General features: G+C 45.7%; 5 protein-coding genes, 5 long non-coding RNA genes and 1 other non-coding gene across 51 annotated transcripts; 6 read left to right on the top strand and 5 right to left on the bottom strand.

Moving 5' to 3' along the window:
• Positions 1-12,312: 12,312 nt before the first annotated feature.
• Positions 12,313-13,046, bottom strand: LOC140600454 (uncharacterized). Its single transcript, XR_012003737.1, has 2 exons — positions 12,744-13,046; positions 12,313-12,633 (listed from the first exon to the last, which is right to left on the bottom strand). It is a non-coding gene; the product is annotated as an uncharacterized lncRNA (long non-coding RNA).
• A 576-nt stretch (positions 13,047-13,622) lies between these two features.
• Positions 13,623-17,872, top strand: FAM136A (family with sequence similarity 136 member A). The gene is made up of 3 exons (XM_072768737.1): positions 13,623-13,786; positions 14,305-14,445; positions 16,252-17,872. The coding sequence occupies exons 1-3, from the start codon at positions 13,700-13,702 to the stop codon at positions 16,438-16,440; spliced, it is 417 nt and encodes a 138-aa protein (XP_072624838.1). The 5' UTR covers positions 13,623-13,699; the 3' UTR covers positions 16,441-17,872.
• A 691-nt stretch (positions 17,873-18,563) lies between these two features.
• SNRPG (small nuclear ribonucleoprotein polypeptide G) lies at positions 18,564-28,940 on the top strand. Of its 2 annotated transcripts, XM_072768738.1 has the most exons (4): positions 18,564-18,690; positions 22,183-22,205; positions 23,060-23,184; positions 28,729-28,940. In XM_072768738.1, the coding sequence occupies exons 1-4, from the start codon at positions 18,659-18,661 to the stop codon at positions 28,777-28,779; spliced, it is 231 nt and encodes a 76-aa protein (XP_072624839.1). In that variant the 5' UTR covers positions 18,564-18,658; the 3' UTR covers positions 28,780-28,940. The 2 variants fall into 2 exon arrangements, with proteins under 2 accessions (XP_072624839.1, XP_072624840.1); XM_072768739.1 differs by lacking the exon at positions 22,183-22,205 and having other exon boundaries at positions 18,666-18,690.
• Positions 28,941-29,244: 304 nt separating this feature from the next.
• On the bottom strand, positions 29,245-48,160 carry PCYOX1 (prenylcysteine oxidase 1). Its single transcript, XM_072768736.1, has 6 exons — positions 47,981-48,160; positions 46,775-46,981; positions 45,336-45,510; positions 33,594-33,805; positions 33,185-33,337; positions 29,245-32,594 (listed from the first exon to the last, which is right to left on the bottom strand). The coding sequence occupies exons 1-6, from the start codon at positions 48,090-48,092 to the stop codon at positions 31,936-31,938; spliced, it is 1,518 nt and encodes a 505-aa protein (XP_072624837.1). The 5' UTR covers positions 48,093-48,160; the 3' UTR covers positions 29,245-31,935.
• A 7,501-nt stretch (positions 48,161-55,661) lies between these two features.
• TRNAG-CCC (transfer RNA glycine (anticodon CCC)) lies at positions 55,662-55,732 on the top strand. The gene has a single exon. It is a non-coding gene; the product is annotated as a tRNA-Gly (tRNA).
• Positions 55,733-56,030: 298 nt separating this feature from the next.
• TIA1 (TIA1 cytotoxic granule associated RNA binding protein) lies at positions 56,031-87,090 on the top strand. 32 transcript variants are annotated; one of them, XR_012003726.1, is made up of 16 exons: positions 56,031-56,329; positions 57,790-57,894; positions 66,573-66,675; positions 70,603-70,701; positions 71,403-71,457; positions 71,630-71,662; positions 72,271-72,389; positions 72,889-72,976; positions 75,561-75,626; positions 76,326-76,401; positions 81,110-81,218; positions 81,601-81,696; positions 81,810-81,894; positions 82,294-82,417; positions 83,267-83,412; positions 84,390-87,090. XR_012003726.1 is itself a non-coding variant. In XM_072768710.1 (14 exons), exons 2-14 carry the CDS (start codon positions 57,842-57,844, stop codon positions 84,514-84,516), a joined length of 1,191 nt encoding a protein of 396 aa, XP_072624811.1. In that variant the 5' UTR covers positions 56,066-56,329; positions 57,790-57,841; the 3' UTR covers positions 84,517-87,090. The 32 variants fall into 32 exon arrangements, 23 of the variants coding, with proteins under 23 accessions (XP_072624832.1, XP_072624834.1, XP_072624833.1 ...); XR_012003727.1 differs by lacking the exon at positions 75,561-75,626 and having other exon boundaries at positions 56,036-56,329; positions 81,110-81,350; XR_012003733.1 differs by lacking the exon at positions 72,271-72,389 and having other exon boundaries at positions 56,048-56,329; positions 66,573-66,669.
• A 1,557-nt stretch (positions 87,091-88,647) lies between these two features.
• On the bottom strand, positions 88,648-94,364 carry LOC140600452 (uncharacterized). 2 transcript variants are annotated; one of them, XR_012003735.1, is made up of 3 exons: positions 93,374-94,353; positions 93,209-93,300; positions 88,648-93,123 (listed from the first exon to the last, which is right to left on the bottom strand). It is a non-coding gene; the product is annotated as an uncharacterized lncRNA (long non-coding RNA). The 2 variants fall into 2 exon arrangements; XR_012003734.1 differs by having other exon boundaries at positions 88,648-93,300; positions 93,374-94,364.
• Positions 93,988-121,901, top strand: C11H2orf42 (chromosome 11 C2orf42 homolog). Of its 7 annotated transcripts, XM_072768705.1 has the most exons (11): positions 94,116-94,142; positions 95,596-95,695; positions 104,193-104,471; positions 104,869-105,703; positions 106,423-106,533; positions 108,924-109,028; positions 111,899-112,003; positions 114,571-114,678; positions 116,116-116,216; positions 117,597-117,759; positions 121,214-121,901. In XM_072768705.1, exons 4-11 carry the CDS (start codon positions 104,881-104,883, stop codon positions 121,420-121,422), a joined length of 1,725 nt encoding a protein of 574 aa, XP_072624806.1. In that variant the 5' UTR covers positions 94,116-94,142; positions 95,596-95,695; positions 104,193-104,471; positions 104,869-104,880; the 3' UTR covers positions 121,423-121,901. The 7 variants fall into 7 exon arrangements, with proteins under 7 accessions (XP_072624802.1, XP_072624809.1, XP_072624806.1 ...); XM_072768701.1 differs by lacking the exon at positions 95,596-95,695 and having other exon boundaries at positions 93,988-94,142; XM_072768707.1 differs by lacking the exons at positions 94,116-94,142; positions 95,596-95,695 and adding an exon at positions 94,243-94,370.
• On the bottom strand, positions 116,692-119,173 carry LOC140600453 (uncharacterized). Its single transcript, XR_012003736.1, has 2 exons — positions 117,570-119,173; positions 116,692-117,454 (listed from the first exon to the last, which is right to left on the bottom strand). It is a non-coding gene; the product is annotated as an uncharacterized lncRNA (long non-coding RNA).
• A 5,617-nt stretch (positions 121,902-127,518) lies between the features above and the next one.
• Positions 127,519-128,836, bottom strand: LOC140600449 (uncharacterized). Its single transcript, XR_012003724.1, has 2 exons — positions 128,530-128,836; positions 127,519-127,667 (listed from the first exon to the last, which is right to left on the bottom strand). It is a non-coding gene; the product is annotated as an uncharacterized lncRNA (long non-coding RNA).
• Positions 128,837-128,964: 128 nt separating this feature from the next.
• On the top strand, positions 128,965-138,698 carry LOC140600447 (uncharacterized). Of its 2 annotated transcripts, XR_012003723.1 has the most exons (7): positions 128,965-129,102; positions 129,491-129,603; positions 129,747-130,727; positions 135,986-136,687; positions 137,197-137,466; positions 137,559-137,862; positions 138,237-138,698. It is a non-coding gene; the product is annotated as an uncharacterized lncRNA (long non-coding RNA). The 2 variants fall into 2 exon arrangements; XR_012003722.1 differs by lacking the exons at positions 135,986-136,687; positions 137,197-137,466; positions 137,559-137,862; positions 138,237-138,698 and adding an exon at positions 131,391-132,989.
• Positions 138,699-139,630: the final 932 nt, after the last annotated feature.

The raw sequence follows: 139,630 nt of genomic DNA, 5'->3' as shown, positions 1-139,630 counted from the left end.
TTTAAAGCCTTCAACTGATTGGATGAGGCCCACCCATATTATGGAATTATTCTGCTTTACTCAAAGTCTACTGATTTAATGTTAATCTCATCTAAAAAACACCTCCACAGCAACATCTAGATTGCTGTTTGACCAAACAACTAGGTACCATAATCTAGCCCAGTTGACACATAAAATTAACCATTACACTTTCTGTGTTTTAGGTCTTCTCTTATGCTCCCCATAAAGGTTTTGCGTATCTGCTGAGGCCTATTCCTGGACTTACAGTTTTTGTCCTGTTGGAAATAGCATAAGTATTTCTTGAAACTTGAACTGATGGACATCCCTGGGTGGCTCAGTAGTTTAGCGCCTGCCTTTGGCCCGGGATGTGATCCTGGGGTCCCGGGATCGGGTCCCACATCGGGCTCCCTGCACGGAGCCTGCTTCTCCCTCTGCCTGTGTCTCTGCCCCTCTCTCTCTCTCTGTGTCTCTCATGAATAAATAAATAAAATCTTAAAAAAAAAATAGAAACTTGAATTGGAGCACAGCATTCCTATGACAAACTGAGCAAACCATAAATGTACAACTTGATGAATTTTCACAAACATAATACATATGTAAAACTAGCAAACAGAAAACACAGAACTTTATCAGCTCCTAGAAGCCCCCTTGTGCCCTCTCACTGGAGCTATCCACCCTCTCCCCAAGAGTAACCACTATTCATACTTCTTTTTTTTTAATTCAGGTGTAAATAACATAGCGTTAGCTTCAGGTAAACGATATGATTCAACAATTCTACATGTTACTCGGTGCTTATCACAACAAATGTATTCTTAACCCCCTTCACCTCTTTCACCCATCCCCCTACTCTCCTCCCCTCTGGCAACCTTCAGCGTGTTCTCTCTATTTAAGAGATGAATGGGTAAAGCAGAGGCCGTCCTTATCCATTCATCTATCAATGGTCCAGTGTCCTGACTTCTAACTCCACAATTAGTTTTACCTGGTTTGGGACTTTATACAAACCATATAAAGTATGTTTTTTTGGTAACTGATATCTATATCTTAACATTATATCTTGCTGTGGTTCTTGTCCTAAAGCGGCTTGGGCCCTCAGAACAGACTGGAACATCTATTCATCACCTTCTCCTTCCAGAACACATCCCTGGGCTGCTTGAGGAAGACCCGATAAAGACAAGGTTTTAGGGATCCCTGGGTGGCACAGTGGTTTGGCGCCTGCCTTTGGCCCAGGGCGCGATCCTGGAGACCCGGGATCAAGTCCCACATCGGGCTCCCGGTGCATGGAGCCTGCTTCTCCCTCTGCCTGTGTCTCTGCCTCTCTCTCTCTCACTGTGTGCCTATCATAAATAAATAAATAAAAATAAAAAATAAAAAAAGACAAGGTTTTAGGGCTTCTGGGGAAGGGTGAGGTGGGGAATAAAGGGCCAAAAGGGTAAGAAGGAAGCTACATAATTGCTTACAAAACCTTATTTTTCCACTTCCATGTTCCTAGGGTCCCCAAGGAAGGACCTTGGAAAGTCCTTCTTGGAAAACTCAGTAACATCTGAGGGACCCTCCAGGACTCCTAAGGCTGAGCAAGATGTTTATAAAACTAACACTGGGGGGCAGCCCTGGTGGCTCCGCGGTTTAGCGCCTGCCTTCAGCCCAGGGTGTGATCCTGGAGACCCGGGATTGAGTCCCACGTCGGGCTCCCTGCATGGAGCCTGCTTCTCCCTCTGCCTGTGTCTCTGCCTCTCTCTCTCTCTCTGTGTGTGTGTGTGTGTCTGTCTCAAATAAATAAATAAATAAATAAATAAATAAATAAATAAATAAAATCTTAAAAAAAAAAACTAACACTGGGGCACAAAGGACTCAAAGGAAGAGTCTGAACTTATAAGCAGGGGCACATCCAGGGGCATAAATGAGGAGAATACAATAAAGAGATGAGCTACAACAATGTGAACAGGTGTAGGGGTGCTGACAACAATGACTCCGTCTTTGGGCCTCCACCTTGTTCATGTTCCCACAATGACCTTGCTCAGGGCTCCACGTTCCAGGCCCCATAGAGGTTACTATATGCCCTGACCAGAACATGGGAAGGCTTGTTCTGATCTTCCCTAAAGTGGCATACACAAGGCCCCACCTTAGCTAACCAGTAGGGACGACTGGTGCACAGAAGGCCCCATTTTAGATAACTACCCCGTGACCTCAACACCAGGCCCTTTGCTCTAAAAACCTGAGCATGAAGGCCTGGACTTGGTGGAGAGGAGCCGCACCCCCTCTAGTTGCCCACCCGGTTCCCCCGTCGGTAAGATACCCTGAATGAACTGTAAATGGTATGGAGGGGCCTGCTTCGCCTTTCAGTCTTAAAGTGTCTTCACAGCCTGGAGCATACTGTGCTGACCCTCCTCCACCTTCTAACGGGAATAAAGGAAAGCAAGGATCCTGTGCTGAACCTTGCAACTAGCATCATGGGAGCTGTTTCTGTCTCTAGATCTGGGGAAGAACAGGGGGCAGTGGCTGCCGGAACCCAGAGCGACCCACAGCTCTGGGAGAGAACTGTCCAATGGGAGCCAGGGCCTTCAGTAGAGAGAGGCAGCCAGAGCCAGCCCGTGGCCCAGCCACTAAGCATTCAGCACCCTGCTTCTTAAAGCAGAGGTCCACTGATTGGGATAAACAAAATAAAAATCACTGAGCGGGGCTCTTGGGGGGCTCAGTGGTTGAGCATCTGCCTCAGCTCAGGTCACGATCCCAGTGTCCTAGGATGGAGCCCTGCATCCAGCTCCCTGCAGAGCGGGGAATCTGCTTCTCCCTCTCCCTCTGCCCTGCACCCCATTTCATGTGCTCTCTCTCTCCAATAAATAAAATCTTCAAAATGAATTAATTAAATAAATAAAAACTAAGAGGAGAACAGACAGAAAGGAAAATGTGATAATAAAAGTTTCAGAGGGACAGCCCGGGTGGCTCAGAGGCTGAGCATCTGCCTTCGGCTCAGGTCGTGACCCCGGGGTCCCGGGATCGAGTTCCACATCAGGCTCCCTGCATGGGAGCCTCTGCCTGTGTCTCTGCCTCTCTCTGTGTCTCTCATGAATAAATACATAAAATCTTTAAAACACACACACACACACACAATAAAGCATTTTTTTAAATCACCCTCCATGGACGGAACATGAGCAAGATCACTTGGCTTTAATGAGGCAGCCAAAATGGTCTCACGAGGAGGTTAAATGCTACACAAACTACTTCAATGTATTTATATGTCATTTAATCTCATAAGAGAGTGAAAATATTCATTTTTCTTGCACAAAGAACAAAAAGCACAAACTCTAACAAAATTGTGTGATAATCACAGGAGGCCTGACGGGGTAGCGGTCATCCCGTGGATGGCAGGCCCCCACCCCTGCCTGTCCGCAGCATACCCTCCGCCTCCTCTCCCCAGGCCTGAGTCACCAGCCCTCAAAGGTAGCTTATTACAAAATAATAACCACAGTATGTGCGTGTCTCTATTTTATTGCATGTTTTTAAATACATTTAAGAAAAAATACCTGCATTGTTTTGAGAGCTTGTTTTTTGTTGACTTTAGGATTGGCATCACCTCATGTAGAGACATTTATCAACACTGATTTAACCTCATTTTTGGTTGGGAAAACTGAGAGGCCAAGGAGAGGAAATGATCTGCCCAAGGTGGTGGGTCACTCTTTGTTTCAGACTCTTAGGAGGAAACAAGACTTAGAGAAGGCTCACGGGCGTGTAAGGATCCCTCCTGGTCTCTATCCTGGGGCCCGGGGCCCCTGAAGGACTGGTGGGCCACTGGCATCCGTGGGGAGAACCAGAAGACCTGAAGCCATTGCTGGAACTCTCAAGACGTCAAGTAGCTAAAACACAGATCTGGTCCTTGGGCTTTATGGGGATATTTTATTATGTTCTTGGTATGGTTCGTAAAGAACAGTCTGAAATAGATGAACCTGATTTGCCCTTCGCAGCAGCGCACCCCGGGGAGCGGCTGACCGTGCAGAGGCCGCAGGGATGTCTGAGCCCTGCAGCCCACAGACCCCAGCCCCGGGCGGGCGAGCTCACACCCGAAGCCGTGGGAACCTGCCACCCGATCATAACTTTTCGTGTAGTGACCCCTGCTGCCGGGCCCTGGAGGTGCAACGTGCAAACCGCGGCGCCTTCTGGGGGGCTCGCACCCTCTGTTCTCCTGCACCCCGAGGCCTCGGGAGACCCTCGCTCACCTGCAGCAAAGCCCTGGGACTGGAAGCCAGTGTTGGTGCAGATTCCACTGTAGATTCGGAGGCGACCGTGCAGGAAAAACCCACACGAAGCAAGGGGCGACCCTTAGAGGAGCCTTTGCGAGACGGGTGCTCCCGGAGTGACCCCGAACCGTGACGTTGACACTTGCAGAACGTGTGGGCTTCTTTCGAGGAGGAACTTGCAGGCTTAAGACTGTTTTTGCAGATTGGTTCACTGACCTACCCAAGATTGCAGTTAGAGAAAATACTTCGATTTATAAGTCCCGGGGGCAAAAAAGACATTTGGGGCCAGGACTCAGCGCCGAGGTGGTGGTAGACAGATGCAAACGCGCGTCCTGTAATCACCTGGGAGAATCGATACAGAGTGAGGCCATCAGATCGTCTAAGACGTGACTGTACTTTTTTAAAGATCATCAACAAAATAGGAACATGGTACTAAGCACGTGCAGGGGATGCACAAACTCTGAGAATATTCGGATAGTTGCACCAGCTGCCCAACCTGCCGCACCGGCCGGGAGGGGCCGGCTACAAGCAAGAGCAGCTGCCCACCCCTGCGTGGACTCGGGGGCTGTGGCCAAGGCTGAGCTTGCCCTAAAGGAGGCGGGAGCGGGATGGGTCCCCGGGTCAGGGACGTAAGCTGAAGCAAGACCCCAAACAGTTACCATCCAAGCCGCGGCAGAGACAGAAGATGGGGGACCCACTGATAATTAGACTAGCTGCCCAGTCAGCGCGACACAAGCAGAGACTTCCTCCCCCAAGCTCCCTTGCCCGCAGGTACTGGGGTGCTGGGTGGCCCAGGCAGCGCAGACCTCAATTCTTGGGTCCAGCTCTGGCCTGATCTCAGGGCTGGGAGACTGAGCCCCGTGGAGGCATCGAGCGCCGCAGAGTCTGCTTGTGCTTCTGTCGTCCGCTCCCTCTCCCTCCACGCCTCCCCGCTGCGTGCTCTCTCCCTAATATATAGAATCTTTAAAACATAAATAAATACAAATAAATGTAGACTATAGAAAATGGAAGGATTCTATAATCTTACATAACGTGGAATCCAGAGCCGAGAAAAGTACAAGGCAGGGGCGCCCGGGGGCTCAGCGGTTGAGCGTCTGCCTTCGGCCCAGGGCATGACCCCGGGGTCCCGGGATCGAGTCCCACGTCGGGCTCCTGTGTGGAGCCTGCTTCTCCCTCTGCCTGTGTGTCTGCCTCTCTCTCTGTCTCTCATGAATGAATAAATAAAATCTTTTAAAAAAAAATAAAAGCACAAGCCAGAAAACTATATAGGTCATTCTCATTTCCCTTTTTCTTTTTTTTCTTTAGACATAATTGACACAGGACATTATATTAGCTTCAGTTGTACAATAGAATGATTCAACACTCGCATTTTTTCAGCGTTGGTATATTTCACAAAACGATCACCACAGTAAGTCTAGGGAACATGCATCATCACACATTGTCACAAAACCGTTTTCCTTGTGATGAACACTTTTAAGATCTGCTTGGCAACTTTCAAATACACAACACAGTATGATATGGTCACCGTACTGTACCCACATCTCCATGAGGCCTTTCTCATTCATGAACAGTGTCTTTAAAAAAAAAAAAAGTTTTTTTAAATTTATTTCACCGAGAGATAGAGCTAGACAGGACCAGCGGGGGGAAAGGCAGAGGGAGAGGGAGAAGTAGGCTTCCTGCTGAGTACGGAGCCCGACACAGGGCTCGATCCCAGGACCCTGGGTCCTGACCTGAGCGCAAAGCAGACACTTCACCAACGGAGCCACCCAGGCGCCCAAGAACAGTATCTTTTAATCCTAAATAAAATACCAGCAAAAATTAAAAAATAAAATAAATAAATAAATAAATAAATAAATAAATAAATAAATAAATAAATAAAACACCAGCAGGTTGGCCCCAGCAGTGCTAAAAGGAACTATGTATCAGGGATCCCTGGGTGGCGCAGCGGTTTGGCGCCTGCCTTTGGCCCAGGGCGTGATCCTGGAGACCCGGGATCGAATCCCACGTCGGGCTCCCGGTGCTTGGAGCCTGCTTCTCCCTCTGCCTGTGTCTCTGCCTCTCTCTCTCTCTCTCTGTGACTATCATAAATAAATAAAAATTAAAAAAAAAAAGGAACTACGTATCAGGACCAAGTATGATTTAGCTGAGGAATGTAAAGATGCTTCTACATTATACCTGTCATTAATGAAAAAATAAATGTTATTAACACATTTCATTATATTCACAGGAAGAAAAGCCCGTGATCATCTTCATAAATGTAGGAAAACAATTTTTGCAAAACTCAGTGCCCATTCTTAGGAATGGATCTTGCTAATCTTGACAATCTGGGCAGGAAGCAGAGAGAAACCGGCCCAGGCAGGGGCGGGCGGGGCGGGCTGGCCACCTGCCACCTCTCAGGCGGGCCCTGCTCCCTGCAGGTGGAGGGCGACGCCCCGGGCCTCGGGCCTCCGTCAGGAGCTTCCCTCCCCAGGGCGGTCGTTTCTCTTGACCTCGCTATGAGAAGCAGGACGAGGTCCTTAAGGGAAATTTGGCGGCGGACTGAAAAGTGGAAAAGCAGACGATCCCACCTATTTCCACCTTCAAAACAATGTGTTTTCGATGTATCTTAATCTGTCGGAAAATTTGCCACTTTGCAAGTTTTTTTATGAAGGTGGGTACAGGGATCTGACCAGGTGGGCGTGGCCCCGTCGCCGGTCAGGACACCCCACGGGGCTGGCGGGGTGCGGCCTCCTGCTGCCCCTCTTGGCCCAGCCACACCCCGCTGGCCAGACGCCGCCGTCCTGCTTCTCGGCCTCCGCTCTGGGCCCAGCCCTCCTCGCCCCTGCCCTGTGGCCTGACCCGGGTTAGCTGCCTCCTCCCCACACCCCTGTGGCCTGACCCTGAGAGCTGCCTCCCCACCTCCCACGCCCCTGCAGCCTGACCCAGGGTAGCTGCCTCCTCCCCACACCCCTGCAGCCCCACCCAGGGTAGCTGCCTCCCTCCCTTGCCCCTGTGGCCTGACACTGATAGCTGCCTCCCCCCCTGCACCCCTGCAGCCTGACCCTCATAGCAGCCTCCCCCCGCACCCCCGCAGCCTGACCCTGATAGCTGCCTCCCCCGGACCCCGCGCCCCTGCAGCCTGACCCTCATAGCAGCCTCCCCCCGCACCCCTGCGGCCTGACCCTGATAGCTGCCTCCCCCCCTCCGCCCCTGCGGTCTGACCCTGATAGCACCCTCTCCCTCCCCCCCCCACCGTGCCCCTGCAGCACCACCAGGCCTCCACCACCAGGTTCCCGCACCTCTGGGTGCTCAGGGCAGGGCCAGCACCTCCCGGGTCCCCGCCGCCAGTGCGGAGGGCACAGTGTCACTCGGAGCCGGGCCTGCCGGGCCCCACCGCGGCCTCCAGCGACAGGCCGTCCAGTGCCCAGCGGGGCACTCAGCCCTTCCCAGGCACTCAGGAGCCTCGGGGGCAGCCCCTACCCCTCCCCCGGGAGAGGGCAGGATAACCTGGGCCTCCTGCTGTCGCGGTCTTCGACCCCCGGGCACCGAGTTAGGACTGGACCTGCTCCAGGGAGGGCAGCGATCCTGCGAGGTCACCCTCCCTACTTGTCACCAGGTGAGCCCAGAGCCGCTGGTGGATGAATCAGCCACGGGCTGCCGGCAACGCCAGTCCCGGTGCCACGCTTGCTTCACTGATTCCTCAGAACCACCCAGAAAGGCACCATTTTCAGAGAAAACAAGGAGCCCAAGGTCTTTGAAGCTGCTCTTTAGAAGCCAAAGCGGCTATCAGGGTCCCTGACATGCGCCAGGTGTGCGGTAAACATCACTCCTCCCTCCAGAAAGTCAATGGTCCCTAATGAAAGAAAAATACCAGGCAGGGCCTGCGCTCGGTGAGGGTTGGGCCGCGGTCACAGGGTTAGGCCGCAGTCACAGGGTTGGGCCGCGGTCACAGGCCCTCCGCCAGAGGAAACGCGGCCCCACGGTCCTTGCACTTCTGTTTCCACCTCGCTGACGTGCTCAAGACAATCAAAGTGAAGAGAGGACCAAAAGCATCCCTGATAATAAGACAACAACTATAGAGCGCGTTACAGTTCTCGCTATTTGGACGTGTTTATGCGCACGTGTGCACGCGTACGTGGACAGGGTGACAGGATCCTGGTGATGACCTACCGTAAACCTGCTACCGGGACACCTCTATGAGGAGTATTTTGTGTCCTCTGGCGATCCCAGATCCTGCCACACACCAGTTCACCTGCCTTTCCCAAGTTACAGGGGAGAGAGAATTCTGTCCAGCCTTACAGGGATTTACACGGGCAGGACAGCAGGGAAAATGAGCAGGAGGGGGTTTTCTTCAAGTTGAAGGAAAGGAGGGGAAGAAAAAAAAATCCCATGGTAGCGAGCTGACTGTTGGTACCAAAGATAGAGTGACGCAGGGCAGGCCCTTAGCAAGCGGGTACTAAGCGAGGCTGAGCCATGCCCTCAGGAATCAGAAGAGCAGTCTGGACCCAAGGAGGAAGGACCGCATCCGCTCGGAAAGTGGGGTGAGCCCAGGCCGTCATCAAGGCAATCCGGGCACAGCTAGGACCACAGACAGGTCAGCCTGTCGCGTCGAAAACAGATCCACACACCAGCTCCTACCATGCGGAGAGCTCTCCCAGGCTAACCTCGTGTCCAAGTAGTATATCTGGGCAGCGACCTGGCCTTAGGTCTTTGTGGGGAAGCACCTAATAGTAAAAATAATAATAATTTTAGGGGATCCCTGGGTGGCTCAGCTGTTTAGTCCCTGCCTTCAGCCCAGGGCATGATCCTGGGGTCCCAGGATCGAGTCCCACGTCGGGCTCCTTGCATGGAGCCTGCTTCTCCCTCTGCCTGTGCCTCTGCCTCTCTCTCTCTTTCTATGTCTCTCATGAATAAATAAAATCTTTAAAAGAAAACAGCAAAATTTTAGAAAATAATAATAATTTTAAAGTGTTGCTGAGTGAGCCGCAGTATTACATGAGCTAACCAACTGTCACTCTCTTGCTTATCAATTACGATGAAATGTTTTAACAAGAGAATTTTTATATAACAAAGAGAGACATATTAATTGCAGAGAAGTTAGAAAACTCCATGTAAACACTCAGAAGAAAATTATAATCATTTATGATCCCATCACCCATATATAACAAACCTTAGCATTTTATTATATGACTCTTCAAGCTTTCATATGTAGAGATATAGATATTGATATCAATATAAATAGATATAGATAGATATAGGTATAGATATATGATCATGATGTAGGCTCTTTGGTCTCTTGATATCTTCACCCAATCAAATGGAACGTACATCTCTTCATGTCGATAAAAACACTCCTACAGCAGCAGGCTTTACACCTGCAGGGCACTCCATTGCGCGGTACTTTTATTAGTTAATCAGTTTCCTATTGTTACACATTACTTGCTTCCAAATAGGACTATCGTGGGGCACCTGGGCGGCTCAGGGGTTGAGTACCTGCCTTCAGCTCAGGGCGTGACCCCGGGGTCCCGGAATCCCGGGATCGAGTCCCACATCGGGCTCCCCGCAGGGAGCCTGCCTCTCCCTCTGCCTGTGTCTCTCATGAATAAACAAATAAAATCTTAAAAAAATATATGACTATTGTAAATGCCATAGTAAACATACTTATTCATGTCTTTCCCAACAAGTCTGATTATTTCACTAGGTTCCTCCCTTAAACCGAATTTTGAGTCAAGGGGTTTCTATGTATTTATGGCTTGTGATAGACATTGCCAACAGCCTTGCCCTGCGGCTGAGTCCCCCCGACCATTCACATCCTTACATCATTACCCTATTTACATCACCATCCTTGTATGGATATTCTTCTCTCCTCTCATTCTTTTTTTTTTTTTTTCTTTTTTAAGATTTATGTGGGGCTCCATCTCATGATCCTGAGATCATGATCTGAGTGGAAACCAAGAGTCCGACGCTCAACCTACTGCTCCACCCAGGTGCCCCTTCTCTCATTCTTACCTGTGATTGGCTTTATCCTGATATCTAACAAATTTAACGGTACTATTAAAAAAACATTGATTTGTTTTATTTTTGATTTCTTAAATGTTTAGCAACGCTGAATGTTATATCACATGTGCGTCCATCTCCTAGGGCTACTGTAACAAAACACAACAAGTTGGGTAGCTTAAAACAACAGAAATGTCTCACAGCTCTGGAGGCCAGAAGTTCAAGGTCCAGGTGACAAGCTCTGTCCACGTCCAGCTCTGCCTCTCTACTCTCGGGCCCTGTGCCCCTCCCACTGCTAAGAGATCATTAGGTGGCTTCTATCCTGCACTTTGGGAAAGGGATTCTCTCAGGCTGCCCAAGGCCCCCTCTGCCTGGACGTAAACCACTCAGCCGTCGTCTCTCTGGATTCCGGTCACCATCCTAGGGTTCTGCAAAGTTAGATGCGTCCCCTCAGCTCTGGGATTGCTTAACCGTCTGGGGGTTTATCAGGCCCCATCCCAGGACTTACTCGAGTGTTTTCATTCATATTAAACTTTCAGTCTTCTACCTAACATTGATCATTAGCTGCATGCTATGTTTCCCTTTATTTGTACATAATGACATGAAAGTACTTATCATCTAAAAGCAAGATGTCAAAGTATATATATTCTATTACTTCAGTGTTTATTTTTTTTAAAAATCCACATAGGAGAAAGGACTGGAAAGAAAGAAATACCATGTGGAGGGGGGTGAGGCATCTGGAGAGAGCAGAGCAACTAGGGCTGCCATATCAGCCTACCTTCAGCTGATTTATGAGAAATAAATGTTCATTATGTTTAATCCAAAAACTTAAGAAAAAATGCCAACAATGGTATTTAAAATAGTAGGGTATTGGGCAGCCCCAGTGGCTCAGCAGTTTAGAGCTGCCTTCAGCCCAGGGCCTGGCCCACGTGGGGCTCCCTGTGTGGAGCCTGCTTCTCCCTCTGCCTGTGTCTCTGCCTCTCTCTCTCTGTGTCTCTTGTGAATAAATAAATAAAATCTTTAAAAAATAAAATAAAGTAGTAGGGTACTATTTATGGATTTAAAATTTTTAATTTCTATTTTTTATTGCGTTTGTCCGGTTTTCAAATATTTTTGATTAATTACTTCTGTAATGAAATGCATGTATTCATTCATTAGACAGACCTTTACTAATGGGTTAGTATACACCAGACACTAAGCAAAGAATTAAGGAAGAATAAGGGAAAAGATAAACATGGTCTTTGTCCTCGAAGAGGTTTTAATCTACGGGAAAAAGAAAAGGGGACACAGGACAAGTAATGAGCAGTGGCGATGGGCACTGTCATGGGTAAGTACAGGATGCTAAGAGAATACGTGACGGAGCAGCAGAGACAGTGAGAAGTAGGCAGTCAGAAAAGTGTCTGAGGTCCTAAAGCAAGTTTCGACGAATTTCAAAAGACAGAGTATGTTTGCTGATCGTAATGCAGTCACTTCTCCAATTAACAGGAACAATTATTTTAAAAATATCCATATTCTGGGACGCCTGGGTGGCTCAGTGGTTTAGCAACGCCTTCGGCCCGGGGCCTGATCCTGGAGTCCTGGGATTGAGTCCCACATCGGGCCCCGCAGGGAGCCTGCTTCTCCCTCTGCCTGTGTCTCTGCCTCTCTCTCTGTGTCTCTCAGGAATAAATAAATCAAATCTTTAAAAAATATATCCATATACTTGGAAAGTAAGAAAAGCATTTCTAACTAATCCATGAATCAAAGAAGAATCCATAACGGAAATTAGAAAATGTTTGAACAAAAAGCTATATTCAAAACTTGTGAGAGTAGCTAAAGCAGTATACGAGGGACACAACCTTAGAAACACATGTACAGTTGACCCCTGAACAACAGGGGTTTGAATGGTATATAGGATTTTTTTCAATAAATACAGGACTAAGGTAGCCCAGGTGGCTCAGTGGCTTGGTGCTGCCTTCAGCCCAGGGCCTGATCCTGAAGACCCGGGATCGAGTCCCACGTCGGGCTCCCTGCATGGAGCCTGTGTCTCTGCCTCTGTGTGTGTGTGTCTCTCATGAATAAATTAATAAAATATTGTAAAAATAAATAAAGTACTATAACTGTATTTTCTCTTATGACTTTAATATTTTCTTTTCTCTACCTTATTATAAGAATATAATATGTAATATATATACACATTCAAAATATGCCAAACACCTGTTTGTTATCAGTAAGGCTTCGGGTCAACAGTAAGCTATTAGTTTAAGTTTAGGGGAGAGTCAAAAGTTAGATGGAGGGGCTCAGTGGTTGAGCGTCTGCCTTCAGCTCAGGTCCTGATGGGGTCCTGGGATCGAGGCCCACACCGGGCTCCCTACGGGGACCCTGCTTCTCCCTCTGCCTGTGTCTCTGCCTCCCTCTGTGTCTCTCCTGGATTAATAAAGACAATCTTAAACACAGACACACACAACAGTTAGACGAGGATTTTCCCCGGGGGTGGGGGTCAGGGCCCCTAATCCTGCATTAACCCCGCATTGCCCCAGGTTCAACTGTACCTACATCCATGAACCGCCAGAAAGCGAAAACTTAATCTGTAGTAACGGAAAGCAGATCAGCGGTTGCCTGGGTCCTGGTGGGGAGTGGGGAGAGAAAAGGTGGAGAGGAAGGAACGGGCAAGGTTCGTTAAGGCCCCTCCAGCTGCGGACCTGAGACTTGCGCTTCGATCTGGATGTTAATCATATTAAGTATTTTTTGAAGAGTCTGAAGGAAGACAGGGGAGGAGAGGGGGGAGGATGGGGACGGAGCCGATGTGCCCCCTCCAGCTCAGGGGGCTCAGGTTCTGCAGGGGGGCTGGGCCTGGATGTGAGGGGCGGGGCCAGGCCGGGGAGGGGGCGGGGCCTGGACGGGAGAGGGCGGGGCCAGGTGGGAGGAGGGGCGGGGGTCGGGCGATGGGGTGAGGGGCGGGGCCGAGCGGGGGAGGGGCGGGGCCGGGACGGACGGGCGGGGCCGGGAGAGGGAGGGAACGGGCCCCGGAGGGGAGGAGGGGCGGGGCCAGGCCGGGAGAGGGCGTGGCCAGGTGGGAGGGGGCGGGGTCGGTGAGGGGCGGGGCGGGGCCAGGCCGGGAGAGGGCGGGGCCAGGTGGGAGGGGGCGGGGTCGGTGAGGGGCGGGGCGGGGCCAGGTGGGAGGGGGCGGGGTCGGTGAGGGGCGGGGCCGAGCGGGAGGAGGGGCGGGGCCGGGACGGACGGGCGGGACCGGGAGAGGGAGGGAGCGGGGCCCGGCGGGGAGGCGGGGACGGGGAGGCGGGGACGGGGAGGCGGGGGCGGGGCCGGGGGCGGGGAGGCGGGGCGGGGCCGGGAGCGCGGAGGCCGGCGTGCAGTTCCTCCTCTCGGGCGGCAGGCGGCGGGGCGGCGGGAGGGCGGCGGGAGGGCGGCGGGGCGGCGGCGGCGGCGGCGAGGGGCGGGCCGAGCGGGGCCCATGTGGGCGCCGGCGCCGAGGGCTGCAGCGCGGGGTCGCCATGGCGGAGCTGCAGCAGCTGCGGGTGCAGGAGGCGGTGGACTCCATGGTGAAGAGTCTGGAGAGGGAGAACATCAGGAAGATGCAGGTAGCGGGCGGGCGCAGGGCGGGGGCAGGGCGGGCGCCCCTGGAAGCCCCTGGAAGCCCCGCGCTCCCCGCGCGCACGGCCGCGCCCCAGGGCAGCCCGGGGTCAGAGCCGCAGGTGAGCAGCCCGAGGCCCGGGAGGGCGCGGCCGCGGGTGTCCTGCGGGCCCTCCGCGGGGTGCGGCGCTTCCGTGGCACTGCTGGACTCCGGTTCGTGGGTCGGTGCCCCCTGCTGGAAACTACAGGACGAGCTTGCTGCCCTCTGACCCCGGGCCAGAGGTCCCTGCTCTGAGTGTGGCTCCACCTGCGGCGCCCCCAGCCTTCCGTGCAGCGGGCGCCGACGGGCCCCGCAAGGCCGCGAGGCATCCCGCTGGGGCTCCCAGGGTGACCTCCCGTGGGTGGGCTTAGGCTCCTGCTGCTGTTAGGAGAGCGCTGAGCCTGGACGCTCCCGCGATGCACTCCCCGCTCCCCTCCGCCGCGGAGGCTTCCCCACCTGACCTCTGCCTCTGCCCTCCCTCCCCAGGGCCTCATGTTCCGGTGCAGCGCCAGCTGCTGCGAGGACAGCCAGGCGTCCATGCAGCAGGTGCACCAGTGCATTGAACGCTGCCATGCGCCTCTGGCTCAAGCCCAGGCCCTGGTGACCAGTGAGCTGGAGAAGTTCCAGGTGAGGAATATCCCAGGCAGAGGACCCCAGTCCTTGATGTTCTTTTGCAGGAGATGACAAGCATTTGTTCAAAACCGTTGGCTTTAATGTCTTGGTGACAGTCTTGTGGACAACCAGTCTTCCCCAGGGTTTGACATTTGGGGAAAACTCCTGGAGGTGGAATGCCAAAAGTATTTCCCATAGAAAAAACGGTGTGAAAGGAGTTGATGATCAAGAGCCTTTTTCACCCACAGACATGAAATACAGTATGTACACTATATATAAAACATGTATTAATTCATGCTTAAACTAGTAAAATCCCCAGGGAAGTGGAGTAGGCTAGTCATGAGGTGCAGATTAGAGCATTATCCCGCCATCATGTTGTAGACTTACCCACACGGGGCCGCCTCTACTTGCTGTACCCAGACGGCAGCCCCTGGGTCACTAAAGAGCAGTCATTTATAGGAAGCATTAGGATCACTGACTCATTGATGCCTTCTTCACAAGCCCCTCTGGGGCCACTAAGGCCAGAAAGTATCCACTGTATCTCTCTCTTAAGAAAAGTGTAGCCACAACCTCACGTTATTCCCTTCCTATGACTGTACCTGCCTGGAGCCTGGAGAAAGCCCAGCCCACTTCTGAGCCAGTTTTTCATGGCCTGAGAGGCAGAATTCTTCAAAATTACTGATGCTATAAAGGAGTAACTTATCCAAGATCCTGAGCCCACAGAGGTTTGTGTTCACTTTGACGGCTAATAGGTAGGGTCTTTGACATTTGGATTCTTGAACGGCTGAATGACTTTCTCCTTCTGTTCACTTAGTCTTCCAATTAGACTTACTCTTACACTCTGTCAGAATTGCTCTGGCCACTCTCCTCCGTGGAGCTAAATCCAGTGGTCATTTCTCATCCTTCACCTTATTCAACCCATTTGCAACACTGAGGCAGTGCTCACTCTCCTCCTTGAAACAGTTTGTTCAGTTGTGCACTGAGACTCCTCACTCCCTGGTTTCCCACCTCTCTCCTTGGCCACCCTTTCTTGGCCTCCTTTCCTGGTTTCCCCCTCTAATCAGTGAGCAGCTATAGCTATAAACATCTATAAATATCATCTGTATGCCGACAACAACTACATTCGTTCATATCTCTAGACCAGATTCACTTGTGACCTCCAGATTCAAATATCCAACTGCTTCTTCAGCATCTGCACTTAGTCTGTCTTCCTTCACTGGGAATGTAAGTTCTATGAGGGCAAGAACTTTATCTGTTTTACTCATTAATATATTCCCCAGCATTAGAAGAGTAAGTACCTGACACATAGTAGATAATAAATATCTGCTGAGTGTTTTTCTGTAGCGAAGACAGATATTAAAGAATCAAAATGTTTTTAGCTCTTAACTATAGCTGACCAGCAGTAGCCTCTAGTTACTTCCCACTTCCTGAGAGGGGCTTCTAGATAATTTATTCCGTCATTTAGGGCACCTGGTGGCTCAGTCGGTTAAGCATCTGCCTTCAGCTCAGGTCATGATGATCCCAGTATCCTGGAATCGAGCCCCGTGTTGGGCTCCCTGCTCGTGGAGAGCCTGCTTCTTTCTCTTCTCCCCCCTTGTACTCTCTCTCTCAAATAAATAAAATCTTTTAAGAAAAAAAACTTAGTCATTCATTTGCTTTCTTGTAATGCTTTGTCTGGACCCTCCTGGTACCACTCTCAATTTCAATCAAGATTCTATATGTCAAGCTGAAATAGGTAGCATGGGGCCTAACACATGGTAAGCAGTTGGTAAATGGAGACCAACCTTTCAGCCTTCTCTACCCTCTTCCTTCTTGCCACAGGACCGCCTGGCCCGGTGCACCATGCATTGCAATGACAAAGCCAAAGATTCAATAGATGCAGGAAGTAAAGAGCTTCAGGTGAAGAGGCAGCTGGAGAGTTGTGTGACCAAGTGTGTGGATGACCACATGCACCTCATCCCAACCATGACCAAGAAGATGAAGGAGTCTCTCTTGTCCATTGGGAAATAGAAGTCTTTTCAATTGGCCATCGGAACTGACAGCGGGAATCTATTTAAAAAGAAACAAGACTTTTGGTCTTTTAAGTGACGTTTCTGAAGAAATTAAGGTTGGCAGCAAGTTTGAGGCATGTGTCACTTGCCTCTGGACACTGGTTCCTTTACGTTTCAATCCTAGAAAGTGAAGTGGAAAAAACTGGTGCTAAAATTTGGGTCAGAGATGGCACAGGAGAGTTTTTGTTAGCCTAAATTTCATGTGCTTGTCCTGGCAGTAGGGATCTCCCTTGTACCAAGCCAGAGCCCTGCAAAACACCAGATTCTTCTTACTACACAGGTACCAACAGGCTGGCAGGTTCCTGTAACCTGCCTGCAATCTGGTGGTGTGCGCAGAGGTATTTCTGTTTGTTGCCAACCTCCTGTTTACCAGAAGGATCACCAAATCGTTTTCCATAAGCTGTCAAACAAAATCCACGAGGTCACTAATCTAGAAGGGAAAAAAAAGGTTTCTGGGTCTTTGTTTTGCTTGGTTTTTTATATAGAAGGGCATGAAATGGATTTAAGATACGGAGTTGGGAGAGGTAGAACTTTGAACAGTTCTTGTGGTTATCTGTTTCTGGCCATCAAGATGTGGGTGTGCATTTCTTGAAATACACATCCCATCTTTCAGCTAGGAGAGAGACCCTGCAAAAACATGACAGGTGATGCTCCATTGGGTATGGGAAGCAGATCTTTCCTCTCGCCAGCTGCCATGACGGGCCCCGAGGCTATCTGCAGCAGAGCGACAGGACAATCTCACAGTGACACTCTCCTTTTTGAAGGGAAAGGGGTTTTTGATTGCACCATTTACCAGCATCCAGGAATGAACACTGAAGGAGGAGCTCTTGTCTTCTTAATTAAGAGAGTTATTAGGTACTGGCTTTGGAAAAACCTGGCTTTTATGGAACAGAATGGGATGAAAACCTAAACTCAGTATTGCTTATTTTGCCCCCAAAATAACAGAGTCCTAGTCAGACAATCACTTGGTGACAGGAAGGTCAAAGGAGAAAAAGTAGGCAACTCAAGGGTGGGCTGTGATCCCTTTAAAGCAGAAGAGGGGCAACCCCCCACCCCATTACCAAATGCCACCCTTGCCCCAGGACCTTTGCAGCAAGCCGTGTTCCTGCCCCAGCTCTAGCACCTTTTCATTTTGATAAAGACCTTACTGTCTTTTTACCAACTTAGTACTTGAAATGATGATATAGCCTGCGTTGGGTGTCTCAAGGCTGTGATCTATTTTCCTAGTGGTTCAGTTTTAAAAAATAAATAAGGTTTAGTTTTTTCCTCCACTACGGCGTCTCTCGTATGCGAGCAGTGAATCTACAACTTTCTTAGGATGCTTCTCTTTGTAATGTGTAAAATAAGTGTCTGAAGACGTCGTGAAGAGTAAAAACTCGCTGTGATTCAGACGCGGGACTGGTTCATTGTAAATGGGGGAAAACAGGACAAGCTAAGGCCCTGGGACTCAGAGTCCATTAATGTAAAAATAACCGTGGGAAGGCTAAACCATCCATTTCGGGACCGTAGCTGCTTGTAAGCAGCGAGAGGTGGGAAGTTGGGCAAATGCCACCTGTAGGATTTTGAGTGCTAGAATGAGGCTCAGTCTTTTATTCGTATTTCAATAGAGCCATTCCTGGACATTAGGGAGGAACTGAATTTTGGAGAATCATCCTCTACTCAGAATCACCGAGGCCTAAGTCTTTTTTTTTTTTTTTTTTTTTTAAGATTTTATTTATTAACGAGAGACACAGGCAGAGGGAGGAGCAGAGCGCCCGATGCGGGGGCACCGCAGGCTGATCGACCTTGGCAGGACCAGAGCCCAGCCCTCCCGAGCGCGTGCGCACTGGGCACGTGCGAGGACGCTAACCCGCGCAGGTCGCAAAGCGAGGGATCCGCCAGCTGCGCCGACGACTTAGAGACCCAGCCCTTACGTCAGTTTCACCAATCAGGAAACGGAATTGAGGAGGCGACCGGAAGTCCCACCCCATGTAGCCCCATGCAGGCCAATCGCTGGCAACGCAACCGGAAACTCGCGGGCGTTCGGCAAGTCCGGGGGCGCCCTCAAAGTATCGCGGGAGGGAATGTGACCTCTGCCGGCGTTTGATTGGCGGCGGGGGCCGGTGACGTCAGGCGCCAAGCGGCGGGAGCGTGAGGGAGCCGTGTGGAGGCCTCTGCGAGCTCGCCGAGTCGGCGCCATGAGCAAGGCTCACCCTCCCGAGCTGAAAAAGTGAGTACGCGGGAGGGCCGCGTGCGGGTGGCGGCGTCCGTGCGCCGGCGCCCCGCTCGGGGGGCGGCAGAGCGGCTCCGCGGGGCGCGAGGACGGGGCGGGGCGGCGGTTTCCTTGAGCTCTGTTCTCGGAATCTCCCTCCGGGGCGCCCGGGGGCCCAGCGGGGTTAGCGCCGCCCGCGGCCCAGGGCGTGACCCGGGGTCACGGGTTCGAGGCCCGCGTCGGGCTCCCTGCGTGGAGCCTGCTCCTCCCTCCGCCCGGGTCTCTGCGCCTCTCTCTCTCTCTGTGTCTCTCTGTCTCTCTCTCTCTCTCTGGGTCTCTCATGAATAGATGAAAATTTAAAAAAAATAAATTTTTTTTTGATTTTGTGCAGAAGTTAAGACTTGGATGTCACGTGATCTGTTAACAGCGCTGTGGGGGAACGTTCATTTTTTTCTTTTTTTTTAATCCAAGAAAAGTAAGTTGTTTTTTTTTCCCTGCATCCATTAAAAATCCCCTCAAAACCGGATGTTCCTACTTGCGTGGGCCCGGGCTCGGGGACGCTGGGCCGAGCGTGTGCAGGGCCTCCCGAGTGCCTCCGTCTCGTGTCCGCCGCGCAGTCCCAGGATTTCTGCACGTGGTAGCGCAGAACAGGAGAACGGGACCCGGGGGTCGCTTTGTGAAACAGCCGTCCGCCCTGTGCGTGGGTCACGTCCTGCCAGCCTCGTGGAGGAGTCAGACTGCAAGAAAAAGCCGTATTTAGTAATTGTGCTTTTTTTTTTTTTTTTTAAGATTTTTTTTATTATTTATTTGAGACACAGGCAGAGGGAGAAGCGGGCTCCACGCAGGACTCGATCCCAGAACCTTGGGGTCACGACCTGAGCCAAAGGCAGCCGCACAACCGCTGAGCCCCACCCCCCCACACCCCCGGGCTGCCCAGGAAATTGTGCATTTAGGGGCGCCTTGGTGGTCAGTCGGTTAAGGGTCCCACTCTTGGTTTCAGCCCAGATCCTGATCTGCTGGTGAGATCAGCCCCGGTGGGCTCTGGGCTCAGCGTGGAGTCGGCTTGGTGTGTCTCCTCCTTCTCTGCCCCCTCCCCACTGCTCGCCTGCTCGCTCGCACGCGCACTCTCTCTCTCTCTGGTTCTCGCTCTCAAGTAAATCTTTTAAAGAAAAAAAATAGTTTTACATTGAAATGCATATTTGTATCAAAGCCATTTTTTGTGCAAGAACTCCGTGTATTTTAGCTGGGTCTGTTGAAGTGTTCATCGTGAGCCCGACGTTAAGAAAAATACAACTTATTTTGGAGTTCTGTCTAAAACTCTCTTTCCTTGACGACTTGGCAAAACCTTAGAAGTATTCTCTGGGTTCTTCACGAACTGGTGAGATGCTAATTATTTTTAGCAAAAGAACCATCCTCTACTTGTAATCTTAGATTACCTTTTTCATTTCTTAACAGGTGCTTTTGTTTCTTAACAGATATTTGAGAATTTCACAGGATGAAACTGGTTTTAATAATTTCTCTCATCTCTCGATCTCATGTATCGTGAACTCCTTTGAGACCATCCTCCAAAATGACCTTCAATTTTTTTTCTCTTTTATTTCTTCACAGATATTTTCTACTCTTTTATGCCCTCCTCCTGGTTTAGCTTAATTCAGTGGTTCTTAACTGTGGGGTAGGGAGCCTGTTTCTACTGGCAGGCCGCTAGTGAGTAGAAGCTAGAGATGCTGCTGAACATTGTACAACGCGCTGGACATCACTCAACAGAGTTACCTGGCCCCAGATGTTAATAGGCCAGGGTGGAGATACTGAGACCTAACCAAATTCTCCATCCCACTTCCTAAAAATCACTGCCATGGTGGTATTGCCAATGACTGGACTCTGCTTTAATAATTTATGACTATCTGAACAGTAAAGTGTAGACTTGTTGGCACGGCGTTCAGGCTCTTCCATCTGAAATGCAAGGTGCCAAATATGACACACGCTAGTGTGGAGTATCCCATTCTACAGCCAAAATGAACCATTTGCATTTGCTCAAACTTTCTTACTATGTGACTTTAGAAAATCTTTCTGACCCTTGGTTCCTCATCTGTAAAATAGTGATAATAACAAGATCTCACTTAGGGCTAAATAAGTTCATATGTGTTCTATTTGCTGTCTTTTATATATATCCTATTATTTTATATATACTACAACGTATTTTGGGGTGTTTTTTTTTAAGGTTTCATTTATTAGAGAGCATGTGAGGGGAGGAACAGAGGGAGAGGGACAAGCAGACTCTGCACTGAGCATGGAGCCCTACTTGAGGCTCCATCTCACAACCCAAGATCATGACCTAAGCCAAAACTCAGGTGCTCAAAGGAGGCGCCACCCAGGTGCCCCAGGCCTGTGTCTTAACTTACCTTTGAATTCTCTCATACATTAAAATTGCATGAAATTTCAGGGGTGCTTGAATGGCTCGGTTGGTTAGGTGTCCAACTCTTGGTGTCAGCTCAGATCATGATCTCATGGGTGGTGAGATGGAGCCCCCTGTGGGTCTCCACGCTCATCAAGGAGTCTGCTTGATAGTCTCTCTCTTTGCCCCTACCCCACTTTTGCAAGTGCTCTCTCAAATTTTTTTTAAAGATTTTATTTATTTATTTGAGAGAACATGAGCAGGGAGAGGGGTAGAGGGAGAAGCAGACTCCCTACTGAGCAGGGAGCCCTTTGTGAGACTCAATCCCAGGATCCTGGGATCATGACCTGAGCCAAAGGCAGACGCTTGAATCACTGAGTCATCCAGGTGCCATTGAACAAATCTTTAAAAATTGCATGAAATGTCATATTTTCTAGCCTGTAACTGGAAGGGGTAAAAACTCGTTTGACTGCATGACTTCATGCTCCCATAACACTGCTGAGATGGGATTTCCCCATTCAGATTTTTTAAGGCTTCAAAATCTGTATTTATTTTGCTATAAAATATTTATGTGTTGAGGAATATCTTGAACACCTAAGTATGATGCTTAATATTAAAACAACACTCCTAAAAAAAAAAAAATAAATAAAAATAAAAAATAAAACAACACTCCTTATTGTCTCAAATATAAAATAAAATAGCTATTGAATTGGATATGGTTTGATTATCTTCTAATTTCCTTACAACTTTGGTTTTGGTACTAACCAAAATATATAAACAAATCTTTGTTTTTAAGAAAATAATAAAATCAGAAATTAGGTCAGTCTTGAACAAGAATGTTTTTGTAATTCACATCATAAAGACTTAGTTTGGTGTACATTAATGTACTCTAAATCTATTCCATTTTTATTATCTTGCCCCTTTCTAAATTACATTGTACAAGAGCTAAATGAGGTACCGTATTCTCTCCTCTCACCATCGTACAAATTTTTTATTAAGTTTCATTATTTTTATTGTGCAATTTTAGCAAATCGTATTGATTGTACCTACTATTATGCTTACTTAGACTTAATTTTTTTAAATCAGTCATGTAATTTGTACCCCTTTTGCTTTTTCAGATTTATGGACAAGAAATTATCATGTAAGTTTCTCTGGTTTTTTGTTTTTTAATTAGTTGCTTTCTACATGTGTCTTGGCAGTATATAACGTTTGGAGCACCTTCATAAGAATTTAAATCATACAGAACCTCTAATTCACATCCATTAATCAGGTTTATCAAAAACTATATGCAATTTTATTTACCTAATTTCTGATATGTAACAGATTGCACACATACTGTAGACTTTTCATTATTTTCTATAAGCCTTCCCTCACGTAGACAAAATTAATGGGATTTTCCTATTTTGTGATATTCGAAAGTATATCACCCTTTTTTATCTTTTAAAGCACAGGACTTTGACCAAGGCTAAAAATCTGACCTGTACAGTACCTGAAATATATAGGGGTTAAGACCCAGGCTTCAGAGTAAGCATCCTTCCCTTTAAATCCAGCCCTAGCCCACAGTACCTGTATAACCTTGAACCAGTTTCTTAAGAAGCTCTATACTTCAGTTTCCTTGTGAAAAGTTAGAATAATTCTATTTGACAGGATTTTTGTAAGTTTATTTTAGTTTTTACCCCTTTTTTTTTTCTGATTTTAATTCCAAAATAGTTAACATACAGTGTTGTATTAGTTTCAGGTTTACAATATAGCGATTCAGCAGGTCCATACAACAGCTGGTGCTCATCACAACACTGCACTCTTTACTCCCCATCCCCCCCACTTGGGTTTTTATGTTTAAATATGGAAGTAAATGTGAAATGTTTAGTCCACTGCTTGGCATATAGTAAGGATAGAAGCTTATATATCTCAAGTACCTGAGTTTTATTCCACCTGATTCTCAATAGTTGATACTTAATGCTCAGTTTTATTAAACTACTTTTTCCCTTTTTATAGTGAAATTAAATGGTGGCAGACATGTCCAAGGAATATTGCGAGGGTTCGATCCATTCATGAATCTTGTGATAGATGAATGTGTGGAGATGGCAACTAGCGGGCAACAGAACAATATTGGAATGGTGGTAAGTAAGGGTGGAAGGTTTCTCTTAGAGATTTCATATTTTGAAATAAGGATTAACTTCCCTTCTATTAAATTCTTGTCTTAAATTGAAATTAGATTGGGCAGCCCAGATGGCTCAGCAGTTTAGCGCCGCCTTCGGCCCAGGGGCATGATCCTGGAGACCCGGGATCAAGTCCCACGTCAGGCTCCCTGCATGGAGCCTGCTTCTCCCCGCTCCTGTGTCTCTGCCTCTCTCTCTCTCTCTGTCTCTCATGAATAAATAAATAAAATCTTAAAAAAAAAAATGGGCAGATAAGCAAGATAGATTTTCCATCTCCCTTTTACTTTAAAATATGGCAGCCGTTCAACTCTGGTAGCATCCCAGTTACCAGTAGGTTAGATCTGAATCCTATGCAGAATCCTCTGAAATAGCTGTAGAAAGTATTTTTGAGCTTTATAATAGAGGTCCATAGTCAGTCCTTCATTATGCTCAATTTTAACATGCTTAGGAGTTCCCAGAAGATCTTACTAAAATGAAGATCCCATCTAACTATGTGGGATGCAAATCTGCTAGTCCACCTTTATACCTTTCGATTTTAGGTGTGTGTATAATTAACCCAGATTTTCTGAGTTTTCTGCAAATTTAAAAGTGGCCAAAGTAAAAAAAAAATAAAAGTGGCCAAAGTAAAAGTTTCAAGGGATGATCGCAGGGGTAGCCATTGATGTGAAAGAAAAAAGCAAATGCTGGGTTAATTATAGGAGCAAACATTTCTATATTCATTAGACCATGGTGGTATGACTACTGAGAAAGGTTTTGATGTTTATCAACAAGACGCAGGCTTTGAATCCCATTCTGACCACCAGAGGACAATATGCCCAGTAAGTTAGTAAATCCCAAGTTTCTTGGGAAACATAAATCAAAAAGGACAACTTGGCATTAGCAAATCACTGAGCATAAAGACCTCTAAAAGATGGTAAGAGTTCCTAATTCTTAGCCTTGATTTTTTTTTTTACCTCACAATTTTTAATTACTCTTTCCAAAGTGTATGTTATTGCTTCTTTCAAACGCATTTTCATCTGAAAAGCAAATCAGTGATCTGGGCTGCAAAATCCAGTGATTCCAGTGATCTTGGAATCAATCCCTAGATATGAGATTCCCCTCCCCCAAGTTTTATGCAAATTGACCTTCCTTTCTCCTTGAGTTCCTTCTCCTTTCTCCTTGAGAAAATGAAAAAACTATAGGTAAATCAGTATCAGCCAGTTTGTTCTAAAGATGGTTTCTAAATACCCACCCCCAGTATTTCTCTCTAGCCTTTCCTATTACAAATTCAGTAATTTTCATTGTAAGAGAGGGTAGACTGGATTTTTAGTTTATATATCAACAGACTTTGCTAAAGATTGAAGAAGGACTTTGATAACCAAAAGTCAGTTCTAATTTGAGAAGATAACTTCAGAGAATTATGTGACACTTTTTGGAATTTTGTCTGAGAAGCAACTGATCCTAAATCATGGGTTTTTCTTGAAATTTCCCCCCTAAATTTTATTGGGCTTGTTCTTTACACAGAAATTGGTTATGGGCACCTTCTTACTACGTTAGGCGGTTGGCTCTTCCACCTCTGATGCTTGTTGTGTGACCAAAAAAATTTTGTGTTAGTAGGCAGTAGTCCTTGCAGCTGAGTTAACACTTTGAAAATGAAATAATCGGGGGCTGCCTAGGTGGCTCAGTCAGTTAAGCATTTGGCTCAGGTCATGATCTCAGGGTCAAGAGATCAAGCCCCACCTCAGCTGCCCAGCTGAGCAAGAACTCTTACTTCCGTCCCTCTGCCTGTCCACCTGCGCACATGAGCTCACGCTCTCGCACACGCTCTCTCTCTCTCTCTAATAAATATTTAAAGAAAATGAAACTGGTAACGTATCAATTATCCTGAATAAAAAGACTTTTTGAGAGAGAACAGGGGGATAGGGCAGTGGGAGAGGGGGTGAATCTTAAGCAGGCTACATACCCAGCATGGGGCTCCCACAGAGCTCGATCTCAGGACCCTGAGATCATAACCTGAACCAAAATCAAGAAAGGACGCTTGACCAGCTGAGCCATGTAGATGCACCAATAAATAGACATTTTAAAGAAAATACAAGAATGGTCTCTCTGAGATTGGGAGAAACAAATAGGTTTCAGTCTTGTTTTCACAAGTTATTTGGCAAAGGAAAACATTACACTGGCTTTGTTACACCCTTGTCCAAGTCAGTGACCCATTGAGGCCATTGAAATGACCTCTCCTGTGAGTGGCGTTAAGAGTGGGTGTGTTCTGGGTGGCAGTCAGTCCAACGTCCCGCTCTTGCTTCGGCTCAGGTTGGGATCTCAGGGTTGTGAGACGGAGCGTGTGTGTGGTTCCTTGCTCAACACAGACTCTGCTTAAGACCCCCTCTCCCTCTGCCCCTCCCACCTGTGTGTTCTCTCTAAAATAAATCTTTTTAAATAAAAAACATGTTCTGAGGGGGAGAGAATTTGTATTAGGATCTGTCAGCTGCAGAGTTACCTAATGATAGATGTCTCAGCCTCTTTGAAGCATCCCCTTAGCTGTCAGTGGCCTCCCCTCTGTCTTACTCTTTTGCCATTCCACTCCACCCCAGAGTTCCCCTAAGAATATAGTAAAAATTCTATAGGAAGATGCTGCATAGTTCAGGAGTTCTTATTAGCTTTGTGGTTCTGTTGCTCCATTTTAGGTGCTGTGTTAGATAGCTGTGCCCTGTCAAAAGAGTAACAGCAGGGTACCCAGGTGGCTCAGGGGTTGGGGTCTGCCTTCAGCTCAGGGCGTGACCCCGGGGTCCCAGGATCGAGTCCCGCATCCGGCTCCCTGCAGGGAGCCTGCTTCTCCTTCTGCCTGTGTCTCTGCCTCCCTCTCTGTGTCTCTCATAAATAAATTAATAAAATCTTTTAAAAAATAAAATAATGGGCAGCCCGGGTGGCTCAGCGGTTTAGCGCCGCCTTCAGCCCAGGGTGTGATCCTGGAGACCCGGGATCGAGTCCCACGTCAGGCTCCCTGCATGGAGCCTGCTTCTCCCTCTACCTGTGTCTCTGCCTCTCTCTCTCTCTCTCTCTGTGTGTGTGTATCTCTCATGAATAAATAAATAAAATCTTTAAAAATAAATAAATAAATAAAAAATAAAATAAAAAGACTAAAAACCCAAGCAGCACTAGCACTGAAGCACAAAAGGGACAGTATGGAATTCTGGACCTGATAGTTCCAGTTTGATTTGGAGAATTAGGCCTAAACATGGTGAGAAAAGAGGAAGATTCTTGTACAACAGAGCTATCCACCCACTAGCCTTACTTCATGTATGTTGATAGAAGGCAAAGAAGTATGTGATACCTAGTATTTTAGAAAATGATGAATGTGACACCATTATATTTTGTATTTTAATAATTCCCCAAAAGGCCTCAGATCTGAAAATCTTCGTTTTCTGAAATAACTTCCCTGCCACATTCTCCTTCTAGGGAAAGAGTGAGAAATGGGCACGTAAGGGAGAGATAAGAAAGAAGGCTAGTAGTTTTTCATGCTTTGGCCAGTGGGACGTGTTGTTAACCATCTGTTGCAAGTAAGCCAAGAATTAAAACCCTGAGAATTATCCCTGGGTGGCGCAGCGGTTTAGCGCCTGCCTTTGGCCCAGGGCGCGATCCTGGAGACCCGGGATCAAATCCCACGTCAAGGCTCCCTGTGCATGGAGCCCGCTTCTCCCTCCTCCTGTGTCTCTGCCTCTCTCTCTCTCTCTCTGTGTGACTATCATAAATAAATAAAAATTAAAAAAAAAAAAAAAAAACTGAAAACTAGGTAAGCCTGTTGTTTAGCTTTTTTCTTTTCTTTTTTTTTTTTCTTTTTAAAGATTTTATTTATTCATGATAGCAAGAGGCGGAGACACAGGGAAAGGGAGAGAAGTCGGGCTCCCGGGAGCCCGATGTAGAACTCGATCCCGGGTCTCTAGGATCACACCCTGGGCCGAAGGCAGCACCAAACCACTGAGCCACCCGGGCTGCCCTTTAGCTTTTTTCATTTCCATCCCTAATGTAGAGAAAGAGGAGAAGTCTGTAGGCTCCTTCAGTCCCCATCCTTGTTTTCAGGGCATTATTTATTCTCTCTTTGTGCTGCCCTTGGCCGCCTCGTCATCATACTCCTTGCTGTTCGTCTCTGTCTCTGCCAGGCCCCACGACACTGCCCCTCCCTTTCCCTCTGTCAGCTGCAGTAAACATCGGGGTCATTTGTTTATTTAACAGGTGCTTCCTGAGCCCTCTGTGTGCCTGCCCCAGTGTACGGCACTGGGAATATTGCCCCGCTCTCCTAGAAATGACAGTTGTGTGAGGAAGACAACAACAGTATACGTGATAAATGAATGGAGGGGAGAAAGAGAGTGGGGTTTTGTCGGTTTTTTTACTCCAGCTGCCTGCAGGCATAGCTCACTTGCTTTGAATCATAAGCAGAATGCCTCCATTTCGAATATTTCACCTTTCCAGCTCTTCTTGACCTGCTCTGATTGCAGCATGACCTGCAGTTCGCAGGGGCTCCTTAGGTTCACAGTCCCTTGCCTTCTAGTCTGACTTATTTTTCTGCCATCTTGAGCTCGGTTACCAACCTTTCCACCTATGCTCGTAAGTTACCCTTCCTCACTACTCTGGGAGGCACTGTGGTCCTAGAGCTTTTTCTTTATCATTTCTTTCCCTGTCCCTAGGCTCTCCCATTCTTTGAATGCCAGAGCAGTGGTTATTCCCTCAACTGTGAAACTTCGGTTTATTGTTGGTTTCATGATTTCTCCCAGTACATTAATATGGTGCTTGGAGCCTTCTAAGAGTGGGTACAGACTGTTTCCTCCTTCCTGTCATGATTTTCTACTACATTCAAATTAGATTCTTTCCTTATCCCCTTAAACTTTATCATCTCAATTTTGAGTTCGGTCTTCCTGTCAAAATTCTACCCCATTTTTAAGAACCAACTAAAATGCCATCTTCGCAAAGCATACTTTACACAACTTCCATCCTAGTTTGTTCCCTAAGTGATCTTACATCACTAACCTGATGTTCCAAGTATTTTTCCCATTGACTTATGGATCCCTTGGGGCAGAGATGGGCATGTTACTTGACTTCAGAAGGTGAAATGAGGACACCTGGGTGACTCAGTGGCTTAGCGCCGCCTTCAGCCCAGGGCCTGATCCTGGGGTCCCGGGGTCGAGTCCTGCATCGGGCTCCCTGCATGGAGCCTGCTTCTGCCTGTGCCTCCGCCTCTCTCTCTCTGTGTCTCTCATGAATAAATAAATAAAATCTTTAAAAAAAAAAAAAAAAGGTGAAATGAGTCATTGGAAACTTTACACCTCAAAGGGGTACTTGTTAGTCTTAAGTCTAAAAAGTATACATTTTATTAAAAGGGGGCTACTGGCTTCTTGTCATGGTTAAGATTTAATGTCCCTGTGGATTGGAAAACTCACAAACTGATCTTTAATACTAAAAAACCATGAATTTTGTGGAAATTCTTTCATCAGTGTCTGTCAAATAAATTGTGTTCTAATTTTTTCTTTTTAGGTAATACGAGGAAATAGCATCATCATGTTAGAAGCCTTAGAACGAGTATAAACAATGGGTGTGTTCATCAGAAGAAGAAAACTGCTTCCACATGTCCCCTGTCCATAGTACCTGTTTTACTACAATATAAAAATCAAAAAAAAAAAAAAATCAGGTCACCCGCATTTTCATATTGAACTTTTTTGTTAAATAAACTTTTATAATAGTCAAAATTGCTTTCTCAGACATTCTGAATGTAGAAAATTGAGTATTCTTATTCTAATTTTTTCTAACATGAACTGTTCCTGGTTGAGACTGATTTGGTCCAAGGCTTTTATGCATTAATATAGGAAAATCTGATTAAATATGAAGCATGGCAAAAGATACCTTTTTTCCATCTTTTAACCTGCAAACCTACAAGGTTTTTTTCTGAAACGTTAACTGTAATTTTCAAAACTCCTTGTAGTAGCTTTGAGGTACTGACTATCCAAGTACATGTACATTCCGAGTACAGTACAATTGAAAAGACACAGGAAGTAATAACACGGTTGTTTATTTTGAACATAAATGGGGAATTTAGAATACAAGAATAGAACTCTAGAAAAAACATTCCAGTGTACTCTGGTTCTTTGGAGTATACGGGGTAGTAACGCTGTCCACAATACTTCACCTAGGTCACACATTTTATGGCACACAAACTCAGATGAAAGATAAATTACAAATGGTTGTATCATAAGCCTAACTTCAAGAAATCTACAAAGCAAATGCTTATGCCTGTACTTTTTGTGATCTGGTAAGAAAGCCAGAAATCTTGAACCACTTTAAAACTGTAGAGAACGAGGTATACACAGGTGAACGTGCAAGGTACTTGGAAAACAACACAAGGGATGGCTTATGTGTGTCTAAAACCTTTCCTGTCCAGAGAACGTGTTTACAGCCAGAGAATAGGGAGGGATCAAACCACCGTCATCACAGTGAGGAGAGTGGATGTCAAGTCCAGTACATTTTTATTCCATTCTTCTCCGGCGGCTCTTTAAATCTTCACTGGTGTCGACTGGCGTTATTTCTTGCAACCACACAGTAAGTTACAGAACCAGTTTTCCTAAGTGCAGTTCCTAGACCATCACCTAGGAATTTAAGATACTGAGATGCATATTTCCATCTACCACTCCAAACCCACTGAAAGCACACTCTGGGGTGAGGCCCAGCAGTATTTTAAGAGCACTCCAGGTGATTCCGATGCATATCCAAGTTGGAGAACCACTGGAGTAGAACTGGTTTTCAGTCAGCTCCTGCATAATTTTTACCAGTCTCTTCTGTACAAAGATGAATAGCGTGGTCTACTGAAGTAACAGGTTCTGATAGTAATTTTCTTCCAATAAAAAAAAAAAATCTTTAATCCTGTATCCATTAAATCTATTATGCCCGATCATCTGTTTTGCCCTGAAGCTGTTTCACATGCCCTGATGGAAAACTTAAAAAAGCTTAGAGTAGGTCTGATATAATGGCAACATCTTAAATTGGTGTTATTGTAAGTAAATAATCTATCCCATTGCAAAAGTCTGTGAGTGATAGAAATTTTCATTACCAATTTTTATTTACCAATCTTTAGCATACAGAGAACACAGTATTACATTCTCTACAACATTGTCCTCATTAAAACCACAAAAGGAAAAATGTGACTGCTTCTTAACATACTTGTTAAGAATAAAATTTTTAAAAAGCTGACCCTTTGACAAAGTGTAATTTTAATCCCTGCCTTTACATCAAATGTATTTTTGGCAGTTTTATCAGCATATTAATATTCACAACTGTAGTAATCATTTTAAGAATCCGTGTTTTCTTACACCATCTTGCTAAAGTAGCTACTGCAATAATCTTACAGGACTTTTTCTTTTCCAACAATAGGTGTTAACTTTGTTACAGTTACTTTTAGAATTCACTTCTGAGCTTTTACTCAGAAGTTCTGTCGTCCTAATGACTAAGGACAGCCATTCATGATCTCTTTATCTGATACAGAACTGGTTCTGTTAGAATCACTTGAGCTTTAAGATATTAGAGGTTATTCCGTCTGCAGCCAAAGTTGAGAACTGCCTTAGAAACAAGATTTCAGCAATCATTTTCTCACCCCAAATGCTAGTTTTAGAAGCATTTAATAGTTTGGACAGTTGCTGGATTTGATCAAGTGTGGTATTCGGAGTCTCGTACTCCAGTGTCCACTGCTCTGGAATAATCCAAGTTGCCTGTTGTCAGACGGACCGCGCTTACTGTCAAGATCACTACTAGAGTTCTTGTCGAGAGAAGTCCTTCTTCACAAAATGAATCTGCTTTGATAATGGATTAGGTTTCCTGGGACTTTTAAGGCACTGAAAACCCTTTGGAGATGTCTTAAACCCCCGCATCAGTGATTCCCAACCCAGGTTGCACCTTAGGGACTTTTTAGCTACAATGCTGAGGTCCTATCCTCAGTCCGTTAAATCAGAATCTCTGGTTGCAGGGTGGGGGAGGGGGTAGTCTATCGATAATTGTTAAAGCTCCCTAGGTGAGGATTCGATGATAGAATGCCAATCTCTTAAATCAATCGCCTATGTATTTGCTTTCATTTTACTTGGGATTTTTTTGTGACAAAGTTAAACTACTAAGGCTTCCGAATCTCACCCCTAATAAAATCAAATTAAAATCAAAATCAACAATTGAACATTCAGAAAGTCAAGGCTTCTGGCATGGGCACATCTACTTTGACAAAAAGGCATAAATTAACTAAAGCCAGGCATATGACCAGCTCCCAGAGTAGTCTTAACGATGTGACGAAGGTCACTGACCGCTGTGAAGCACAAGTGAACTAGTCCCCCACTAAATTCTTCAAGTGCTCAGCTTTAAATGCTCTAAGGTTTTACTCAAATTCCAGGGCCCCCACCCCCCAGACCTAGTAAATCAGAATCTCCAGAGGAGCTGGAGAACCCACATGTTTAACAAACTCCAGGCGACTCCATACTGTGATGGGTACTAAGAGAGTCCAGAAATTTTGGAGAGGGCATAAATGGAGTAGTTAACACCTTCACACTTCATTAGAAACTTGTATTTCCTCCTAACTCACTGGGTTTACTTTTGTTAAACAGACTAATTTATGGCAAAACATGATTCAAAAATCCTCTCTGCTCAGATTGTGTTCTTTTTTGCTAGAGACACTCCATTTGGAACCAGGAGGGGGGAAAGGTGACTGTTCTCTCATAGCTCAGTTTTGAGCTTCTCATATAAGTCCTCCTGGTCGATCATGTCCGTGTGGCCATTCCAGCGGTGATAGGCGAGCAGCGCGGCATTGTGGGCCGCAATGGCACTCATCTCCATGGCGCTCGCTGCGCACTCGATGCCGTTGAGGTAGTAAAGTCTGTCATGGAGAATGATGGAGGGGCATTTCTCTGGAGGCCTATAGTGAGGATACGCAAGCCATGGCTGCTTCACGGCATAATCATAGGACAAAAAGAGCTTTAGTATTTGTTCTTTAGTGAGAATTTCTTGGGAAAAGATCTTCCAAACGTATCCCCTATCTCCTAATGGTTGAGGACTGTCATTTTCTGTTACAGAGGACACAATCCCAATGCTGTTAATGAACAAATCTGAATTATCGGTGGTTAAGATTGTACTGAGATCGAATTTGTCTAAGGCTCTAGAGCTAAAAAGAGTTGAATTCAACTGCCCCTTAATTAAAGTTGTCACTATATGTTGGTAATACTGATGGAATTCCTCAATTGGAGGATCAAAGTTGAGGAAAGTTATATTGGACATTTTTCGATTCAATGGAGTGGCCACCAAGACAATGTCGTAGAAGTCTGAACGGGTCTCAGATCCACTTTGGTAGATGACTTCATACATCTTTGCAGGATTTCCTAGAGGAAAGCATACATTTTAGTATTTCTAGCATACTATACACCTTCCCAAAATAATTTTATTACCTTAATAAGTTGATAAGGTATAAGATAGTTAGATAATTCTAAAGATTCAAAAGTTTTACCCTTTTAATATAACTGCCAAATTGAGCCCAGTTTTCTACTGGAAGAGAAATAATACCTTGTCAAGAAGTACAAAATATGGAATGATACTTTTAAGAATCAGACTATTTTTATTTTTATTTTTTTAAAGATTTTATTTATTCGTGAGAGACACAGAGAGAAAGAGAGAGGCAGAGACACAGGCAGAGGGAGAAGCAGGCTCCATGCAGGGAGCCCGATGTGGGACTCGATCCCGGGTCTCCAGGATCAGGCCCCGGGCTGAAGGCGGCGCTAAACTGCTGGGCCCGGGGCTGCCCAAAAATGAGATTATTTTTAAATCGAGGGAGACGTGCTTCCGTACTTGGCACATCTGGGAATATCTGTGTAACCCCATCATTTGGAACTGGGAGACCACAGGAGAGTGGCTTTTCTCTCTGAGCAATGATTTTCCAGAGGGCAAATCAGGAACACCAAAATTTCAGGCTCACCTGTGTGCTTGGTCCTTGTTTTCTCCTCTATGTACAGAACTGAGCCAGCTATGAGGTTGCTTCGGGAGGCCCGGAGGAGCCCTGAACAAACCAGCTTATTGCCACCTTGCACTGCCCACAGGCCGGAATCCGCACAGGACATGGACACTGCGCCTGCCCGGCCGGGAAAAGTGCGTTTTAGTTCTCACTCGAGGAAAGGTCTCCTGCCCGTTCTCTTCCCAACTTAGGGGAGCTCTGCTCCAAAGCTGCCAGACATTGCCAAGCACCCCTGGGGGCAAAATCTCTGGAGGCTAAGGCCTCCCCCCACTGCAACGGCACAGACCCACCCAGGCACGACGTGAGACCCGACTGGGGTGTCAGAGCAGGTACACGTCCCCACGTCCTGGCCCCAAGTCAGGCCTCGACTTACCCACAAAGCCGTTGATGTTCATGCTTTGCCCGTAATTGACCCGCATGACAGGCGCGACAATCTCATCGAGGAACTTCTCAGAGAAGCCTGCTTTCTGCAGTGTTTCCAGGAGCGTCCGGTTAAGCATTCCCAGGAACTCGTCCCCGCCTAGGGAGTGCAGCAGCCTCTCGACGCTGCTGAAGGCGTAGTCGTGGGACTGGTAGCGGTAGATCCTGTGGGAGAGAGCGGCCACTAGGCCCCAGGCAAGACTCGGCGTGCAATCGGCGGCGCGCTCCTCGGGCTGCCCCGGCCCGGAGCCCCCCACCCCCAGGCCCCCGCCCTTGCCGCCTCTTCTGCATCAACAGGTCACCGCCTCACCTTGAAGGAGTCGCCGTGTCCTACGTCCTGTTCTCATTCCGCGTGTTCCCCCCAGCAGCGGTCAGGCACGTCTAAGGTCTAAGGTATCCTGCCACCAGACGAGGCCCTCCCCCCCCACCCCCATCCAACCGAAGTGTAGGCTGGGGGGTCGGTTCACTCCTAGCATCCGACACGCCACCCTCAGCTCATTTAATTTCAAACTTCAATGTTTTCACTTCTGCTTCTCCCACCAAAGAAGAAAACACTGGCAGTCTTTCCAGTCTTCCCAACATCTCTCTTGCTACTTCACTCTCATTTCCCAGATCTTAACTCAGGATTTATATTCAAACAACTCAGATGAATAACTGATCTACCTCTCTCCAGTTTCTTTTCTTTTTAGACATTTATAAGTCTCCCAGAAACCCTAAAATACATCTCTAGTCTTTACTGAGTTATACAAAAACAACTTATTGCTGCTTACTACATAAACTCCTGACCTTCAGGGAATTTTAGAGTCTAACTCAAGTCTAACTCCTCTGCTTTAACTACAAATAGAGAAACAAGTAAGAGGGCCCAAAAGCCCCGTGACAAGTACAAGTCTCCAGCACCAGCTGCCCCCCGGCCTCAACCACACACCCACCCTCCACGTGAACACGCCTGACCCGCTCACTGACCCCTGAACATGCTGCGCATGGCTCCCCCACGCTGCACCACCTCCTCTCCAGCTACAATACACTTGGAGCTTGAGCCCCACTTCCCCTGCAAAGTTGCCCAACTATTGCTTAATTTTTAGAAAATACCACCTGACATTTTCCTGAACTTCATGGACTTAAAGAAATATCCATGCAGTAATTCAATATGTAATTTTTCAAGTTGCAAGTGATAAAAAAAATTGAGAACAATATGACTCCTTTCCCTCCACGTGCTTGCCGTTGGTGACAAGTAATAAGGCACATACATAGGTCAGTATATGAAGCAAAGAAAAAAATAATGCCAGAGACGGATCTGTATCAGTGATCGGGGGGGGGGGGGGGGGGGGGGGGGGGGCGGGGAGGGGGGGTTGGGTTACACCAACTTTCTTCTTCTCTCCCGGTTGTAATTTTGAGCAGGGACAGTGCCACAGCCGCTTCAGTATTACCTACTAACAGTGCAGTATCCAAAGTACTGAATACATTTTTGTGGGGAAAACATATCAGTGCCCAAACTGAGAAACTAAAATAACTCCTTCAACCACATCAAATGGTTTTTAGTCCCTCGGGAGTTTTAAAAAGCAGAGAACGACAACACTGAGTTCTTTAGGAAACAGACTGAATATCTCATAAAACATAGACTGACCTTTGGCTAATGGTCAGCAAGACAAAACAGTAGCCAATTAAGTGACATACAGCGTATCCGAGAAACGAGTCCGCGCCACCTCCTGCCTGCGACCCTGCCCCACTCAAGCCTCCAGCAAAGGCCTCCTAAACCTGAGACAACGGAGGCCGTAGGAACAGTGAGCACTGCAGCTGTTTTACAATACTAGTTGCGTTAGTACATATTTGCTAAAAAGCTAGATGTGTAAAGAAAAAAAAAGCTAGATGTGTATTTCTATGAATCAAGCTGCTTTCCAGCCCTTTTTTTTCTAATTTTTTAAAAGATTTTATTTATTTGACAGAGACAAGGAGAGTGAATGAGACCACAAGCAACGAGGGGGAGGGGTGGAGGAGGAGGGAAAGCAGTCTCCCCACTGAGCAGGGAGGGCTGCTGCAGAGGGGGCTCCAGCTCAGGACTGCGGATCGGACAGGATCAGGACTGGAGCCAAAGGCAGACACAACTGACTGAGCCACCCAGGCGCCTTTTTTTTTTTTTTTCTTTTTAAACTACATTTGGATAACCGTTAACATTTATTCCTTAAACAAATATTTATGGAGCATGAACTGTGAGCCAGGTATTCCAGGTGCCAACGATACAGAGGTCAACACAACAGAGAAAAAAATCCCTGATGGAGCTAGTGTTCTAGTTGGGGAAACAGGTAGTAAAAAAATTAATGTGAGTAAATTATTTAGAAGTTTAGAGGATAATAAATGTTAAGGAGAAAATAAAAAAGCCTGAGAAAGCTTAGAGTTGCCAGAGTCTCAACTCTAAATAAGATGGCCCCCAAAAACAGAATGGTCAAAGAAGGCCTCACTAAGAAGAGAACATCAGGGCAGAGACCTGAAGGAGGTGAGCGCTGCAGTATCCAGAGGAGACAATATTTCAGATAGAGGTAAGAGCAGTGCAAGAACCTGACGACAAAGCAGGCTTGGTGTGCTCAGAGAACCATGAGGCCAGTGCAGCTCACGCAGATCCAGGACAGCAGGAGGAGGCACAGTCAGATGGGGGGGCGGGCAGTGAGACATGAAACACTTCTGGAAGAGTGGAGCAAGGAACACTGGCAAAAGTCAACATCAACTTTCGCAACACTGAAAATAAGCCAAAGACTTGTCAAAATCCCAGGAGTATTTTCTCCAGAGAAATGGCTGAATCTCAGTAGGAACAATGAGCCCTGTGGCATCTTAACCTACACCTTATCCCCGTCCCCACTTGCCAGCAAGGTAGCCTTCCAAACCAGCACTTGCAACCGTAACACCTGTGAAGCCCGCAACCTGGCAGCCACCGGAGAGGTTAGGACAGGTCTGCGGATCCTCCAGTGCCCACCCCAGGGAAGTGCCATTGGACCTAGCTGGCAGCTCACTGAATAGCTCTACCCTTGGGGCTTGTCTCTACAGACCTGATTCAGAGCTTGCTCCCTACAAACAGCCCATCCCCAGGGCATCTGTCCCAAAATAATCACTGGCAATTTAAAATCACAGCTACTGGGGCGCCTGCGTGGCTCAGTGGTGGAGCGTCTGCCTCCAGCGCAGGGCGTGATCCCGGAGTCCTGGGATCCAGGTCCCTGCATGGAGCCTGCTTCTGCCTCTGCCTGTGTCTCTGCCTCTCTCTTTGTGTCTCTCATGAGTAAATAAATAAAATCTTTAAAAATAATAATGATAAAGTACTAGAGCAAGTTTGTGAACAATGTCTCCCCAAATATCAAGACTCGAACTATTTTTTTAAATTCTAGAGTTGAAAAGTATCATATCTGAAATTGAAAATTTCCTAGAGGGGCTCCATAGCAGATTTGAAATAGAAAAATCAATGAACTTAAAGATACACATAAACTGAAATTATACACTCTGAGAAACAAAGAAAATAGATAAAAATGAGCAGAGTATCAGAGAACTGTGGGACAATATAAAGCATATCCACATACACATAATGGGAATGTAGAAGGAGAGGCAGGTAAAAAGGGTGGGGTGGACAAAAAAATACTTGAAGAAATAATGGCCAAACTTCTAGAAACTTCAAATCTGGCCAAACTTCCTACATTTGAAAGAAAACATTAACCTGCATGTCCAGGAAGCTAAATCTAAGCAGGATAAATTTAAAAGATTCACACCCAAATATATAATAGACTGGAAAGATATAGAATACTGAAAGCAACAAGACAAAAGTAACTAATCCAGAAAAAGGGAACTTTAATAAGATTAACAGCAGACGACTACTCAGAAACCATAAAGGCGGAATGTAGTGGATGACATATTCAAAATGCTGAAAGAAAAGTCTATCAACCAAGTGTTCTATATCCAGCAAAACTATCCTTCAAAAATGAAGAGAGATTAAAATAATTCCAGATAAACAAAAACACAAAATCCAATACTGCTAGGCCGTCTCTCAAAGAAATTAGTTTAGAGAAAGACCTTCAGGCTGAAATACGCTAGACAGAAACTCAAATCATCATCGGGAAATGAAGAACACTGGTAAAAGTAACTGCATCAGTAAATATAAAGGTATGTATGTTTACCATTCTTTTCTCCTATCTTACTTAAAAGACAAGTGCATAATACAGTAATTAGAAAACTAACGGGATCCCTGGGTGGCACAGCAGTTTGGCACCTGCCTTTGGCCCAGGGCGTGATCCTGGAGGACCCCGGGTCTCCAGGATCATTTTTTTAAAAAAAAATTTTAAGATTTAATTAATTAATTAATTTACTTATTTATTCATGAGAGACACAGCGAGATAGAGGGGCAGAGACCCAGGCAGAGGGAGAAGCAGGCTCCATGCAGGGAGCCGGATGTGGGACTCGATCCTGGCTCTCCAGGATCATGCCCTAGGCTGAAGATAGATGCCGAACCACTGAGCCACTCAGGTGCACCTGAAAATACATCTTTAAAACAAAAGAAGGTAGGGGCGCCTGGTTGGCTCAGTCAGTTGAGTGTCTGACTCAGATTTCAGCTCAGGTCATGATCTCATGGGTCATGGGATGGAGCCCTGAGTCAGGCTCCCTGCTCAGCAGAGAGTCTGCTTGAAGATTCTCTCTCTCTGCCCCCCACCCCTGCCAACTTATGCTCAAACTCTCCCACACACACATGTGTGCACACATGCACTCTCCCTCTCTCTGAAATAAATGAATTTTTAAAAATCAAAAGAAGGCAGCAATTAGAAGATGTGTTCTGGAGATCTAATTCACAGCACAGTGATTATAGCCAACAATAATATATTTTCAAAGTTGCTAAAAGACTAGATCCTTTTGGGCAGCCCGGGTGGCTCAGCAGTTTAGCGCCGCCTTCAGCCCAGGGTGTGATCCTGAAGATCCAGGATCGAGTCCAACGTCAGGCTCCCTGCATGGAGTCTGCTTCTCCCTCTGCCTGTGTTACTGCCCCCCCCCATCTCTCCTTTCTGTGTATTTAAATAAATAATAAAAAATCTTAAAAAAAAAAAAAAGACTAGATCCTTTTTTAAGACTTTTTTAACATTTTATTTTAGGGGGGAGACGGGGCACACAGAGGAGAGAGAGAATCCTAAGCAGGCTCCATACCTACTGTGGAGCCTGATGAGGGTGTTCATCTCACAACCCCGAGGTCATGACCTAAGCCAAAATCAGATGCTTAACCAACTGAGCCACCCAGGCACCCCTAAGATTTTTTTTTAATTTATTTATCTATTCATGATAGACATAGAGAGAGAGAGAGGTAGACACAGGCAGAGGGAGAAGAAGGCTCCATGCCAGCAGCCTGACGCAAGACTCGATCCCAGGACTCCAGGATCGCGCCCTGGGCCAAAGGCAGGCACTAAACCGCTGGGCCACCCAGGGATTCCCCCTAAGTAAAATTTTATTTTTAAGTAATCTCTACACCCAACACGGGACTCAGACTCAGAACCCTGAGATCAAGAGTCACATGCACTACCCACAATCCAAACAAGCACCAAACAAGCACCGAAGAGACTAGATCTTAGATGTTCTCACATCATAAAAGAAATAACTATGTGACAATGAAGACATGTTAACTAGCTACAGTAGTGATCTTACTGCAATATATAAATGTATCAAATCAATCCATCCTACACCTTAAAGACATGATATTATCTCAATTATATCACAATTTTTTTTGAAAAGGCAGTGCATGCTAACAATGAACAATATGATAAGGAAATTACAAAAATCATCCCATTAAAATAGCATCAAGAAGAATACCACATGGGGATCCCTGGGTGGTGCAGCGGTTTGGCACCTGCCTTTGGCCCAGGGCGCGATCCTGGAGACCCGGGATCGAATCCCACGTCGGGCTCCCGGTGCATGGAGCCTGCTTCTCCCTCCTCCTGTGTCTCTGCCTCTCTCTCTCTCTCTCTCTCTCTCTCTCTCTCTCTCTCTGTGACTATCATAAATAAATAAAACTTAAAAAAAAAAAAAGAAGAATACAACATGGAGGAGTAAACTTAGCCAAAAAAAAACATGCACATGTACATGTGCTTTAGATGCTTAAAGAGGGACGCCCGGTGGCCCAGCGGTTCAGCGCCCGCCTTCGGCCCAGGGCATGACCCCGGGGTCCCTGGATCGAGTCCCGCGGTGGGGCTCCCCCTGCTTCTCCCTCTGCCTGGGTCTGTGCCCCTGTGTGTGTCTCTCATGAATAAATAAAATCTTTAAAAAAAAAAAAGAAATACACTTCAGATTCAGATGGAAATCGGTTGAAAGCAAAAAGACGGAAAAAGATCCGCGACACACACAGCAACCGGACGACATCTGGCCGCTCGAGTACCAGGGAGCGCGCCGTGAAGACACCAGCTGTTACCAGGGGCAAAGAAGGACAGGACCGACCGGAGGAGGGTTGGGCGTGGGGAGGTCCTATCAGCTCTAACCCGCGCACCTGCCCACACCGAGCCGGCAGCCCCGCCGGGAGCGCCGCCTAACTGGGGGCGAAGGGGGTTCCCACGCCCCCCACAACACGGGGCACGGCGAGCGGACGGGCGGCCAGTGGCCGGGCTGGGAACGCGGCGCAGCAACAGGAAGGCCTCCCCGCCGCGGGGGGCTGGAATCCCAGCACCGGGGCCCTGTGGTCCCGACCCCGTCCCCTCCCCTTGGCGTATCGTGGCCACCTGGCCGTCGTGTCCCCCCGGGATCCTTCTCACATCCCCCACGTCCCTGGTGTCTCCTCTGGGTTCTTCTCTTATTCTTATAGGGCCGCCGGCCACATCCATCAGGGCCCACCCTAAAGGCCTCACTGTAACTTAATCGCCTCATTAAAAACCCCATCTCCAAATGCAGTCACTCTGAGGTACAGGGGGTTAGGGCTTCAACACGTGAAGGGGGTGGGGCGTCATCCGGCCCCTAATAAAGAGGAAATAAAGAATCAGGAGATAGGATTACCTATGTCCTGTCAGGTCTTCCACGCCACTGTGCAGATTTTGGCTGTTACTCCGCATGAAATCGAGGGCCACTGAAAGTTCACTTTTCTAATTTAATTTCAAGTTACTTAACATATAGTGTAGTATTGGTTTCAGGACAATTTAGTGACTCATCACTTACATATGACTACCTCGGTGCTCATCCCAGTAATTGCCCTCTTTATACGCATCACCCACTTAGGTCATCCCCCCATTCACCTCCCACCAGCACCCCTCAGTTTGTTCTGTTAACTATAAAGCCTCTTATGGTTTGCCTCCCGCTCTTTTTATCTCATTTTATTTTTCCTTTCTCTCCCCTATATTCATCTGTTTTGTTTCTTAAATTCTACGAGTGGAATCATGATATTTGTCTTTTCTTATTTCAGTTAGTAGAATACATTCTAGTTCCATCCACATTGCTGCAAGTGGCTATATTTCATTTTTTTGATGTCTGAGTAACATTCCACTACATAGACAGAGAGATAGAGGATACATACATACACACACCCCCACATCTTTATCCATTCACCTGTTGATGGACGTTGGGGCTCTCCCCATGATGTGCCTATTGCTGACAGTGCTGCTATTAGTAGGTGCAGGTGCCCCTTGGAACCAGCACTTTTGTATCCTTTGGATAAATACCTCGTAGTGCAATGGCTGGCTCGTAGGGTGCTTCTATTTTGCCACTGAAAGTTTCTGAGCAGACAAGTAATGATGACTCACAGATTTTAAAAACACCTCTTTGGCTGCCAGGCTGAAAACAGACAGTGGTGGCACACGGGCCAAAGCAGGGAGGTGAATCAGGAGGTACATTAGCTTCCAGTTGCTACTGTAACGAATTACCACAAACTAAGGGGCATAAACAACACAAATGTATTATCTCATGGGCCTGCAGGTTGGAAAACCAAAGTCAATCTCACTGGGTCGTAGAGTCAAGGTGTCAGCAAGGCTGGTCCTTCTGGAAGCTCGAGGAAGAATCCATTTTCTTGCCTTTTTCAGTTTTTATAAATCACCTGCATTCCTTGACCTGTGGCACCTTCCTAGCATCCCCCCAACCTCCTGCTTCCATCCTCACATTTCCTACTACTCATTCTATCCTTCCACCCCCCTCCTGTAAGGACTCTTCTGATGACACTGGGCCCATCTAAATAACCAGAAGTCATCCCACTGCGCCTGGGTGGCTCACTCAGGGGAGTGTCAAGGTCTTGGTTTCAGCTCAGGTCGTGATCTTGAGGTTGTGAGACTGAGCCCAGTAACGGGCTGTGCACTCCGCGGGGCATCTCCTTGAGATTATCTCCCTCTGCCTACCCCACGTGCATGCAGACGTGCATGGGCTCGCTCTCTCTCTCTCTCTCTCTCTCTCTAAAATAAATAAAATCTTAAAAAAAAAAAAAGATTCCCACGTGATTCCAATGTGCAGCCAGGGTTGAGAACTACTGCTTTACTGAAATGCAGGGGAATCTGTTGGTCCAGACTGCTCTTTGGCAGCCTCTGTAGTTCCCAGTTCTGATTTCTGCAACACCCCAGAGTATCTCCAACACGGGGTGATATTACCAACAGAGCTGACCCTTGAGTAACCCAGGTTTGAGCTGCACAGGTCCATTTACAAGTAGGTTCTGGTTTTGTTTTTGTTTTCAGATAAATACAGTGGAGGACCACAATTGTATTTTCTCTTCCTTATAATTTTCTTAATAACATTTTCTCCTCTCCCGCTTATTTTACTGTAAGAATGAGACGTAACATACAAAACATGTGGGATACCGGGGGGCGCAGCGGTTGAGCATCTGCCTTCAGCTCAGGGAGTGATCCCAGGGTCCTGGGATCGAGTCCTGCATCAGGCTCCCTGCGTGGAGCCTGCTTCTCCCTCTGCCTGTGTCTCTGCCTCTCTCTGTGTGTCTCTCATGAATAAATAAATAAAATCTTTATCAAAAAAAATTTTTTAATTTAAAAATAAAAATAAACATACAAAACATGTGTTCCTTCACTGTGTATGTTCTTAGTAAGTCTTCCTGTCAACAGCAGGCTATGAGCAGTTAAGTCTTGAAGGAGTCAAAGTTATACACAGATTTTCAACTATGCAGGGATTAGCACTCCAACCCCCCTTATTACTCAAGAGTCATTTATTTATTTATTTAACAGTTGGTACAGCATTAAACAGAAAGTAGACGGATGACAGCACTGGAACTGAGCCAAGATTCCCTACTGGAGGCAGGGGAGGGGGTTTGGAGAGGAGGCAGAAAGGGAGGATGGCGTCACACAGGGCAACAGCTACGTCCCTCGTCCAGCAGTATTTAACTACTTTAACCACTGGCACAAGCTGGCTCAATACCAGCATTCTCTCCAACTTTCTCATAGGATCTGATAAAATTATCAAAATAAGAGTTGTATGTTCTTGATTTATTGAAACAGAAATGTAGGGTGTGTGGCCCTTTGAACCATATAAGGATCCGTGCTGTATAATCAAATATCAAAGACAGACCAAAGGGAGGCAATAATCCCATAAAGTAGAGGAACTGTTTTCTAAAATCAAAAATGGGGGCACTTGACTGATTCAGTCAGAAGAATATGTGACACTTGATCTCAGGGTTGTGAGTTCAAGCCCCACACTGGGTGTAGAGATTACTAAAAATATAAACTTTAAAATAAAAAATAGTATAATCCTCGGGCACCTGACTGGCTCAGTCCATAGAGCATGTGACTCTTAATCTCTGGGGTCAAGAGTCCAAGCCCCACATTGGGCATAGAGTTTACTGAAAAAAAAAAAAAAAAGAAGAAGAAGAAGAATCTGTATCCCATCCCTACATATTTTTCACAGTTCTACAATATCCAAAAATCACTTGAAAAGTAATTTTTTAATCTCTCACAGGGCAATTCTCTACATGTCAGGCAAGCTACTGGTAATAAAACTTACACACACGCAGGGCTGTATCTGATGCCATCTGAACCTGATTTTCCTGCTGAGCATGCAGCTACATGCCACCTACCTTCTTGACAAAGTGACTGGCTATATCTAAGCAAATTCTATATATTTCTTAGTTATTGGTTTATTGCTTGTCTATAAGAATGTATATTGAGTACAGGGACATATATATTCTAGATTCTACATCCTCAGGACCCAGAATAGTGCCTGGCCCCTAACAGTCAGTCAATATTTAATAAATGAGAAAATGAATGAATGACTAAAACAATCTGTACTGTAGCTGACTTTAATGTGCCCACTGGGAAAGTGTTTGAGGAACTGACCTAACAAGGATGTTTAAAAAGAGAAATCCCAAATTACCATAAGTCACAAAAACTAGACTATATTTATCCTCCTCAATCCTTATATCTGTCCTTGTCAACATGTGGTCACATAGGACATAGAATTTTACCTTTTTAACAATTATTTTACTACATAGAAACTCACAGTAAATGAAATATCATTAGCACTTACAAATTCAATTTCTCCAGCATCTAAAACTATAAACCAGCATAAAAATTAGCACATGTCAATAGCCTTAAAAAAAAAAAAAAGCCTGCATCTTCCAAAGCTAGACTTGTTATTTTATGTTATTTTTCCCAATTACCATAGCAACACACACAGAAAAATTTGAAAATACAGAAAAACAAAGAAGAAAAAGTGGCACCTGTATTCTCACTAACTGGAACGGTGCTGGAATTTAGTACCTCGGTTTAAATTTTTTTTTAATTTTTATTTATTTATGATAGTCACAGAGAGAGAGAGAGAGGCAGAGACACAGGCAGAGGGAGAAGCAGGCTCCATGCACCGGGAGCCCGATGTGGGATTTGATCCCGGGTCTCCAGGATCGCGCCCTGGGCCAAAGGCAGGCGCTAAACCGCTGCACCACCCAGGGATCCCCCAGTACCTCGGTTTAAATTCCTGGGGCACAGAACTGATACTCTGCCTCAGGCTACTGGCTCGCTGAAACATCAGGTCACCATTAAACATCATGTCACGATTCACTAAATTAAATAAAATATCTTATCTCTAAGTCTTATGATCCTTTCTACGAGCTCCTATACACATGACATCATTCACCTAAACAGCACCAGCTCGGTGCAGAGATTAAGAGTGAGAACTCTGGGGGCGCCTGGGTGGTTCAGTCAGTTAAGTGTCTACCTTCAGCTCAGGTCATGATCCCGGGGTCCTGGGTTCGAGCCCCTTGTGAGACTCCCTGCTCAGCGGGGAGTCTGCTTCTCTCCCTCTCCCACTGCTGCGCCCACTCGTGCTATCCCAAATAAATAAATAAAATCTTTAAAAAGAGAGAGAAAGAGAGAACTGTAGAGCCAGCATGCTCTAGAGTGGGAAGTCCAGCTCCACCACTTACAAGGTGAGTGTTCTTGCACAGTTGAAATGTCTACGCCTCCACCTTCTACATCTGTAAGAAGCTAGTAACAGTGCCTGAGAGAGCTGTCTTAAGAAGTGAAGGAGTTAACACTTGTAGAGCATTTAAGTGTGTGTGGCAAAAACTAAATAAACCGCAAAATACATTTTCAAGAGCAAAAATTAAGTACTCTTTCAATTTTCAAGTGGATAAACGGTCTGCTTATTTTATGCAAACCATTTACCGAACAATCTGACAAACAGGCCTTACAATTAGGTAGAGAACTGTTTCAAGAAACTAAAATTCCTAAAGATCATCTAACTGAAAGATCGTAGGGTAAACGGAAGGGGGAAAAATTACCTCATAAACTTGTCCAATATATCTTCTACCCACATGTGCATCCGGAGGGACTGAAATCCATAGTGCCAAATTAGTTTAATCATGTTCATTATAAACCAGCTGCTCTCCTCAAACACCAGAGTCTCTCCATTATACACCCCCAGTAGGCCGCCAGAGCTCTGGACAGTAGACAGACCTGCAGAGACAGAGAAAGGGTTAGCTAAACTCAGTGGTTTCTCTGTCGAGCAAATGAAAGAAAGTGTCATCTAAGCCACGACAGGCCCTCTATAGAGTGTGTGAATTCCGGGCTTCCCCCAGTTCTGTTAAAGCTCTATCTTTAGAACAGTGTGTAACACAGTATTCATTCACTATACCGTCCTAAAGCAGATCTCTAAAAGACTGGTCAGATGGTCATGCAGATATATCAAAATCAGACTGGCTATTTTTATTTGAAAAAGACTAAAAAGTCCAAGGAAAAGGTCAGAATACCAACTGAATTCAACTTAAAAGAACAAAACAGGGCAGCCCGGGTGGCTCAGCGGTTTAGTGCCGCCTTCAGCCCAGGCCCTGATCCTGGAGACCCGGGATCGAGTCCCACGTCGGGCTCCCTGCGTGGAGCCTGCTTCTTCCTCTGCCTCTGCTCTGCCTCTCTGTCTCTCTGTGTCTCTCATGAATAAATAAATAAAAAATCTTGGAAAAGAATAAAACAAAAAAACAGAAACGTCAGATGTGAATATCTGCTGCACAAACTGTTCCTGGCATCCAGTGGCCCTCATGGAGGAAAGAGGCCCAGGAAGCATCCATGAGATGTGGAGGCAGCAAAGGGAAAGGAGGCACCCCCATTCCTGTGCGAATCCTATTTTGCTCATTTCAGATAACTGGAAGGAGGCAAAAATTATACCATATTTCCTGAGCAAAGGGCCTGCAGAGGCCTGCCCGACTTCCCCCACAGCCTGCCCAGCTCCTGTGCTGGCAGGGAAGCAGTCAGGTGGCCCAGGTTCCCAGCACAAGTGTGGGTGCAGACGTGTGCACACAGGAGCACACGTCTGCACCCGCACCTGTGCCAGGGACTTTATGCCAGACACGGAAGCCTCTGGGCCTCAGTTTCCCAGCTGTAAAACGAGCATGCAAGGTTTCTGCAAAGTCATAGCATTCTTTGCTTCTTCAACATGAACCCAGAGGTCCGAGAACTAAGAACAGCAACCACCCCCACCGCGGCCCCACGACTGTAATTCCAGATAACTGAAGCTACAGATAGCCAGCGTCCCGTTACCAAGTGGCTCCGAGACAGCGGCTCCTAACTGAGCTTGTGCTAATCTAATCGGCTAGCAGCAGTGGGGAAGACAGTTTTACCACCTTCCCTGCAAAAACGACAATCAACAGAACTTTCGGTTCCCTATCTGATGAACCTTCCAGGGAGGGTCACACAGAAAGCTGCCTGGCTCTAGGACATTACATACCCAGGTCCTTGACGAACCGCTTCATGTGCAGATTTAAAGGATGGATGACAGAGCCTCCGGCCTCATATTCTTGCCCCCGCACGGTCACTGTGGCCAGGCGGCCTCCCACCTCTCCTCTTTCGAACACATCGATCTTCACATCTTTCCCAAATTTCTGCCGCAGATAATAGGCTGCTGAGGTGCCACCGATCCCAGCTCCAATAATCGCTATGGGTGGGGGGAAAAAAGGAAGTTTCTTTCCATCTTACGCAGCTCTGCGGGGTTTTGGTTTTGGGTAACGGATGGGGCTCGGTGCTTGGATCGTCCCTTCACCCCTGCAGGGGAGCCCGACGGAGGGGGCAGCTGCTGAAGGAAGAACCGGGAGCGCGGGCACTGCTGGGGGCGGGCGCGGGGGTCGTTAAGGCACAGACTGACCTCAGACGGGGGGGGGGGGGGGGGGGGCAGGTCCCCAGAGGCCCCGCAGGGCTCGGAGCAGGCGCCACCGGCCCCGTCACCCTTCGTGCCCCCGGCGGGGGAGGCGGGGGAGGCGGGGGAGGCGGGGGCCCTCCACGCGCATCTTACAGGCAGAGGCCGCCATTTTTGCCAAGACTGGTCCCGTCTCGGCCCCACGGATGCGCTCGCGGCCCCACAACACAAAGCTTCGAGGGGACTAGGAAGAGCGAGCCCAACGCGGCCCAAGCCGGGACCGAAACTCGAGAGCGTCTGTTTTCCGCGGTGCAGGGGCCCCGGGGCAGGCCCGGGGCGAGCAGGCCGAGCTCGGCAGCGCGGACCGGGTGACCGGGGGCGACGGGGGTGATGGGGGGCGACGGGGGGTGACGGGGGGTGATGAGGGGTGATGGGGGGCGATCGGGGGATGACGGGGGTGATGGGGGGTCACGGGGGGGCGACGGGGGGGATGGGGGTGACCAGGGGCGACCGGGAGTGATCAGAGGCGACCGGGGGTGATGGGGGGTGACGGGGGGGCGACCCAAGCGATCGGGGGTGACCGGGAGCGGGGCTCCGCGCAGCCCCCGCCGGGACCGCGCGCCCGTCACCCGCACAGCGAGGCGCCCCCCCCAAGGAGCACGCGCGGCCCCCGAGGCACCCGCAGCCGCCCCGCAGCCGCCCCGAGGCCGTGACCTAGGCGGAGGACACCGCGCGCCGCCCGGCCGGGCCTGGTGCCCGCGCGCTCCCGCACCCCTTCCGCGCCGCCCCCGGCCCCCCTACCGATCTTCTCCGGCGGCGCCCGCAGCTCGGCGCTCCCGGGGCACCCCCAGCTGCACAGCAGCAGCCACAGCCCCACGGGCGACCAGACGAGCGCCCCAGCTGTGAGCCCCATGGCTCCCGGAGCGCGGCGGTCGGCCAGCGGCGCCCCACGCTCCGCCCGCAGCCGCGAGTCTGCGCGCTCCGCACGCCCCGCCCCGCCAGGCCCCGCCCCGAGGCCCCGCCCAGGTCCGCCCGACAGGCCCCGCCCCCGACAGGCCCCGCCCCCGAGGCCCCGCCCAGGTCCGCCCCGACAGGCCCCGCCCCGAGGCCCGCCCAGGTCCGCCCTAACAGGCCCCGCCTCGGTCCTCCCGGCAGGCCCCGCCCCCGATAGGCCCCGCCCCGAGGCCCGCCTAGGTCCGCCCCGACAGGCCCCGCCTCCGACAGGCCCCGCCCCGAGGCCCCGCCCAGGTCCGCCCGACAGGCCCCGCCCCGAGGCCCGCCCAGGTCCTCCCGGCAGGCCCCGCCCCCGACAGGCCCCGCCCCCCAGGCCCGCCCCGGTCCGTCCGGCAGGCCTCGCCCCCGATAGGCCCCGCCCCTGGCAGGCCCCGCCCAGGCCCCTGCAGGCCCCGCCCCCGAGGTCCGCCCAGGTCCTCCCGGCAGGCCCCGCCCCCGATAGGCCCCGCCCCTGACAGGCTCCGCCCAGGCCCCTGCAGCCCCCGCCCCGAGGCCCGCCCAGGTCCTCTCGGTGGGCCACGCCCCCAAGGCCCGCCCAGGTCCGCCCCCGGGTCCAGCACCGGGCCCCGCCCAAGTCCTCCCTCAGCCGGCGCGGCCCCCGGCACCCGCACCCAACAGCCTCACACACCCGCACCCGGCACCCCGGCACCCAGCACCCTCTCACTCCCAACACCTCTGCACATCCGCACCCCAACAGCCCCTCACCCCACCACCGGGTACCCCCACACCCCGGCACCCCAGCACCCCGCAGCCCGGCACCGCGCACCCCAGCGCCGAGCCCGGCCCACTGGGCCCCCAAGCCCGTCCCGCCCCGAAGCGCGCGCTACTTAGGGACCCACCAGAGGCGGAGGCGGAGGCGGAGGCGGAGGCTCCCTGCTCCCCCCCCCGCCCCCCCGCCCCCGGGTATTCAGGTGAAGCCTCGCTCCTCACTGGCGCCCCCGCTGACCCTTCCATCTCCCGCCGGGGGAGATCGCACACAGCTCAGGCCCTTGCCGGGTGACCAGGGAAGATGAGTGGGTGAAGCGCGATCGGCAAAAGGGAAAATGAGGGCGACCATTGACGGGTGGCCCCAGGTGAAAAGTAGTGGCAGATACGGATAAACGTAAGGTGCCCGCATCACACAGCAGAACATTAGGCAAACATGAAATAGAATGTGGGATCTATCTGTGGGACCCAGGAAATTTAATAAAAATCCCCTACCCCTGGGCAAGCAGAGCAGGACTGATTGCATTTTGTGCTACACCTGCCACCTCCCCTATGACCCCCACATGACCTGCTTATGGCTTAAGGTGCTGCCCCACCCTAGTCAAGCTTTTGGGCACACCCTAATCGGAAATCAGCTCATAACCATGCAACCCTGCCTTGTGCCCGCCAAAACTGCAAGCCTATTCTGACCAAAGTAATAGGCCAGCTCAAATGGATGCTATAGGGTAAGGTGTCATCCAATCCGCCACCTGCATGTGGACCGACATGACTGTGCAACTATCTGCGTATCCCATGGGCCACTGGCCCCTATAAAGCTGCTAGGCCTCTTAGTCTCCAGGTCCAAGTCCCTGCTCTGCTGTGTGGGGTGCACTTGGACCCAAGCTCGAGCTTGTAAATCAACCCTCATGTGTTTGCATCAGTGTCGGCTCCTCGGTGGTTTCTCGGATTCGCAATCTTGGGCACAACACTATCCTGGTATCCTTAGGTGAGAAAACCTAGTGGCTGAGTGATGAGCATCGTAAGATCCCATTCTGCAAGTACCATACCCCACTTCCACCCTCCCCCCCGCCAAAGAAACAAAACAAAACAGAAAACCCGTATGTGAACATGAAGAACAGTGTAGATGGAAAGAAAATAAGTCAGATAAAAAGAAAGAGTGAATGTGGAAAGAGGGAGTATAAAACCCGGAGCAAAAAGCATTCACTCATTGGACAAATATTTAATGAGTTCCTCCTAAGTGGCAAGCAGTGTTGTAGGTGCTTGAGAAAAATCAGTGCAAAATGTTGTGCCCAAGATTGCGAATCTGAGAAACCACCAAGCAGCCGACACCGATGCAAGCACACGAGGGTTTATTAGCAAGCTCAAGCTTGGGTCCAAGTATACCTGACACAGCGGAGCAGGGACTTGGACCCCGAAGTGGATTACAGCTGGGTTTTTTATAGGCTGGTCTAGGGGATTTCCAGAAGGGATGGAAGAATTCTAAGGTTCTAAGAATTCTAAGATGGGACTTTCTGCCACGGGCGTGGGCTCTGTTGTCTTTCTGATATGGCATTACCTGCTGAGGACATTGAGGACATTCTGCAGTTTTTCCCCTTAAAGTTCAGCTCTTATTCACAGGGACCTAAGATGGCTGTACTTGTGCTAATGCTAAACTTTAGGTGGGATGGCCTTAATTTTTATAGGCCTCCACACAAAACAGATTTTTTTTTTAAGATTTTAATCATGAGACGTACAGAGAGAGGGGGAAAGACACAGCAGAGGGAGAAGCAGGCACCATGCAGGGAGCCCAATGCAGGACTCGGTCCCAGGATCCCAGGGTCACACCCTGAGCCAAAGGCAGACACTCAACCACCGGGGCACCCAGGTGCCCTACAAAATGGATTTTTAAAAGTATTTATTTTAATGAGGCAGACAGTCTAGTGGAGGGGCACATGTTAATCAGAATAAACAAATGATGTATTATAGAGAGCAGGGTAAGAGGAATGAGGAATGCCTTGCAGTTTTAAACAGGGTGGGCGGTAGGCCTCGCTGAGCAGGATAGCATCTGAGCAAAAGCTTGTAGGAAGTGAGGGAGGGGGTCAGTATCTGGGGAAAGAGCTTTCTGTGTAAAGAGAATACCTGTATGTTTGAGGAACAGCAAGGAGGCCAATAAAGCAGAGAAAGAAAGACGGAGTGAAGGTGGTATTAATGGAACAAGATGCAAACTCTACAGGGAATAAAGACTCCTAGTCAAGAACACAAAAATATGAAGAGTAAGCCGTGTTTTTCACTACATCTAGAAATTACAAAGAAAGAACTAAACTCTGTGTCTTTTACTTCCCTTTTTCCAAACTACATTATCCCCACAATGTAATTATCAGTGCCTTAACCTACTAGGCCCTCAATAAATGTTTGTTGGTTGATGAGGATTGACCGTGTGAGTGACCCTGACACAGGTGTCAGCTTTGGAAGCTTTCACTGCTGCGGCTGAAACCTTGGGAAGGAGTTTACTGAAAGGACACTCGGGGAAGAGACAGCAAAGTGGAAGGGGGGTCAGAGGCTCTCTCATTCCGCGCTCTTGCCCTTTCAAAATAACACTGCCACTGAAACCCCAGGAGGTTTTTAAAAGGATCACGGAGGAAAAATGTCATCGAAAATGTGAAGAGCAATAATAAGGCGATACAGCAAACATTCATACGGCGCTGTTCAAAAAAGCAGACTCCCCCGAAGGAGACTAAACACTAAGGTTGTCTCCTTGACCAAAGTCCAGCCAGGCTCCTCTGAGCAATCTTCTCCGCTGGGCAGGCCGTAGCCTATCAAGACTCGCACAAAACACTAACATTTTCTAGCAGCTCAAAGCGGTGTCCTTGGGAGGACCCTAGCTACCTTCACAGTGCCTGTCTGAGAGAACTCCAGGCTGCCAAGGCCTCACTGTGTGTCCCAGCAACACCTGACCCGAGAGCCCGACTCCCAGGCTCTGGGAGGGCAGGAGCCTAACTGAGAATCACCGGTTACCACCCTTTCTCTCAAATTTTGTCATCGTTCACTTTCTGGACTCTGCGGGCCCCTGCTCACCCCCATCCCTATCCCTACATTCGCCCTCAAAATGCCAGGTCACATCGATACCAACTGCAGGCAACTTCGGTTTACAATGCACTCTTCCTTATTGCCATAGTGTATTATCGACTTTTTTTTTTCCAGATTTTATTTATTAGTTATTACCAATTAAAAGTAAAACTTTAGTGCAGTCTTTGCTTATCTTTGATAACACTTAAATCTATAGTTCTGGGCAGTCCTGGTGGCACAGCAGTTTGGCGCCTGCCTTCGGCCCAGGGTGCGATCCTGGGGTCCTGGGATCGAGTCCCACGTCGGGCTTCCTGCGTGGAGCCTGCTTCTTTCTCTGCCTCTCTCTCTCTCTCTTTCTGAATAAATAAATCTTTAAAAAACAAATAAATCTATAGTTCTGCTCCTGCTTCATGTTCTACTTTTTTCTTTTTTAAACTACCTTGAAAAAATTCACATCTCACTTTTTTCTCATTCTAAATAACCTAAACAGTATTTATTCCCTGTTAGGCAAGATGGGAAATTCAGAAGCAACATAAGAAAAGATAAACATACTTGATTACATAAAACTTAAACATTTTCAGATGACAAAAGATAGATTTTTATTTTTTTTATTTTATTTATTCATGAGAGACACAGACACAGGCAGAGACACAGGCAGAGAAGCAGGCTCCCCGCAGAGAGCCGGATACAGGACTCAATCCCAGGACTCCAGGATCATGACCTGAGCTGAACCACTGAGCCACTGCAGCACCCCAAAAGATAGAACTTTAAAGGTTAAAAAAAAAATACATGAGAAAAATATCTGCCACTACTATGACAGGTAAGATTGTGGTATGTATTGCAAACATACAAAGAGCTCAACAAATTGATAAGAGGTAAACAACTCAATATAAATAAAGACTATATATAAGTAGACAATTCACAAAAAAAGAGTACAAGCGACAATGATCAACACCAAACCAAACCACATATGTACACAAATGTGGGGGCATTGGGTAAATGGGAAATCTCTACTGACCTCGAAATTTTGTTGTTAACCTAAAATTGCTTTGAAAAAATGGAGTCTTTATTTATTTATGTATTTTATTTTTTTATTTTTTTTTTAGAATGGAGTCTTTAAAAGAAGAAATACACATGATGAGTTGCTCAATTCCAATAATTAGTTTAAACAAATGCAAATTAGATACCATTTTTAAATCTTTAATATTAGCAAAAATTAATAAGACTAACCTCAATGCAGGAGAAAACAGGGTGGAATGGATGAAGACCTCTGGAACGGACTTTCAAACATTGTTGTTGGATGTGAATGAATAAAAACCTTTTAAAAATAATCTATTCAGATAGATATATAGATATACCGCCTAACTCAAAAATCCCACGTCTTGGAATCTATTCAAATGTAAAAGAAGAATCGGTTATAAGGATGCTTATTGCAACATTGTTTGTAGTAGAAAAACAGAACAAAAGCAGGAGTAACCTAATGTCCACCAATACCATTTATGGTCATTTATTCAACTTAATACTGACTAAACTGTGGCACATTCGTTCTGTATACTATTTTGCACCTACCAAAAAACCAATAAATTAGATCAGTATTCACTGAACCTGGAATACCTACGATGTAAGTTTGAGAAATGAAAATTGCGAAGTAATATCCAGGGACTAACAGCATTTTCCTCACATTTTAAAAATAAAAATCCCAAGTACTTATATACATGTGCATTTGTTTGATTATAAAATGAGATGTGAAAGCTTACTTACTGATTTTTTAACATTAATTACCTCAAGAGGGGGAGAAGGAGGGAATTATTACTCTTTTTCTTATTTATCTATATTGGCTCACTTGTGATAGTGAGCCTGTATTAGTTTTATAACTTTAAAACTTCAATATACAAAGTACATGTTAACACACATATTAAAATTGCATATTTGTGTATTTATATATTTACATTTAATATAATATATAAATCAATGTAAATAATTATATGGTGTGTTGTGCAAATATATACTTAAAATATATAACAATTTAAAACTTATAGGGATCCCTGGGTGGTGCAGCGGTTTGGCGCCTGCCTTTGTCCCAGGGCACAATCCTGGGGGCCCAGGATCAAATCCCACATCGGGCTCCTGGTGCCTGGAGCCTGCTTCTCCCTCTGCCTATGTCTCTGCCTCTCTCCCTCTGTGTTTGACTATCATAAATAAATAAAATAAAACTTATATAACAAAATAATAAAGTTTTCATAGTTTCTTTTTTTTCTTTTTATTTATTTTCTTTCTTTTTTTTTTTTTTTTTTTCATAAAGATTTTAAAGCTTAAGGGATGCCTGGGTGGCTCAGCAGTTGAGCATCTGTCTTTGACCCAGGCCATGATCCTGGAGTTCTGGGATCAAGTCCCAAGTCAGGCTCCCTGCATGGAGCCTGCTTCTCCCTCTGCCTGTGTCTCTCTGCCTCTCTTTCTGTGTCTCTCATGAATAAATAAATAAAATCTTAAAAAAAAAAAAGATTTTAAAGCTTAAAAGGTTGTGTTACAATCTGTACAATGGAATTTTATTTGGCAAAAGAATGATCTATTGATACACGCTACAACTTGTATGAACCATAAAAGCATAATGCTAAGTGAAAAAAGCCAGTCACAAAGAATCACATATTGCATGATTCCATTTATATGAAATCCCCAGAATAGGCAAATCTATAGAGACAGATTAGTGTGTGGGAAGTCGGGTGGGGTGAAGAACGGAGAGTGACTGCTAATTGGTAAGAATTTCTTTTTTGGAGTGATGAAAGAGTTCTAAAATTGATCATAGTAATGGTTGCAAATCTGTGAATATACTAAAAACCACTAAACTGTACACTTCAAAAAGCTACTTAAAAAATATATTACCCAGCATTAACACTTGTCTTATTCATCCTCAAAAGACTGATATTTGATCTCTTTTGAGTAAAATCAAAGAACGTGCCCCAGATTCTAAAGACAATTCCAAACATAGAAATCTTAAGGTGAAGTCTAAAGAAACTGTCCTAAAGAGGACATCACGTTTTTGGATGTATACATTCTCCTTTATTTAAAGATATTTCACATCATTTATAAAATACAACACGAAATGCGTCATGATTACACCGCACCACATTTCAGAGTCCTAAATGTCCCCCCCCTTCGACGAGGACTGAAATTTATGTTTCTTCTTCTCCTCCTCCTTCTTCTTCTTCTTCTTCTTCTTCTTCTTCTTCTTCTTCTTCTTCTTCTTCTTCTTTTTTGAAATTTATGTATCTTCTGACTCATTTAGTTTTAGGATCCTTTGACCGGTTTGCATTAAACAACTTTCTCAAATATTTTCCAAACTAAAAAAAAAAAAAAAAAAAAAAAAAAAAATTCCAAACTGCGTTGAGTGCACCAAGGGGGGAAAAAAAATCTGAAAATATTTTCCTGGCTCTCCAAAATTTGGTTACTAACAAGACAAATTCTTCTCACTGAACGTTAATGAACAATAACTTAGTGGAATAGGAGGAGCCGTTCAACTGTATTGGGATCAGGGAAGGTAAGATCCTTTCTTATATCAATGAGAAAACAGCATATTGTGGACTCAATAGACCATTTTTATTTTTATTTTATTATTTTTTCCAATAAACCATTTTTAAATGAACAAACGTCATCCTCCTGCAGGCACAATCGTTTGCCTGTATTTAGTCCTAAAAGATTTTAGCGAGGCTGTTGCCCAACAGCGCCGCTGGTGTAGTGGTATCATGCAAGATTCCCATTCTTGCGACCCGGGTTCGATTCCCGGGCGGCGCACGAGCGTTTTTTCTGATTCCCAACCATCCTTAACACGCGGTGGGTTTAACCGTTTAGCTAAATCTTCCCTCCTCGGGTAACACTGAGACTTTTTCAGTTCCACGAGGGTTTTTATTTCGTTATCAACCACTGTGCAAACCCCGGAATCCAGAGCTGGAAGACAAAAAAAAAAAAAAAAAAAAAAAAAAAAAAGCCTTGAGGCAGGTCCCTAAGCTGCCAGCGCTCACGCCTGCGCAGTCTGACCCACCCGCGGGGCCGGCAGCACAGCGGCTGCGCAACAAGTGAACCCGCGGCCTGAGCGGGGTTGAAAGTGCAGGACGGTTCTGCGCCTGCGCGGCCCGGTCGCTCCGCGGGCTGCTCCTGAGCGCCCGGCTCGCCGCCATCTTGTCCTGGGGCTTCATTGTTCGCGCTGCTCGCGGCCGTTGGGTGAACTGCCGCGGAAGGAGGAGGCGGAGGAAGCCCCGGGCGGCCGAGCAGCCCCGCTCCCCGCGGCCGCAGCCGCTCCGAGGACCCGGGAGGTGGCAGAGGGTAGGGAGCTGGACCCCGAGGCGCCGGCGCGACCGCAGCAGCCATGGAGGACGAGATGCCCAAGACTCTGTGAGTCCGGGGCCGCGACCGGGGCGGGAGGGCGGGAGGGCGGGGGGCCCGGGGCGGCCTGGGGCCCGCGCGCGCCGCGCCCTTTGTTCTGCGGCCGCCGGGGGGAGGGGCGCTCCGGGGGCGCGGCGGGGCCTCAGGGGCGCAGCCCGGCCTCCCGCGAGGTCCCTCCCGGCCCCCCGCGCCCTCGACCGGTCCCTCCCCCGCGGCACAGCGCCTCCTGGCTCTCCCCGCTTCTACTTCGGCCTGCCCCGGACACTCCCGCCGCGGGGTGCTCCCCGGAGAAGGCTTGTCCTCCGTCCTCAGCGGCCTGAACTTGGCGCTCGCGGCCGCCGCCCGGAGAGGGAGCGGGTGCCCGTCCGCGTGCCCGTCCCGGTGCGGGTCCGGGTGCCCGTCCGCGTGCCCGTCCCACGGTGCCGGTCCGGATGCCCGTCCCACGGTGCCCGTCCGCGTGTCCGTCCCACGGTGCCCGTCCGCGTGTCCGTCCCACGGTGCCGGTCTGGGTGTCCGTCCCACGGTGCCGGTCCGGGTGTCCGTCCCGGTGCCCGTCCCATGGTGCCGGTCCGGGTGCCCGTCCGGGCGCCCGTCCAGCTCCCTCCGCGGCCGAAGGGCCCACACGCCCGACGCCCTGAGATTGTGAGGCTGCTTTAAACACACAAACAAAAAGAAACACACAAAGTTGGAGGTCTGTCCCGGAGGCGCATCTCTGTCCCGCCGGGGGAAGCGGACCGAGTGCGTCTTTATCTCCGCTTGCTCCCTCGGGGGTCGACGCGGCGCCCCACGGGCGGGCGGGGTTCACGGAGCAACAGGTGGTAAACACCCCCCCCCCCCGCCCCGGGCAGGGGGCTCGCGGGGAACGACCGCAGCTGCGGTGTCTCCGGGCCGCGCGCCCTTTGTCCCCCGGAGTGTTCTCGTGGCTTTTCTCTAAAGAAGAAGAGGCCTCGAGGAGGGGTTGTGGATCCGGACCCGCGTCCGCGCCCTGGGCGGGCGGGCGATGGGACACGCTCCACGCGTTAGAGACGCGACCTTAGGTTTCTCTCCGCCACTTCCGAGGCGTTAGAGCCGTCGGGAAGACAACGCGACGGGTTGTTTTGTTTTGTTTTTTGTTCCACTCTGATAAGGGTTTCCCGTTTTTAATCGGCTGTGAGAAATCGAGTCGCACTTGTTTCTCAGTAGACGAGTAAACTTGTGGCCAGTTTGTCCCACAGTGTCACCTTCAGTGTCCTTTCAACAGGGCGCAAGAATTAGTGGGCGTCCCTTGTTCTCTGAGAGAGGGTCGTACCTACAGATCAGTGTCCCTGGAGCCCGGTTACCCTGGCGCGGCCGACGGGAACCATTTTCTCCCCCTGCCTCTTTTTGCCAGAATAGCGACAGCCAGCAGCATATTGGATTAAGCGCTGATCATCTTTTATTAATGTCGTTGAATCTAAGATTCTCGTATGATTGTGAAATTTTGATTGCAGAAACTGCCAGAAATATCTGGGAACTTAACCTTTTTATTACGTTGATTTGGGAATGTCAAATAATGAAGACAACCTCAGCTCTCTCAGGCCAGTCTACAAAAGCAGGTAGTTAAATTGTACTAGCTTGGGGACAGGGGACCAACCATTGCAGGAGAAATCATGAAAGAAACTTTATTCACTTATTAAATGCTTCCGATTGTCAGGTTCTGTGTTAAATGCTTTACATGCTTGTTTAATCTTCATCAGAACTGCAGTAAAGGGTCCATTTTGCAGCTGAGGAAAAGCAAAGCTTAAACGTCTTAAGTAACTCACCCAGAGTCATAGACCTTTCTGTTCATCATCCGCAACCCTCCTGTCCCCAAGTCCTGACACTTAGAGCTAGACGTGCTTCCTGTTCTTCCCTAGGACACCCCCATCCAGCAATTCCTCCCCACTGTAGTCCCCGTTCTGACTGCCTGTGGTCTCCCTTTTGCCTCCCTCAACCAAAACTCCTCATTCTTCGGGTGAAACCAGACTTGATAAGACTCGGGTAGGTGTTAATCCCTAAGGTTTCCCAGCAGCGTTTTTACTTTTAATATAAAATGTTTGTTTTAATGACCCTGCAAGTCAGGGTCTTTCATTATGTTTCTAGCACAGTGTTCAGTCTATAGTAAGTCATCAGTACATTTGTCTTAAAAGCTGGTACAATTAATTCTAAGCAGTGAATCAGGATTTCATTCATTCTTGAGGAAAAGGTAGTCACATCTCCGTATTACCTGTCTATGGAAGCGCCTTAGAGGAAATAACTTCATTTGCCACAGATGAGACAGCAGCATGTTAAGCTAGAGATGGCCAGTGTCAGCAGTACTTTGGAGACATACTGTGAGAAGTGGTTGGATTTGGGTATATTTTGAAAATAGAGCAACAGGACTTACCTATAGACTTTATGTGGAGTGTGAGAATGAAGTCAGTAATAAGTAGGTTTCCTTAAAAATGTGTAATACCAATCTAAAAAGTCAGTTTCAGCTATCAGAAAAGTGACAAGTGTTTGAAAAATAGTAAGGTTATGCTGCTGGTGTACCATTTGCACATAATTTCCTAATTAGTAAAAAACATACACATTTCCCCGTAAATTAGAGTCAGGCAAAATGGGATAATTTTGAAACAGTTTGAAATTGTTCAAAAGTAATTCTGAGAGAGCCTCTTTGACAGTTATTTATAGATTACTTAAAATATTCCAGGCAGTGCTCTTGATACTAGATATATAGTATGAGTAAAAATGAAAATCTCTTTTTTTTTTTTTTTCAAGAGTTTACTTAAGTAATCTCTGTATCCCACCTGGGGCTCAAACTCATGACCCCAAGATCAAGAGTTTGCATGCTCTTCCAACTAAGCCATCCAGGTGCCCCACTGAAAATCTCTACTCTTAAGGAATATATCATTAAATAAAAACCTATTCATGCTTTTCACAGAAACTTCATATCAAAATTTGCCTTTTTATACAGTGATTACAGCTCAAAACAAACGCAGTACAACATTCTGCTTTGTAAGTTTTTACTGTCAGTTGAATTTTCTAGAGATATACTAATAAAAATGAATATTGTAAATGTTTTAGATTCCAATTTTAGAACTCTTTGAATTGAGTTGTCAGCTTCAAAAATATGTATTAAACTGATATGAGATCCTATCCCTGGCAGGACTGTCGTGTTAACTTCCCAGGTAGCTTTTTATTTTGAAAAATTAAAAACCAGGGGATCCCTGGGTGGCTCAGCGGTTTGGCACCTGCCTTTGGCCCAGGGAGCGATCCTAGAGTCCTGGGATCGAGTCCCGCATCAGGCTCCTGGCATGGAGCCTACTTCTCCCTCCTCCTGTGTCTCTGCCTCTCTTTCTCTCTATGTCTATCATAAATGAATAAATGAATCTTTAAAAAAAGAAAAAAATTAAAAACCAGAAAAATAACAAAAAATACTAGAACTCAGGTACCTTTTATCTGATTTACCCAGTTGCTAATAGCCAAATTTGCCTTATTTAGGTATATTCTTTTTTGATGAGCCATTTAAAAAGACATGACATTTCAGGCCTAAGTACTTTACCATGTATTTCCTAAGAACAAGGCCATTCTCTTACATAACTATAATACAAAACAAAACAAAACAAAATAACTATAATACAATTGTCATTAAGTAGCCTACATTGATACAATATTGTTAGCTAATGTACAATCTGTATTCATTTTTATCCAGTTACTCAAGGAAGACCTTTTTAGTCCATGGAAGTCCATTTGTTTCAACACTTAATTCTCTTGCCCTCCTCTCTACTTTTCAGTTCTGCACAAGATTGGGGTACATAATCTCAGTGGTGATACAATACATAACATGGAATACTTTAATCCATGCTGTTAACAAGTCCTTGGAACAGCTTAAAAAATAGCTAAAAGGAGGGGGGTATATCTTAATGTTTTTTTAAAAACATTTTGAAAGGGCAGCCCCAGTGGCCCAGCAGTTTAGCACTGCCTTCAGCCCCAGGGCGTGATCCTGGAGACCTGGGATCGAGTCCCACGTCAGGCTCCCTGCATGGAGCCTGCTTCTCCCTCTCTGCCTGTGTCTCTGCCTCTCTCTGTCTCTCTCTCTCTCTCTCATGAATACGTAAATAAAATCTTTAAAAAAAACAAGCCGCATTTTGAAAAATAAAAACTTAAATAAATGTAAAAAAATCATATTTTTGTTTAGTGGTCCAATAGACATGATAGGGAACCTTGGCTTGCCACTGCTCCAATATCAGTTTTTTTTTTTTTTTTTTTAAGATTTTATGTATGTATTCATGAGAGACACAGAGAGGCAGAGACATAGAGGGAGAAGCAGGCTCCCTGCAGGGAGCCCAATGTGGGACTCCATCCTGGGATGGGGATCACGCCCTGAGCCAAAGGCAGTTGCTCAACCGTTGAGCCACCCAGGCATCCCCCAATATCAGTTTTTTAATCGGTTGGGATTTTTTTTTTAATGTAAGGAGCAAAAAATTTAAGCATAAAAGGTATTTATAAAAACAAGATATTGGAAGTTCCCACATATACAGGAAGTTTATGGAACCTGGCTTAGAAAATGTTCAGGAGGGGCACCTCGGTGGCTTAGTGGTTGAGCATCTGCCTTCGGCTCCGGTTGTGATCTGGGGTCCTGGGATGGAGTCCTGTATTAAGCTCCCCATAGGGAGCCTGCTTCTCCCTCTGCTTATATCTCTCCCTCTCTCTATGCCTGTCATGAATAAATAAAGTCTTAAGAAAGAAAGAGAAAGAGGAAAGAGAAAGTTTAGAAAAGCGAGGCAACTGTCAGGCCCACAGTCCTTATCAAGCCACAGAAGATCCCAGAAAGGGTGCTATTACCACATCCACTGAGGACCACAGCTTCCACTTTCACTGGACATGGGACTCCACTGCTGTTTGCCACCAAAGTGGGTTTTCTTTATTCAGTCTCTGCTTCTTTAAGCCCTATCTTTGTTGTCTTTGTTCAGGATGGGTTTCTCTAATCAAATCTAACCTAGATCATACGCCAGGGAGTCTACAAAACCATATCAAGCCTTTTCAGCTTCTGTAGAGAAGTGAGCCTCTGTCATAGAGTGAGGATTTCTCTAAAAATAGGAAGGAAGATATTTGGCAGCACCTCCCAAAAAAGAATCTACTGCTCCTATAACTTAAATCTGTGGTGTTAATAGGAAATACTTTGGCTTCAGAAACAACAGAATGTAACAAAGCATGGAACAGCTAAAGAAACATGTATAAAGATGAGAATGAACTTTTGTATAGGGCACTTGTTTATTTTTCCACTGAAAGTATCATGAATATAAAAGCAATCTGCATTTTTCAAATTTGGGTTCTCTGTTTTAGATTAATATTTATTTAGCAAATAGATTTGGAAGGTAGTCACATTAAGTTGCTTCTAAAATTTTTGAGATAGCTATTAATGATTAACTCACTGGTAAAAATGCTCTAGTGGATTATTTTTATTTGTATGAGGAAGGAAAAGAGATTTTGTCATTTGATTTCTTTTTTTTTTTTTAATTTTTTTTTTTAAGTTTTTATTTACTCATGAGAGAGAGACACACACACACACAGAGGCAGAGATACAGTCGAAGAGAGAAGCAGGCTCCCTGCGGGGAGCCTGACAAGGGACTCGATCCCAGGGCTCCAGGATCAGGCCTTGGGCTGAAGGCGGCACTAAACTGCTGAGCTACCCGGGCTGCCCATTTGATTTCTTTGATAAGAAAATGTTACATACGTTACTTGTAGTGTATTGTAATGGTGTCGAAGGTTGAGAGCAACTTTTTTGTATAACCCTGAAGAGCTGTTCTCTAAACAAGTGTATGTAGAGTTAATTGATGGAGGCTCCTGGAGCTTACAGTATACAACAGATCACATTAAATAGACAATTGTAGAGTAATACAAATCTTAGTGCTTTTTAAAGTAGCATTAAAAAAAAATACATATCTTCAAGTAGGTAATACCACTCAAAATATTTCTCAGAAAATTAGACAGTTTTGCAAAGAGTAGATAATAGAATTTCAGGTCCCTGAATAATGCCCACTTGTCACTAGATTATCTAGCTTTACCGAAGTAGATGTTAAAATTAAATTTTCAGAAGAGCCATTTTTTTCATTTAGGCATATGCAATCCTGAGATTATCTTTTTTAAGATTGATTGATTGATTGATTGATGGGAGGGGCAGAGGGAGAAGCAGGCTCCCTGTGGAGCAAGGAGCCTGATGCAGGACTCCATTTCAGGACCCCAGGATCATTACCTGAGCTGAAGCCAGATACTTCACCAACTGAGCCACCCAGGTGCCCCTGAGATTTTCTTATAAGCATAAGAGTCGGATGAAAATAGACCTAGAAGACTTGTAGAGTTAGTACGGAGTTCCCATGTAACCTTCACGCAGGTTCCCTTAATGTTGACATCTTACATAACCATGCTATAGTTACCAAAACTAGAAATTGATACTGTTCAATACTATTAACTACAAGGTTTATTCCAGTGTCCCCAGTTTTTTTTTGTTTGTTTTTTGTTTTTTTGCTAATGTCCTTTTCTATCCCAGGATCCAGTCTAAGATACTATATTGCATTTAGTTGTTATATCTCTTCACTCTCCTTTAACATGTAAGGAGATGCCTTTCATGACTGTGACACTCTTGAGAAGGTAGTGTTTCCTCACTGTACAGTGACTACTCCCCACCTCAACCCCGCCCAACACACTCTATTAATTAGAATTGAGTGACTAAGACTAATCTACACTCAAGAAGAGGGGAATTAAGCTTCACTTCACAGAGGGAGGTTTGGACATATGTTAAAATAACTAATTCATGGGTTAAAATATTTAATTTAAAATATTTAATATTTTAGAGGAGATATTCTGAGGCTCTGCACATACCCTATATCTCCTTAAAATTTTGCATCAACTAAAAGATCCATGGTGGATCTCATCAGTAGCAGTTATTGTGCTGGCTTAATGGTGATTTCCTTCACTCCTTTTAAATTTATTAATTAGAATTCTCCAAGAAAAAGTTAACCCTTCTCCCCAACTCTAGGTTATAGTTCAAGGATTAGTCCTTGCATTTGGTTGTCATTGTCCTTCAGATTTCTCTTAAGCAAGAACAGTCTTCTCTTAAAAAAAAAAAAAAAAAAAAAAAAAACAATTTTTTTAAGAGATCAAGTGGTCTTACATAATATTCCACATCTGAATTTATACTATTGTTTTATATGCCCAATATTCCATAAACTTAAGTTTAAATTTAAGCTTGACTAGATTCAAGTTAGAGCTTTTTTTTTTTTTCTTTTTTTTAAGATTTTATTTATTTATTCACAAGAGACACAGAGAGATAGAGGCAGAAACATAGGCAGAGGGAGAAGCAGGCTCCATGCAGGGTCTCCAGGATCAGGCTCTGGGCTGAAGGCGGCGTTAAACCGCTGAGTCCCCCAGGCTGCCCAAGTTAGAGCTTTTCTATTTGAATATTTCATAGGTACTACTGTATAATATATATTGTACATGTAAATGTCATCCATAAAATGATTTAATGTTTGAATTGGCCAAGGCTTGCTTGCTTTTTTTTTTTTTTTCTTTTTTTTTTTAAGATTTATTTATATATTTATGAGAGAGAGAGAGGCAGAGACACAGGCAGAGGGAGAAGCAGGCTCCATGCCGGGAGCCCGACGTGGGACGCGATCCCAGGACTCCAGGATTGCACCCTGGGCCAAAGGCAGGCACTAAACCGCTGAGCCACCCAGGGATCCCCCAGATTTCTTTCTTTTATTTTATTTTTATTTTTATTTTTTTAAGATTTTAATTTATTTATTCATGAGAGACACACACAGAGAGGGAGAAGCGGGAGAAGCAGGCTCTACTCAGGGAGCCGGATGCGGGACTTTATCCCGGGTCCCCAGGATCACACCCTGGGCCAAAGGCGGCGCTAAACCGCTGAGCCATGGGGGCTGCCCAAAGCTTTCTTTTTTATTTTTATTTTTATTTTTATTTATTTTTTATTTTTTTAATTTTTATTTATTTATGATAGTCACACACAGAGAGAGAGAGAGGCAGAGACATAGGCAGAGGGAGAAGCAGGCTTCATGCACCGGGAGCCCGACGTGGGATTCGATCCCGGGTCTCCAGGATCGCACCATGGGCCGAAGGCAGGCGCCAAACTGCTGCGCCACCCAGGGATCCCCTTTCTTTCTTTCTTTTTTTTTTTTTTTTTTAAATTTTTATTTATTTATGATAGTCACAGAGAGAGAAAGAGAGGCAGAGACACAGGCAGAGGGAGAAGCAGGCTCCATGCACCGGGAGCCCGACGTGGGATTTGATCCCGGGTCTCTAGGATCGCGCCCTGGGCCAAAGGCAGGCGCCAAACCACTGCGCCACCCAGGGATCCCTCCCCTTTCTTTTTTAAGGTAGAGTTTTCCATTTGCAATTTCAGTAATCTGTGTAATAACTCTGCCAACTTGCAAGTATCCATTTTCTTTCTTTTTTTTTTTTTAATTTTTATTTATTTATGATAGTCACAGAGAGAGAGAGAGAGGCAGAGACACAGGCAGAGGGAGAAGCAGACTCCATGCACCGGGAGCCTGATGTGGGATTCGATCCTGGATCTCCAGGATCGCGCCCTGGGCCAAAGGCAGGCGCCAAACTGCTGCGCCACCCAGGGATCCCCAAGTATCCATTTTCTTTTTTCTTTTCTTTTTTTTTTTTTAAATTTTTATTTATTTATGATAGTCACAGAGAGAGAGAGAGAGAGAGGCAGAGACATAGGCAGAGGGAGAAGCAGGCTCCACGTACCGGGAGCCCGACGTGGGATTCAATCCCGGGTCTCCAGGATCGCGCCCTGGGCCAAAGGCAGGCGCTAAACCGCTGCGCCACCCAGGGATCCCAAGTATCCATTTTCATACCATCCTTTCACCTAATGGTTTTGCATCCATTACTGATTCTTGCTTGAGTTAATCATTTCAGTAGGACTTACATATTGTTTACTAATTTAATCCTCTCTACACTTAATTGGCTAGCATTTTTCTATAAAGAAGAGTTTTTCTCTCATCAACTAGAGCTATTCGATTATGCTACATTGGAGTTTCTCCTCAAAGCAAGATAAATGCTTAATTCTTTCCCTTTAATTACAGACATCCAGAATAAGGACATGATGTAATAGTAGCCTCCAACACTAGAAAAATTGTTGGCTGTAGATGTTTCAGTTGATTTTTGAGTATCATTACCTGATCTTTAGATGTTGTTCCCTTAAGACTCAGCTCTTCTCCTTTTGTAATTTTACCCTGTTCCAGTGCCTTCAAAGTAAGCACTCACTGTGTATCTATCTATTAAGTGGGTAAGTAGAAGGAAAGAATTGGATCCATACTTCCTGGAATTTGTGGATGTTTATTTTTCTGGGGAGAAAGTCTATACCTTTCATTACATTCTCTGAAGGATTCTTCACAGAACAATGAGAAACTACAGATATTGGGAGACTACATTCTGATATCAGAAGTGATAAACCTCAGGGGCATCTCTGGGTGGCCCAATTGGTAGAGCATCTGACTCAATCTGAGGGTCTGAGCTAAAGCCCCACATTGGGTCTGGAGCTGCTTTTAAAAACAGTGATAAACCTCCAACTCTTAACAGGTCTAGAAGTAATCTCATTTCAAAGTCTCATTTTGAAAATATATTTATAAAGTCTTTTTAAAAGATTATCCCAATCATGTGGTTTTGTAATACACTATTTATGCTAATTAAGTTTGTTAGTCACCAACGCATATTATCTGTTAAAAGCCTTTCCTGGAATCCTTCTATTCTTCATGGAAAGGTTTCCCATCTCTGACCATGTGCTACACCTGATAAGTGATATGATTTTTCAAAAGTATATTTATTGTGTAAACCAAAATATACCTAAACTGGATAGTGTAAAGGGAATTGTGTGAATTAAAAATTGAGAGCATCTTAATGTTCTCAGTAATACTGTGGAAGTAGAAATAATTGCAGAACTTTCCAGGATTGATTGTATAAAATATTCTATACATCTAATGATTCATTTGAGATTTTTTTAAAGCATGTCTTCCTAAGAAGACCTGTAAGCCTACAGACTTAGAAACAACAGGTGTAATTTGCAAAATCTTGACTAAACACACACGATTCCCCTTTATTAGTGGTGTCACTGTATTTACAAGTAGTGTGTCATACATCTGCTTTGAATCCCAGAATTTCCTTTTTGGTAAGCAACTTCTAGAAACTGATGCAAAAAAAGCAAATTTAAAATGGTAAGTTGTTTTTCTTTGTGTTTCAGATATGTTGGCAACCTTTCCAGAGACGTGACGGAAGCTCTAATTCTCCAGCTCTTTAGCCAGATTGGACCTTGTAAAAACTGCAAAATGATTATGGATGTAAGGGTATTTTACTTAGTTAACTTTCTTCTTTTTTTTTTTTTTTTTTTTAAGATTTTATTTATTATTTATTCATGATAGACATAGAGAGAGAGAGAGAGAGGCAGAGGGAGAAGCAGGCTCCATGCAGGGAGCCCGATGTGGGACTCGATCCCTGGACTCCAGGATTGTGCCCTGGGCCAAAAGCAGGCGCCAAACCGCTGAGCCACCCAGGGATCCCCTACTTTCTTTTTTTTTAATAGATCAGTTAAATGCATTACTTCCAGGCACTCTTTTTTTTTTTTTTTTTAATAATAGTTTTGTTTGTTTTTTTAAGATTCTATTTATTTATTCATGAGATACACAGAGAGAGGGAGAGAGAGGCAGAGACACAGGCAGAGGGAGAAGCAGGCTCCATGCAGGGAGCCCGACGGGGCACTCGATCCTGGGTCTCCAGGATCCCACCCTGGGCCAAAGGCAGGCGCTAAACTGCTGAGCCACCCAGAGATCCCCAGGAATAGTTTTTTTGTTGTTTGTTTTTAAAGTATGCTCTAGTCCAATGTGGGGCTTAAACCCATGACCTTGAGGTCAAGAATCACATGCTCTACCAACTGAGCCAGCTAGATGCCCCTCTTTCAGGAACTTTTAATTTATACTGGGGTGCCAGACTTAGTCAGAAGAGCATACAACTTTGGATCTTGGGATGTGAGTTTAAGCCTCACGTTGGGTATAGAGATTACTAAAAAAAAAATAACCTTAAACATTGTAGCATCATTCATTAAAAAAATAGTTTATACAGTCTAAATTACTAGTAATTTTAGTGAATTTAAATCAGTCTTAGGGCAGCCTGGGTGGCTCAGTGGTTTAGTGCAGCCTTCAGCCCAGGGCATGATCCTGGAGACCTGGAATCGGGTCCCGCGTCGGGCTCGCTGCATGGAGTATGCTTCTCTTTCTGCCTGTGTCTCTGCCTCTCTCTCTGTGTCTCAAATAAATAGATAAAATCTTTTCAAAAAGTAAATAAGTGTCTTAGCCACTGAATTAAACTTATTTTAGTAATAAATAAAGGAGGAAGAGAATAAAATTAATCATTTTTAGAGCAAATAAGAATTGTGTGTAGGGGGCGCCTGGGTGGCTCAGTCAGTGGGTTAAGTGTCTGCCTTCTGCTCAAATAATGATCCCAGAATCCCCAGAATAGAGTTCCAAGTCACGCTCAGTGAGGAATCTGCTTCTCTCTTCCCTCTGCTCCCACTGCCCCCCCCAATAAATAAATACAGCCTTTTTTTTTTTTTTAAGAGCTATATGTAAGCTCTTCTTTTAAGGTGCATTGAAGCATCAGAATTGTTTTGTGTGTGATGTCAGTTGATTGGCTCATCTGGAAATAGTTATTACAATTGGAGAATATTTTTTTTTATTTTTATTTATTTATGATAGTCACACACAGAGAGAGAGGCAGAGACACAGGCAGAGGGACAAGCAGGCTCCATGCACCGGGAGCCCGACATGGGACTCGATCCCGGATCTCCAGGATCGCGCCCTGGGCCAAAGGCAGGTGCCAAACCGTTGCTCCACCCAGGGATCCCACATTGGGGAATTGAGTCAAAAATAATATACTGTGGGGCACCCGGGTTGCTCAGTGGTTGAGCATCTGTCTTCAGCTCAGGTCGTGATCCCGGGGTCCTGGAATCGAATCATACATCGGGCTCCCTACAGGGAGCCTGCTTCTCCCTCTGCCTGTGTCTCTGCCACTCTCTCTCTCTGGGTCTCTCATGGATGGATGGATAAAATCTTTAATAAAAATAATATACTATGAAAATGTGTGTGTGTGAGAAAGTGTTTTTAAGTGTCACGATTCAAGTTTTTCTTGCATTGTGGCACTTCCCATCCACCAGACCTTAACATATAGAAAAACATTGCAACATTCATCTGTAGTTGCTGTTAACCTTGAATCATAGTATGTATAAAAAAACAAATCTAAATTCCAGTCCGTTCATACTGTTGGACTTATGTTCATAGTTATGAATCTTATACTCTCTGGAGTATAAAGTTTGATAGTATGAATCCTTGGATCTTTTAATCTAAAAAGTACAGTTTTTTCTGGGTACAAATTAAGTAAAAATAAGATTCTTTATCATTTGATTATACTGATGTGTAAGCTACTTTTTGTAACCACATTCTAATATCTGACGAAACTGACCTTTATAGTAGAATTACCATTAAGTGTAGCATTAGTTTGAGTTTATGCAATTTTTTTTAAAGATTTTATTTATTCATGAGAGACACAGAATGAGAAGCAGAGTCAGGCAGAAGGAGAAGCAAGCTTCTCTAAGGGAGCCCAATGCAGGGCTGAATCCCTGGACCCAGGATTATGCTCTGAGCTGAAGGCAGACGCTCAACCACTAAGCCACCCAGGTGTTCTGAATTATGCAATTTTAAAAGCATTTTTATATTCTTTAACTTTTTAAAATATTTTTATTTTATTTAGAGAGAGATTGTAAGGGGGAGGGAGAGAGCGCGGAGCCCACTGTAGGGCTTGATACCAGGACCCCAAGGTTATGGTCTTAAGTCAGAAGCTTAATTGCCTGAGCCACCTAGGCACCCCTCTTTAATGTTTTCTTAAATAAAATAATGATTGTCTCACTATTAAATTTTGTGGTTGCCTGCTTACTCAACATTCTTAAAAATCATTGCTAGTGACTTTTTTAAATGGCTAATTTTCCTTGAAATAAAACAGTAATTTCTTTATTCTGGTATCATTCTAGTCGTTTTTTTTTTCATTCTAGTCTTTTGAATTAGTTTCCTGTTTTAATAATTCTGCTTAGGAGATTATGGAAAGAACTTAAAAATGGACTTGAAAGTCATTTTGTATTTTGTAGATAGGTGGAAAATATGGGGTGTTTTTTCTGCCTTTTTTTTTTTTTTTTAATTTTATTTACTCATGACAGACAGAGAAGCAGAGACATAGGCAGAGGGAGAAGCACGCTCCACGCAGGGAGCCCAATGTGGGACTTGATCCAGGGACTGGAATCACGCCATGACCCAAAGGCAGATGCTCAACCACTGAGTCCCTGAGGCGTCCCTCTTTTCTGCTTCTTTAATTTACAATAAAGCAGCCAAGCTATACTTAATCAGACCTCAACTACTTAGAACACCAGAAAAGAGGATAATTTTTATTTTTATTTATTTGATTGATTTAAAATTTTTATTTTTATTTATTTATAGATTTTATTTATTTATTCATGAGAGAGAGAGAGAGAGAGGGAGGGAGAGACACAGGCAGAGGGAGAAGCAGGCCCAGGCCCTATGCAGGGAGCTCGATGTGGGACTTGATCCCGGGACTCCAGGACCAGGCCCCGAGCTGAAGGCAAAAGTTGATGTCAGAAAGTCTGCACTCTACAGCCTATTCTAAAAACTTTGTTTACCAGAACACCTCTTCAGTTTTCAGAGCCTGAAATAGGTTTAGGAAGGTTGGCTGATATTTTCTGCTACTTAGCAACTTAAAGGCAGCAAGAATATATGTACATGGATAGCAGTAAATGGTAACATATGATAGGAAAGGGAGAGTAAAGATTATGAAAAGCCAATACTGAGACTTGAAAGCATAAGAGTCTAGTCAAACTTAACTAACATCTGTATGACATCTGTTGCATAAAGAAATGACTATATGATGGGGAATGTGTGTAGTTTACATATCCACCCATCCATAGTTAGGATACTTAACTCATTAATACATGATTGAATTATATATAGTAGTATAGGATAACTTGAAGAAGATAATGTTCTTTTAAAAAATAAATAAAAACAATTCATTTTTAAGTGTTTACTTAGCTAAAGATTTGCTTATGGAACGGATCCCTTCATTCTCCTTGGCCTGATATTCGAGATATATAAAACTTCACATATTTTAAGATAATAGGAATATCCAACTTAAATTTGGCTTTTGTGTTTCTTCAACAGACAGCTGGAAATGATCCATATTGTTTTGTGGAGTTTTATGAGCATCGTCATGCAGCTGCAGCGCTAGCTGCTATGAATGGGCGGAAGATAATGGGTAAGGTAAGCTGTCATATTTAAAGAAGGTGACTTGGAAAATTTTAAGTTGTATATGGTTTTGTTTACCATTGATTGATTAATTGTGCACACAAGCAGGGGTGGTGAGGAGGTCAGAGGGAGAAAGAATCCCAAGCAGGCTCCACACTCAGTGCAGAGCCCAACATGATCTCACAACCCTGAGATTGTGACCTGAGCTGAAATTAAGAGCCAGACACTTAACCAGCTGAGCCACCCAGGCGCCCCCAATTTTGTTTACCTTTTAGAAGCATGCATTATATTCACTTTATAGAAAAAGGTCACATTTAATATTTAAAAGATGGGATAAAGCTTTTAGAGGGCATGTTTATGTTGATATTCTTCATGATGCCGCACACAGTAAATACTAAAATAGTTATTGAATTACTCAAGCTTGGATGAAACATCTAGAACTTTGGATGCTAATGGGGAAGAATAAAAAGAAATGACTGTTACTTTAGATAAGAAAGGATAGTTGAATGTTAACAGAAGTATGTAAGGTGTGGATTTGCCAACATTTGAGTAAGTGTAGGTTAAAAGATAAGTATTGAAACTTTGTCCAGAACCAGTATGCTCTTGAGTGTTCATCTCCAACATATACCTTCCTATGTGTTTATAGATGCAAATCTTGTAATACCTGATTTTGAGCTTTATTTTTGTGGAGTATAAATGTAGAAACCTTTTTTTAGGAAGTCAAAGTGAATTGGGCAACAACCCCCAGCAGTCAAAAGAAAGATACAAGCAGTAAGTATATTTTATGCTCTTTGAACATTTGTTTTTATTGTACACAGTAGTTTTATTGTAAAGCATATAAACATCATACATGTTTGCAGTAATGTTTTGATCGTTATCCTAAGATATGATTGAATGTGTTTGTGTTAATAAATTTAAGAACAAATCTAATCTTTGTCATCAGGTAGTACCGTTGTCAGCACACAGCGTTCACAAGGTAATTGTATCTTCTTAAACATAAAATGAAATCTCTTGAAAGGGTATTCACTAACCACTTGAAGTTTTTTTGTTTGATATTGGGGGGAGGTGGGAGGGAGGAGGTCATATTTCTATTTGTCTCTCTGGCAGTATATTTCCCCCTTCTTCCCAGTGTTGACCAAATGTGGCTTGTCCACTATAGTGCTATTTCAAGCTCTCTGACCCCCTTGGTAGCAGCTGATGCCTTAGAAATAATTTCACAAAGGTGAAATTTCACCAACCCCTGCTTCCTTGAGGTCACGATCTGTGCTTCATACCAGATCTTCCGATTGGATTGCTTGAGTTGCTCCTGAAACTGTGTTTCTCAAATGGCAACCCAGTATGTTGCTTAAGGCCTGCCAAATGGGGGTAACTTTTCCAAATATACTTTGTCAAAGTTGATATATGTGTTCCTTTTAAAGTGTTGATCCAACTATTTTGTATTTTTTTTAAATGTTTCTTTTTTTGAACGTTGTCCTTTAAAAAAAAAAAAAAACTTCACATATGGGATCGTTATTTCTCTCCAATGCTTTTTTAATGGTCTGATATAAAGTGAAGGGATTACTGTTTTCATTCTGTTGCCTTCAGTCTTAGTTCACTTGCACATGGATTCACATAAACTGAATGGTGTAATGTCTGGGCAACCAAAACTGTTGGCTTTTGAGAAAACTGTCAAATACTTTAACATCAAACTGTTGCAATGCAAGGTATTTCTTTGATTGTTCTTCACAAAATATGGTTAAACCAAGTATATCATGTAGCTAGCTTCAGCAAATTGTCTTAACTGAGGCAAATCTAGTCTACATAACTCACAATACCACTATTTTATTTTAATTTTAAAACTCTAGTGGTAAAGTGGATAAATGTAAATAATCACTATTAAAATGGTAATTAAGTATAATTTTTAACAATACTTTTTATGTATTATTAGTTTATTTTCTTAGATCAGTATAATAATTGGCTGTAAGTAGAACTATAACTGTCAGTTTCCAGTTAGATATATCAGTCTTAAAGAGAATCTTTCCTATATTATCACCTTCATTCATTATGTGTAAAATTGATAGAATTTGTATAGATATAGGATAGTATTTTACTTATACTTTATTTAATCCATAAATTAAGATTATTTTATTGAATAGATTTTAGTGTATTTTAAATTCTAAAATATTATTTTTCTTTTCACTTCCCCCTCCTTCCTCTTATAAGATCATTTCCATGTCTTTGTTGGTGATCTCAGTCCAGAAATTACAACTGAAGATATAAAAGCTGCTTTTGCACCATTTGGAAGAATATCGTAAGTAACAGAAGACAAATTTAAACTGATTTTAATTAGAAACAGTCTTATGTAGAAGTAATATGAAAATCTATTATGAATTTTAACCTTTAAATATAATTCGTTATGTTGTTTAGAGACTATTTAAGCTGTTACCAGCCAAAGATTGTTTTCCCATTGATAAATCTTTGGTCTTCAATTATTTTAAAATCCTTTCTTAGGTTAGTATTAGCTCTTAGGAGACAAATCTGCTATTGTACATATTGTTTCTTATGTAAGTGTCTTGCTTAGCTTGGTCATAATCTTTAGTAACCTTGTGGTGTGACTAAGGAATTTAGACCCTTGTGGGGCATTTCTATGATACCATGCATTTTGTTTTAATATATTTTAACAAAAAGAAACCTTAACAATTCAGCATAAAAAAGCAGTTGTTAAATGTTAGTCCTCAGATATCTACCCTTTTGTTATTGTTGTTACTGTTAATAGTAATGCTTTTCAGTATTTTGTGGAGCAGTGTCTTGCTTGCGTTTGTTATTATTTTTTAAAGATTTTATTTATTTATTCATGAGAGACACAAAGAGAGAGGCAGAGACACAGGCAGAGGGAAAAGCAGGCTCCATGTAGGGAGCCTGATGTGGGACTCCATCCCGGATCTCCAGGATCACGCCCTGGGCCAAAGGCAGGCACCAAACCGCTGAGCCACCCAGGGATCCCCCTGCATTTGTTATTAATCGTACAGTTTAGGCCCATTGTAAATATCTCACGCTAGATAGTGTTCATCATAAAAGAACTTTAATTTAAAAGCATGCCATAGTAGAGTAAGAATAAGTCGATTATAATATTTTCTTAGAAGTACTTGTTGAATTTAGAAAACAGGATATTTGGGTTTCTGGTTGCTTTTTTATTGTTGTTCCAGCTAGAAGAGTAGTAAAAAGGAAACTTTAGCTTTAGTTTGGTTTGAGGAACAGACCAACAGCAGAAAAAGAAGGTGAGGAAAGGCTGGAAAGTAAATCCCAATAGTATTGGTGGTAAATTTGAGGAGTTTTCATTTGAAGAGTTGTAATTCATTGGTAGGAGGATGAAAATAAATAGTGACCAAGGAATGGTCATAAGTAAGGGGCCAACTTTAAAGTCAGTCAAAAGATTAGGGTTATAAATGGACTCTTCTTTTAGGTGACATTTTTCTTTGTGAGAACTGATTAGGAAAATAAGTAAAGTTCTAGTTTCTTGATTGTTCCTTTTGATTGATCTTAGGGTTTTGATGATGGTTAGCTTGCTTTCAGATACCTAGACTGGAAAGTCTTAACCTTTGGCCTCTCGGAAGCTGTGTAAATCTCTGTATACAAAATTTTGTTTGTTTACATTTTGGTATGGAGTATCTTTGTAAGTTTTATCCTATTTTCAGAGTAGTCACAGGACCATAAAAGGATTAAAGAAGGATTAAAGAACCCTGATCTAGATCTTTGCTGCTTCTTCCTTAGAGAATCCTTTCAGAAATAAGTAAGACTTAAATATATTTCAAGGCTAACATATCCTGAAATTTAACTTTAAGAAGAAAAAGATTTTCTAACATTTTAACAGACTCAGTAGCTATTTTATTTAAATGCTTTGATTTTTATTACAGTAGCTTTTCTGAAAACATGGAGATTTTAGTTTGGGATTAGATAAAGAATATTTTAATAATCAATGAGCTTAAGTTAAATGACATTCCAATTTTAATAATGACTTTTTAATCATGGATCAGTAATTTCTTTTTGTTAAATATGTTGGTATCATAATTATAGCCTAGATTTTCTTATGATTGACCATGATTACTGTTGTATATATATTTTTGGTAAGGCTTTTTTTATAACTTACAATTTATAGATTATAATTTTCAGTTGAGGTAATGTATAATGTATACGTTTTAGGCTACCCAAGGAGTTAGTGTTTCTAAATTTAAAAGAATCATTTTCAGTTGGTAGCATCATTTCCTGATTTTTTTTGTTAAAGGAGATAAATTTATAATTATATATTGAAAAATTCCCATGATAGTCATATTCTCTGTAGAGATCCTGCAACAGTACTTAATTTATAGATGGTATACAGTCAGTGGTGGCCTATTAAAATACTTAGTATAAAAAATGTAGTACTTTCTTACCCTAATTTATACAGTTTTATAAGCTATTCCTTGAGCTTTAGGATAGTCTAATAAATTTTGGTATAGAAGTGAATCAGTTACCACATTAAATGCATGTGTACCATACCGATAATTAAGTATTTTTTTGTATTGAGAAGTGACTTGCATTAGTTTTCCCTTTCACCACCACCTCTTTGTCATTTTGACCCTAAACACTTAATAAATCACTCCTAAATTGATCGAAATATGCTTATGTATACTATAAAATTATATTGCATGGCTTTCTGACTTGGGTTTTTGTTGTGAAAGTGCCTGTTTTGTTCATGTGTCCTGAGAGAACAAGCATTGTGACATACCTGGCTAACTTAAAAGCAGATTGCCTGTGAAGCACAATTTGAGTCCAATTTTTTGAGGTATGGAGTTTTAGCTATCATGGCTGGGTTTTTTTACTCAATCTCAAATAATAGGGCTCTGGTTATTTTGCAGAGTATCTCTGAAGAATGGACAGAATTGCCCTGGCTAACTACAAGCTACGGTTCACAGTGGATAAATGTTGGCGTGCTTTTTTACTTTCTGACTTTTTAAAATTTGCTTTTATATCTTATAGTTTCCAATCAATCTTATATGATTGCTATTTTAAAATTCAGTATAAAATCTTTTCTTATATAGTTAAAACTAAAGTGTGTGTCTAGTGTGATTTAGCATTTCTGAAAACATCAAGTTCTCAAAATTTACCCATAGTCCAAAAGGGGGGTGTATCAATTGATCTGAGAAAACAAAATAATTTAATTAATTTAGGAAATATACAGCTTTTTATTCTCTTAGTTTCCAGTTTTCTATTTTAATTTTTTAATGATTAGGTGGTATATAGTGTCAAATAGAAACTTATAAATTGCATGGTTAAAGAAAGCCATTCATCTAATGTGCCTGTGAACCCTATAAATGGTTAAGTAATTTCATATGAATAGCTGCTTTTACCATGCTTAATATTTAAAAGTTTAAAAACTTTTTGAAGTGGGCAGCAGTTTTTGTACAATATATACATCATATATATCTAAGAAGTTATTGATTTGCATGTTTATTAAGCCTCATTTGCTAATACATGATAAATTTTATAGAATAAAAGGTGAATGTGCACTAAAGGTTCATTTTAATGAAGATGAAACATAAAAATGAGTTGTGTATGACATTCTCATTTGATATCCAGAAGAGAGTTTGCAAACCTAAACTTGTGATTATTTCTGATTTCAGAGATGCCAGAGTGGTAAAAGACATGGCAACAGGAAAATCTAAAGGATATGGCTTTGTCTCCTTTTTCAACAAATGGGTAAGCTTAATTAAAAAATACATGAATTGTGCTTTAAGAGTAAAGAATAAAGATAATCATTTTGTTTTAGTAATTATCTTTCATCTGCCATTTGGTCATTTCACTGATAATTAACACTTTGACAAGAGGATATCTTTTTTTCTCCTGTTCGGTCATTTATTCAGCATTTATTTAGCACCTGATGCATGAAAAGTACTAATAACATGTATTCAGAATATAGAAAGTAGAGATGTTTAAATGATCAAAGGTAGGTTTTGAAAATCTCACTTATGTATTTAATTCATTATCTCCCTATTTATATTCTCAAAGTTTATTTTTTTTTAAAGATTTTATTTATTAGAGAGAGAGGCAGAGACACTGGCAGAGAAGCAGGCTTCATGCAGGGAGCCCGATGTGGGACTGGATCCTGGGACTCCAGAATCACTCCTGGGCTGAAGTCGGCGCTAAACCGCTGAGCCACCCAGGGATCCCCTATCAATTGGTTCCTATATAACGTGTTTTACTAAATTATTTTATTTGTAGTAATTTTCCATTGGTTCTTGGGAGTTTTTAAAATATAAAAATCATATTACCTGCAAATCCATATCTTTGTGTTTGTTTTTAAAGATCTTACTTATTTATTCATGAGAGACACAGAGAGGCAGAGACACAAGCAGAGCGAGAATCAGGCTCCATGCAGGGAGCCCAATGCGAGACATAATCTCTGGACCCCAGAATTACAACCCGAGCCTAAGGCAGATGCTTAACTGATTAAGCCACCCAGGCACCCCTTGAACATTTTCTGTACATATAATTGAATATAATATGTTCTTTGCTATTCCCTTGTCCTGTGTCCTCAGTCTTTCCCTCTCCAACGGGTCATTCCCATCAACCAAAAAACATGTTCTAGTATGTATTAATGAAAACCATGCTTGGGGTACCTGACTGGCTGAGTTGGCTCAGTTGTGAGATCAAGCCCCATGTTGGGTATGGAGCCTACTTAAAAAAAAAAAAACACACACACACACACACAGGGCAGCGAGGTGGGGTGGGGGTGGTGGTTAGCGCCACCTTCAGCCCAGGGCGTGATCCTGGAGACCCGGGATTGAGTCCCACGCCTGCTTCTGCCTCTGCCTGTGTCTCTGACTCTCTTTCTCTGTCTCTCTCTCTCTCATGAATAAATAAATAAAATCTTTAAAAACACACACACACACACACACACACACACACACACACACACTTGACCCCATATCCCTTTCCTACCTATCTCCCCATTTTACTGCCGTAATTCACAGACTTCTCAAAAGCTTTGTTTCTGTGGCCCACACTTTTTTATCTCCAATTGACAATCATACATACACACACCCCATAAAAGATATTTTCCCTCTTTTGTGAGTAGTCTTTTTTTTTTAAGATTTTATTTATTTATTCATGAGAGACCCACAGAGAGAGGCAGAGATATAGATAGAGGGAGAAGCAGGCTCCCTGCGGAGAGCCTGATATCGGACTCAATCCCAGGACACCGGGACCGCAACCTGAGCCAAAGGCAGATCCTCAACCACTGAGCCACCCAGGTGTCCCTGAAGTACTCTTTTTGGTTTGTTTGTTTTATTTTATTAAAGATTTTATTTATTCATGAGAGACACACAGAGGCAGAGACACAGGCAGAGAGAGAAGCAGGCTCCATGCAGGGAGCCTGATGTGGGACTCGATCCCAGGACTCCAGGATCACACCCTGGGCTGAAGGCAGACGCTAAACTTCTGAGCCGCCCAGGGATCCCCTTTTGTGAGTAGTTGTATTTGTTTCCTAGGGCTGCTATATCAGTACCATAAGCTGAATGACTTAAAACAATAGAAATTTGTTCTCTCAAAGTTCTGGAGGTAGAAGTCCAAAATCAAGTTGTCATCATGGCCACGTTCTCTCCCAAGGTTCTGTGGAAGAACTCTCCCTTCACAGTTTCTGACAGTAGTCAGCAAGCCTTTGTATCCTTGGCTTGTAGCTACATCATTCCAGTCTCTCCTTTTGTCTTCACATGGCCTTCACCCTATTTGTGTCCACATTGTCTTCTTAAAAGGTCGTCATACTGGATTTAGGGCTCTCCTTAATCCAGGATGATCTCATCTTTTTTTTGTTGTTGTTTTTAAGTTTTACTTATTTTTGAGAAAGTGTGTGCATGAGTCGGGGTAGGGGCAGAGAGAATCCTCAAGGAGACTCCCTGCTAAGCATGGAGCCTGACATTGCAGGGCTTGATCCTACAACCCACGAAATCATCACCTGAGCTGAAACCAAGAGTTGGATGCTGAACCCACTGTGCCAGCCAGGTGCCCCTGGGATGATCTCATCTTAACTAATACATCTGTTTCCAGTTTGGATCACATTCACAGTTGGGGGCAGATGGTAGTTAGGACTTTATGTCCGGGATGCCTGGGTGGCTCAGCAGTTGAGCATCTGCCTTCAGCTCAGGCTGTGACCCTGGGGTCCCGGGATTGAGTTCTGCATCGGGCCCCCCACAGGGAGCCTGCTTCTCCCTCTGCCTGTGTCTTTGCGTCTCTCTCTCTCTCATGAATAAATAAATAAAATCTTAAGGAAAAAAAAAAGGACTTTAATGTCAATTTAAGGGACATAATTCATCCCACAACAGTAAATATGTCATGGAATTCAAACTGATAAGTATGGTAAACAGTGTTTGTTTCTTTTTAAGAATATGCATTTCCGGGCAGCCCGGGTGGCCCAGCGGTTTAGTGCCGCCTTCAGCCCAGGGTGTGATCCTGGACACCTGGGATCGAGTCCCACATCGGGCTCTCTTCATGGAACCTGCTTCTCCCTCTGCCTGTGTCTCTGCCTCTCTCTCTCTCTCTCTCTCTCTCTGTCATAAATAGATAAATAAAATCTTTAAAAAAAGAAGAGACCTCTAAAAAAAAAAAAAAGAATATGCATTTCCTTTTTATGTGTCTCAAGAATGGCCTTAACTTTGAATTTGCCTGTTTTCTCATGGTAGGTTCTTTTTTTTTTTTTCATGGTAGGTTCTAAGCCCACATTTGACATACATAAATCAGAATTGCAGCCCATTTACTTTTCAGTCCACCATAAGCTGGCTTTTGTTCTCATTCTGAACAAACAGCTAGGATACTACCACACTACTCATTTCAAGTTTATCACTAGATTTCTGCTTCTTTGGCTCTGTAACAGTACACTTCTGGGATTTCTTCCTTTATCATTGGAAACAATTTTTTAGTCAACTTCTCTAGTAGTTTTTCCTTTACTCAGTTTTCAGATTTTGCTCTTTTTCTAGGATTCTTCTCTCTAGTCTTTCCTCATAACTCTGAAATTCGTATCTCCAATTCACTTTATTTCTTTGTGCTCCATATTTAACAAGTGATTTTCATTTAGATGTCTTAGAGACATCTCAAACTTAATGTATCCTTAATGGGGTTCTTTGTTTCTTTCTCAAACCTGTTTTCCTCCTCCCTCCTGGGTTTCCAATTTCAGTAAATGCTAACACTATCCTCCCTGCTGCTCAAGAAGGAACATAGGAGTTATCTTTGATTTCCTCCCCTTTTACTTACTGTGCATCACCACAATTCTTGAGTCTTCCTATAGGTGATATCCACTGCTGTGGGTGTTGCTTTAGTCTCAAAGTGTCTTTTTCCTCTTATTATCCTTTTCCCTAAACCATTCCCTTTCTAGTGCTAATTATGGCCTTGTTAAAACATAAATCAAATCATGACAATCTCTAACTTAAAATCTTTTAGTTTTTTCCTCTGGCACCCATTTTAGCTCACTAGATTCCACTGAAACTAATTATCTTTACCATGCTTTTTTTTCATAGGACGCCTGGGTGGCTCAGTGGTTGAGAGTCTGCCTTTGACTCAGGCCGTGATCCTGGAGACCCAGGATCGAGTCCCATGTCAGGCTTCCTGCATGGAACCTGCCTCTCCCTCTGCCTGTGTCTCTGCCTCTGTCTCTCTCTCTCTCTCTCTCTCTGTGTGTGTGTCTCTCTCATGAATGAATCAATAAATAAAATCTTTAAAAAAAAAAAAAGAACATGCTTTTTTCAGATACATACCAAATCTTTCCTGCCATAACACACTTTGCAAAGCTTTTCTCTACAAGGGCTTTCTTCCCTAATGTTTTCACTTAGCTAGCCCCTATTCCTCTCAGTTTCAACATAAATAATATATTTCAGAGAGACCTTCTCTAATTATGCTAAATTAGATCCCAAAGCCCATGTTCTCTGTCATCCTTTTGTGTCTGTCATGGCATTTACCACAATTTGTGATGTTTATTGTGGCCCCAAAAGAATGTCAGCCCTGGCACCAGAGACCATGTCTGTCTCATCAATTGGTGAATTCTTAGTGCTTAATCTGCTGCCTAGAATATGATAGCTATTTAGGGTTTACTTGTAGAGTGAATGAAAAACCAAATACTGTCATTAGTTTGTTGGATTGTGTAAAGTGAGATTTTGCACCCATAATAGTTATTACATGAACTTTATAGTAGTTAGAATAAGGGCTTTGAGGTAATTAACATTCCCAAAGTCTGATACCCAAATGAAAGATAATTTAAAAGCACCGTTGCATTTTAGGAAACATATCATATATGGTATATTTTATACAGCATTTTCATTCAGTAGACATTTGTGAAAAGCAACTGAATTTTCTCTACTGCTAATAGTCTTTCAACATCAATTAATGGTGGCTTCTTTGTCATTTCTAATGTGCGGAACAGGATGCCGAAAACGCCATTCAACAGATGGGTGGCCAGTGGCTTGGTGGAAGACAAATCAGAACTAACTGGGCAACCCGAAAACCTCCAGCTCCAAAGAGTACATATGAGTGTAGGTGTATTGGAGAAGAAAAGGAAATGTGGAATTTTGGAGAAAAATACACTAGATTTTAAATGTTAGAGCTGTTCCCGGAGACTTATTGCAGAAATAGATGAGAAGCAAATCAAGACTACTGTTCAAAATGTACTTAGTTTTCATTTTTGTAATCTTAAATAAATGATTATCTCTAATGTCAAGTCTCCTATTAAATAGAGAATATTAAGTAATTTTTTTAGATATTGTTGGGGGTGTTTAATCCTCAAATGTATTATGTGTTACATAAGCATTTTAGTCAAGGTAAAAATTACCATTACAGTAGTGTAATTGATGCTGCTTTTCTGTTTCTGAACATTTTATTTAATGAATTTAAAATATTAAACTTTTCCCTCCTCAGCAAACACCAAACAGCTATCCTATGATGAGGTTGTAAATCAGTCTAGTCCAAGCAACTGTACTGTATACTGTGGAGGTGTCACTTCTGGGCTGACAGGTATGGAAACCTTAACTGTATGGCACCTTGAGGATAATTTTTTAACTGAATGCTTGATGTTTATAGGATTTTATATAACTTGGTGTGGTTTGTTTTTGTATTTTGTCTAACAGAACAACTAATGCGTCAGACTTTTTCGCCATTTGGACAAATAATGGAAATTCGAGTCTTTCCAGATAAAGGATATTCATTTGTTCGGTATGAGTAGTTTAAAAAACAAAACAAAACTTTTTCCCCCCCAAAATCATTTTGAATATTTAACTTAGTAGTTTTCTTAAAAATTTACCTTGGCTTAAAAAAAAAAATTTATCTTGGATAAAAAAAAATTGAGATTTCTCTAGCATTTAGCAGTATTTGCTGCTGTTTTTTTAATGGCGCCCTCCTTATAACCACAAGATCAAGAAGACATTCTCTATTAAAATAAATTTCTCCAGAACTACAAGATTCTTGAAAAAATATACCAAAGAAAATAGACATCTTAACATGTTTATTTGTGTGAACTGCCTGTTTACCTCAGGCTCAGCTTGATTTTTTAAAATAAGTTTTATTCATAAGTAAACAGTTTATATTGGTGATTCTTAATATTGTTTTCAATAGGTTCAATTCCCATGAAAGTGCAGCACATGCAATTGTTTCTGTTAATGGAACTACCATTGAAGGTCATGTTGTGAAATGCTATTGGGGTAAAGAAACTCTTGACATGATAAATCCTGTGCAGCAGGTGAGAGGGTTCTTGACTTTGGACAGTAATTGCTGGGGTGATAGGTTATTTTAAAATGAAATTATTGATAATCCTTGGTAATAGTTTCTAGTTAAAATGATAATATATAAGGGCTCTTAACATTTGGTAGATTTATTCACATACTATTTGGAAACTCACAAATGTGTTTGATTCATTTGAAACAAAAGCTATAAATATATTTAGAACCTTGGCATTTTCTTCTAGATTTTGCTACTTTTGTTTTTCCAGGCAGCTTTACTGGTTTAAATGTGAACCCATAAAAATTTCTCTGAAGGGATGCCTGGAGTGGCTCAGTCAGTTAAGCATCTGACTCTTGATTTTGGTTCAGGTCATGATCTCAGGGTGATGAAATCAAGCCCCAGCTCTGTACTGGGTGTGGAGCCTGCTTAAGATCCCCTTTCTTGCACGTTCTTGTGCTTTCTCTCTTAAAAAAAAAAATTCTGTGAAGAAACTGTAAATGGAGCACAGACAGGCATAAGGAAATCTAAACTATATAAACTATATGGAATAAGTAATCTTTTATATCTTCCCTTTCTATTTTAGTTACAAAACACTGAAACATTGTACAGTTTAATATTTATTATGGAGACATTACCTACTGCCTTATAAAGAGTGTGTCATTAGAGCATCGCGTAGAGAGTTACATCAGTATAACCTCACTTTTTTTTTTTTTTAAGCATCCATCTTACAGACTCTTGTTTATCCTTTCATTTTAATTGCATTCATGGCCTTATATGTTATGGCTATACGTTTGTGGTATATTAGGACAGTATGTGTACATATAACTTCAAATAATATTAAATTACCTGTTATGATTTTATTTAATAGCAGAATCAAATTGGATATCCACAAGCTTATGGCCAGTGGGGCCAGTGGTATGGAAATGCACAACAAATTGGCCAGTATATGCCTAATGGTTGGCAAGTACCTGCATATGGAATGTATGGCCAGGCATGGAATCAACAGGGATTTAAGTAAGCATATTTGCTCTTTTCCTTTATTATTAGCATTTGAAAAGTTAAGGACTTAGGAAAAGATTTTAAGTACTTAGTAGGCAATGTGGTCCTCTGTCTAAGGCAAGTTTCAGCCTTTGAAGGACTTAGTTTAGAGCTGTTTCTAATTTATAGTTTTAAGTATATTTCTTTAAAAATTGTCTGGAAATGAACTGCCCTGAGGCATAACCAATGTTAAAAGAATTTTGGTAATGCTGGATAATGAATCAACTAATATTTAAGGAAGAAAATGAGAGCTTAATAATTGCTAAGTTTTTTATGTGACCTCTGATCATTTAGCCATTCTTGGATACAGTTATTTTGATGCTAATAGTTTTATTCGTTCTGCTTTTTTTTGTTCTGTGCTAAAGGGTTGGTTTATACATTAATATGTATATTTATACATTAATATGGGTACTTCTTGTAACAAGTTTGTGCCCCATGTTGGTGTAGCATTTACTTAAAAATAAAATATCTAAAAAATATATAAGTGAAAGAACCTTATTTGTAATGTTGAAAAATATTATGAGCTTACATACGCTAATAATTGTTTTAATTTCTTCTTTGAGTAATATAAGTGGCAGTCTCTATTGTACCAAATGATGAGTTTCTTTCAGGTAGTGGTTTGTTCAGTGTATGTCTAACCCAGATGCACAGTTTTCCTTTCTGAGGTTAGAAATGAGTATTTTCTGAATTCAAAGGGAATAAATGTTTACAGGTAAAGGGGTTTTGTTTTTTCATTTTTTAGCTATGTTAAACTAACAAAAGTAAACTGTACAAATTAAACCTATGAGGATGCTTGTTTTTAAGAGAAAAAACTTTTGCCTTTGTTTTCCCTGGCATAACCATTATTATTATATTTAGGCTTAAGTGTTTTTTCCATGTATAATGTTATTTTTTCTCGGCATTTTAACCAGTGGATTCCCCCTCCTCTCTGCTTCTTTCACATTTTCTACCAGTCAAACACAGTCTTCTGCACCGTGGATGGGACCAAATTATGGAGTGCAGCCACCTCCAGGACAGAATGGCAGCATGTTGCCTAATCAGCCTGCAGGGTATCGAGTGGCAGGGTATGAAACCCAGTGAAAAAGGACTCCATAATCTAAAGCCAGTGGCTTGAGGCTACAGGGAGTGTAGTAAAGCCGTTGTTTACTTAAAGATTTATCAAATCAGTCAGTGCAAATGTCAGATACAATGTATTTATTTAAAAGATTCATTTTTTAATCATGAAATTACTTATCATCCACATTGTTTTAAAAAGAAACAAGATGCTGGATGTCTGCCAATTTTTGCCTTCATTACCTTTTTTGATAAAGTTTCTCAGATCCTTGTTTCAAATACAAATGCAGGGATTGCTGCCACTTTTTTAAAAGTAAGAGGCAGAAAATTGCACAATGTTGAACTTTTTTCCACTAAAGTAGCGTGCAGTTCTAGTTTGCATTCCTGATATGATTTAAAACATGTAATATAAAGATGTTAAAAAAATGAAGAACCAAAACTGTGCAGAGTCTAGAAGTTCTTTGTAATCTTCAGCTTGTGCACAATTCTGTTTTAGGGGTTTTTTTTTTTTTTTTTTTTTTTTTTTTTTTAAGGCATTGTTTGAACTGTCCCATCCTCCACTGTTTTCCCTTTGGGGTTTTAAAGTATAAATTATTAGTTTACATCATTTTTGTAACTACATTTTTCACAAATTTGTCTTGCCTTATTAAATTTCTGTAAAATATACTTAAATGGAAAAAAATGACGTTCACTTAGATTGAAAACTTTTCTCAGATGGATTGATAATTGCATTCATTTTGTGTTTTATATGAGAAGGTGCCTCAAGAATTCCCTCTTGGATTTGTTTAAAGGATTTTTATCTTCTGTGATAAACTTTGCTGTGTACCAGGAAATATAAAAACAAAAACTTGCTACTAAAGAAAATCTCTGAAATGTGAGAAGTTCTTATGAGCCCGTGTTAATTTCATGTGTCAACTTCTACATTTACGTGTATTGTTTCATTCTGTAAAATGTTTTAGCAATTTAATATTTTGCACAGTTAGCAAGCTTTGTATGTCATTTCCTTCTTAAAGGCATCGTGCAGAGTTGACAGGAGATTTATAAGGTTTTAAGTTGTTTGCATGTGAATATCAAATACACACTTTGGTAGTCTTTGAATACAAAGTCATCTGCTCTTGTTTTTCAAGAATTTTGAGACACAAAGTTGTATGTAAAGGAATATGTTAATTTGCCATTTTCTAGTTATATTTACTCAAAAAGAGTAAATCAACTTAATTTTAATATGTACAAATGATAGCTGTGAAACTGTAGACTATCCTATATCAGGCTTGGGGTTCGTTGTGAACTTCAAAGTTAGCCTGAAGGACCAGCCGGGCAAAGCATTTTTTAAATGTTCAGAGGCCAAAAGATAAACAAACAAAAAAAAAAAACCTTAAAATCCTACCTCCTTAAACAGCCTTCAAAGAGGAGAATCCTCAGTGCAATCATTATTTTTATTCTTTTGGTACCTGTTTTCCCGGAGTTCCCAATTTTATTATTTTGGGGTGGCTCCGAGCATTAAGAGGTTTAATCTTTGATGGCATTGTTCTAGTTTTAAAATTTCTAGTACATTTCAGAGTCTCTTAGAAGAGTCGTGGGAGATTTCGTTTTGTTTTCAGTGAAAGTCACAGACTTCCTTCTTCCTTTACTCACAAAGGGGAAGAGTCCCCCATATACATATTTGGATGGTTTGTTGTTTTTAAGACCTTCAGAGAGCTCCTAGCATTTAGTAACAGAAAAGGCCTGTGAAATCTTAACTTTCCTGGCCTTGTCTCTTCCAGATAGGAGCAAATTAAGCTGGTCTCTAAAGCCAATATTCATGTAAACCAGAGCCCAGGAAAGACAGCTCATAAGTGTATAATTCTCTGGAGCTCAATTCTATGCAGTTGTACTGATGTTTAAGTCACTGTGTATTTTTAAGTGTTGATACATTAAAAGTTGCTTTATGGAAGATGAGTAAATTTTTTAAATACTTGGGAATTTTATTTCCTTGTTAACTTCTACAGATCAGGGCATGCAACCAGAAGCAGCTTAAATGAAATACTCAAAAATAAAATATCAGGAAGCTATTTTTCGATTCTTCTGGTTTATGTTTCTATTTTAGGACCCTCATTTTTCTTAGTCAAAAATATTTTGTTTCCTGTACATCTGTGGACTGCAGGGTAAATTATTTGGACATAAGTAATTTAAGCAAAAGTATAGTTTTCTTTGATCGACTATCTCAAGTAACACTTATTAGCCAATATATTTTCTTATTGCACAAATCTTAAAGTGTACATTGACTACTTTTTGAGAAGAAAGTGGTATTTCTCAAAAAGTGACTACTGAACAAATGGACATTTCAGGAACATTGATAACTTTGGTTTAAATCTTACTCCTAGTGTTAAATCATTTAAAGTTTTTTTTTTTTTTTTTTTTTTAGTCTAAAAATCATACTGGTATCAGGTAAGAAAATTAAAGTTTTGAAAATGGTTTCGTTCTCTGCAATATGCATTCAGATTTTACTATAAAATACATCTGGTACTGTAAAGAACCTGAAGTGATTAACACTTAATGGGTCGTTAATCCAGTATTCTTTGCCCTGACTGTTTGGATATTAAAGTTCCTTTATGTTTTCTATAATCTGTGGGATTTTCTTGCAGTGATTATTGTGTGTGAAAGATTTTTCTTTTTAGTCTAGCCATACTGTTATATTCACTCAGGTATTTGTTAGCTTTTTTTAAAAAAAATCTTATTCCAGAAATCATGGTTTGCATTTGGTACTGTTTAATACCACAAAGAATTGGCATTCTGTAGATTTATCTCATTATGAAACCAGGCTCTCACTTTCCTTGTTGATGTTATCTTCCTGTTGAAAATGAGTTACACATTCTAGTTTTATTCTCCTGTTTTGTCCCTGTGTTTGCTCGTCTGCTTTTGTATGTGCGTTAGATTTCAGTGGACATTTGAGAAGGCAGTTGGTAGGGACTAGATTATATTTACAAAGAGAATTAGGTTTACTAAGTACTGTGGGGTGCTCTTGAGGTTATGGTTAAATTGGAAAAGTAAAATGTGTTTGTAGGAATGAAAAAGCAGATCTGGGCTTTTAAAGCAGTCCCTGTCTTTAGGGACACCTGGCTGGCTCAGTTGTAGAACTTGTAACATTTGATCTTGGGGTTGTGAGTTCAAGCCCCACATTGAGGCTCAAAACATGTACAACAGTGAAAGTGATGATTTCTAAAGTCAAAATCATTTTTTTGTAGAGAGTTATTTCATCTTTTCCAGTCACTGCATTTTGACTGTTGTATTTAGAACTATAAGAACCTGGGCAGCCCGGGTGGCTCAGCAGTTTAGCGCCGCCTTCAGCCCAGGGCATGACCCTGGGGACCCGAGATCGAGTCCCACGTCGGGCTCCCTGCATGGAACCTGCTTCTCCCCCTGCCTGTGTTTCTGCCTCTCTCTCTGTCTCTCATGAATAAATAAATAATAAACAAAACCTTTAAAAAACTGTAAGAACCTACCTTCCATAACAACACATTTTAATTTAAAAGCCTTAATAAAATGTTTATGAATGTGTTTCAATTAAATAAGATTTTATATTAGGCCTCTGAAGTTGGAGGCAGCTGAAGTTGTTCTGACAGTAATTCAACTTAAAAAGGAGAAAAACTAGACCTCCAACTAAGGATTGTTAGGGTAGGAATAGTGATTAAGCACAATTTTACTAGGTTAATGAGATTCCTAGCCCATTATCCTTGTTCGGCTCTAAAATACCAATAGCCGCACTTGTGTAGATCATGCGGGCTTTGGAGGATCTTTATATGGAAAAAATAAACAACTTTTGTTTTTTTGTTTTTGTTTTAAGATTTTATTTATTCATGAGAGACACAGAGAGAGAGAGAGAGGCAGAGACACAGGCAGAGGGAGAAGCAGGCTCTGTGCAGGGAGCCTGATGCGGGCCTCGATCCCGGGACCCCAGGATCACGCCCTGGGCTGAAGGCAGACACTCCACCACTGAGCCACCCAGGGATCCCCAAAATAAACAGTTTTTGAAAGAAAAGACAGATGCTGACATTTGATGGTCCCCACCAAAAAACTAGCTGGTCACCAATCCCCTCACAGTGGAGAATGCCAGTCACTAAGCCCTGCTCACGTACATACCTTCTCCAAAGAGGTGTTCGGTGTTTCGCTTTTAAATAAAGACAGCTAGTAGTAGTAGTGCTTTCAGAACTTTGAATTATATATCCGATGACACTTTATACACACATGCACTATCATGGATGACCATAGAATAAACATTTTTAGACCTGCAATTTAGAGGATTTTCTTCCTTGAATTCCCTAGTTCTCAGTTACTGGGTAAGCTCCATAAAAACGAGAGATCAAAACGTCTAGCAATGGGACCTGGCGTGGGAGTCCTGGAGAACAGCTGTGAAGCGATGTGGCAGCCAGTCCAGAATGATGGTCAGAGGGCTCAGGCTCAGCTTGGTCATCTGAGGTGTGGGCTACGTAGGTAATTAGAGAATGAGCCATTTTACACGGTGGAGGGTGTAGGAAGACTTGTGTTGGAAGAAAATCAGGCAAGTGACAAAAGGCAATTGTCAGGAGAAACATCCTTCCAGAAGGGAAACCACCTTCCCTTCCTGGGCCAGATACACATACTAAGGTATTTCAGAAGCTTTCCTGGATTACGTTAGAAAATATTTGTATTCTTCCACTGCTTAGAATATTGTATGTTGGATTTCCTCTACCTATCTTCTGTTTCTATCAATTGTTCTTAGTCTTTTTATCTTTGTTTGCTTTTCTCATTTCTAATAACTGTTCCTTAACATGCTTCGTGTGGTCTCCAGATTCACTTGTGCCCCCTTTAACGTAGTCTTCATTTCCGAAATGGTTTCTTTTAATCCCTTTCACCTGTTTCACACATCAACCCACTTGCCTCCCCTCTGGCAACCATCAGTTCTCTATAGTTAATAGTTCAGTTTTTTTGGTTTGTCTTTTTTTCTTTGTTTCTTAAATTCCACATACAAGTAAAATCACATATAAGACAAATCATTTGTGTTTCTGACTCCTTTCACATAGCATTATTCTCTAGATCCACTCATGTTGGCAAGTGGCAATATTCTTTTTCACAGCTGAGTAGCATTCATCATGTGTGGGATGTGTGTGTTTACACGTGTGTACCACACATCTGTATCCATTGATATATCATTGGGCACCTAGGCTGCTGCCATAGTTTGGCTATTATAAAAAATGCTGCAATAAACCCAGGAGGCATATATATTTTTTGAATTAATATTTCCACATTCCTTGGGAAGATACTTAGCAGTGGAATTACTGGATCATATGGTAATTCTGTTTTTAGTTTTTTGAGGAACCTCTATACTGTTTGCCACAGTAGCTTCACAATTTGCACTCCCACCAGCAGCGCGTGAGGATTCCTTTTTCTCCACGTTCTCTCCAGCATGTTTCCTGTGTTTTTTATTTCCACCATCCGGACACATGCAAGGAATTCTTATGTTTCTTAGCTGCATTTGCTTCATTTAGTGTTTTTTAATTCATGTTAGAATGTTGATATATTTGCAGCTGCTTTGTGGGAACATTTTTCATGTCTTTTCCTTAGGGGAACTAGGTAAGTTTTGCTATTTCATATTTTTTTTAATTTCATATTTTTAATTAGAGCATCTGCACAAGTGCTGTGTTTATTCATTTCTGCTTATTTGTATTTGAAACTGTTTGGAGAATGAAGGAGAGGAACCCCGTCCAATTTTCTCACCTCCCTCTGGCTACAATGAATTCCCTCCCTTGGGATATGACCTTGTTCAGAAGTTATGTGCAGGCTCTCAGCTCCCTGGATTCCTTCATCTGCTACATTAAGACCTAATGCCTGTGTTTCAAGGAGATCCCCTAACTTGCTTTCTGAAAGACCTCTGGACCCCAGGCACTTTACACATCTCCCTCCCTTCTCCACTGCTCCCAGCACTCACACAGTTGTTCGGTCCTCACTGCAGTCTCCACGCAGGGTGAATATTTGCAGAGTGAGACCTGCCATCAGTATCCCACTCTTGGTACACTGCACTCTGGTGGCCTCCCATGCATTACCACTCGGTGTGGAACTTCTAAGTTTTCTCTGCCCTCTTAGTGTCACCTAAGGTAGTGTTTGGGGGGGGATTCATGGTCCTATGTTTTCCTTGTTGCTCTCCGTGGTTTCTAGGAGGGATAGAGAGACCCAGAACCAGGCGGCTAACATGTTTATACAGAATCAAAAGCCCAAAAGAATCTTTTAAACAAGTAAATTCGATTGTGACACACATACACACCCCTACTTGAAAGTTTTTGCTTCAAATTGCATTTAAGATGTCATCTAAAGTCTTTAATAAGGAGGGCCCCTGGCTGGCTCATTGGGCAGAGCATGAGATTTAATTTTGAGGTTGTGAGCTCAAGCCCCAGGTTGGGTGTGAAGATTAAAAATAAAATCTTTTTTAATAAATTAGTATGGTCTGCATTGCTTTCTGTGCATTTTGTATTTTCCAACTTCACAGCAAGTCATTCTCCACTCTCCCCTAAGCCTTTCTGCTCCCCACTCCTCTCCTGAAGTTTTTTTTTTTTTAAACTTTATTTTATTCATGAGAGACAGAGAGAGGCAGAGACAGAAGCAGGGACCCCACGCGGGACTCGATCCTGGGTCTCCAGGATCACATACTGGGCTGAAGGCAGTGCTAAACCACTGAGCCATCTGGGCTGCCCTATCTTGAAGTTTCTTTCTTTTTTTTTTTTTTTTTGAAGTTTCTTGAATAAGTAAACACTTCATGTCAGGAGAGAGAGACCAACACTAAAACTTTGAAAAGGAAATTTTAATATAAATAGTTGCTAAATAGTAAAAGGTGGTTAACTACTAAAAGGGATAAAACAAGGACTGTTAAAGGGATCCAGAAGTCGCAGGTGAAAAAACCTACCAGCTACAGTGAAGGAACTGGGAGTTTAGGAGAGCCTTGAGACCTCTCCAAAGGGGACTTGGTTACCACAGAACGTGGAGCCTGGTGAAGAAACATGCCGGAGGGCGTGGGCTGGAGAGGTCCTTCGCTGTTGGCCAGAAAGCACGAGCAGGTTGGAACTGGTCAATGGCAATGATCCACCTGTGAGGGAAGTGTCTTCCCACCACCATCTCCTCCCATTGTTCCCCAGTGCCCTCTGACCAAGCCCAACAGGGAGCCAACAGGCAAAAGAGATGTTTGGCAAAACCAAGTAAAGAAGGGTGGATTGGGAACGGAGACTCCTATCCTGGGGCCTTGCCACCTGAATCCCTTTTGCCTGCTTTGTCTTCAAGTCTCTACTTAAATGTCACTTCCTCTAAAAGGCATTCCTTTACCCCCAATCTAAATCATAAATCAGTAGCTTCTCAAACCATCTTACAAAGCTTTTCCTTTATAGCATCCGTGATAATCTTTAATTAAATATAGTTGACCCTTGAACAATAACAGGTTAGGAACACCAACCCCGCTGCACAGTCGAAACTATGTATAATCTGACTTTCCCAAAGCAACTATTAATAAGCCTACTGTTGATTGGAAGACTTGCCAATAATATAGTTGATCAACACATAATTTTTAAGTAATAAATATATATTGTATTTTTAAAGTAGGCCCCACACCCACCATGGAGCCCAATGTGGGGCTTGAACTCCTAACCCTGAGATAAAAGATCTGAGCTGAAAGGAGTCAGGCACTTAACCTACTGAGCCATCCAGGTGCCACTACATTCTATTCTTACAACAAAGAAAGCTAGAGACCATGAGAGACTCCTGACCCTGGGAAACGGATGCGGAAGGGGAGGCGGGTGGGGTGACAGGGCCGGGCACTAAGGAGGGCATGTGATGGGGTGAGCACTGAGTGTTATACTATATGTTGGCAAATTGAATTTAAAAAAATTATAAGAGAAAATACAGTACTACACTGTATTGAAAAAAACGTGCATATAAGTGGACCCACACTATTTAACCACATTCAAGGGCCAATTGGTGTTTTCATTTTTTCGATTATATTTTTAAACTTGTGTCCTTCAAAATAAACTTGTGTTCTTCAGTAAACGGAAAGCTGGCGTCCATTTCCTCCAATACCATATTATGTCCGGGAACCCGCTAAATAATAGGTGCTTGCTCAGCACATGTTTGTTGGATTTAATCGATTGCTATCTCGTACAATCTGATTGTGACCAAATGGCTTTTCTACCATGTGCTGCTGATACTACGGGCTAGAACACTGGGCGGGAGGTGAGAAGAGCTAAAACTGAAAGACCAAGTCAGGGCCGATTCTTTGTGCTATGCCAAGTAACTTGGACGTTTTTTAATCCTAAAGATCCTAGGGATCCATTGATCTAATTTGTGTTTAGGTCAAGATGTGTCCCAGGCTCCTGGCTTGAGCAATCAGATGGATGGCGGAGTAGGGAAAGGAAAAGGCGCCCCTTTGTGAGGGCAAGTAAGACTAGAAGCTAGTTAGAGGGCAGAAGAGAGCCAGGGAGTTCCCGCCTTCAGCATGTGCAGCTCAGATCTGTGTGACAGAAATAACTAGCCGGTAAGGATACAGAATTTAGGAGGGAGATCCAGGCTGAAATTAGGCCTCTGAGTCTTCAGCATTTAGGTGACAGTTGGAAATCCGTGGAATGGAAATCGCCCAGAGAGATGCTAGAGGGAGAAAAACTCTTAGGTCCACCAGTGTTTTCGGGTGCAGAGGCAGAGAGGCTTGCAAAGGAGAATGAGAAGGAGCTACCTGACGGGTGGGGGAAATAGAGGGTCCTGGCTGTGGCGGAAATCACGGAGGAAACACTTCAAGGAAATAGTAGCAGTCAAGTGTGTCAAATACTGCAGGAAGGAAAAATACAAGAGGTGTGTGTGTGGGGGAAAAACTCCACTGGATTTAGCAATAAAGAAGTACCTTTAAAATGAGGATTTTCGGGCAGCCGGGGGTGGCCCAGCGGTGGAGCATCTGCCTGGGGCCCAGGGCGTGACCCCGGGGTCACGGGATGGAGTCCCCCGTCGGGCTCCCTGCGTGGAGCCTGCTTCTCCCTCTGCCTGGGTCTCTGCTTCTCTCTCTGTGTCTCTCGTGAATAAATAAATAAATAAATAAATAAATATTAAAAATATGCATATATAATCAAAGCAGAAACGCTGAACTGGAAACACCTCGTGGTAGCGTGCCCTTGTCCCGTTTCCTCCGGTCTGGACCCCGGTCCCATCAGCAGGCCGCAGGGACCCGCCGGCCTTGCCTACCCCCGGGTAGCGGGCGACCCGCAGCTAGGCCGGGGCCCCGGCTGGGCGGACACGCAGGTTTTACAGCCAACGCCCCGGGGGGGCGAGTCTTCCCCGACAAGACGCCGAGTCGCAGCCAACGCCTGCTGATGATGCACAGAATTTATGACGATTTGTGCTGCGATTACCGGTGAATTCTACACCAAACAGAGCGCTCTCGGGGCTGAAGCCTCCCGCCCAGCCTGCAACCGCACGGGACGCCGCGCAGCACCCCCGCCGCCCGCTCCGCGCAGACTCCGCCGCCTACGGGAGCGAACTACAACTCCCATCGGACAACGCGAGCCGAGGGGGCGGGCATCCGCCGCGCGTGGGCGGCGCCGACCAATAACGACCGTCGTTACAGCCAACAGTTTGGCCGCGTTTGTAAAAGGCCGCGGCAGGCGAAGAGAGAGGAGGTGAGGGCGGCCCTGGGCCTGGGGCCCCGCGGCCGCGGGCGGCGGAGGGAGCGGGGCGCCGCGGGGCAGCTAAGGGGGCCGCGTTGACAGAAGGCGCGCGCGGCGTCGAGCCGGGAATGCAGGCGGAGAGCGTGTCCGAGGAGCGGGGTGCCGGCCAGGCGGGGCCGAGGCCGGGGCCTGCTTGGCACCGGAAGGGAGCCGCCGCGCGCGGAGGATGCCGGGAAGCAGGTCTCCGGGAGCTGCGGGGGCGGGGCCGGAAGCCGGGGGGCGGGCCCGGAAGCCGGGCGTGCGGGCGCGGGCCGCGGGGGCGCAGCAGCCGGGATGCCCGCTTGTGGGCGTGCCCCCGCCTCGCGGCCGTGCTCGGCGCGGGGACCCGGTAGAGGACCGGCGCCTGGTAGGTGGAGCGGCCGCGTCAGGCCGCGTCAGGCCCCGCGGGTCCGAGCGGGCGGACGGTGCCCACGTGACCGCGGCGACGCCAGGCCGCCCCTGGCCTCCGCGCCCTCCGCGCCCCCGCGCCCCCGCGCCCGCCGCGGCCGGTCGGGGCCTGCGGGAACCTGCGCCGCCTCCAGGAAGCCGCCCTGGGTGAGCTGTCCCGCCGCCGCCGCCGCCGCCCGGGCTCAGCCGCAGACCCGCCCAGACCGACCTCCGCGGGCGGGGTTCAGGCGCAGGCCATTGTCCTAACCTTAGGCCGTGGAGGTAAAGCGGACGTGCGACCCAGCAGCCTCACGTGCCCCCGCGCCCCGAGTCCGCGGCTACGGAGGCGCCCTGTGCTGAGACCGGCGGGGCGCGGGGCGCGGGGCGCGGGGCCTGTGCACCACCCGGCCCTTCACCGTGTCCCTCCCGTCTCCTGCCCCTGCGCCCCGGCCGCCGCCCGCCTGCCTTCCGGGTCCAGGACCTTGGGGCTCTCTTGCTGGTCGGTTTCTTAGATTCCACGTATAAGTGAAATCATACGGTATTTGTCTTTCTCCGTCTTCCCTAGCACAGTACCTGAGGCCCACCTGCGCCGTTGGCAGTGGCAGGCCCGCCCCCTCCGGGCCTCAGGGGTGTTCCGTGGTTTTCCAGCAGAGGATTCCATTTATAGCCGCACACGCCACATTTTTTAAGAACATATTCTATTTACTCATGAGAGAGGCGTCTAGAGACCCAGGCAGAGGGAGAAGCAGGCTCCCGGCAGGACTCGATCCCGGGACCCCGGGGTCACGCCCTGAGCCCAAGGCAGGTGCTCCCACCGCCGAGCCTCCCGCTGCCCCTGCCTCTTGCTTATTTTAAGATAGGATTTGGGATGTTGAAAATTATTTTTGTTTTTTATTTTTCACAAGCTGGCTTTTCATGCTCTGCTCATTTTTTTTTTTTTTTTAGTGGGTTTGTTATTGATTAAAAAAAAAAACAACTCTTATTTTAGAAAATGAGCTCTTTGGCATTCACGTTTCAAATATTTTCCCTCTATTTTTAGTGACAGGTTTTTATCGTATTTAAGGAATCTCTATACCCAATGTGGTGCTCAAACTCAGAATCCCAAGATCAAGAGTCACATGCTCAACTGACTGAGCCAGGCAGGTAGCCTTTTTATTTTATTTTATTTTATTTATTTTTTAAAGATTTTATTTATTTATTCATGACGGAATGAGAGGCAGAGACACAGGCAGAGGGAGAGGGAGAGAGGCAGGCTCCATGCAGGGAGCCCAACACAGGACTCAATCTCAGGTCTCCAGGATCATACCCTGGGCTGAAGGCAGGCACTAAACCACTGGGCCACCTGGCTACCGTTATTTCATTTTTTTTTTTAAGATTTTATTTATTCATGAGAGACACACAGACACAGGGACACAGGCAGAGGGAGAAGCTCCCACATACAGGGAGCCCAATGTGTGACTCGATCCGGGTCTCCAGATTCACGCTCTGGGCTGAAGGCAGCGCTAAACTGCTGGGCCACCCGGGCTGCCCCAGGAACCCCTTTTATTTTTTATTTTTTATTTTTATTTTTTTTTAAATTTTTATTTATTTATGATAGTCACACACACAGAGAGAGAGAGAGAGAGAGAGAGGCAGAGACAGAAGCAGGCTCCATGCACCGGGAGCCCGACATGGGATTCAATCCCGGGTCTCCAGGATCACGCCCTGGGCCAAAGGCAGGCGCCAAACCGCTGCGCCACCCAGGGATCCCCAGGAACCCCTTTTAATAACAGCTTTATTAGGAGCCCCTGGGTGGCTCATTCAGTTAAGTGTCCAGCTCTTGGTTTCCACTCAGGTCATGATCTCAGGGTCATGAGATGGAGCCCTGAGTTGAGCTCCATGCTTAGCATGGAGTCCGCTTGTCCCTCTTCCTCTGTCCCCCCACCCATTCTCTCTCTCTCTCTCTCTCTCAAATAAATAATAAAATCGGGCAGCCCTGGTGGCTCAGCGGTTTAGTGTCCTTCAGTCCAGCGCCTTCAGTCCAGCGCCTGATCCTGGAGTCCCCAGATCGAGTCCCGCGTCGGGCTCCCTGCATGGAGCCTGCTTCTCCCTCTGCCTGTGTCTCTGCCTCTCTCTCTCTGTGTGTGACTATCATAAATAAATAAAAATTAAAAAAAAAAATCCTTTAAAAAAAAATAATAATAAAATCTTAAAAAAAAAAGCTTTGTTAAATAGAATTCACTCCTTTAAACTGTTGTTATTCAGTAGTTTTTCATATATTCACAATTTCACAGCCTTTCATCACTTGGAAAGGAAGCTAGCAGTACTAGTACTAGTACTCACTAGCAGGCACGCATTTCTCCCTTTCTTCCCAGCTCTTGGCAACCAACACTTGTCTCTGTGCATTTGCCTATTCTGCATATTTCATTTAAATGTAATCATACAGTGTGTAGCTTTTTTGTGTCTGGCTTCTTTCACTTAATGTAATACTTCAAGACTCATATAGCATGTAGCAGAATCTCATCTCAGAGCCAAACTATATTCCATTGTGTGGGTATGCCGTGTTGTGTTGGTTCATTCATCAGTTGATGGATATTGGATTGATTCCACCTCCTGGCTATTAGGAATGCTACTACTATGACATACAAGTACACATTTTTGTATGTTTTCAGTTGCCTTGGTATATGCTCTTGTGAGTCATATGCTAACTCTAACATTTTGAGGAACCATCAACCATTAGTTTTCCAAAGTGACTGCCATTTTACGATACTATCAACTGTGTGAGGGTTCCAGTATTTCAAGATCCATGACAACACTTGTTATTGTCTGCCTTTTATAGTCATCTTAGTGGCTATGAAATGGCATCACATTGTGGTTTTGATCTGAAATTTCCTAATTATGTGATGTTGAACAATTTTTCATGTTTATTGGCTGTTTCTTTGGAGAAATACCATTCAGACCCTTTGCCCATTTTTAAATTGGGTTCTTTTTCTTTTTTTTTTTTTTTTTTTTTAAGATTTTATTTATTTAAGAGAGAGAAAGAGAGCATAAGTAAGGGGAGGGGCAGAGGGAGAAGGAAAAGCAGACTCTCCCTGAGCAGGGAGCCCTACTTGGGATTTGATCCTGGAAGCCTGGGATCATGACCTGAGCTGAAGGCAGATTTAACCAACTGAGCCACCCAGGAGCCCCAGGTGTTCAGTGCATTTTGATGCACGTATATATAGCAAAATGATTACCACCAAAGTACTAGCTAACACCTTCATGTCATATAATTACCGTGTTTTGTTGTGGTGAGAACATTTAACGTCTACTCTCTCAGCAACTTTCAGCTATTAGGGAAAGTATGTTAGTAATATAATATACTATCATTAGCGATAATCACCATGTTGCCTAATAGATCCCCAGAGCTTATTCATCTTATAACTGGAAGTTTGCACCTTTAACTGATATCTCCCATTTCTCCCACCCCTCACTCCCTGGCCATCCATTCCATTCTCTGTCTTTATCAGTTTGGCTTTTTAAAATTATACATATAAGTAAAATCCTATAGTGTTTGTCTTCTCTGTCCACATTGTCTTTCCCCCCCTTCCCCCTCCACATTGTCTTAATTTGCTTTGTAGTAAGTTTTGAAATAAAAAAGTATGAGTTCTTACATTCTGTTATTCTTTCTCAAGATTGTTTTGGCTCTGCCTTCATTTCTATGTTAATTTTAGGATCACCTTGTCAATTTGCAAAGAAAGGCACCTGGGTGACTCAAGTCATTTAAGCTTCTGCTTCAGCTCAGGTCTTGATCCCAGGGTCCTGAGACTGAGCCCCAAGTCGGGCTCCCTGCTCATCAGGGAATCGACTTCTCCCCCAGCCCCTACCTCCACTTTGTCTTTCTCTCCCTCTCTCTCAAATAAATAAATAAAATCTTAAAAAAAAAAAAAAGACATCTGGAATTTTGATAGAGATTACATTGTATCTATAGATCATTTTGGAGAGTAGTACCTTCTTAATATTAGTCTTCTGATCTCCAGACATGAGAGGTCTTTCCATTTTTTTTTTAGGTCTTTAATTTTTATTTAAGATTTTATTCATTTTTATTTTTAAAATATTTATTTATTATTTTTTTTTTTTATTTACACAGAGAGGCAGAGACACAGGCTGAGAGAGAAGCACGCTCCATGCAGGGAGCCCGATGTAGGACTCAATCCCGGGTCTCCAGGATCATGCCCTGGGCCGAAGGCAGGGGCTCAACTGCTGAGCCACCCAGGGATCCCAGACTTTATTTTAGAGAGGGAGAGAGAGCATGCGCAAGCAAAAATGGGGGTAAGGGCAGAGGGGTGGGGAGAGGGAGACAGAATCTCAAGCAGACTCCTCAGTGAGCGTGGAACCAGACTTGAGCCTGGGGGCTTGGTCCCAGACCCCCAGACAATGACCTGAGCAGAAACTAAGAGACGCTTAACCACCTGAGCCACCCAGAAATCATTAGGTCTTTAATTTCTTCCAGTGATGTTTGCAGTTTTCAGTGTACAAGTCCTGCACCGCTTTTATTCCTCACTTTGTTTTCATCTTTGGACTAGTTTATGGTACATTTTTCTATGCAGAAAATTTTCATTTTTGTATATCAAATATAACCAGTTTTAATTTTATTTAATTGTTTGTTTGTTTTTAGGTGAGCTCTATGGTCCAGTGTGGGGCTCGAACTCATGATGCTGAGGTTAAGAGTCATGTGCTCTACCAACTGAGCCAGCCAGGCACCCCTCAGTCTTAATTTTAAAATGGTGAAACATGGGCAGCCCCCGTGGCGCAGCAGTTTAGCGCCGCCTGCAGCCTGAGGTGTGATCCTGGAGACCCAGGATCGAGTCCCACGTCGGGCTCCCTGCATGGAGCCTGCTTCTCCCTCTGCCTGGGTCTCTGCCTCTCTCTCTCTCTGTGTCTCTATGAATAAATAAATAAGATCTTTTAAAAAAATGTTTAAATAAAGAAAATAAAATGGTGAAACAGGGCAGCCCGGGTGGCTCAATGGTTTAGCGCTGACTTCGGCCCAGGGCGTGATCCTGGAGACGCAGGATCGAGTCCCATGTCGGGCTCCCTGCATGGAGCCTGCTTCTCCCTCTGCCTCTGCTCTCTCTCATTAATAAATAAATAAAATCTTAAAAAAAAAAATAAAATGGGTGAAACATTTGAATAGTATGTCTCTAAAGAGACAGATATGGCTAAATAAGCATGTAATATGTTGCTCAGCATCACTATTCATTAGAGAAATGCAAATTAAAAGCACAGCAAGGGACACCTGGGGAGCTCAGTGGTTGAGCATCTGCCTCTGGCTCAGGTTGTCATCCGGGGGTCCTGGGATCGAGTCCTGCATTGGGCTTTCTGCATGGAGCCTGCTTCTCCCTCTTCCTATGTCTCTGCCCCTCTCTCTGTGTCTCTCAGGAATAAATGAATAAAATCTTTAAAAAAAAAAAACAAAAACAGCATGTCATGTGAAAGAAGCCAGACACAAAATACCACATATTATATGATTCCATTTATATGAAATGTCCAGAAAAGTTAAATCTATTGAGACAAGAAAACAGAGTAGTGATTGCCTGGGGATGAGAATGGTAGTTGATTGCAAACGTCTAGTGGATCTTTTCATAAAGGATGATAGAAGGGTTCTCAAACTGGGTTATAGTGGTGGATGCCTGACTCTACAAATGTAATAATGACTGTCATTGAATCATATACATAAAGTGGGTGAATTTTATGGTCTGTATTCAATAAAGTTTCTTTCTCTCTTTTTTAAAGATGTTAGTTATTTATTCACGAGGACATAGAGGCAGAGACATAGGCAGAGAGAGAGGCAGGTTCCCCACGGGCAGCTCAATGTGGGACTTGATCCCAGGACCCGGGTTAGTCATGTCCTGGGTTGAAGACAGACGCTTAAAAGCTGAGCCACCCAGGTGCCCCAGTAAAGAGGCTTCTTAAGAAAGAAAAACAGCACTGATGTAGTCAGGGGAAAAATCAGTGTTTTGTGGATTTGTCATAATTTAGGCTATGCTCATTCTGATATCCTTAAAAAACATTGTTAAATCCCTTCCCTTTATTCTCTGTTAACAGTACCATTTTTCATACTTGAATGTTTTATCTGCCTGGAATTTATTGGAGTATGTGAAGTGAGAAAGGATGAATAAAAAAAAAAAAATTAAAAAAAAAAAAAAAAGAACAAACCTCCCTGAGCCGAAGACAGACGCTCAACCACTGAGCCACCCAGGCATCCCAAAATAAATAAAATCTTAAAAAAAAAAAAAAGTACATTTGTAATTTAGAAAGACACTAACAGATTACCTTCTGCAGAGAATAATCAAAAAAGTAAAAGAGGGGATGCCTGGTGGCTCAGTGGTTGAGCATCTGCCTTCGGCTCAGGGTGTGACCTCGGGGTCCCAGGATCAAGTCCCACATTGGGCTCCCCGCAGGGAGCCTGCTTCTCCCTCTGCCTGTGTCTCTGCCTCTCTCTCTCTCTTTCATGAATAAATAAATAAATCTTTGAAAAAAAAAGTAAAAGAAAAAATGAGAGGAAAGAATGGAATTCCTTTGATGATGCTAAAACTATAGCACCTTATGGCTTCGCCACAGTAATTGGCAAAACAGTGCCTCCTTAATGAGCAAATTTGTTATTTTCTACTTTAATGCTATGTTAAGTCATCATCATCAATGTAATTTTTAAAATTGATTAGTTTGTTAAGCTTTTTCATATATAGGTATTTTATATACATATTTTTTTTTCTAGTTTGCAAATGAAAAACAACCTAAAGTTCAGAAGTTAAATTTGGTCACAGAGATAATTGGTGGTAAAGGGCAAACATTTCATCTTTTGACTTTGGAACAACATTCTCTTCTAAGATGCCATGTCTGGCTGAATGAAAATACCTACTAAAGAAGTTTATTGACCTGGAAAGGAAATGCTGCGTAAACAGGCTACTGCCCTAGATCAGGGGGTTTTAATGGATGATTTACCCCCACCCTACCCCCACCCCAGGATATCCAGCAATATATGGAGACATTTTTATTTTTTTTAACACTTTGGGGAGGAAGACTTGATTGCTACTGGCATCTAGTGGGTAGAGACCGGGGGTGCTACCTAACATTTTACAGTGTATAGGACGGTTCTGCACAACAAAGAATTATCTGTGTCTAAATGTCATTAGTGCCAAAGGTGAAAAAATCCTGCAATAGATCATATTTCACAAAGCTTTATTCACTTAGTGGATACTCAAAAAATATTACAGTTGGGAGATTAATTCATAGGACCAGTGAAAGGGTGAGCATTCTTAGACTTTGCTTGTTTGTACCTTATAATTTGTTGATTAACAAATAGACTATAGAAAATGTGGGTGGAAAAGTTCATCCAGGTAATCCTCTGGGGTCAGGGGACAAGAACAGCACTAACCGCCTATTTCAACATCACAAGCAGATTACCTTAAAAAATATATTGAACTTTGGGGCACATGGCTGACTCAGTCTGTAGAGCATGTGACTCTTGATCTTTTGTTTGTTTGTTTGTTTGTTTGTTTTACTTGTGATCTTGAGGTTGTGAGATTGAGCCCCATGTTGGGTATAGAGATTACTTAAAAATATAAAATCTTAAAAAAAATAAAATCTTTTTTTTTTAAAGCTGAACTTTAGTTAATGAGAGCTGAATTGATGCCTGCAAATTACTTTGAAATCCAATAAAATGTAAGAGGGTTTGATGAATGGAGAAAGGGATAAATAGATATGTAATAAAGCAAAAACAGTAAAACGTTAATTGTAGAATGTAGTGAGTGGGTATGTGAAACTTCACTGTATAATTTTTTTTTTAAGATTTTATTTAGGGATCCCTGGGTGGCGCAGCGGTTTGGCGCCTGCCTTTAGCCCAGGGCGCGATCCTGGAGACCCGGGATCGAATCCCACGTCGGGCTCCCGGTGCATGGAGCCTGCTTCTCCCTCTGCCTGTGTCTCTGCCTCTCTCTCTCTCTCTCACTGTGTGCCTATCATGAATAAATAAAAATTAAAAAAAAAAAAAAAAAGATTTTATTTATTCATGAGAGACAGAGAGGCAGAGACACAGGCAGAGGGAGAAGCAGGCTCCATGCAGGGAGCCTGATGTGGGACTTGATCCCGGGACCCCAGAGTCATGACCTGGGCCGAAGGCAGGTGCTCAACCACTGAGCCACCCAGCTGCCCCTGTATAAATTTTTTTTTTAATTTTTTTTATTTATTTATGATAGTCACAGAGAGAGAGAGGCAGAGACACAGGCAGAGGGAGAAGCAGGCTCCATGCACCGGGAGCCCGACGTGGGATTCGATCCCGGGTCTCCAGGATCCCGCCCTGGGTCAAAGGCAGGCGCTAAACCGCTGCGCCACCCAGGGATCCCTAAATATTTTTTTTTTATATGTTTGAAAATTGTCATAATATTAGAGGGGAAATCAAAAGAGATTCACCCTCTTATTAACAGACACGTGAAACCACATTTCTGATTTTGCTGGGTGGCCTCAGGGAAGTTACTTTGTTTTTATGTTGATTTTTTTTTAAGATTATTTATTTTAGAGAGAGAGCCAGCATGAGCAGGGGGAGGGGCTGAGGGAGTCGGGAGAGAGCATCTCAAGCAGACTCCTGGCTAAGTGCTGAGAGCCCGACTTGAGGCTCCATCCCAGACCCTGAGATCATGTCTTGGGCTGAATACAAGAGTCAGACACTTAACTGATTGAGCCACCTGTGTACCCCTCAAATTTTTTTTTCGCATTTTAGGTTTTTTTTGTTTTGTTTTGTTTTTAATATTCTTTATGCCCACTGTGGGGCTCATACTCATGAACCCAAGATCAAGAGTCACACGCTCCACTGACTGAACCACCTAGGCGCCACAGGCTACTTAACTTTTTAATTTCTGTAAAGTGTGATAGTTGTTTGGCTCAAATGAAATGCTAGTATTGTGACGTTCAAATGAAACAACATGAAAGCACTTTGAAAAGCAGAAAGTAGGAGATCCCTGGGTGGCTCAGTGGTTTGGCGCCTGCCTTTGGCCCAGGGTGTGATCCTGGAGTCCCGGGATCCAGTCCCACATCGGGCTCCCTGCATGGAGCCTGCTTCTCCCTCTGCCTGTGTCTCTGCTTCTCTCTCTCTCTCTCTCTCTCTCTCATGAATAATAAATAAATCTTAAAAAAAAAAAAGCAGAAAGCACCCTAAGATATAATGCATTACTATTAAGAAGGATGAGCATTTGGCCAATCATATGCCACGGCTCTGGATGTTCGTGACACTCCCCATGTAATGACATTAGCACTGTTTTGTTTTTTGTTTTTTGTTTTTTTTTTTTAAGATTTTATTTATTCATGAGAGACACAGAGAGGCAGAGACACAGGCAGAGGGAGAAGCAGGGTCCCTGCAGGGAGCCCAAAGCGGGACTCGATCCCGGGACTCCGGGATCACGCCCTGGGACAAAGGCAGGTGCTAAACTGCTGAGGCCCCAGGGATCCTCTGACATCAGCACTGTTTGACCAGCTTTAGGTGGAAGTACAAAACAACTGTTTCCATGACAGTTTCTGTCAAATATTTTTCCAAGATCTGTGGAAGACTTAAGATTCCTCTTCTAAGAGGACAAAGTCATGTTATTCTTGTAAATTTAGTGTCTTTTCTTGTCTTCCTTGTAGATTGCCAAGATCTCCACTGAGGACAGTGGGAATCTCCTTTGACTCTGGAACACTGGGCAGGAGCTTTGCGATTGGCTGCCCAAGAAGGAGGCGGAATGTCTGCATTGTTACACCAGAGAGTTCAAACTTCACAAGACTTTGGGTTAAACAGTATCATTTACTCTGCAAATGATTATGTCTTTGCCCATCCTCTATGATCATCACAAACTAATGAACAACCTCTCGGGTCTTATGAATTCAGGTTATACTGTTTTCCAGATGTGCTGGCAGCTGATTCAGGTAGGATCAGGCTGGGTTTTGTCAGGAATGGTGGAAAGGAAAGAACTCCTTCCCACTCTCCAGTTCTTGTCTGGATGAAACATTTGTGCATGTAAAAATTAGGGTAACTCACTAGGTTGTTGTATAAAGCAGTGTTGAGCCAAAAAAATGGTTTAGTTATATTAGGGTTCTAAAAAGGTGTAATGATTAGAAAAGCAAGATTTCCTTCACTTTTGTTTGATGGCTTACATGACTGTTCCGTTTGCAGGTGCAATTTGGAAATGGTAGCTAACCTTTTACTTTCTGTACAAAATATCGCAGGTGATTTTACTCCGTGTATGTGTGTGTGTGTATGTGTGTGTGTGTGTGTGTGTGTCGCGATGTATATCCATGCTGATGGGCTGATTGCTTCTTCTAGGGCCTTTGAACAATGGAAGCCAGCTCTCTGAGGACTAAAGTCCCAGCCTTCTTGTCTGATTTGGGGAAGGCCACATTAAGGGGAATCAGAAAGTGTCCCCGATGCGGCACATACAACGGAACCAGGGGCCTGAGCTGCAAGAACAAGACGTGTGGAACCATATTCCGCTGCGGGGCACGGAAGCAGCCTAGTGCGGAAGCTGTCAGAATCATAACGGGCTCCGACCTGCAGGTGTACTCAGTGCGGCAGAGAGACCGGGGCCCCGATCACCGCTGCTTTGTGGAGCTGGGTGTGTCAGAGACGACAATACAGACGGTGGACGGAACAATCATCACTCAGTTGAGCTCTGGACGCTGTTATGTGCCCTCGTGCCTGAAAGCTGCCACCCAGGGGGTAGTGGAAAATCAGTGCCAGCACATCAAGCTGGCGGTGAACTGCCAAGCAGAAGCCACGCCTCTGACCCTGAAGAGCTCGGTCCTGAACGCAATGCAGGCCTCCCCAGAAACCAAGCAGACCATCTGGCAGCTGGCTACGGAACCCACAGGTCCCCTTGTCCAGAGGATTACTAAAAACATTTTGGTGGTGAAATGCAAGGCAAGCCAGAAGCATAGTTTGGGGTATTTGCATACATCCTTTGTGCAGAAAATCAGTGCCAAAAGCTTGCCTGAGCGCCGGTTCTTCTGCTCCTGCCAGGCCCTGAAAGCGCACAAGTCGACCACCTCCAAGGATGAGGTGGCCCAGAGATGTATCCATTTCTTTGCTTGCATCTGTGCCTTTGCCAGTGATGAGACATTGGCTCAGGAATTCTCAGACTTCCTAAATTTTGATTCCAGCGGTAGGTGGTGTGTTGACACAGTTACTCTGTTTTTCTAAAATGGCAATGAAAGAGTTCCACTGATGGCATCTGGAGATTGTCCTAGCAACCTTCAGAAGCAGTTGCTAGATAACTCAAATGAAAAGCATTCCTTCTTTTACTCCCACTCAGCACAGTTGCCTCAAGGTTGGTTGGTTGGTCAGTTGGTCAGTGGGTTGGTTGAAATAGATGCTCAAGAGTCTTGGGCATTTTCTCTGAGACAACAAATCTAGCAAAAGTTAGCAGTTGCTTTGCCTTTTTATTTTTTTTAACTCTTTCACAGATGCCCTATGTTAATAAAAACAAAGAATAAACAAAAAAACCTTTTATTTTGGGTCGCTTGCTTGTGTCTTATTTTTAAAGATGAGGAAAGCAAGTACCTGCTAAAACATCTTTCAGGACTGCACAGCAAGTCTTTTCTTGTGGTTATTAACAGTTTTATCTTTTAGATGCTTTTTATTTTCATTTCTTAATGATTTTTAGTTGGCAGTTCCTAACTTTCTAGTTTTATTTCTCTGTAGTCTTTTATCATGTTAATTATCCGTAAACAAAAACCTATGTCTTGGGGAGTCTTTAAATTAATTAATTTTAAAGCAGGCAATCACTCCATAATTTGTTTTTTATAAATTAATTTTCTCTAGGCAGGGGCCCATACTTACTCTTGGGTGGTATTAATAATTAAGAAATCTATTGTATTTCAGGTCTTAAAGAGGTGATTGTGCCCCAGTTAGGTTGCCATTCAGAATCAACAGTATCAGCTTGTGAGTCTCCTGCCTCTAAGCCAAAGAAGAGGAAAAAGGACGAACTACCTGGTAAGAAGCTGTTCGGTTTGTTTGTTTGATGCTGTTGCCTTTAGAGATTGTCTTACTATGTATTATGTGTTTCACTGAATCTTAGAAAATACAGAAATAATGTTTCTTAATGTTTCTTTCCTGAAAAAAGTTTTATCCTCTATTGATGATTCTTTGTAGAGCTAAGGTTTGGTTCTTTTGGCCAAGTATAAGGTCCAACCAGACTCTACCTTTATTATATCGTATGTGTTGTTTATCCCTTAAACATTTGGACTAACCCGACCCCTCAGTCTGGTTTAGGACAGTGTCAGGAAGGTTTCATCCATAGAGTGTTTTTTTAAAATGTGTGACAATGGTTAATTGTATTTTACAAACTAATTTAAGACTGTAGTTTCTTAGCTTCATTTTCAATATGTGGCACATGTATATTTTTTTTTTTACTGCAAGTGTACTAGTGTCAGTTAAGTAGTCAGATAAGTCAGTATGAAAATACTGTAAATAAGTAAATTAGTAAATAAGTAAATTAGAAAATACTGCAAATAAGTAAATTAGTAAATTTACTAATTATAGTAAATAAGTGTTAAAAGGCCTAGACTCTAAACAAAAGAGAAAAATAATCCAGTTCACACATGTAGAGTAGCAACCTTTTTGTGGGTAGAGTATTTGTAGAGGTGGGTCAGATGGTCACACACAGGAGTTTTGGTGCGAGGATGTTAGAGAAAGATGAAGAAACAAAGTGACACGGGGATTTGTTTTTAAGGAGTAATTCTGACAATCTAGAGCAGAGATTGTTGTTAAATGTTTACTTATTTATGTTTTCCCAAGAAAAGAAAGTTCTTATCCTTAGTCCTAATTGTAAATAATTTTTAAAAAAAAAAGATTTGTTTTAGAGAGAGAGAGCACACACTCACCCACAGAGGGGCAGAAGGAGAAGGAAAGAAGCAGACTCCCCACTGAGCGTGGAGCCAGCAGCAGGGCTTGTCACAACCGAGACCATGACCGGAGCTGAAACCAAGAGTGGGATGCTTAACCGACTGAGCCACCCAGGCACCCCTCTAAATATTTTATAAGAAAATATAATCCTTTCTTTTTTTTTTTTTAAAGATTTTGTTTATTTATTCATAGAGACAGAGAGAGAGAGAGAGGCAGAGACACAGGCAGAGGGAGAAGCAGGCTCCATGCAGAGAGCCTGACGTGGGACTCGATCCAGGGTCTCCAGGATCACGCCCTGGGCTGCAGGCGGCACTAAACCGCTGCGCCACCGGGGCTGCCCTAATCCTTTCTTTTTAAAGAGTTTATTTATTTATTCATCAGAGACACAGAGAGAGGCAGAGACATAGGCTCCATAGAAGGAGAAGCAGGCTCCATGCAGGGAGCCTGATACGGGACTCGATCCCAGGACCCCGAGGTCATGACTTGAGCCAAAAGCAGACGCTTAACCACTGAGCCAGCAGGCTCCCCAAGAAAATAATCCTGGATACAGGAAAAGCATTTTGTTCACAGGTGTTCATTTTACAGTTATTTGTAACTGGCCAACCACTAGGGATAATTCAATAAACCTTGATAAAGTGACTTGATCACTTTATCAGGCAACCATTAAAAACAACTATAAAGAATTATAAAAATTATTGTAAAGAATTATTATAGGGCACCTGGGTGGCTCAGTCAGTTTAGCATCCAGTTCTTGGTTTTGGCTCAGGTGGTGATCTCAGGGCCCTGGGATCGAGCTCCCTGTGAGGCTTTGCACTTGGCTCAGAGTCTCGTGGAGATTCTCTCTCCTTCTCCCTCTACCCCTCCCCCTGCTCTTGCACAAGTATGTGCACACACACACTCTAAAATAAATAAAAGAATTATTATAAAGAAATGTTTAGATACTCAGGTAAAATACAGAATGCTCCATTAAATTTGATTTTTGTACAAACAATGAATTTTAGTATGTCCCATGTAACATTTGGAACATACTTAGGCTAAAAAAACTATTCATTTATTTGAAATTCAGATTTTTTTTTTTTTTGCTAAATTTGGCAATCCTGACACAATCACAGTTACTTAAAATCACAAAACCAGCAAAATCAACTGTTTTCGCATGCACGCACACACATCCACACAATAGTTTACCAGAAAATTGATAGTGATTTTGAGGTGGGGATAGTGATTGAGAGGTGAGGAGCAGTGGGTGAATATTTTTTTCTTCTTTTCACTTCTAGGCCCCCAACCCACACCCCAATTTCCTGTAAAGAGCATATAAAACTGAAAATGTTATGTATAAAGCCTAGTGCTAATTCCTTCTAGAAACTGATGCTTAGAAATTAACAAAGACTTTTTATGTTTTAGACTGTTCAGAACTCGATATTGAATTGATTTCTATTCTGCAAAAATACTATTAAACACCGTAATGATTTGTGGTTTAGGTGCACAGACGAACAGTTCACTACTGCCTCAGGATGCAGTGAGCAGTAATCTAAGGAAAAGTGGCCTGAAAAAACCTGTGGTTGCTTCTTCATTAAAAAGGCAGGGTGAGTTTGCCTTCCCCAGGGTAGGTTAAAGAGGTGGGAAATCATCCTAAAGAGGCCCAAAGCAATATAATCAAAAGAAATGTTGCATGTTATCCCCCAAAGAATGCCGGGATAAACACTAGCAGGCATTGAGGCTGAGGTCTGTGCTGTTCCACTGATTTAAAATCCTACTCGAAATCAAACTGTATCTTTTATTTATTTATTTTTTTTCAAACTGTATCTTTTAAATAACAAATGCAGCAAAAATGACTTCATGTTTCCACAGCACACATATCTGTAGGATATCTTCCTTTTGTTGCTTATAGCCTACATGCTATACCAACTCAGTATGAGCCTGAACGGTGAGGAAGAAACAGATTTTAGAACTATGCAGTGATAAATATTTGTTGAGAAAGACTAATATAATCTGTTCTCCAAAGTCATGGAAGTTTGGGGGCACCTGACTGGCTCTGTCGGTACAGTATGGGACTCTTGATCTCTTGATCATGGGGTTGTAAGTTTGAGCCCCACGTTGGACACAGAGATTACTTTAAAAAATAATAAATGGATAATATCAAAGTCAACATGTGTTAAATTTATCACATTCTGAACTTATAAGACAAAATGACTTAATTTGAACATAATATATATTTACTTCTCAGAATAACTAAGCTTGTACATTTGGGGATCAACATTTTCTTAACTCTCAGATATTATAGCTGGGTGATTAAAAACCAGCTTTCAGGGATCCCTGGGTGGCGCAGCGGTTTAGCGCCTGCCTTTGGCCCAGGGCACGATCCTGGAGACCCGGGATCGAATCCCACGTCAGGCTCCCGGTGCATGGAGCCTGCTTCTCCCTCTGCCTGTGTCTCTGCCTCTCTCTCTCTGTGACTATCATAAATAAATAAATAAATAAATGATTAAAAAAAAAAATACCAGCTTTCATCAAGGTGCCTGGGTGGTTCAGTCGGTTGGGAATTTGCCTTCAGCTCAGGTCATGATCCCAAAGTCCTGGGATGGAGGAGTCTTGAGTCCCTGCTTCTCCCTCTCCCTCTGCTGTTCCCTGCTTGTGCACATGCTCAGTCTCTCTCTCTCTCTCTCTCTCTCTCTCTCTCAAATAAATAAATAAGATCGTAAAACAAACGAACAAACAACTAGATATTAAGATCAAATCTTTTTTTTTTTTTAATTTTTATTTATTTATGATAGTCACAGAGAAAGAGAGAGAGAGAGGCAGAGACATAGGCAGAGGGAGAAGCAGGCTCCATGCGCCGGGACCCCGACGTGGGATTCAATCCCAGGTCTCCAGGATCGCGCCTTGGGCCAAAGGCAGGCGCTAAACCACTGTGCCACCCAGGGATCCCCTAAGATCAAATCTTAACTAACCAATTAACTAAGAACTTACACATTCCAGGAATAAACGTTTTTGGAATGGCAGGGAATGTAATAAAAAATATCAGGTAGAAGACATTTTTAAAATATCTAATTTATTTACTTGAGATAGATAGCGAGCATGAGTAGGGGGAGGGACAGAGTGAGAGGAAGAGGGTTAAGCAGACTCCCCCCGCCCAGCGGAGACCCTGGAGTGGGCTCCATCCCAGGATGCTGAGACCATGACCTGAGCTGAAGTCAGAAGCTTAACCCATTGAGCCATCCAGGCACCCCAGTTAGAATATTTTTTTAAAGGTTTTTATTTATTTATTCATGAGAGACACAGAGAGAGAGAGAGAGAGAGGCAGAGACACAGGCAGAGGGAGAAGCAGGCTCCATGCAGGGAGCCCGACGTGGGACTCGATCCCGGGACCCCAGGAACACGCCCTGAGCCAAAGGCAGACGCTCAACTGCTGAGCCACCCAGGCGTCCCTAGAGCGTGTAACTCTTGATCTCAGGGTTGTGAATTCAAGCCCCATGTCAGATGCAGAGATAACTTAAAAATACAATCTTTAGAAGATGCCTGGGTAGTGTAGTCAGTTAACTGTCCGACTCTTGGTTTCAGCTCAGGCCCTGATCTTTAAGTTGTACGATCAAGCCCCACCTTGGGCTCTGCACTTAGTGTGGAGTCGGCTTGAGGCTTGCTCTCCCTCCCCCCTCCCCTCTGCTCATGCTCTCTCTGTCATAAATAAGTAAATCTTAAAAAGAAAAAATTAAAATGAAACCTCTGAAATAAAGTATTTGAAAAAAGTCAACTGCAAATTGAAGAAAGGCCTTATTTCATGGCTGCTTTAAAGATAATGATGCCATAGCTACTATTCATTTGAAACTAAAATTTTCATTAGGTAAATGTATATAGTGATAATTTGAATGAAGAGCTATTTTATTCTATTTTATTTTTTCTTTGCACCAAAGGAACTGATGAAAATTTGTTAAAAATATTCTAACTGCGAGATGCCCGGGTGGCTCAGTGGTTTAGCGCCGCCTAAACCTAAATAAAATCTTTAAATTTTTTTTTTTTCATTTATTTATGATAGTCACACAGAGAGAGAGAGAGGCAGAGACATAGGCAGAGGGAGAAGCAGGCTCCATGCATCGGGAGCCTGACGTGGGACTCGATCCCGGGTCTCCAGGATCGCGCCCTGGGCCAAAGGCAGGCGCTAAACCGCTGCGCCACCCAGGGATCCCTAAATAAAATCTTTAAAAAAATTACTATGGTTAATAATCTTAAACACATTAGCATTTCCACAGCTTTTCCCTTCTTTTTTTCCAAATGGATTCTTAAAAAAAAAAAAATCCTAGAATCTTCCATTTCACTTATTGTATCTAAATTTCTTTGAATTTCAACTTGTTGCTCTTTTCCATACAAAATGCTCAGCTTTTTCAAACTCCAGGTAATTGTTGTTTCTGTTAAAAAAAAGATAAAAGTCACTGAAAAGTTTTTTGTTTGTTTTTCCTAGCCTGTGGTCAACTGTTAGATGAGGCACAAGTGACCTTATCCTTCCAAGACTGGCTGGCTAGTGTCACAGAACGCATCCATCAAACCATGCACTACCAGTTTGATGGTAAGTACTGGTCACCCGACTTGGCTATTGCTGAAAGGAGGAGAAATCAAAGTAATTGTGTTATAAATGTATTCGTTTTTTGTTTTTTTTTTTTTAAGATTTTATTTATTTATTCATGATAGGGCGGGGGGCAGAGACACAGGCAGAGGGAGAAGCAGGCTCCATCCCGGGAGCCTAACATGGGACTCGATCCCAGGATCCCAGGATCACGTCCTGGGCCAAGGGCAGGTGCTAAACCGCTGAGCCACCCAGGGATCCCCCTGTTTGTTTGTTTGTTTATTGAGTTTATTTCTAGCAGTTAGCGTATATGCTATATTAGTTTCAGGTGTACAGTGTAGCAATTCAGCGATTCCACACATGCCCAGAGCTCATCACAGGTGTTCTTCTTAATCCCATCCCCTATTTCCCCCATCCCTTCGCCCCCTCCTCTCTGGTAACCATCTGTTTGTTCTCTAGAGTTGAGAGACTGGTTCTTGGTTTGTCTTTTTTTTTCACCGCTTTGCTCCACTGTTTTGTTTCTTAAATCCCATATGTGAGTGAAGTCATAGGGTATTTGTCTTCTCTCACTGACTTATTTTGCTTAGCATTATGCTCTCCAGCTCCATCCATGTCATTGCAAATCGTAGTTCTATTCTGGGTTTTTTTGTTTGTTTGTTTGTTTTAAGATTTATTTATTTAATTTAGGGAGAGAGTGAGAGAGAGAGCAGAGGAGAGGGGCAGAGAGGGACAGAATCTTAAACAGATACCCCAGTATGTGTGGATCCCGACAGGAGGCTCAGTCTCAGGACCCCAAGATTGTGACCTGAGTTAAAAACACCTGTTGGACACTCAACTGACTGAGCAACCCAGATACCCCTAGGAGTCACTCTTGATGTTATATCTAGGCAGGTAGTGGTTCTGGATGTTTCCCCTATTGGGGCCAGCATCTTGGGCAGTGTTTTTGTTTGTTTGTTTTTGTTTTGTTTTGTTTTTTGTTTTTTTAAGATTTATCCATTTATTGTAGTGGGGGTTGGGAGCAGAGGGGCAGAAGCAAAGAGAATCCCAAGTAGACTCCCTGCTAAGTGCGGAGCCCGATTTGGGGCTTGATCCCACGACCCTGAGATCACAACCTTGCCAAAACCAAGAGCCAGACACCCAACCAATGCAGCCACCTACATGCCCTGTTTTAAGTAAGCTCTATACCCAATGTGGAGCTTGAACTCATGACTTCAAGATCAGGAGTTACATGCCCTGCCACCTGGGCCAGCCAGGCCCCCTTCTCTTAGATAATTTTTAAGGAAAAATCTGAACTCTTCTGAACCCTCCCCTAAACACTCTTTCTCCTGACATTTTGCTGACCCTAGTGTTTTGCAAATTTCTTTAAGGTGTTTGTTAAGTATTTTCAGACATTTTGCCTGCTTTGAGATCATCTTCAGAGAGAAAGGCCAATGCTTATTGGATAAACAGTGTCCTGACTTTGGGGTCTGTGGCACTCATGGCCCAGACCATCTGAGTGGGAGCTTGTGGTTACTTTGCTTGGACATGAATGCATGTAGCAAATGCCTGGGGGCGCTGGACAGGATTGAATCAAGTTTACCTTCTCAACTCAGCATCATTGTTCTTATCTCATTTCATATACTCTTTAAAGGGAAAATTCTGGGCTGTGGTGGTGTTTATGAAACTGGGAATTTGGAAAGTTATCTTTGGGAGCACCTGGGTGGCTCAGTGGTTAAGTATCTACCTTCAGCTCAGGTCGTGATCCCGGGGTTCCGGGATCGAGTCCCACATCGGGCTCCCTGCATGGAGCCTGCTTCTCCCTCTGCCTGTGTCTCTGCCTGTCTCTCTCTCTCTATGTCTCTCATGAATAAATAAATAAATAATTTTATTTTGTTTTTTAAGATTTTATTTATTTATTCATGAGAGACATAGGAGGGGGGGCAGAGACACAGGCAGAGGGAGAAGCAGGCTCCATGCAGGGAGCCTGACATGGGACTCAATCCCGGGTCTCCAGGATCACGGCCTGGGCTGAAGCCTGCACTAAACCGCTGAGCCACCAGGCTGCCCAAGTAAATTCTTTTTTTTATTTTTATTTTTATTTTTATTTTTTATTTTATTTTTTTTTTTTTTAATTCTTTTTTTTAAAAAAAAAAAAAAGAAAAGTGGGATCCCTGGGTGGCGCAGCGGTTTGGCGCCTGCCTTTGGCCCGGGGCGTGATCCTGGAGACCCGGGATCGAATCCCGCGTCGGGCTCCCTGCATGGAGCCTGGTTCTCCCTCTGCCTGTGTCTCTGCCTCTCTCTCTCTCTCTCTCTCTCTGCCTCTCATGAATAAATAAAATCTTTAAAAAAAAAAAAAAGAAAGAAAAGTTATCTTTGGTGGACGACAAGGGTCTGCGAGGGATCAAGAGTAGGGCAGGTGACAGTGCTTGACTCATAAAGGCCAATCAAAACCGCCTTTTTGTCTCGGTATAAAGCAGCCTAAGTGACATTTGTAGTTATTACTGCCACCCAATTCCATTTCTTCCACTTCTCCCTACGTGTCAGAAAGCCCACTGAGTTTCTCTAAGTGAGTTTCTTCTTATTTGCTGTAGGCAAACCAGAGCCACTGGTGTTTCACATTCCTCAGACCTTTTTTGAAGCCCTGCAACAAAGAATATCTATAGGAAGTGCAAAGAAACGGCTTCCCAACTCCACCACAGGTATGGGATTTTTCCCTTTGGAATTAGTGATAGATGTCTTGACCTTAAAGAATTATGTTTAGAAAAACACTGTGGAATTTTCAGGATTAGGACTTCAAGTCACATGCTCAGAGCATGAAGATATAGCCAGTCGGCTCTTAGAGTAATGATCACCCTCCTCCAAGGCCCCATACTTACTCCAGTAAGAGGTAATAGAAAGATTCAGAAAGCCCCAACTTTGTATAAGAACAGTGAAGTGCAGTAAGAGTGCCCACCAAGAAGTTTGATATTTTTTAGATATTTTTACCCATTTCAACAAAAGCATCATTTGGGCTGGCCTCTTGGGAGCATATTATAGTATGTATCAAAAACAGAAACTTGTTTTTCATGATTCCCTATTTTTGATGGATGATTTTATTTTTAGAGTAATTCTTAGGCTTGAAACCCTTTATAATTATATTATTATGGTGCACAGTTCTTGGTTTTCTATTACATCTTCTACTAGAAATTTCAAGATACTTCTTAGGTAGTGTAAGGAAATAAGGGAGAGAAAAAGAGGAAGAAAGGACGGCTCAGTGGTAAGTAGCCTAAGAGGAGCTACAGCTGGGAATCAATGCTATTTCTTTAGTTAATAGTTATTTGATGATATAATAGGATTGTTTGAGGTTTAAATGTATCTCTGAGTAGTACAAGCTGTGAATCACTGTTTAGGGCCTTAAACATATTTGTCATCACAGCTTATCTGAGGCAGCGTTGATCCTTTTTTTTCTTTTAAGATTTCATTTATTTATTCATGAGAGACATAGAGAAAGAGAGGCAGAGACCCAGGCAGAGGGAGAAGCAGGCTCCGTGCAGGGAGCCCGACGCAGGACTCGATCCCGGGTCTCCAGGATCACGCCCTGGGCCGAAGGTGGCGCTAAACTCCTGAGCCACCGGGGCTGCCCTATTCTTTCTTTTACATTAAACTTTAGGCCTCCTAATACATTAACTTTAACCCAGATCTCTGCTATTTTTGCCAGCCCTTTGGTGAAACCCCTTTATAATCCTGTAGGCAAGGTAGTAGATTGGCAACCATGCTAATGGGCTTAAACTCCGTGTAATCCTTTTAAGAATTATAATTTGACCTCTGATGTAACTAAAGTTGTAAGAGGTCGTAAGAAGCTATTTTATAATGGAGTCCTGTGTGTATGGTTGTACCAAGCAAAGAAGTAAGTTTCTAAGGTACAAAAATAAAGAGCATCTCAAGCATCAGAAACTTTAGTTAGTAGAAATCCATATCATTTATTACATTTCACCAAACCTATTATAGATTTGCCTCTAGAATTTCTTTTTAAAAGTGCTGAGATTCTGAAGGACAGGATAGCACTGCACTGAGCCCTCTAGAAACTGGATAACAAATACATTGAAAGAGAATGCTATGTTTTGGTAGTCTAATCTTGTTCCCTTTTTACATTGAAGCTTTTGTTCGGAAAGATGCCTTGCCACTGGGAACCTTTTCCAAGTATACCTGGCATATCACTAATATCCTGCAAGTTAAACAAATCTTAGATACCCCAGAGGTAAGAGGGTATTTCTACAATAGTAGGAGGGCAAAGAGGGGAAGAGAGAGAAGCAAGTGCAGGAAGTCTGTTCGTACCAGTTTTCTGAGTCCTTGAGTTATAGACACCAAAGGGAATTCCTTTCTTTCATACTAAGAGATTATTCAGAAATACTTACTGCTGTGTGGTTCTGTGATTTTAATGGCTTTTCCCTAGTGCTTGAAAAAGTATCTTAAATTGGAGTATCCTTTTTCTTTGCCTTTGGGATCAGAAAACAGATCACTTTTCCCATGAATTAAATAATGAACCCCTTCTAGCTATGGTGAGCCCTAGATTAACTGACAGTAAGCTTAAAAGTATATAAATAATTTGAGATGATACACTATTCGTGAAGTCGGTGAACTCAGCACAATTAAATGCTTCTCCGCAAACTGCAACGTAGTTCTCATTAGAGAAATGACCCCTAATTAGTTTGCATTCTTTTTTGCAAGGGAAATACTAGACAGTTTTAAACCTTATATTTTTCAACCGGATCCTGAAAATTGGAGGTTTTTCCCTTCTTACAATAAAAGAATATTGTAGAAAACTCAGCATAGTGTGATTTGATACGTTAAGATGAGCTTAAGTGCAAGGCATTTGTTACTTTCAGAAAAAGAAAAAGCTATTTGGTAGCTGTGGAACTTACATGTGAACCCTAGAAAAGGCCTGTGTTAGCACTAAAGACACTTGAGGAGCTTCTTTAAATATCAGACGTCACAGAGACAGCTTCTGGCCTGGAGCAAGTGTTCAGGGTGGGACCGTTAAGTGAGGGAAGGGGCTGATACTAGGAACCCTAGAATGTTGGTCTGCGGGGCACTACGACTGCATCCCCTCATTCAGACTTACAGCCATGCATTGGTAGGAGCTGTGTGTTGCGGATGAGAAACAGGCTGTGAGCAGCTCACCCTGCTGTTCAGTGGCAAAGACCAGCTCCAGTTGTGTCTGGCTCAGTCCCAAGGACAGCGTGAAGCATACAAGTGTGAGGTCAGCTGTAGGCGCGGTCAGTGGAGTCTTTAGGACGGTGATGCTAGCAGAGCGGCCGGGGATGGAATGAAGCTGGTCTGAGAGCAAGTCTCTGCCCGCAGCCCTCACGTAGCCATGAAGACATTAGGGCTTCAGTTCATCTACACTTTGGCTGGGGTTCAAATTAAAGTTCCAGAGGAAAAATGAAAGCCATGAGCGATGTAAAGGAGAAAAGGCAGATGTGTTGACAGCATTGACTTGAAAATACAAGAGGAAGTTTTAGTTAATTAGAGTGTACTTAACAAAAAAGAGTAAGTGAAAGATCTTGTTGTCATCCAAATATTTGTCTACTTTGAGTTTTCCCTTTCTCACCTTTCTTGGTGTTGTCTCCATGTCCAGATGCCCTTGGAAATCACTCGGAGTTTTATCCAGAACCGGGATGGGACGTATGAGCTGTTTAAATGCCCTAAAGTAGAAGTAGAGAGCATAGCAGAAACCTATGGTCGTATAGAAAAGCAACCCGTGCTGCGACCCTTAGAACTAAAAACTTTTCTCAAAGTTGGTAAGTGAATTGTGTTTTCGATAGCACATCTTCCTTGAAGAGTTAGCTGTGTGCACTGCACTGTCCTAGACTTTGGATCTTGACCGTAAACAAAGCAGACACATTCATTCATCTTGGACAGGCCACCATGGAATAAAGTGTTAATAAAAATAAAGTGTTAATAAAGTGTTCTGTTTCTTTTGAAACAGTACTTTCAAAACAAAATTACCAGGGCGCCTGGGGGGCTCAGTTGGTTAGGCGTCTGACTCTTGATTTCAGCTCAGGTCATGAGATTGGGCCCCGATGTTGGGCTCTCTGCTGGGTGTGGAGCCTGCTTGGGATTCTCTGTCTCCCTCCGTCCCTCCTCACACTTCTGCTTGCACACAGGCGCTCTCTTTCTCTCTCTCTCTCCAAAAAATTAATTAATTAATTAATTAGAATCACAGAGGGCATCTAGCTGGCTCATTTGGTGGAGCACATGACTTGATCTCAGAGTTGTAACTTTGAGCCCCATGTTGGGTGTAAAGCTTGTAACATATATTCATCATAGAGAAAGCATAGATTTCATTGTAAAGCATAAAGGAGAAAAATCAACCACCTATAATCCCATGCACCGGGGAAGACATCATTGCTAAGACTCTGGTATATACCCTTTCAGACTCTCTTCTGTGCCTGAAGAGTTTATAAAACATGAGATCATACTTTTTTTTTTTTTTAGGATTTTATTTATCTGATAGCACAAGCAGGGGGAGCAGCACGCCTAGGGAGAAGCTAACTCCCCGCTGAGCAATGAGCCCAACACAGGGCTCGATCCCAGGACCCTGGGATCGTGACCTGAACCAAAGGCAGACGCTTAACCCACTGAGGGTTCCCGGGTGCCCCAGGATCATACTTTTTTTTGACATAAAAATATATCATGGACAGCTTTCCATGTCTATCTTCAACATTATTTTTTTAACTTTTTTTGTTATAAAACATATATAATATAAACATTTTTTTAAAGTGTGTATCTGGTTTTCAGGCATTAAGTACATTTACATTGTACAACCATCAATCACCTCCCTCCATCTCTAAAACTTTTTTTCTTCCTCCACTGAAACTGTACCAATTGAACAGTAACTCCCTAGTCTTACCCTGCCCCTGGCCCCAGGCCACCACCATTCTACTTCCTGTACCTCATGTAGGTGGAATCACACAGGATTTGTCTTTTCTCTGACTGGCTTATTTCACGCAGCATAACACTGCATGTGTCATTTCTTTCCTTTTTTTTTTTTTTTTTTTTAAGGCAAGCACTATACTCAGCATGGGGCTTGAACTCAGGAACCCGAGATCGGGATTCACACACCTTACTGACTGAGCCAGCCAGGTGCCCCATAGTTTTGAAGGCTCTACTGTTTTATTTTTAACTCTGCTAGTGTTTTATATGTTTTCTTTTTTTTTTAATTTTTATTTATTTATGATAGTCACACAGAGAGAGAGAGAGAGGCAGAGACACAGGCAGAGGGAGAAGCAGGCTCCATGCACCAGGAGCCCGACGTGGGATTCGATCCCGGGTCTCCAGGATCACGCCCTGGGCCAAAGGCAGACGCCAGACCGCTGCGCCACCCAGGGATCCCGTTTTATATGTTTTCAAAAGCATTCTTTAGCCTGAGTTTTTCATGTTTAAATCCTTGATTCTCTGGATTTACTTTTTTTGAATAAAGATTTATTTATATAAGAGGGAGAGAGAGAGAGAGAAACAGAGCAGGGATAGGGGCAGAGGGAAACAGAGACAAGTAGACTCCGCACTGAGTGGGAAGCCTGATATGGGGCTCGATCCCAGAACCCTGAGATCAGGGTTTGAGCTGAAATCAAGAGTCAGATGCTCAACCAACTGAGTCACCCAGGCACTCTTGGAATTTATTTTGATATAAGGTATAAGATATGATTCTGATGTATACCATTTATTATAAGAAACTCTTGTATTTCTTTTACTAATTAGAAATGCCACCTTGGGGGCGCCTGGCTGGCTTAGTTGGTAGAACTTGCAACCCCTGATCTTGGGGTTGTGAGTTCAAGTCCGATGCTGGGTGTAGAGATTACTTAAATAAACTTTTTTTTTTTTTATGGTGAAAAAATTTATATTTAGATTTATGGCTGGCTGGACTCAAGTTTAGATGATCCCAATCTGTTCAAGGTGTTGACCTTGGCCATATCATTGAGCTTCTTCACAGCGTGTTTGATCTGGTGCTTATTGGCCTTGACGTCCACAGTGAACACAAGTGTGTTGTTGTCCTCTATTTTCTTCATGGCTGACTCCGTAATTAAGGGGAACTTGATGGTATAGTGATCAAGCTTGTTTCTCCTGGGGGCGCTCTTTCGAGGATATTTGGGCTGCCTTCGGAGACGCAGGGTCTTGGGTCGTTTGAATGTAGGTGACGTGCGGATCTTCTTTTTTTTTGTGACTGTGCACACCTTTCAGCACCGCTTTCTTAGCTTTCAAAGCCTTTGCTTTGGCTTCGGCTTTTGGAGGGGCAGGGGCTTCCTTCTTCGGCTTCGGCGCCATATTCGTGAAAAGTTAAATAAACTTAAAAAAATAAAAATGCCACCTTAGGGCAGCCTGGTGACTCAGCAGTTTAGCGCAGCCTTCAGCCCAGGGTGTGATCCTGGAGTCCTGGGATTGAGTCCTACGTCGGGCTCCCTGCATGGAGCCTGCTTCTCCCTCTGCCTGTGTCTCTGCCTCTCTCTCTCTCTCTCTCTGTCTCTCATGAATAAATAAGTCTTAAAAAAAAAGAAATGCCACCTTAACCTTATACTAAATTCCTGTCTCTAAGTGTGTGTTCACTTAGGATCTTTCTGTTTTGTTCTTTTCATCTGCCGAGACCTATGCCAGTACCACATGCCTTTGGTTATCATGGATTTATAATATGTTTAGAACCATATAGGTTTTTTCTTTAAAGATTTTATTTATTTATCCATGAGAGACCCGGAGAGAGGGAGGCAGAGACACTCCACAGGGAGCCCAATGTGGGACTTGATCCCAGGACCCCGGGGTCATGCCCTGAGCCAAAGCAGATGCTTAACCACTGAGCAACCTAGGCGTCCCAGAACCATGTAGAATTTAATTCTGTTTCTTTCAGGTTTCCTTGAAACTTGACCTTTTCTTGCTAGTCTCCCTTTTAATCTCATTCAGCTATCTCTTCTTCTCAATCTGGGCTCTCCTTAGCATTCTTTTGGCTGTTTTACCAGAAAGACTAGGTCTTATTTCATTTGGAGCTGCCAGACAGTTCCCTGAAATCTTCTTTTGGGTAGATAGATCAGTAATTGCTTTTCCCTTCCCTTGATTCTTCTTGTTTTTCCCTTTGTTTCTCTCTTATTTTAATTTTTAATTTTTAAAAATTTTTTCCTTCCTGAACACAGTAACACTGGCCTGCCTCAAGTTTTGGAATGGTACTAATCATTGTTTTTGTTTTGTTTTTTTGTTTTTGGTCTTCAGGCAATACTTCCCCAGATCAAAAGGAGCCAACACCTTTCATCATTGAGTGGATCCCAGATATCCTTCCTCAATCCAAGATTGGTGAGCTGCGCATTAAATTTGAGTATGGTCACCACCGGAATGGGCACGTGGCGGAGTACCAAGACCAGCGGCCGCCGCTGGACCAGCCCTTGGAACTGGCCCCTCTGACCACCATCACTTTCCCTTGAGGCAAAACAAAACAGTCTTTTGCTGCTAAATTTGCACATCCCCACCCCTTGACAATTTTAAGTACTAGTTAGGCATTTAGATGGCCCTGCTCCTTAGTGAACTGCTCTTAGCTAAGATGCAATTTCTCAGAGCATTCAAGTGGTTTCTGTTGAAGAAGAACTCTTCTTGTAAATGGCCTTTTTGGTGCTGCTGTGTATAGTCTTCATCATAAATTGGGTGATATTCCTGGCTAGAAGTTTTAAAGGAACTAAAAGGAAACCAGCTCACTTTCCTTCTGAAAGGACTCCCGTTTAGAGTTTGCTTCAACCTTTTTCTAATGCTCTAAGAAGTTAGCAGCACTCCGCCTTAACACCAACAGTGTTGGAAGTTAATAATACCCTGGTTGGGGCAGAATGTTAAGGACCATCCTGACCGTTCCAGTCATGCCCTTTTATTCTGTTCTCAAATAAAGCACAGTGTCACTAGTTTTTCCAAAGTATTTCTCATGTTGGCCTGATTATGAAATTATAAACCTTTGGGGAGATTTAAGTAATAGTGAAATAGGAGAAAGAGGTCCACATGTCAAGGGAATGTTGACATTTCAAACGAATGCTTCTAATTGCTTAGTTCATTGATAGTTATTTCCTTCTTTATTCTCCAAAAAGTTTTAATAGCTGGTAAGATTCTGTTCCTGTTGCTGAGTTCATTGATCACAGAATGGAGACACTGAAAGACACAGAAGTAAAAGCCTGTCTTCAGGGAGAAAAGAAGGGAATGACATTTCCTATATGCCTACTATGTGCCAGGCACTCTCATTTACATTCCCAGTCATTTTCCTCGTTTAGTCCTCATTATTCTTTGAACTTAGGCATTACCCCTTCTTTTAAGTTAAACACATACCCTCTCTGAGGCCTCTTGCTGGAAACAGCATTAAAAATATTTCATTTTACTGCAAAGGACATATTCTTTCTACTTTATCATGTTGCTTTGATATAAATTCCTTGTAATTCGTTGTCCTTGGGAACACAAGAAAAATCCGTAAGAAGGCGGCTCTTGGTTTTCTTTAGACTGCAAGTAACAAAAATCCAACTCTAACCACGTCTGGCAAGAATGGGAATGAATGACTGGTTCGTGGACTCTAAACTAGGGCTGGACAGCCGTCCTGGGGCGGCCGGGGGTGGGACTAGGCCTCAGGAACCCTGCAGCCCTGTCCGTCTGACCCATCACTGTGTGTCCTGGGATTTCACTCACTCTCGGCACCAAGCAGCTCCTTCTGGCCCGAATTCTGGCTGAGAATTCGGCACCTGAAGTGTGACTTCCACACTAGAGCAGGGACCGGCCACTGTGCTCGGTCTCTCATCCAAAGGGCAAAGACCCACAAGGAAGACTGGCGTTTTGGTAAAAGCGAGAGCTGTGCCCCTCCAAGGGGCAAATTAAGTGTCTGTCCTATGTGGTTGGGGACACTTGTGTGGAGAGCTCACAGACGCTTTAGACGCTGGTGGAGTTCCTCGAGGAGACTCCGGAGAGGCCCGCAGAGAACTCAGAACTTGCACTGGGCTTTAAAGGAGAAAAGATTTGTGTAGATAAGAAGAGGAGAAATTAAAATTAGGTAAAGCAGAGTCTTAAGGGACTGATGATGGTCCCTGTGGATTCTGGATGTCAGATTACAAAGTCTACTGGACGTTTTGAACAATGGTGCGGAGTCCTTTCAAATGCACGTCATCTATTTGTGGGAATATCAGGTTCCCTTCATGTCTCTGCCACCCCTCCAGGCTAGCAGGCCGCCCAGAGCGTGGTGGCCTGGGTCACGTCTGGGTCACCTGCACAGAGACAGGACGACGGGTGCCAGGGCCTGCCGCCTGGTGCGCCCGCTGCGGCCGCCTGGGGCGGATTCCTGATTCCTCGCCCCGCGGCCGCGGCCCGCGTGTATGTCGGCAGGAGGGTGACCTCACCCGCGCCCTCCTTCTCTGTTCTTTATCCCCCGGGTTGATTTCCTAGTTTTCTTCCTTTGCATTTTGTGGTATTTCCTGGTACTCCTTATTGGACGCTTTTTATTTTTTTTTATTCTTAGTGTTTTATTTATTTAGTGGCGGCTGCACGCAGCCTGGGCTCCGGCCGCCCGGGTCAGGGCCCCCCCCCGCCCGCGCCCGGGCCCGGGCCTCCAGCGGGACGAGCTCGCCGCACTGCCCGCGCGGGGCCCGCCGAGAGGCTGGGCTGTGGCGCCGCCCTGACTGCCCCCTCCCTGCTCGGACCGTCCGTCACGGACGCCGGCACCGGGCCCCGCCCCACAGGCACAGCCGCGCCGGCAGGTCACGCGGCGGCCCCCCCGCGGGTGACGTCACGCACCCCGCTTCCGGCCGCGGCGGCCGCGCGCTCTCCCGCCAGGCGGCGCCGCGGAGCGTCCTGCCCTCGCCGTCTGCGCAGCCTCGCGGGCGCCCGGGACACGTCACCGGCTTCGCGTCCTTTCTGGAGCGCGCGGGAAGGCGAGCGCGCGGCGGGTGACGACAGCGGGGTTCCCCGCGCGGGGGCGGGGCGGGGCGGGGCGGGGCCGCGGACGTGGCGCGCGGGAGGGCGGCGGAGGCGGCGGCGGCGGCGGAGGGCTGACTGCGCCACACCCGCCTCGTGACCCGCCGCGAGGCCCGACGCGGCAGACGCGCTGACGGGGCGGGGGGCGGGGGGCGGCGCCGGGCGCGGCCGCTCCCACACCGTCCTTGGCCCCCGCCGCCGTCGGGCGGGCTCCGGGGAGCCCCGCGCCTCCCGACCCGCCGCGGGCTGGGCCCCGACTTCCGGGCACCGTCGGGTCGGAGCCCGCGCTGCGGCGGCGCGTCCTGGGGACGGGGGCGGGGGCGGGGGCGCGGGCGCGGGCGGGAGCGCGTGGGGTCGGGCGGCTCCTCGGCCGCGCTGGCCCCGCCCCCGCCCGTGGCCCCGCCCCCGGACGGCGCTGGCCCCGCCCCCGCCCCATGGCCCCGCCCCCAGCCTGCGGGCCCCGCGGCGCGGGAGGGCGGGAGAGCCGGGCGCGGGGAGGGCGCGGGTTCCAGGCCCGGCCGCGCTCGCCGGCTGCCCGTGTGCCGGAGCGAGGCGTTGGGTTACCCCCAACGTCGGTGTTTTCCCGTAAGATACGGGCCGCCCCGCCCCGCCCCGCCCCGGATACGGCGGCCGGCCCCGGCGTGGCGCGGGCAGGCGATGGCCCGTCGAAGTGTGCAAGTTGGTTTCCACGCTGTGCCCGGCTCTGGCCCTGATCCCGGCCGTGAGGACCGGACCCGGTGGCTCCGCGCGCAGGTCTTCAGGAGCCGGAGCGAACGTTTCCTTTGGCAGGAGCTCAGGGCCTGCCCGGCCTTGGGGGAAGACCCCGCCCCCGCCCTCCCACCCCCCGCACCCCCCGCACCCCCCGCACCCCCCGGCCCAGGGGGCACCATGACCCAGTCGGTGGAACCGGGGCCTCGTGAGAAGGGGGTGTTTACTGGGGTTTTCCGCGGCGCGACCCCGTGAAGGCACCTGCCGGGAGGGCAGCCCTGCGCGGAGCCTCCTCGGAGTCCCGCGGGTCGGGCGGGCCGGCGAGTCCCCGCGGCTTCCGCGAGGCTGTCCCAACCCGGTGGAGACGCCGTGTCGCGGAGGGAGCGCACCTGACGCATCCCCGGATGCTTATGTAGCATGTGTCACCCGCCGGGCCGGGGTTCTCACAAGCCGCCGTCCTGGTTTCCGCCGCGGTGCCGCTCGGGGAGGTCCCGCCTGCGCCTGGGGAGCTGCGTGTCCCCAGCAAGGGGACGAGGGCTGTGCGGGCGCCCCGGCGTGCTGGGCTCTCCCCTGGGCCAGGGACGCTTGGGGCCCTGGGACACCCTCGCGCACAGGTGAGGGCGGTCCCCCCCCACCTCGGAAGCCCCCCTCCCTGGCCATCAAAGCAAAACCAGGGTTTGTTTTGTTTTGTTTTGTTTTGTTTCAAAACCAGGTCAAGGGACGGACAAAGGGCAGCATTTGTGGCTCCGAAGGCAGCCTCCCCGCCTGGCCTCTCCGGGCGTGTTCAGGGAGTCCTGCTGCCTACCGGACCGGCCTTTTCTTAGCTCCATCTGGCAGGAGCCACCTCCCCCTGCACCTGCTGCCTCCACAACCGCTGCTCATTCGCAGTCGGCGACGCAGAAGGCGGAAACGTGGTGCCCGTGGCCTCCGGCCCTGACCCGCGTGGGGCGGCCGCGTTCTCCGGCAAGGCCGGCGGCCTCACCGCTGCGGCGGGTGCAGGCGGGACTGCAGGACCCGGAGGAAGGCAACAAAGGCAGAAAGCCCGTGTCCGTTTTCATGTGTTGTTTTTTTTTTTTCTTTTTTAATCGTGAGCTTGGCTAGTGCAAAAGAGAGAACTTCCAGGATGAGGCGAGCTAACAAGGACCAGTTCCGTAAAACCCTGGGGTTGGTGCGTTAATGCTCCGGCTCAGAGCGAGGCAGGTAGTTTCTGCTCGAGCGAGCAGACGGGCGCCCGGAGCAGGGCCACTGCGTAGGCGCTTTCGTTTGGTTTTCCTTTCCCTTTGCTGCCAAGGCCGGCGTCCTTCTGCCTGACTCGGCAGATCTCGGGCCGGACTAGACGGCTGCCCGTCGTCCAGTGGCAGGAGCGTCTTCTGTCTGGGCGAGTACAGCCTCCTCGCTGGCCAGGGAAATCCGCGCGAGGGCCGATTAGCCACCCGGGGACACAAGCCTTCGGGTTGTAAACGCGCCGCCTAAGTCTGAGGACACCCCGAACACTGACGGGACGACCGAGAGCGGTCTCAGGGCGCAGGGGCTGGAAAGCCTTGTATCTAGGTTGGGTCTGTGGGATCCCTGGGGGGCTCAGCGGCAGAGCGCCTGCCTTCGGCCCAGGGCGTGACCCCGGAGTCCCGGGATCCAGTCCCACATCGGGCTCCCCACAGGGAGCCTGCTCCTCCCTCTGCCTGTGTGTGTGTGTGTGTGTGTCTCTCTCTCTCTCTCTCTGTGTGTCTCATGAATAAGTAAATAAAATCTTAAAAACCATTTAGGTTAGGTCTGATGGATTGCGTTTTGGAGACCTGAACACCAGGGCCGGGCCATCCTTGGGGCACAGAAGCAAGGCCCAGCACCCGAAGGCCTTGACTCGGGACTTGGGCCCCGTAATTCCCTTGGTCAGACGGTTCTGGAAGGGGGAACAGCGGCCGTGCCCTAAGAGAGCGGCGACCTCGGTTCCGTACTTTCCCTCCAGGTTCCACATTTAGCGAGCAATCGAGACCTGAGGAAGACACGAGCCAGTCAGGGCGGTTAAAGGGGTCCAGTCCCTTGAGCGTCTGCTGCCCTTCGTGGGAACCCACACACCCGCTGCCTTTTGTCTGTATGGCCCTCGGCCTCCGCGCGGGCTTAGTTAACGGAGGTTTGAGAGGTGGGTCCCCTTGCGGTGGGACGATGGGCCAGCCTGAGGGTGCAGGGCTCGGGTCCGGTCCGGGTCCTTGCTCTGATTCACGGGGTAAGCTCTGCCTCGCCGGGGCCTGTGGGCCTGTGGGGCCGGCGGGCGGCAGGGGCGCAGGGCCGGGAAGCCAGCTTTCCAAGGAAATGCTGTCCTGGTCTCATTGTTGGCTTTCCTGTTGTGGTCACGTCCAGGAAAATTGTATCATCAGCCCAAGGCCGAAAGTGCCAGACTGTGGCGGGTGATACAGGCATCGCGTGCGTGGATTTGGAGGAAGGTGAGATGGGGTTGGGAGGTCCAAGGATGGTGCCCCCAGAAGGCTGGAGCAGACAGAGCTGTCGGGGGCCCGTGCCGCTGCCCCGGGACCGAAGTTCCCCTCCAGGGCCGATGGGAAGTATGTGGTCAGCTGATCCCTTCACTGGTTTTTTTTTGCTTGTTTGTTTTTCTTAATTTTTTTTTTAAGATTTTATGCATTTATCTGACAGAGACAGCGCGAGTGGTGGGAGGGCAGAGGGAGAGGAAGACCAGCAGGGCCCGCAGAGCAGGGAGCCCGACCCGGGGCTGCGACCCAGGACCCCGGATCGTGCCCTGAGCCGACGGCAGCCACAGCCCCGGGCCACCCGGCGCCCCGTCCCTTACCTGTTAAGCCAAAGGGAAAACACTGTCGTGGCGGGAGAGGGCGTGGCAGGCTCCAGAGGGAAGGAAGGAAAAACCCGCTATGGATTCACCGTTTGTTTATTCAACATTTATTGAGTCCCACGTGCAGGCGGCGAGCGAGGCCCCGCGGATCCGGAAACGGACACGGCGCTCGGGAGCCGTCCCTCGGGCAGGTTCACGGTCCGGGTGGGGGGGGCAGGGAGGGCGCACGTGCTACGGGGAAGTTAGAGCAAAGGGTGGGAGTCGGAAGTGTGCTGAGGTGTTTAACTCCCAATTTTTTTTAAAGATTTTATTTATTCCTGAGAGACCCAGAGAGGGAGGCCTAGACCCAGGCCGAGAGAAGCAGGCTCCCTGTGGGGAGCCCGACGCGGGACTCGATCCCGGGACCCCCGGGTCACTGGGCCGAGGGCAGACGCTCCACCGCTGAGCCCCCGGGCGCCCCCATCCTCCCGATTTTAGATGAATTACGGGCACCGTAACCTAGAGGCGCAAGGACAGAGTTTGGTCTTTTTCTGTGGCTTGGGGTTGGCCGGTTACGGCCCAGGAGAGTTGGCCTGTGAACAGGCCTCGTGGCCGGGAAGACCGAGCCGAGGCCGGGGCGGAGCGTCCTCCTGCGAGGGTGGGGGGGGGTGCAGGGGGGCTGGGGGGGATAGGGGGGGCCAGGCCGGGACGGAAGAGGGGAGGCCGGGCCTCTGGTGCCGTAGGAGGTCGCTGGGCTGCAGGCCTACGAGGCCCACCTGAGCTCGGAGTCTGGGCCAGACGCTCGGGGCTGCCAAGGTCACCGCGGTCACCGCACTGCCTGGCGCCCGAGGGGGCTGGCGTCCCCTGACGGGGTGCGGGCCCTGGGGTGCAGGGGGAAGCGTGGCCGCTGGGACAGCACGGGCGCCGGGCACGGGGGCGCCTGCAGCGCGGAGCCTGTCCCCGATCGTCTCCCTGGGGCCTGGTGACCCGCGCTCGGGATCTGCCTGCCGGTTCGCTCCCCCGTGGTGGCAGCACCGAGCCCGAGCCTGCCCTTTGTCACAGGCTAGGTGCCGGCCCGTGGGGCCCGGGGCGCAGGGGCCACCTGCACACCTACCTTGCTGTCCTCTGCAAGCGCTCGACGCTCTCCTCGAGGCTGCGGCCGGCGGTTTGCACTTGTCCGTGGTCTTCTGTTCGGTTAAAGACCCTGTGTTAGGGCCAGGATGTCCCAACGGGCGACTGAGCAGGGAGGCTCCTCCTTCCCGGGGGACTCCGGCGGCCCCGGGGTGCAGCAGCCTCTTCTGCCCGACAGGCCGCGTGCTCAGCGCCCTGCCCCGCCGGCCACCGTCCCCTGATACACTCGCGGAATGGCCCCGCTGACCCCGTGCACGCGTGGAGGGGCGGCCGGCAGGCTCCGTGCTAGCAGACTCAACATGCCCAGCGGCGGAGTTGGGGCCCAGCCCCCCGTGTGCTGCGGTTCTGGCACCTGGACCCCCGCCAGGCTCAGCGTCGCCGGGAGTGACTTGCTCTCAGGCTCCCGCGTGACTTAAGCAGAGCGTGTCGTGGAGCACACGGGCCTGCGTGCACCTCCCGTTGCCTGCACGTTAGCAAGAGAATCGTAGCCGATGAGAGCTGGGAACTGAAAGCTAGCACAGCGCGGGGGCTGAGCGAACGCCCTGGAAGGTCTTAGGTGGGTCTCATCACCTACAGCTCGACCCCTGGCTGCTGCGATATTTGCAACACAAAAGCGATTTCCCCAGAACTTTAAAAAAAGGGGGGGGAGAGACAGGGAGAGACTGTAAATCTTACTTCTGACTCACAGCCACGAAACAGTCCCCAACTCAGTGGTGCAGCTGAGACCTTGCAAGTGGATTTAAAGAATAAAACTAATGAGGCCAGACACGTTTATGAGCTGTCCGCGCCCGACCGGGGTTATGGGAGGCTGGTGGCAGGCGCTAGGCTGCCGCGGCTTTCTGTCCCCCGCGCAGGGCCCCCTCGGCCACGGATGCGTGGCGGTGCCAACGACAGGGAATGACTGAACCGGGGCGTCCCGGCCCCCCCCCCCCCCTGCGCTTCAGGCTCCAGCGCGGAGCTGCCCGTGGGATCCGGGGCCAGAGCAGGTCTTTCCTGAGAGCGTCCCGCGGGTGATCGGCTAGACAAAGGGAACCAAGGGGGTGTGCCTTTAAACCGGGTACGTCTACTCTGCTGAATTTTACACGTGGCATGTGCTACTTTGGGTGGGGAGTTGTACAAAATTACCTCTAATTTGAGGTTTGTAGGTTCAGGAAAATACAGAATTCTTTTTCTTTTTCTTTTTTTTTTTTTTTTTTTAAGGCACCGAGATGAGCCCCGCAGGGCGAGCTGGCGAGAACTCAGACCGCGGTCCTTGCCTGTGGGGATGACACAGGCCAAAGGAGAGAAGGAAAACAAGGCCGCCAGCTCGGCTAAAGCATTTTGCAAAGTTTAGCAGAGCTTTCCAGGTTTTTCTGGAAAAAGGAGGAAAGGAAGTAAAGGGCAACAAGAGGATTGGTTAGCAGCTGGCTTCAGAAATGCTGACAAGTGGATTTGCCTGGTTTTATTTTTCTAAGTCAGGGATGAGGAAAGAGTGCGGTTGGCCTGGTGCTGCTGGCCGGGAGGCAGGCCCCGATCTGGGCGCCGAAGCCGTCCTCGGACCTGCTGGGGGGCCGCTCAGTGAAGAGGGCGCGCAGACTCCCCGCAGGGCGTCCGAGGGTCTGGGAGAAGAGAGAGCACAGGAGCCTCGCTCTACTTTGTTTTGCTTTCTCTTTTTTTAAGATTTTATTTATTTATTCATGAGAGACACGGAGAGAGGCAGAGACCCAGGCAGAGGGAGAAGCAGGCTCCACGCAGGGAGCCTGACGCGGGACTTGATCCCGGGACCCCGGGGTCAGGCTCTGGGCTGAAGGCGGCGCTAACCCGCTGAGCCACCCGGGCTGCCCTATTTTGCTTTTTTTTTAATTTTTTTTTAATTTTTTTTTAATTTTTATTTATTTATGATAGTCACAGAGAGAGAGAGAGAGAGGCAGAGACACAGGCAGAGGGAGAAGCAGGCTCCATGCACCGGGAGCCTGACGTGGGATTCGATCCCGGGTCTCCAGGATCGCGCCCTGGGCCAAAGGCAGGCGCCAAACCGCTGCGCCACCCAGGGATCCCCTATTTTGCTTTTATATATGTTTACTTCTTGAACAGGTAATTCATCTACATGACTCAAAACTGAAAAAATGTGAAGAGGTATAGAATGAAGAGTCTCTGCCCGGTTCCTATGCCCAGTCTGCCCATTGCTCCCGCCTCAAATGGGTGAGCCTGTGTTTAGGTTTTTGTTTATCCTTCTAATGTTTGTACGTATATACAAGCTAAAACAAAGACATATTCCTCTTTATTCCATTTTAACTTTAAGGTACCGTATCCTACACATCTTCTACACCTTCTTGGGGTCGCCTGCACACACACACACACACACTTAACACTATATTTTTGAAACTTTGCCTTATCAGTAATATAGAGAGCACTGTCCTTTTTATTTTTATGGCTACACACTTTTACAGTGTATGGTTATGCCATAATTTAACTGGTTCCCACTGAGGGATACTGAGGTTATTTCAAATTACAAATTAGGGCACTTTTTTTTAAAGATTTTATTTATTAATGAGACACGCAGAGAGACAGAGGCAGAGGGAGAAGCAGGCTCCACACAGGGAGCCCGACGTGGGACTTGATCCCGGGTCTCCAGGATCACGCCCTGTGGGCTCCCAGGGCATGGATTTTAAAGACAGGTGTGGGGCAGCCCTGGTGGCGCAGTGGTTTAGCACCGCCTGCAGCCTCAGGTGTAAAAAAAAGTCCCACATCCCTGCGTGGAGCTTGCTTCTCCCTCTGCCTGTGTCTCTGCCTCTTTCCATCTGTCTCTCATGAATAAATAAATACATCTTTAAAAATTTTTCAAAAAATAAATACTTTTTTTAGGGACACCTGGGTGGCTCAGCGGTTAAGCACCTGCCTTTAGCTCAGGTCGTGACCCCGGGGCCGGGATGGAGCCTTGCATCCAGCTCCTTGCTCAGCGGGGAGCCTGCTTCACCCTCTGCCTCTGCCTGCGGCTCTCCCTGCTTGTGCTCTCTCTCTTTGTCAAATAAATAAAATATTTAAAAAATAAATACATAAATACTTTTTCTTGAATCAGTGCATTTTTGTTGTTTTTAGAAGTCCAGATAAATAAAAAGAAAAATATAAATTGGTTATGATCTTAACCACTCAAAAAAATTACTCTAAGTTTTGGCCTGTGTCTTTCTAGTTACTTCTTTGAAAGATTTTATTTCTTTAGTTATTTGAGAGAGTGGGGGTGCAGAGAGAGAGAGGCCATGGGGCAGCGAGGGAGCGCAGAGGGAGAAGCAGACTCCTCGCCGAGTGGGGAGCCCAGGACCCGGAGATCATGACCTGAGCAGAAGTCAGATGCTTAATGGACTGAGCCGCCAGCCGCCCCGACTGTTCCATTTACGAACTGTGTATTATTGGCATCTGGAAAACCTATCATTTTGTGCATATTTATTTTGCAGCTATTTTGTAATTATAATATACATGTTATGAATTTGCTTGTTACCTCTCATGTTTGCAGAAAATCATCTTGTGCTTTTAGGTGAAGTAGCATACCATCCACAGATACTGGTACTTTTGTTTTCTTCCAGATAATCTAGAGCTCTCATTTCTCTTTCTTGTCTTACGTAGCTAAAATTCCTAGAACAATGTTTTATTTATTTATTTATTTATTTATTTATTTTTAACTAGGCTCTTATGCCTAGCATGGAGCCCACCGATGTTTTAAAATAGTGAGCATTCAGGGCAGCCCCAGGTGGCTCAGTGGGTTAGTGCCACCTTCAGCCCAGGGCCTGATCCTGGGGTCCTGGGACGGAGTCCCCCATCCGGCTCCCTGCATGGAGCCTGCTTCTCCCTCTGCCTGTGTGTCTGCCTCTCGTTCTCTGTCTCTCATGAATTCGTAAACAAAATCTTAAAAAATAATAAAAAATAAAAATAGTAAAAAAAAAAATAGTGAGCATTCTGGGGCACCTGGCTGGCTCAGTTGGTAGAGCATGTAGCTCTTGATCTGGGGCAGGGGGCGGTATAAGTTCAAGGCCTATGTTGGGTGTGGAGAGTACCTAAAAATAAAATACTAAACAATAAATAAATGAAATAGTGAGCATTCTTTCTTTGTTCTAGACTTGACTTCAAAGGACTAGCTCTAGAGTTACTCCATTAAGTGTAATCAGGCTATCAGTCTGCAAACTTTTCCAACAAGAAATTATGTGATTTTCTAACCTTAAAAAAAAGTTTGAGGATGCCTGGGTGGCTCTGCCGTTTAAGCATCTGACTCTTGATTTCAGCTTAGACCATGATCTCAGGGTCATGAGATCAAGCCCCACCTCCGTGCAGAGTCAGCTTGAGATTTTCTTTCCCTCTCCCTTGGCCTCTCACTCCCCTACAGAAAAAAATAAAAGAGGTTTTCTATCAATTGCCTTTGATTCTACATTTGAAATTAGATCACTGCTTTAAAAAATAAAACAATTAATTCACTCTTTCCTGCTTTATTTTTGCCCTGCGTACTGCCCTGATATTTTTTAGGGCTTAGACCCAAGCAAGACAGGTCCCTACTCTGGAACTTGTATTTTACAGGGCTCCACATATCACAAACATATAAAATAATAATAATTCTCAGCAGATGTATTAGTTTCCTATTGCTGCCGTAACCATAAATTTAGTGGCTTAAAAGAACACAGATGTATTATCTGACAGTTCTGGAGACCAGAAGTCTAAAAATCAAGGTGTCAGCAGGTCTGCATTCCTTCTGGAAGTCCGGGGGAGAACCTGCTTCCTTGCCTTTTCCAGCTCCTCGGGGCCACTTGTATTCCTTAGCCCCATCCTCCGTCTTCAAAGCCAGTGACATAGCAGCTTCCAGTCACTTTTTCTCTCTCCAGCCTTCTTCCCTTCCTCGTCAGCCCCTTGTGATTACATTGGGCCCACACGGATATTCTCTTTTTTTTAATTTATTTCTGATAGTCACACACAGAGAGAGAGAGAGAGAGGCAGAGACACAGGCAGAGGAAGAAGCAGGCTCCATGCACCGGGAGCCCGACGTGGGATTCGATCCCGGGTCTCCAGGATCACGCCCTGGGCCAAAGGCAGGCGCCAAACCGTTGCGCCACCCAGGGATCCCCGGATATTCTCTTTTAAAGATCCTAATCACAGGGCACCTGCGTGGCTCAGCGGTTGAGAGCATCTGCCTTCGGCTCACGGCGTGACCCTGGGGTCCCGGGGTCGAGTCCCGAATCGGGCTCCCTGCTTCTCCCTCTGCCTGTGTCTCTGTCTCTCATGAATAAATAAATACGATGTTTTAAAATAAATAAAGATCCTTAATCCCACCTGCAAAGTCACTTTTGCTCTAGAAGGTAACATAGTCACAGGTCCTGGGGATTAGGAGATCCCATCTCTGGGGGACTCTTTACAGCATACCATAGCAGAGACATGACAAACCCTTCTTTTTTAAAAAAAGATTTTATTTATTTATTCATGAGAGACACAGAGAGAGAGGCCGAGACAGAGATCCCACGCAGTCAGCTCCCCTCGAGTGGGTCCGACTGGCCCCACGCCCCCTGGCTCAAGACCCGGGTTATGGGGGATCTCTGGGTGGCTCAATGGTTTGGCACCTGCCTTCGGCCCAGGGTATGACCCTGGAGACCCAGGATCGAGTCCCACGTCGGGCTCCCTGCATGGAGCCTGCTTCTCCCTCTGCCTGTGTCTCTGCCCCCCTCTCTCTCTCTCTCTCTGTATGTCTCTCATGAATAAATAAATAAAATCTTTAAAAAAAAAAAGAAAAAGACCCGGGTTATTAGCACTGAGGACCGATCAGCTCCGTGGCTCCGGGGACAGTGCTCTGCTGTCCCGTTGCCCCCACCCCCGTCCCGCAGCCGCTGTGCGGGCATCCTTGCCTCGGGTGCAGGGAGCAGGAGCCCAGCACCTAGGTCACCCTGACTGTTCCCCCATGGGACCAAGCTTCCTAGACTGGGAAATGGACGGTGTCAGGGTGGCACACGGCACCTGCTAGGGTCTACACCTGCCGCCCAGGTGTCCCCGTGCCTAAGGGCACAGCAATAAATAGCAAATTGAAAACCCTGAGACTGAGACATTGCAGAAGAAAAGGAAAAGCCACTTCCCTTGTTTTATGAAAAAGGGGCCCCACGTTTCCATTCACTGTGCTGGCAGGTAGGGCCTTCTCGAAGGAGTTAGCCAGAGCTCTAAGAATAATCCGGGAGGGTTATGGCTCCAGGGAGAATGGGCGTTAGGCCTGCCCAGATCTGCAACAATGTTGGGGCTACTTGAAGCCATGAGAAATGTCAACACTAGTGGCGAGGGACGATTAGCAAAGCAAATACAGGTGACTGCACCTGTGATAAGAACGATCAGAGCTGCTGGTGCGAGTCGCCGTCCAGCCGCATCTGGGAGGGGAAATGGGGGCGAGGCTGCCCGGCTGGTGCCCCTGCGGCTGGAGCTCAGCCTGTGCACCCCGATCCTCTGCAACCCCGTCCGTCAGAACCCCAGGATATCTGGATTTGAGGAGATCTGACCCCTTCACGCTTCCTTCAGTATTAGATGCAACAAAAATCTGGTTGTTGGCAATTTACTACTCAGCAACGGTCTTCGGTTTATTTTCACTCAATTCTTAGGAGAGTTGAACTTCAAATGGGCCTTTAGGGAAAAAATCACTTCAGATGCTTGTCTTTTTTGAATTTCCCATTCGTATTCCTCATTTTATTTATTTGCAAGCACTTCCTGCACATCAAAAATAACACCGCGTTAGTCCTGTGTGTCGCAGATAGGGTTTCCCAGTTTGCCCATTGTCTTTTACTTTTGTCCCTTGGCGACGTCTGCAAGCCACATCATCTGATGGAAACGAATGAGGTCATAGTAACAGTGATACCGAAATCTCATCTCACATTAATAATCACCTTATTTACCACTAATAATGATCGCATGTGGTGAATGTGTCGCAAACGCTTCGGTGCCGTCGACCCTCGCAGCCTACAGGGGGGCGCTGCCGTCAGTACCATTAAGCGAAGGAACAGGTGAGAGACCCACACAGCCTAGAAAGGAATTGAATATGGGTCTTATTTATTTAAAGGTTTTATTTATTTGAGAGACAGACGTAGTGACGCAGCGAGCACAAGGACGAGAGGGTGAAGCAGGCTCCCCACTGAGCGGGGAGCCCAACTCGGGGCTCAGGGGCCCCCCATCCTGAGCTGAAGGCAGACACTTAACCAACTGAGCCCCCCAGGCGCCCTGGAATATGGGTCTTGATCCCAAACCTGACGCCCGTGTGCCGTGTTCCAACACCGTAGCCCTAAATGGCTGTTGCGCACTCGCATGTGGCTAGCCCGGTGGAAAGACCAGGTCTGAAGGAAAGGGTGGGAGAGAGAGATCATCGATTTTAACTGGATTACATGTTGAAACAGTATTTTTGATAAATTCGCTAAGCATTTCCGTGTTCATTTTCATTTTTTATTTTTTTCATGTAGCTAGTAGAACACCAAACACCAACCGGGACAGTTCTCCCCACTTTCCAGCCCTGCAGTTCTCTACGTGGGTGAAGGCAGGCTTTGTGGTCCTTTGAGTCTTTCATGATTGTCGTTGTTTCCTTTAAATTTGTTGTTAAACTAAAACCTGCAGTTTGGGGGTTTTGTCTTTTTTTCTTTTTTTGCACGACCTAAAATCATCCCAGCACCTCGCTCACTTGAACATTCTCAGTTCCCTTCCGTCTTTCTCACTTGAGCAGGTTTTACCACCTGGAAATGCACATCTGGTAACTGGCTGTTCTCGGGGCCAGGGCCCGGCCAGGGCCCCCAACCTCCTAAAGGGGGAACCCGGCCTTTGCAAATACGACGGTGATGCCCCCAAATTCACAGAAAGTGCAGTGGCGGTTGCCAGGGCCTGGGGCAGTTAGCTCAGGGGGGACACGGTTTGGGTGTGGCTGTGGGAAGCCTTGCGGGGCGCGGGGCCGACAGTGGCCGAGGTTGCAGCGCCGCGTGCAGGTACTTAGTGCCGATGAGCTGCGCCCTTGGGTGTGGTGACGCCGGGAGGTGCGGGCGCGGTTCACCTGCAGTAGACGGCGGAGGCGGAGGAGCCTGCAGACGCGATGCTCAGCCCTGTAGGCCGAGGAAGGACAACCCGGGGGATCCCAGCCCCAGGGGACAATCGGGGCAACTTCGTAGGGGTCGGAGGTAGATGGGGGGGCGACCCGCTGCGGGGGGGGCGCGGGGCCGGGGGCGGGGGGCGGGGTCCCCGACCTGGGCAGGTGGGCCCGAGCCCCCGCACCGAGCCGCCGCCGCCCGGAGCTGCGCCCCCGCCCCTCCCCCTGCCCTCCCCCCGCCCTCCCCCCTCCCCCCGCCCGCGCCGGGTCCTATTGTTCTCCCGCCCGCGTCTCGCTGTCGCCGCCCGGACCCGGGCCCCGCGGGCCGCGACCCACGGCGAGGACGGGCGCCCCCGACCACCCGGCGTCGCGGCCCGGGCCTGCGTGGCTGTGGCCCCCCTGCCCTGCGCCGACCCCCGCCCGCACCCCGCCCCCTCCGCCCCGCCCCCGCCCCCTCGGTTCCACCTGCCGAGCTGCTCCGGGAAGCGCCCCCCCCCGTGTCGCTCCCCCACGGTCTCCCTTGCACGTGGACGATGCGGGCGCAGGGAGGGGGCGGCCCCCAGGGCACCACCGACCCACTGGGGGGTCTTTCCGGGACAGGTGTGCGGCGGGCGCAGAACCGCGGATCCACCTGCTTCGCCGCCCCCCACGGTCCCCCCAACTACCCCCCCCCCCCGGCTCTGCGGGCCTCGGTGGTCACCTTGCCGCAGTGGCCTCCCGGCGGACCCCGCGGACCCCCGCCTGCTGACCCCACACCCCGAGCAAAGCCCCGCGAGGACCTGGGCCGTGGTTTCGGATGCAGTCGGCTGCGTGGAGGGAGCGCTGCGCCCGGTGGCCCAGGTGGGGCAGCATCAGGCCCCCGTGACCCAGGTGGGGTCAGCATCAGGCCCCCGTGACCCAGGTCAGGACAACATCAGGCCCTCCTGACCCAGGTAGGGCAGCATCAGGCCCCCGTGACCCAGGTGGGGCAGCATCAGGCCCCCCTGACCCAGGTAGGGCAGCATCAGGCCCCCGTGACCCAGGTGGGGTCAGCATCAGGCCCCCGTGACCCAGGTCAGGACAACATCAGGCCCTCCTGACCCAGGTAGGGCAGCATCAGGCCCCCGTGACCCAGGTGGGGTCAGCATCAGGCCCCCGTGACCCAGGTCAGGACAACATCAGGCCCTCCTGACCCAGGTAGGGCAGCATCAGGCCCCCGTGACCCAGGTAGGGCAGCATCAGGCCCCCGTGACCCAGGTGGGGCAGCATCAGGCCCCCCTGACCCAGGTAGGGCAGCATCAGGCCCCCGTGACCCAGGTGGGGTCAGCATCAGGCCCCCGTGACCCAGGTCAGGACAACATCAGGCCCTCCTGACCCAGGTAGGGCAGCATCAGGCCCCCGTGACCCAGGTGGGGTCAGCATCAGGCCCCCCTGACCCAGGTAGGGCAGCATCAGGCCCCCGTGACCCAGGTGGGGTCAGCATCAGGCCCCCATGACCCAGGTGGGGTCAACATCCGGCCCCCGTGACCCAGGCCAGGGCAGCATCAGGACCCCGTGACCCAGGCCACAGCAGCATCAGGCCCCCGTGACCCAGGCCACAGCAGCATCAGGCCCCCATGACCCAGGCCGCGGCAGCATCAGGCCCCCACCCTTTCTTGCAGATCACCATGTCCGTCTACACCGTGGCAGCTCTCCCAGGTCCTTGGGGCTGCAGCCGGGACAGCACCACTGCCTGTTCCGCCCTTGCCCCTTGGCCCTCTCCCAGCCTGCCCACCGCCACCCTTCCCGCTCACGGTGCACAGACAGTCCCGCTCCTGGGGGTCCACATCTGACCTGACTTCATTTTTCTTGAAAAGCGTTGAGCTGCTCACCCCAGTGACATCAGCTCGCTTCCCCACTGGGCCTCGAAGCCAGTTCCCTGCCTCCCCGGCCCCAGGCCTCGCCCCCTCCCAGACCCCAGCAGGGGACAGGCACACTGGAGGGCCACTGCCTAAGGCCCAGGACCTGTGCCCAAGTCCCAGCTCTGACACCAAATAATTGTGTTACCTTGGACATGTCGCACAGCCTTCCTCAGCCCCAATTTCCCCAAATGTAAAATGGGAATAAGAACCTACTTTATCACATGCTGTGTTGCTTAGATAATGTGTGAGAAAGCGCGTTGTGGGCTGTAAGGCTGTCTCCTGCTGTAGATCCAAATAAGAAAGATAAATGTTACTCAGATGCTGGAGACAGTGATTGCCTTTCCAAAGCAAAATTAAAAAAAAAAAAAAAAAAATATATATATATATATATATATATGTATGTATGTATATAAAACGAGTTTTTCCTCTTAGCTGCAGTGTCAGCTGCATTAGAATTAGACTGGAAAAAAAAAGAATTAGACTGGATTCTAATCCATTAGACTGGATTCTAATTATTCCTTTTGGATCAGTTACCAGGTAATATTACAGGTAGTAGTGAAAGAACTCACAATCCCACCTGATCCTGGAGTCCGGGATCGAGTCCCGTGTCGGGCTCCCTGCATGGAGCCTGCTTCTCCCTCTGCCTGTGACTCTGCCTCTCTCTCTATATATATCTCTCATTAATAAATAAAATCTTAAAAATAAATAAAATTCTTAAAAAAGAAAAAAAAAAAGGAACTCACAATCCCAAGATCAAGAGTCACATGCTCCACTGACCCAGCCAGCCTGGCGTCCCTATAACATAAAAGGTTTTTTGTTGTTTTTCTTTTTTTTTTTTTAAGCTGCATGCTCAGTAGTGTATGTGCAGAGAGATGTGAGAGGGGAAGGGACTTTTCCAGCGCTCTTCATAGCTTGTTATTAGGCCTGCACACAGGGCACCTGGGGCCAGAGAACTCGGGACACATTCCAGGGCCTGACTCTTACACAAATAGCTCGGCCCTTGCGTCCCGAGAGTAGGGGATTCAGGACGGAGGAACCAGAAGGTTGGTGCCTCCGGGGAGCCGCAGCCTGCCCCAGATCCGGGTCTGCCTCCATGTCCCTGTGGCCTCATGTTCCAAGGTTTTCTGCACCATTTCTCCCACCTGGACTTGGGC

This window comes from Canis lupus, chromosome 11 (assembly GCF_048164855.1).
Source record: "Canis lupus baileyi chromosome 11, mCanLup2.hap1, whole genome shotgun sequence".
NCBI classification, from domain to species: domain Eukaryota; kingdom Metazoa; phylum Chordata; class Mammalia; order Carnivora; family Canidae; genus Canis; species Canis lupus.
This window is presented reverse-complemented; position numbering and strand designations above follow the sequence as displayed.

Coding starts and splice junctions, on each gene's coding strand:
- TIA1 (XM_072768709.1), top strand. CDS start 57,842: ATGTCAAATAATGAAGACAACCTCAGCTCTCTCAGGCCAGTCTACAAA. Junction 72,977..76,325: donor GCACCATTTGGAAGAATATC/GTAAGTAACAGA, acceptor TTCTGATTTCAG/AGATGCCAGAGTGGTAAAAG. Junction 83,413..84,389: donor TGGAATCAACAGGGATTTAA/GTAAGCATATTT, acceptor ATTTTCTACCAG/TCAAACACAGTCTTCTGCAC.
- SNRPG (XM_072768738.1), top strand. CDS start 18,659: ATGAGCAAGGCTCACCCTCCCGAGCTGAAAAA. Junction 18,691..22,182: donor CACCCTCCCGAGCTGAAAAA/GTGAGTACGCGG, acceptor TTGCTTTTTCAG/ATTTATGGACAAGAAATTAT. Junction 22,206..23,059: donor TATGGACAAGAAATTATCAT/GTAAGTTTCTCT, acceptor CCCTTTTTATAG/TGAAATTAAATGGTGGCAGA.
- PCYOX1 (XM_072768736.1), bottom strand. CDS start 48,092: ATGGGGCTCACAGCTGGGGCGCTCGTCTGGTCGCCCGTGGGGCTGTGG. Junction 33,338..33,593: donor GAACATCAACGGCTTTGTGG/GTAAGTCGAGGC, acceptor CCGGCCGGGCAG/GCGCAGTGTCCATGTCCTGT. Junction 32,595..33,184: donor AACAAGGACCAAGCACACAG/GTGAGCCTGAAA, acceptor GCTTTCCTCTAG/GAAATCCTGCAAAGATGTAT.
- FAM136A (XM_072768737.1), top strand. CDS start 13,700: ATGGCGGAGCTGCAGCAGCTGCGGGTGCAGGAGGCGGTGGACTCCATG. Junction 13,787..14,304: donor AGAACATCAGGAAGATGCAG/GTAGCGGGCGGG, acceptor CTCCCTCCCCAG/GGCCTCATGTTCCGGTGCAG. Junction 14,446..16,251: donor GTGAGCTGGAGAAGTTCCAG/GTGAGGAATATC, acceptor TTCTTGCCACAG/GACCGCCTGGCCCGGTGCAC.
- C11H2orf42 (XM_072768701.1), top strand. CDS start 104,881: ATGGAAGCCAGCTCTCTGAGGACTAAAGTCCCAGCCTTCTTGTCTGAT. Junction 106,534..108,923: donor GAAAAAGGACGAACTACCTG/GTAAGAAGCTGT, acceptor TTTGTGGTTTAG/GTGCACAGACGAACAGTTCA. Junction 116,217..117,596: donor AAATCTTAGATACCCCAGAG/GTAAGAGGGTAT, acceptor CTCCATGTCCAG/ATGCCCTTGGAAATCACTCG.